The 144,179-nt window shown below is 37.3% G+C and overlaps 5 protein-coding genes across 9 annotated transcripts; 2 read left to right on the top strand and 3 right to left on the bottom strand.

Annotated features, from left to right (window-relative positions):
* Positions 1 to 50,282: 50,282 nt before the first annotated feature.
* Positions 50,283 to 61,996, bottom strand: pus7l (pseudouridine synthase 7 like). 2 transcript variants are annotated; one of them, XM_028449762.1, is made up of 10 exons: positions 61,796 to 61,996; positions 59,009 to 59,801; positions 56,718 to 56,877; positions 56,394 to 56,613; positions 55,418 to 55,516; positions 54,669 to 54,750; positions 54,365 to 54,530; positions 54,069 to 54,192; positions 50,926 to 50,979; positions 50,283 to 50,853 (listed from the first exon to the last, which is right to left on the bottom strand). In XM_028449762.1, the coding sequence occupies exons 2-10, from the start codon at positions 59,781 to 59,783 to the stop codon at positions 50,548 to 50,550; spliced, it is 1,986 nt and encodes a 661-aa protein (XP_028305563.1). In that variant the 5' UTR covers positions 59,784 to 59,801; positions 61,796 to 61,996; the 3' UTR covers positions 50,283 to 50,547. The 2 variants fall into 2 exon arrangements, with proteins under 2 accessions (XP_028305563.1, XP_028305564.1); XM_028449763.1 differs by having other exon boundaries at positions 59,009 to 59,796.
* Positions 61,997 to 67,954: 5,958 nt separating this feature from the next.
* LOC114465901 (tetraspanin-8-like) lies at positions 67,955 to 82,799 on the top strand. Of its 2 annotated transcripts, none has more exons than XM_028451236.1 (9): positions 67,955 to 68,086; positions 73,561 to 73,626; positions 74,445 to 74,561; positions 74,655 to 74,729; positions 74,817 to 74,912; positions 76,738 to 76,830; positions 79,570 to 79,638; positions 79,737 to 79,820; positions 81,865 to 82,799. In XM_028451236.1, exons 1-9 carry the CDS (start codon positions 68,027 to 68,029, stop codon positions 82,006 to 82,008), a joined length of 804 nt encoding a protein of 267 aa, XP_028307037.1. In that variant the 5' UTR covers positions 67,955 to 68,026; the 3' UTR covers positions 82,009 to 82,799. The 2 variants fall into 2 exon arrangements, with proteins under 2 accessions (XP_028307037.1, XP_028307038.1); XM_028451237.1 differs by having other exon boundaries at positions 68,018 to 68,086; positions 74,401 to 74,561.
* On the bottom strand, positions 79,532 to 97,422 carry LOC114465900 (tetraspanin-8-like). Of its 2 annotated transcripts, XM_028451235.1 has the most exons (10): positions 97,204 to 97,422; positions 93,355 to 93,420; positions 92,180 to 92,293; positions 92,014 to 92,088; positions 90,594 to 90,692; positions 89,459 to 89,545; positions 87,759 to 87,818; positions 87,274 to 87,357; positions 85,720 to 85,831; positions 79,532 to 79,542 (listed from the first exon to the last, which is right to left on the bottom strand). In XM_028451235.1, the coding sequence occupies exons 1-9, from the start codon at positions 97,402 to 97,404 to the stop codon at positions 85,727 to 85,729; spliced, it is 891 nt and encodes a 296-aa protein (XP_028307036.1). In that variant the 5' UTR covers positions 97,405 to 97,422; the 3' UTR covers positions 79,532 to 79,542; positions 85,720 to 85,726. The 2 variants fall into 2 exon arrangements, with proteins under 2 accessions (XP_028307036.1, XP_028307035.1); XM_028451234.1 differs by lacking the exon at positions 79,532 to 79,542 and having other exon boundaries at positions 84,681 to 85,831.
* A 573-nt stretch (positions 97,423 to 97,995) lies between these two features.
* LOC114464835 (ras-related protein Rab-19-like) lies at positions 97,996 to 105,553 on the top strand. Its single transcript, XM_028449434.1, has 4 exons — positions 97,996 to 98,790; positions 103,049 to 103,232; positions 104,167 to 104,270; positions 104,336 to 105,553. Exons 1-4 carry the CDS (start codon positions 98,596 to 98,598, stop codon positions 104,522 to 104,524), a joined length of 672 nt encoding a protein of 223 aa, XP_028305235.1. The 5' UTR covers positions 97,996 to 98,595; the 3' UTR covers positions 104,525 to 105,553.
* Positions 105,554 to 106,808: 1,255 nt separating this feature from the next.
* lrrc17 (leucine rich repeat containing 17) lies at positions 106,809 to 142,999 on the bottom strand. Of its 2 annotated transcripts, none has more exons than XM_028449431.1 (5): positions 142,747 to 142,999; positions 129,315 to 129,650; positions 124,877 to 125,363; positions 111,534 to 111,689; positions 106,809 to 107,648 (listed from the first exon to the last, which is right to left on the bottom strand). In XM_028449431.1, the coding sequence occupies exons 2-5, from the start codon at positions 129,564 to 129,566 to the stop codon at positions 107,218 to 107,220; spliced, it is 1,326 nt and encodes a 441-aa protein (XP_028305232.1). In that variant the 5' UTR covers positions 129,567 to 129,650; positions 142,747 to 142,999; the 3' UTR covers positions 106,809 to 107,217. The 2 variants fall into 2 exon arrangements, with proteins under 2 accessions (XP_028305232.1, XP_028305233.1); XM_028449432.1 differs by lacking the exon at positions 142,747 to 142,999 and adding an exon at positions 139,782 to 139,813.
* Positions 143,000 to 144,179: the final 1,180 nt, after the last annotated feature.

Below are 144,179 nucleotides of genomic sequence, written 5' to 3'. Positions count from 1 at the left end.
CATCCATCCATTAACCAGAATTGCAGGACTTTGGAGACTCTTCTATCTCATCTCAGAACTAACTTCAATCATTGTCATGACATCGTACATGTCTTTTTTTGAATATTCAGGGTTTTCTAGCTGCACTAAAAAAGGAGAAGAAACAACCCAGACATGGCTAGACATGCAAACTTGATTTTTTTTTTTTTTTACTTACTCAAACTTGAAACTTTTCTTTTTTTACATGTAAGGAATCTTAGGTCCTCTTGCTTCAAAGAAATGCAAAGATTTTCATGTGAAAGGAGAATAAGGATAATAAGCCAACAAAGCTACACACATGAAGTACCATTACGTGAATTTTTCCTTATCCCTATTAGTATTGTTGGGCTTAATTGTGTCACCATCGTCATTTGTTTAGATTTACTGATTTCTAAACGTATAAAAGGAAAAGGGAAAAGTCGTTAGGAAGTAAAAACTTGTCCCATAGAGTTTATGAGCGGTGACGCCATTGTGCTGTGCAGTTTAATTACCTCTCGGCCAGAAGGCCTGGTTTCCATTATGTCTCCAAACAGGCAGCTCTCCTCAGTGTTGCTCTCCTTTCTGCTGCCTGTCCTCAGTTGGCATCTCCTTCACAGCTGAAAATACTCATCAAAATAAGCATTCAGGGCCTTACAATGCCGTTTTCTTTGCAGCGGGAGCAAATGTCTGCCGGCAGACTTGTAACAATGCATTTCTGTTCAGCTCGGCCCTTTTGAAGAGCCTTTCAGACCCTACATGTGGTGCGCTCGTGTAAAATGTCAGTTGTGGAGCGATACCTGCGCCTTGCTGTGCCATAAACATGATGGTTCACAGAGGGTTTTTCCACATCGCCAACTTGGCACGGTTTCCAAGCTGCGGCAAAACAATGTGTTTTAAACTTAGATTTTTGACATTTCAATGGCTTGGATTCAAATGATGTTCAGATGGACTGAATTTTATGGACTTTATATCCACAAACTACTTTGCTGCTTTTATTTTAATTCATTTTTAAAGATTTTTTTCCTTTTCCCAGACATTTAAAAATGGGACATAGACACAGCGTTAAACCACAAAGAGCACTGAGAAGTAAAATCAAACCAAATGGATTTTATTAAAGTTTTTGCTGATGAAGAAGTTTGCGGTCACACCATTCTTTTTCTTTCCCCAATGATAAACATTGTGTCATAAAACACAAATTGATGATTATTACGCAATATAGTGGAATTTGTGTGGTTATTTGGTACAATATGGAAATCATATGACTTTTTACCATGTGTGGAAAAGTTTCTCATACTGTGGAAATTACCTACTTATTGCAAGTGATGCCTGGATATTTGATTCCAACCAGTATTTTTTTCTCTCTATAGTTTTTATGGATGGTATGTTAAGTTAAGGTTTTGTTTATTCAGACAAGGTTTTTCAGGAAATTTCTATCTCCTGAGAAGTTTTGACTTTGAACTGCCATTCTTCATCAGAGGAGTTCTGCTGACCGCCTTTGATGGTTCCTTTGAAGTTTCACTTGACTTCCATGTAGTAGTTAGAGCGAGATTCACTCTGTCTTCTTTTTTAATTGTATACTAAGTTAAGGTTTTGTTTTTTCAGACAAGGTTTTTCAGAAAATTTTCATCTCCTGAAATGTTTCGCCTGTCAACTGCCAGTCTTTGTCAGAGGAGTTCTGCCGATCAGCTTTGATGGTTTCTTTGAAGTTTTACTTGACTTTCATGCAATAGTTCCAGCAAGATTAATTTTGTCTTCTTTTTGAATATTATGTTAAGTTAAGGTTTTGTTTATTCAGACAAGGTTTTTCAGGAAATTTTTATCCCCTGACAAGTTTCAACTGTCAACTGCCTGTCATCGTCAGAGGAGTTCTGCTGATCACCTTTGATGGTCCCTTTTAAGTTTCACTTGACTTTCATGTAATAGTTCCAGCAAGTTTTATTTAGTTTTCCACCTGAAAAACCTTCTCTGAATAGACAAAATTTTAACTTAACATTCTATTCAAAAAGAAGACAAAATTAATTTAGCTGAAACTAAGTATTATGGCGTTTTAAGGCCATGAACATGGGCTACACAAGGAAGGAGTCAATTTTGTCACGTTGAGGAGTCTCTGAACCCTTGTGTCTTTAGCCACCTCCCAGGTAGACATTTGTGCAATTCTTTACAAGGACACAAAAAAAAGTTTTCAAAACTTTAAACCCAACAACTTTTACCAAGTCGTTATCTGCTGGCCCTTTGAAAAAAATTCCCTTTCCTCCTGCAATCTCCTGTCTTATTACCTGCAGGGCTTCAGGGCAAAGGGGATGTGGTCTGCTTAGCTAGGATTTACTCATGTTTTCCCCCAACACTGTGTGCCGACTCCAGCTGTGGGTGCAAGGCAAGCACAGAAGTTCATGGACTTTTTCAGTGTGCACATGATTAGTTGGAGACAACTGGTGTTTCATGCCAAACACTGACCTAAGAATTACCTGTCGGGGGGGGATAAGAAGCGGAAAAAAGCCCAACAAGTGATTAAACAAAGATGGAAGAAGGAAGGAGAAAGATTTTAGCATGACCACTATGTCTCAGCCGACAGAGACATACAGTATTTTAGATAATCTTGCACATGGATGCACAATATCACACGTATGTGAATGTGTGTTCATGCAGGCCACTCTTAGCTATGGTACTCTACAAGAGTCACTGTGAGGTCAGTCAGTCATTTTTATTATCTGCTTGAAGGCCTGCTCATTGAACACGAGTTTAGAATCTAAACAGTTGAATTAACAAGTTGAATTTGAACATCAGAGATTATTTCCTTGCTGGTGCAAAGTTGATTTTTCAAGGGATGAAGCACAAAATAAATGGATAAAGAGGAGAATAATCTGTTAATGCTGTGTTTATTTTTTTACCGTGGGGTCGTGACACCATGTGGGATCACCTGAAATGTAAATCAGGTCCCCTGAAGTGTCTAGGAATTGATTAAAAAACTATTACTGATTAAAAATGGATTTTAAAATGTTTGATTATAATCCCTTTTTCAAATTAAAACAACAGACAACTTTAGATTGTATTCTATACTTTCGCTTTTTTAATCATGAATCTGGTTCAAATAAAATGCAGTTTAAAGAAAAGAGAAAAAAAGGAATAAATAAAATACAGTATAAAAATATCTGAGCTGGTGCATCTTGTCACTTTGTGCATTTATCCTCGGCAGGGATGGACTAATCATCTGGCATACCGGGCATCGTCTCGGTGGGCCGTTGACCCAAAGTGATGCATTTTTGCTACATTTTTGTTTTTTAAGAGTGACTGGAGGCAGCCATGGTAACAGGTGGCCAAAAATTGGCAAAAATGTGGCAAGAATAGAGTGGAAAGTGACTAAAATTGGCCAAAAGCAGTCATGAGTGACCAAAAAATGGACAAACAAAGAGGAACTAGGTAATATGTAATGGCAAAGAGTAGTTCTAATGAGCAAAATGTGGCAAACAATAGTGAAAAAGGGGAAAAATGTGGATCAAAAAGAGGCAAAATGTAGGAAAAAAAAGGAAACGAGGTATTTATTGGGCAAAATTTAGCTCATTGTGATGAAAAGAGGTCAAAAAATGTAAAGAAAGTCCGCCTCTGATCCTGGCTACTCTGTATTAGTTACACATCATAACAAACCCCCCAAAAAAGCTTTTAGGGTCGCCAGAAATTACTGTAGTGGTATTAAAATGGGGTCACGTTCCAAAAAAGGTTGGAAACTACTGGGTTAATGTTTGAAAATTGTTGGAGAAGTTTGAGTGTTGCAGGTGTGCAGGATGGGAAAAAGGCAAAGAGAAACATGAAGTGCAAGATGGGAAGGAAGAAGGGGGAGAAAAAAAAAAAAAAGACATATGATTAGTGCTTTGCCTTGGCTCTCTTTGTAACATATCCAAGCCATCTCCCAATCTGGGTTGGTGCCACATTCCAGACAAATGCACCTCTGTCTGGTATCTCTGTGTTTGAGATGCGGCTAATGCTGCCATTATCTCCACGATTTGGTGATAGGGGATGTCCAGCATTTTTCCTTTGCAGGTAATTACAGGGTAGCTTACCTCAGCAAGGTCAGTGTTACACAGCTGTCTTGTCAAAACAGTCGAGTTAAAGAACGTGAGTAAACCGTGATAAAGAAGGACTGTTTTTATGAATCACAATGAGATGTTTGGAGTATGGCAAAGTACAGACACGTTGCAAGAAGAACACAAGTTGACAAATGAAATCTTTCAAAACCTCGAAGAAATGTCTATTAAGGGGGAAAAGTCAGCCTCTGTGCAACACATCGAGGAGCTCATCATTCATTCAAGCTAGGCCAAATGTAGCCGTGGGCAGAAGGACCGGTTTGACCCTGCACTTGTATGAATAACTGTTAGAGTGAGAAATGTCTAGATTATTACATGGAATGGAGAAAGAAGAAGATAAATAGAGAGTTACACGGGAGGAGGCCTGCACATTAGGCCCAAGTTGATTAATAATGGAAAAGACAGAGAAAAATGAGATGAGGAGAAAGATAACAGCTAATGAACTGAGACAGGCTGTGATAAATCTGCAGGTTTGACTGATAGAATATCTCACTGGCAGGCATTTTCCACACCAGGTTAAATATTAAAGGTACCTGTAGTGAAATGAAATTACAAACTCTATCAATCAGGTAACTATCTATATTACTGTCAAGTCTTGTATGCAAACAGTGCAACAAAGTGCAGACTGGGGCTGCACCAATGCCCACAACTTCATACATGTAAAAATGTTTTGTCCATAGAAATAAATACAACAGTATGAAAGAAAATGTGGAGAAAAGCCCTACAAAAACCTAAATAAAAAAGGAAATCAGAGAAATTAGCCAAAAATGGCTGCTCCCCATTGATTGTTTTGATGATAATTTTCTTAAGACACAGTGAAGGCCTCATAGATCAATAAATTAAAGATGATTTGATAAAAAAAAACAATCTAAAAGGTTAAAATTGTCAGTTGAAAGTTTGCTTTGATCTCTATTGTAACCATTCCCTTATTGATATTATTGGAAAAGTTTTCCGCATTGTATTGTGGGATGTGGAGTCCTAAGAGGGATGCATAGAAGTGTTTTTACTTCATTCTGACATGACATTTTATTATATACATGAATAGTGCAGGTACCCTTTAAATCCAGCCCGCTGACTACGGAATACCTCTGTAACCTTTTGATTTGTAGTGCATAATCACAAGTATGATCATTTTAAAAATGTATCAAAACAAAAACCTAATAAAATAACAGTACACCCAACTCTGCCATAAAATTAAATCTGAGCCATGATACTTATACTAATTAATCTTATGTTAGAAATTTTAAATTTCACTGGACTCTCCAGTGATTGGCTCTGGCCCGCATTGTTTTAGGACACTGATGATGTCATCAACAGTGATGTCCCCAGAGTTCCAATCAGAATGTTGTAACTGATGATGTCATGATAAACGTGGGTTAAATATGAGAGGAGCGTCTGAGCCACACGCACTACTACTACTACTACTACTACTATAACTACTTTTCTACAAATCACTTTTGGTTGTACCATGCCAAAAAATTGACATGCAGAGAAAGAGCGGCAACGTGATGCTGAGTCACCTGAATTCCGAAATGCCCGCCTGGCCAGCAATGCTGCACGCGTGACAATACGCCGTGCAACACAAACGGGTGAAGAACAGAGTAATGGCCTGGCCAGCAACGCTGTGTGCTAGGCAAGATGCCATGCAGCAGCAACAGCACAGCAGCAGGAGGAACAATTTAACACGACAGAGTATGTACACCTCTTTGTACATCCAACCTTCAAACACATACTCATTTGGCCATAACTAACAACTCTACTTAAGGTCCCACTATATGAACACATACCTCCGATGGGCACTGTACTAGTTAAAGTAAAGCTCAATGCCTCAACTGAAAAAAATCTTAACACATTCGGGCTGCCATATGCGACCACTACACTATTTACAGTGTTAATACATTATGAGCTCTAACATGAAACAATGTAAAAACGTGTGTGGAGAAATCTTAAAAACTGCGCCATCGCCATTTCCAACATGGCAATGAAGACATCACTCTTTGAGAGTGAAGATTATGAGCATTAGAAACCTCTATGCAAAGACCCCCTGATTCAGATCTAACATAACAGCGCAAATAGCAAATTAGATGTATCACTCCCTTCAGGAAACAGACAAAACCACTGTTCTTTGTTTTGCTGAATGAATGAGATGTTTATGAATCACACTTGCTGGTACACCACCTGCACATTTTTGCTATTACCGCTCAAGGCTGATCCTGACACCTTAGCATCCATCTTTCAATGTGCCTTTGTTTATAGTATACAAAACATTAAGTCAGTGGTTCCCAATCTTTTTTGATCCATGGAGCCCCTTTGCATTTTTGTCAAATCATGCGTATCCACTCTTCATATCATCAGTACCCTCTCCAAAATTTCATATGCTTTTTCATTTGTGGAACAGCGGGCTCTCCTACACCCCTAAATGTGCCTCGAACATTGATTCCCTATGGTGTAATCTACAAAATCAAAACAATGAGTGGAATTTAAAGTGGAATCTCTTCAAACTACAACTTTTATGTGATTTTTTCAATAGTAAGCATAGTCTCCTTTGTAAAATGTAACTAATTATTGTTTCTTATCGCCAGAAGTGATAAAACGGCCTATACAGCATAAAGAAATCCTGTGTTAATAGGATTAAATAGTAAATAGTACTGTTAGTTTGTGGTGAACTTGTCCAAAAAAGAGCCTAAAAAGGAACTAGGAACATTTCCAGATTATTTTTTTCATGAATTGTTCAATTTTTAAATACCCCTTGCAATGTTCTCCTGTACTCCAAGGGGTACATGTACCCCTGTTCTGGTACCACTGCATTAAGTCAACATCCACAATAGCAAATGTAATGTCGAATCAGAATCAGAATCAGAATCAGAATCAGATTGCTTTATTTGCCAGGTACAGTTTAGAACAATACGAGGAATTTGACTTGGTAGTTGCAGCAAAAGAATACACATCAACACACCGGAGCAGCCATTTCCGGCGCCCGCATATTTAGGTGAAAAAGGGACAACAGGAGGAGAGGTGAGGGGATAAATGGCCAGTTTGAGACTGCGTTACAACTTCAAGCATACTGTACCTCACTGACTGCAACCTTAATTAAATGACTAGAATGAAATTAGCATCTAACACTAAATAGAAAATGAAACGCATCAGTGACTTTTGAAAACTGCAGCTTCACAAATGAATGCAGATTACAAGATATTTGTATAGGCTTGCAATTTTCTTGCAGTTTCTGATATGGCCAAGTACTGTTGAACTTTAGATCGAGGGTTCTCATTACAAAAGTTTAGCAAGATAAATTAGATGTGTTAGAGATCATGCCTGACCTTCATTTGGAGAGGTTTTTTTTTTCAGTGCTAAATGTTATTGCCTCACCCAGGCCATGGGTAGTCACTACAGCTATTTGAGTCACTTTCTATAGGCCTATCACTTTGTGGACTCCAGTTTTTAGAAAAGATTTAGGAAATTGTGAATGTGAAGTTTTCTTCTTGGACCGTCATCTGTTTTAGTAGTGAGTATCGATTTACACGAGTAAGTCCACAAACTCTAATGACATAGTGGTGTTACTTGTAGTATTTGCGCATCACTCTTCGGTCCTGTGTCCAACAGGCAGTGCTTTTTTTGGCTGGTACTAGTAAACAGATGCTTGTGGGAAGTGTGAGATTTGTCCAAATGTGGAGAAGGCAACATTTGGAAAACTGCTTGAGTGGCAGCTCTCTTTGTAGCTCTTTATACACGACTAAATGTTGCATGTAATCAGTGGTGTCTGGATTGTGAAATTAAACGGTTTTGTCTTCCTTGGTCGTGAGTAAGAATAGTTACAGCACTATGTAGTTACTCAACAATAGCTTAACAAAAGTATCTGAAAAACAATTGAAGGTATCTATTTTGGTTTTTGGTCTTTGATACTTTTTGCTCGTGGGTAAGATTTGTAAAACTGCTGTCCTCAGTAAAATCTCATGCTGATTTTCCGAGTAAGTAGAAAAGCCTTGGAATAATTACTTTTCTTCCTTTACTCAGATGTGAGCACTTTTTTTTTTTTTTTTTAATTTATTTTCCCTTAAACTCTGAGTGACTAAATCAGGTGAAAGAATTTAGAGAGACAAAGAAAATTGAGAGGAAACGGCCAAAAACACAGGACAGTGAGTGGTTTATTGCCTTGTTTTATAGGATCCTTGCTTGTTCAATAGAGGAAGGATGTCGTTTTTATAAGACAGAACAATAAAAGTGATTTGGAGACTACTTTGAATCATTGAGGAGATGGTTTGCACTGAGTTGGACACAGCTGAAAACATAAACCAACTTAATGACAGCCAGAGCTGTAAATGTTGCATCAGGAGCCAAAACCATTGCACAATAACTTTGATAGTTAATAACTGAAGAAATAATTCAACTTTTTCATTCATCACAGTCTTTATTATTTCGGTTCAAAAGTTGCCGGTAGTGTTTTTAGGAAGATTGAAAACAGCTAGCTAAGCTAAAAGCAGGGGTGGTGTTTATTTGATCTGCTGGCTAGCTAGCTGCTTGTACGCATTACTAATTTAGCTCTCAGTATTAACCTTCTGAGTTCAAACCATCATCTATTAACAATGCTCCTAAATTAATAATAATACATGAATTCTGTAGCTGGATAGTAAATGAAAGTGTCTATTTGCATGGTTGCCGTACGGACAACCCCTGGTTTTATTGGTATGATTACCGAAGTACAAGTACGTAGCGTCTTAGGGTTAGGTTTGGGTTTAGGTTTAGGTTTAGGGTAAGGTTTAGTCTTAGTCACGTGACCTAAACTGGCCAAATAGGGGCGCTGCATATGGATAGAATGTCGGTATATTGATACGGCTACTGTACGGATAGCCTCTGCCATCATAATTTGGCATAAAAGATAGAAAGTTAAGTTTTATATCATGAATGTTAGCTGCTGTCGACATTATTTGATCATATGTTTAAATGCATTCCTTTTCTATTGTAAACATCTAAAGATGACCTCACAATTGATTTTATTCTTTTTACGTAGGTTAAAGCTATAGAGTGAGATCTTATTTATTAATTGCGCTGAGTTAGGCGACAACTGCGGTATGTCCAAACTTAAAGTTTGTCTAATTCTATCTTTAGTTCACTGATTCATTCCATTGACTATGGCTACGTTTAAACTGCAGACAAATGTGACCCAAATCAGTTTTTTTTGCCCATATACCACCTGTATCTGATCTGTTAGAACGGCACAAATCTGATTTTTTCAAATCCAACCCAGGCCACTTTCAGATATCGTCCTGATTCCGAAAATCTGATATTTTACAACGCGTCTGCTGTCTTATCCGTCAGGTCGAATTCTATCCATCCTTTGCATCAGTGAAAAGCAATAAACATCAACATTCTTTTTTTTTTTTTTTTCCTTTGTTTGTACATGCTGTCAAAGGTCAACACTACAAGAAATGCAATCTTTTTAAGACAGAAACATCAACATTCTGCTTCCCAGGAGAACGGCAGGGGGGAAAAAACCTGATGGAGGACGGAGTGAAAAGTAGACAGTGAAAGGAGAGTGAGGTTTTAAAATGAATAAATATTATCGGTGCCACATGCTGAGACGGGATGTTATCTACCTCCATGAACACAGTGAGTGCCTGCGTGTGTACGTAGTACCTCAGTGACACTTTTGGCATGCAATGATTGGTCCACCTTATGAGTGTTTTGGTACAGGGGCTCACGTCGACACCCGCTGTTTGTTAGGAGGGGCAACGATGCAATCTTAAAGATTTCAATACAACAGAATAAAAAGTCTAGAATTGTCACTAGCTATTTAAAAGTCAGTAAGAAAGTACCAACACATTTGCTAGGTTGGCAACACTGTGACTACTCACACACTGACAATGAGCCAAAGAAGATCTGGCCGCAGACTCTAGCACAGGGGTCACCAACCTTTCTGTGACTGTGAGTTACTTCATAGGTACTGAATAGTCCAAAGAGCTACCAGTTTGAAAAGCACTTCTTCTAAATGTTCAGTTTCACTTTAATTTGAGTGTAAGATAATAAGCTTCATCATGAAAAACTGTATTTCTCCTATTTTTGCACTTGTTTCATTTTGAATACATTTCATAGAAAATTATCATCTTCCTATTTTACTAGCTACTAACAAACAACTTTTAACTAAGTGTACAACATGTAACATTAGTAAAATGTAACAATTGTGTCACATTTTACTAAAAGTCGCTTGGGTTTTTTAAAAAAAAAAATGTCGTATGTATATCATTATACATAACATAGCCTATATACCACTGACCATACACCAAATTTGAAGCGCTTAAAGCTGCAGTATGTAAGTTTTTTTGTGTGTTATTTGGTCAAAAATGTATAATCTTCTTTGAGAATATTGTAATCCAAAGTGTTCTGAGTGGACAGTGAATGTCGGCTCCTGCTCCTGGCTCTGTAAATGAGCTTTAGAAATACAGGAGCATGACGCTGGACTTCAGCTCTTGCATACGAGTGGGTGCGGTGTGGGGTGGACCCTGCTTGGGCGGTACCCAAAGCACCGCCTCTGGTTTGCACACGCCACATGCCGGTGTGGCGGTTTGGCTGGGCCCTTGGGGGTGGGTGGGGCGGCGGGGGGACTTTAGCAATAACTGAGGTGCATCGCGCTGGCGGTGTCAAAAAAGGGTGACCTGGGGCGCTCTGGGGGGCTGGGTCGGTGCCCCTGGCGGCTGGCGGTGCGGCGTGCAGTGTCCCCTCGTTGCCCAGGGCGGCCGGGGGTGTGGCCGTTGTCCTCAGGCGTGCTGCTCCCGGTGCTGCTTCTATTCCGGGTCCTTCTGGCCTGGGGTCCGGCCCCTGCTGGCTCTGGGCCCACTGATGGGTGCCCGCCGGCTGCCCGTTCCTTGCGGCTCTGGCCGTCTGCTGGGCGTGGGCCTTGGCTCCTCTGCTGGGGTCTCGGGCGGGGGCTCTCTGGGCCCTCCCCTTGGGGGATTGGGTGCGGGGGTGGATGTCGGTGGGGGGCCTTGGGGTTGGGGGTTGGGGGCGGTGGTGGAGTGCGCCGGCTCCTCGGCTTCTAGATGCTTTCTCGGGTGTGTATGTGGGGGGCGGTGGCTGCCTCTCGGCTTGGTGTCTTGGGAGCGTCTGGGGGGCTGCTCGGCCGGGGGGGGTGGCCTGGGCTCCCTGGTCCCCCACTCTTTCTGCTATTCTGGCTGCATCCACGAGTCCGGGGCAGCGCTTGGGTTTACAGTGGCAGTTTCTTGCACATACATCGGTCTACGATGTACTAGCATGCCTTGGACTGTGGGATAAAACTTGTAGTGGGCTTAACTTTAGACACGTTGATCCCAAACACCTGTTTCAGGTATTACCACTCACTCCTTCCCTCTGCCCACAGCCACCATCATGACATTTAAGCCTCATGCCTACAACTTCACATCTCACTTTACAGTAATCAACTCTTCCCCACCCTTCCATTTCTCTACCTTGAATCGCTCCTCCCTGCTCTCTTCCCCCTCCACCTCCCCCCCACCCCCTCACCTAGGTGTAACACTGCCCTCTCTTTTTAAATTCTCCCTTTAATAAAGTGTTTCTTACCCTTCCTTATTTATTTAATTGCAATAACAAAAAAAAAAACAAAAAAAATGCATTGCTGTCTAAAAAAGATTGGACTTCTTGTAGTGTTGACCTTTGACAGCATGTGCAGACAAGTAAGAATAGAAGAAAAAAAAAAGCAGGGGAGAGGGGAGTGTGCAGCGCCTCCCGATTCTAAAAACTGCAGCTTTAACAAACATTTGTCACAATGTTTCAGTGAAAATAAACATTTAAAGATGGTGAAAAAGAATTTCATACTAAAACTTTATCAAGTACAACAGTATTTAACTCTACTAAGTACAAACTACATCTGTTATATGTATTCATCTTTGTGAGTTTGAATCCTGGAAAGTAAATCAGATTTTAGATGGAGCCCATTGTTGACTAGAGGGCCCCTCACATGGTCCATGGGCACCGTGTTGGTTACTCCTGTTCTAGCAACTTCAGTCTCATTCTGTTCTTACCTTGCACAAATGATGTGATTTTGTTTATTATTACACCAGAGTCAACAGGGTCATGCATGTTACATTTGCACATGCTGGTTGTTCACTTTAATGTTTCTAAGAACTGCTCTAGGTTCAGTGTTGACCAAGCCGAAAGTCCTGCAGACATGGCTCACTCGTATATCTGGAGCTAATGAACCCATACACTGAATTCTGAAACATAAACACTGCGGCTGTGGCAGCAATAGTGGCACAACAGAAAGCTAACTGCGACCCATTCATTTGGCATGACAGCAGACACGTATCTGAGCTGGGTAAGATATACAGTGTCAGCTGCACCTTCTGCGTGTTGTTTTATAGCTTCACCATTCATCTTCCCAGTCACACAACTATGCACTACCACTATAACGCGTTATGTTGAGGGAACACTTACAGTACTTGACCAACAAAACCAACATGATATGTCTAATGTATTTTCTGTTTTTCACTTTCATAGGTTGGATAATTTTATTGCACAGGGTAACAAAAAATAAAGGCTTTTATATTTTTTCTTCATACGCACAGTGTTTTGCAAAGACCCTGAGGTCGGTAATTGTTGTAAGAGGTTCTTGTGGTTTCTGGCCTGTTAGAGAAGCTTTAACATGAATATCTATAAAGCAGTAAAAATAAGTGCGGAGGAAAAGGACAAAATGGAATCCTTTGTAAAAGAGTATCTGGAAGCATTCAAATAAAGTGGGGGAAAGTTTCTAAATCGTAAAGATTTATTGCACTTTTTTGGTGGGCTACTAACTCTGAAAATAGTGCGAAGTTTGAAGAACTACTTTGCTTTTGAATCTATTTTACGTGATTTTCTCATCTTTTGTGAAACTGCTTTGTCTTTGTTACATTAGAAATATGAAAGTAATAATTCATTTCATTCCTAAAGTGAGAAACTCTAGAAAATCCGATGTATGATGGATTCTCTCTCTTTCTCCCGTTCTGCGTGATCGTCTGGTATGACAGGAATGTCACACGTCACACACACACACACACACACACACACAGGCGCAGCCACCGTTGGGCCGACCACACACTCTGGGTTTTATGGTCAGTTGTCAAGTGGATTATCAGACCTTGAGGTACAAAGAAGCTGGACCATGCACAAACACTCAACAATGTTTGCAGTTTAATTTAGAAAATGGCAGGAAAAGAAGGCGATATCTCAAGGGTTTACTGATATACTGTTTTTAAACAGGCTGACCTGTGGACACTTCAGATGATAAGAATCACACTTTCGGTGATCCGATAGGCTCAGTGTGACCAGGCTGACTCACAATCCCCAGAGCTGATCAGGAGACAGAGGTCAAAGGTCAGGCGAGGACTGTAATTAGAGACGAGGAGGACTAACAGAGTCTCAGCACCAGTGTAAAGTAGGGCCTTATAAAATCTGTTTTATTTTTTCCCAAATTCCGTGTTTTCCACATCAATTTTTTTAAATTTCGTTTTTTTTTTATAAATATTATTTATTATAATTTTTTCAGAAAATATGCGTTTTTAACTCCTGTAAACACAATAAATACTAATAAATAAAAAACCCAGAATTAAACAACAATGTATGTAAAAAATAAAGTCAAATACAATTAAAAGGTGGCTATAAATTGTACTGACATGGATTATTCCGACTGCTCCTTTTTAATTATTTATATGTCATATAAAGATGTCTGAGAGCAGCATTAATGTCACCCAATTTCCCCTCATGGATCAATGGTTTACTGAATCTGAGCAGGTTTATTGATTAAGTTTAATGATTAAGTCTTTCCAGACCGTAATGATTAAACAAAAATAAATGGACGCCAGGATGCATCAGTTATTTCACCACTAGGGAGGGGACCAGCATATTTTACAGTATCAGTAGGAATCATTAACCTACGATGTTTAGGATTCTACATGGCATCAATGGTCTCACCCACAACAACACCCAACTTTTTCCACAGATCTTCTGTAGCTCTGATGAGATGTTGTTTCAACACTGAGCAGGTGAAGCTGATTAAAGCTGCTCATGTTTTCACGGAGCGACGAGAAACGGACGGAGCTTCACATGCAGGCACAGCAAAGTTAAGCGGGCACTGGTCGGCTCCGTATTTAGGAGTCGGTGATGATTTGTATAGTCTTTTGGCAGTTTACGTACTCATCTTTTGTGAAACTGCTTTGTCTTTGTCACAATACAAATATGAAAGTAGCAATTCATTTCATTCCTAAAGTGAGAAACTCAAGAAAATCCGATGTATGTTTTTCAAATTCTAATTCGAATTTGTCAGTTGTTGTCCATTTCATTCATGCTATTTCTCAGACCTAAAGTGACATTTCTTTGGCCCTGATAAAACATGATAGCTAACATATTTAATGAGTTTGTTGCGATGAATATATTCTAATTTAACTTTCCACACAGTGTATTAAAGTGTAAGATAATAAACTTTGGTCTTTATTACCGTCCAGATCCATGAGGCTGAAATGAAGATTCTCTACTGGTTAAAAGCTAATAAAACAATAATTAATGGAAGATATATAGTCATTAAAGTGACTATATTGGTTGATTTGAAAAAAAAAAAAGATAGAGAGAGAGAGAGAGAGAAGTACTGGTGTGACGTAGATTCAACTGTTTGTACAGTAGACATCATGGAGCTGATTGCCATCCAGTCATGCAAACATGTTGATATTAGAAACAGTCACAGGAAATGGTTTAATGCTTATTTGACACTAAATCTTATCTGATGGGATTCTCAGAGCTTCACATTTTAGGGATCATGGGATTTTAAAGAACTACTTTGTTCATATGGCAGTGGACACAAAGGTCGCATTATCCTCACACCACTAAGTAAGAAGCAAAGCAAACACTGAGGATCATAAAAAAGATGAATGTCTGCATTCAGAGTTGAATTGCAAGAACAAAAAGAAGATCATAGAGGAAGGAGAGACAGCGAAAGACAAAGGATGTGGAAAAAGAATTAAGTCACCAAAACCAAATCATTTTTAGAGGGTCGCAGTCAGACTATGGTCTGATGACAAACTAGCTGAGACCACAAAGTGACATTTAGATGAAACATGAGTGTTTTTCTTATTCTGGGCTGCTTTCAAGTCTTTACCCATTCCATATTTCACATTTCCAATTTGCCAATTTTTTTTCCCATCAAAAACAAATTGCTTTGTGTTTTTACCATCAGATACAAAGAGAATTTGAGGTCAAGAGCCCTCATGGAGATGCCGTGGTAATAATAGCAGTGTATCTTCTTTTGCTGCAACAAATGATTATAACCTGCATTAAAAAGTCCTCTTTACGAAAGTATCTCTGTTTTTAGCATTATCATTTGCTGCATTTGAAGACAGTCTGTCTCCAGAACAAACAATGATGATTGTTCTTGTCTTGGCGAGCATTTATAAATTGCTGAATAGAACAAAATACAGATATAATGATGCCATAACATGAAACCAGTAGCACTAGTGGTCTTTCTACAATTTCCGCACACCAAAACAGAACTTAAAGTTTCCCATCTGAATTACCTACTTAGATATTATTACAAGTCATACAAAATCAAGCAGCACAATGAGTACTTCATTGTGACTATTACACCAGCACTAAATCAATGCATCAGGAACTAAACTGGTTATTGGTACAAGATATACTTCTATATTCATTATTATGTTTGTTCAGAAATATTTCTGTCACTAAAACTCCTCAGACGCTCTACCAGAATATAATGTTCAGCTTGAACATACATCCAGTAATTATGCAACCAGACATGCTTCTGCAAATAAATGTATCTTACCTAAAGTAGCGACAATCACAGGAAAAGAACATTTGCTTACAGAGGAATGTATGAATGGAATCTACTTCACAAACAAATAGTTCTGATGGAAAACCATTTTGGATTCAAAATGATTCTGAAAAAGTTTATTCTGTTGAATCTCCATAAAACCTTAATAGATTAGACATTCATTTAAAGTTGTTCCAGAGTGAAGTCTGTACCTTTGTGTTTTACTTTTTTTATTGTGATTTAGTTGTGTTTTTACAATGCCTAAGTGAATTTGATGCTTATTTTATTATTGGGATTGTATTATCTTGACTGTTAGATACACCAATGTTGATAACTGTTGTCCAAGTTATGTATTTTAAAGTCCAGAACTTTGTTTATCTTTCTGTAATTGTCTTTTCTGTAATTGTATATCTTGTATTTTTCTACGGACTCCAGGAAGAATAGCAGCAGCTTTCGCTGTGGCAAATGGGGATTCTAATAAATAAACATAAACATGTGTAAAACTCTTGGCACCATGGGCAGAACTGCACGGCATTGGTTATCGGGCCACCAATGGATAGTCCCCCTGTCCCCAGTTATGTCTGATTATATGTCTGCCATACTCGGACACGGCCATGAACAACAAAGTGGCAGGGCTGCTTTTTGCTTCTTTATCTGTGGCTTCATTGCAAGACAACAAGAAGACATTTGTTCCAGAGGTGGCTCAAGGCCGCTGAAGCAGACCGCAGGCTCTCCAGGAAATCACAGATTAACCATGGCATCTGCTACTGCCATTCCTGCTGAGCAGTAATGCTAAAGGCTAAAACAGGGTACACACATTGAGAATATCAGACTGGTTTTGATCAGATTTTACCCCTTCCCGACCAAGGAAAGCAAATGACAGATTACTTTCTGTTGGGTTTGTTTAGGTCTGAGGTGTGTTAGAAGTCAATTTGTCCCAATAAGTTTCTCTGAAACGGGTCGGGGGAGACAATCGTAAATATTGAACTTGTTTAATCTTTATGATCAAAACTCCTCGTATGTGGGTGGAAAATGACGACTCTCGCCTCATGACCCTGTGATTTGTGACTTGGAACGGAATGTAGCCAATCAAGAAGCGAAAGACTAAGAAACATATAATTCCCGAGTTTAATTCCGAACTCACAGTTCAACTGAGTTCAGCGGCAGGACGCCAAAATATCTCAAACATGGATGTTAGCTAAAGATTTTTTTTCCTGACTTTACCGTATAGGGGCTCCGACTTCAGGTTGACATTCCAAATCGCTTTTTCAAGTAGGAGGTCAGAAAGTCCATGTAGCATCTAGTTTGGTCACGTGAGATTTCTGGTTTGGGAGAAAATCGGTGGTGAGACAGAATCGTAATGTTTGCTGTGTTGAGATTATTGGAGCAAACCACGTACATTATGATAAAAACGATTCTTTGCATTGTGGGGTCTTTAACAGATACAAAAATGTACTCATTTTGGCCACTTGACCACCCAACTAACAAGTGTGAGTGAGTAAAGTCACCTAAACCTAATGGTTCCTGATAGTTCCTGCTAGTAAGTACATTAGATCAATTGAAAAAAAAAGAAAGGGGTGTTTCGTAGGGCTGAGTAATGGAGGATATTTTCTCAGTTTTACAGTTAATAAATGTAGCTATACTTGGAGCCTGAGAATGTATTTATTTTGAATTACATCTGTTTGTGTTTTTTTATTTAAAAAACAGTGCTTTTGAGTTACCATGACTGCCTGTCAACAGAGCTGTTCTAACTTATCCTGAGTCACCACGACAACCTGTCAACATCAGTTCTTTCCATTTTAACTCAGATTAATAATTAATATCATTCATTATTAATTGTTTAGGCCTGTTAATTTGTCAAAGTAGAACAAAACCAGAACCAAGGGCTTGTCGGAACCCCCGAGCGAGCAGCTACCGTCCCTGCTCAGTCTGAACCTCACCAGAACTACTCTGTATAAAACTTTTTATTTTATACAGATGCCTTTGTAGGAAATAAATCAAGTTCCAGTTGTGCAATATTTGGTTTCTTCTTTTTTAAGTTTATCCATGAGATGCTTACTGTATGCAAGGGAACCGTGGCATGATTTATTACCAAAAATAAACATGGGGGGTGAAAGTAACTAGAAACTTTTACTTTGATTACTATTTAATTGATCTACTTTTTACTTGTACTTGAGTATTTTATGTAGGATTTACTTGTATTTGTACTTGAGTACAATTTCAATCAAGTAACAGTACTTTTATTTGAGTAGGATATATCACTACTATTTACAACTCTGCCTGCCATGGATTGTTTTTCAGCCTGTGTAGCGTTAAAGTTAACTTCTATCAATAAACAGTAAAAGTACCAATTTGAAGGCCTTGGAGAGATAAAGAAGCTCAAACAAGCAGGAGGTGGAGAAACAATGAAAAGTCTTAAGTGAAGGAATGGAGCTGAAATCCAAGTTACTGTTCAGACAGACACAAATGATTCACACCATTGCTCAGATTCAGCTGCGCCAGGAAAAACCGACAGGTATAGGAGATAAAGCAATCCTCTGAGTGTTTGATGTGGGAAGGAGCTCATCACAAAGACATTCACATAGAAACACCAAACACTGTACGGAGCAGCTGACTGATAAAAGGAGAGGTGTAAGACAAACTGAAAAATGATGGCAAAGTTATAAACAAGGCCAGTGAAAGTGAAAGAGAACAAAAAAAAGGAGGAAACATGAGATGAAAAAGAGAAGATAAAGTTAAGCCAGGCAAAGCCATAGTCAACACAACCATGCTGGAATGATCAGATAGAGCTGACAGCAGACATCTTATCAATCAGGGCAAGAGACCACAGAGCAAATGTGCGTGTGCATGTCAAAAAGCATGTGATGTGAGCTGCTAAGTGATGTTTGTCTAAGGCTCACTACAAAGGCATGCTAACAAATTCTGTGGCGGCGGTCCAATTTGAGCGCGCACACGTGCGTTCACATCGAGATGCTGCTCCATGTACATCTGCAAATTCGACAGATTTTACAGATTTGAGGCACTTTTCCTTGGCAGCTGAACAGACAGCATGATTGCATCAGTGTGTGTGTGTGTGTGTGTTTCTTTGTGTGTGTGTGTGTGTGTGTGTGTGTGTGTGTGTGTGTGTGTGTGAACCCTCTTACTGATGACACTCCTCAGATGCTTACTATGATCTCACAGCTGGAAACCAAGGACGATAGGCCAGTTCTCTGTTTTAACTGTCTCCTTACAAAACCTTTAAAAAAGTTATTTGTGGTAAAAAACATGTTTAAAACTACCACATAATGCCATAATGCTTAGAGATCAGCAAACACAAAGAACCAGCCAAATGCTTTTTTACCACTTTTGGAAATCAATCACTAACAGCACTAAAGAGTGACGTTTAATCTAACCATTTTAGGTTTTCCTCTGAATCCATGGCTTTAATGAATCCTATACAAGCCACATTTTTCCAGTAGTATTCCATTCTTTATGGAGAGGGAAACTTTCCGAAGATGTCTGAAAATTCAGTATATAAACTGTATGAGTCATTGAAATGTCAGACATTGTTGGGTTGTGTTATGATCTATTGTTGGGCTGCTAGGTGACATAGTGGTAAAGTATGGGGCGCTTATTGTAAAGTTGCGCGTGCTAAAACAAAAGCAATTTTTTGCAACATTTAGCAAGAAACAATGTTTAAAAAATGTACATGAATTTTTAAAAAGTTACTTTTGACCAGATTTACAGCAATATTTGTGAAATTTGTGATACATACTTTTCTTGTTGAAATATAATGTAAATGTTAAATGTTAAATCTGAATATAAATGTTAAATGTAAATCTAAATCTTACATCTAAATCTAAATGTTACATCTAAATATAAATGTTAAATGTAAATCTAAATCTTACATCTAAATCTAAATGTTACATCTAAATCTAAATGTTAAATGTTAAATCTAAATTTTAAATGTTAAATCTAAATGTGAAACTAATTATTTAGCTAATAAGCAAATTTACCAGAAGTACCAACATAAAAGCTTATCCATGCGAAGAGCATTATCCGCGGTGTATTCAGACGGAGTGATTGCGCTCCATATTTAGATTTAATATTTAATATTTAACATTTAGATTTTATATTTAACACTGACATTTTTTTTTACCAGAAAATTGAACATCACAATTATCAAATTTCTCAAACACTGCAGTAAATCTGGTCAAGAGCAACATACAAAAAAAATCACATACATTTTTAAATGTGGTTTTTTGCTAAATGTTGTAAAAAGTTGCTGTTTATTTTGCTCTCCCATGGGGAAACTGCTAGTTTACTTGAGTTTTTACTTGACTAGTCCTACCAGTGTTTGTGCATAGCATGAAGCTTCACACCCCAGATTTTTGTTAAAAAAAAAATCAAAAACATTTGTGTTTTGGTAATTTAAGTCTCTGTATGAATGTGATTGTTTTGGTTTAAAGTCCTGAGGGTATCCTTTCTGTCAATTCCACTCAAACAGACATAGTCCTTAAAACCTGTACACCAAACACACAATGACTACTGCATTTTCACTTCCCCTTCAATACTTATTATGTGTGACTGAATTCTATAAATAAATCACACCTCAACTTAAACATATTAGGCATATCTTTCTGATTATTATGATAATAGGGATTGGGTGATATACAATAGTCGACTCACGATTACGATACAAGAAGATGTACCGTATTTGGAAAAGGAAAAAAATGCACTTGAAAATGAACCATACATTTGACTACCTCTGGGCATTCTTATACTCTGGGTATAACATTTTCAAATTAATAGCAATATTAAAAAAAATAAAAATAAAATAACGAATAGTAAGAATAAATGACATTTTTATATATTTCTTTATCTTTAAAGTGTAAAAAGTTCCACTATGCAAATAAAATGCAAAAATAGAGACTGACCAATTCATGACAGTCTAAAATGAAAACTTTAGGTTATTTACATAACCCCGGTTATATGAGTAAAATGAGTGAGATGGCTCACCAGACTACCCTTCTTGCTCGAACAAGTGAGAAGAGGTGCTTTCAGAAAGCATTTTAAATTCCAGTGATGAAGGGTTGTTTTATGACCATCAAATTCTTGTGACTAACTGCAATTTGTATTGTATTGCATGCACTGTATGTATTGTGAAGCACTTTGTGACTTCTGTCTGTAAAAGGTGCTATATAAATAAATATTACTTACTTACTTACTTATTTGAATGACGGACCTGCACATCCGCCTTCCCTCTTATAGAGGCTGGGAATGTCACTGGCAGATGGACAGGTCCTACCAGCCAATCAGGGCTTGGCAGATTGAAAAAAGTGCTTCTGAGGGCTGCAGGAAATGTACATCCCATACTGAGACTTATCACGAAATATTATGAAATAGAACCAAGTCATTTCCTCATGACATTTTTTTAACCTTCTCTGCACATGCTGTGGAAGGTCAACAATACAAGTACTGTAGTTAATGCAATCTTTTCACGACAGCTGCATGTTTTATTATTGTAATTAAATAAATACATTTATTTTGCATTATTGTGACCATCACCATGTAGCCTCCCTAAGGAAGGGTAAGAAAAACTTTATTAAACGGAGAATATAAGAAGAGAAGGTGGCGTTACACCTAAGTCATCATGACATTCTTTAAAAAAAATATTTTCTGTGTATGAACTTTATATAAGCTTTTTTTAAAGTATCAAATGAGAACAGTATATACAGCTCAGAATAAATATATTAGCATGTCTACATTTTCAAGCAGATCTTTGGACATGGGGTATTTTCCACCTTTAATAAATGAGCATATTGGACTGCAATATTATCCCTGATCATGTCTCTGCTGACTGACAGATTCTGTGTCTTAGATTAACATCCTGGCATCCATTTTAAGCAGATTGAATGTATTCACAGATGGTGATTGCCACAGAGAAGAGCAGTTTGGAACCTTATTGAACAGCTTCTATAGCAGTATTTGACCTCAAAGGAGAAGGTAGATGTTTCTTTGAAATTCTAAGGAGAAATCCATACAGTCAGGATGCCAAATTACAACGGTTTGAGCGTTTGACAAAGTACAGCACTTGAATTCAACCATCTGCACATCATGTTTTTCTTATTTTCCAGGTTTTTTTTTTTTTTGTAGGCGCAGACTGATAAATGCGCCCTCATGTTCCACTGAAACAGAACCCTTTACTTTTCTCTGAAGTTTGTTCCCCTTTTATATTTTGAATTGTACCCATATGTTCAAGGGGTGCCCAGGTTGAAATGTATAGCCTACACCTTTAGGAACAACATCATTACCTTCTTCTTCTGACTTGGCTATGTTTAAGAAAAGGATGGTGGCAGCGGGTGAGATGAAGAGATTAAAAAAAGGCGAGAGACAAGGTTAAGAGGGGTGAGCACTGTTTGTTTGCGTGTGAATGTATGTGTGAGTGCATGTGTTTGGGCCCCTCCCTTAGCTGTCTAAATCCAAGGGAAGATTGATTGCCTTCCAGGGATAATCTGTCCCAGACACTTGGAGCTCCCCCATCCCCGATCCTCACCGTGTTCCTCTCCTCTTTCTCACCTCTGTCTACCTTCCTCTGCCCTTTGCTCTCCCAGTTGCCGTAACCTTCCCATCGTGTCTGAACACCCAGAAAATCTCCTGCCCTCCCTTTAACACTCTCTCCCACGTTCTTTGTGATTTGTGACCTACACATACAACTTTCACATGAAAAGGGAAGGAAGTGTGAAAAGCATTAACCAGATCCCACGTTTCTCCCTAAATATTTGTGGGTGAAATGAACTATGGGATGCGTCACACTCCCAAAGGAAATGTATCAACCTGTCTGTTTTCAGTCTGTCCTACAGACTCAGTAAAAGAAACACACCATTATATTTCCATTTTCTGTGATATCCTTTTGTTTTATTCTCTCTGTGCCCAAACTAACTCTGTGTCTCAAGAATTTATGACAGGCGGTGTAACAAACCTTTTCCATCTGGTTGCGAAGAAAGAAGATGAATAAAACATCTGACAGACTAAGAGGCACCTTTCCGCTTTCTTTTGTTGTCGTCCTCACCCTTTTCACCCCCAATTAAAAGACATGAAGAGGGGAATCCCTGGGTACTACTTAAGTCAAGGTAACCAAATGTTTGGGGTATATAAACCACCACTACTAAAACTGTCAAAATGATGCTGTTTCTTGGTTGGAAAAAAGGTTAAAGAGCACACTAGTAAAAAATAAAAAAAATAACAATCGAACACAGGTTTCCAACCAGTGACGTCAGACTCATTACAGGTCCATGTTACCTGTAGAATTGTTCAGAACAAAATTAGCCTTTAGCACGTAGGTAGCCTAATTATTACCGTTGCTAAACAGCAATCCAAGCCGTCTGCACTTATTTGGAAAACAGGAAGTTTGTGTATATATTGACTGCTTGTATCTCTCTTATGGTACGTTCACACCAAACGCGTTTCTGACGTCAAAATTGTGCCTCGTGCGTAGTTGAACGCTTGTGCTCATTGAATACAGACGCTTGTCACAAGTGTCGAAGATGCTTGGGACGCACGCCCGGTGCATCAAGGGGAGGGGCTTCTCTGTTGCCGGTGGTGTTCATACAATGGATGATATTGTGGCCATCAGTTACATACATATTTCACCCAGTGAAATGGTGGGGAACATTATTGTGTTAAGAAGGCGGTGTTTCCGGTCGGATGTATTTTGGTGTGACTCAGTGTGTGCACTGTGATGTTAGAGGGCTATAGAGAAGTGTGGGTGAATGGAGAATAAAGTTTGGAGTTCCTTGCTGAAAACGCCGCCTCTGACCCCTGTTCATCGGCTCTACATTATCCAGAGAGTGGCTTGGCTTTATTTGCGCCATCTATCTCCACCTCCGATTAGTGTTTTTTTCTTCTTCTCATTATTCTGAATACGTCACAGTGGGGGAAAGCTCCTGATTGGTCGACGCGCCGTGATATGCCCCAAAAGTTCAACAATCCCAACTCCAGCGTTGGCCACGTTGGAGGGTCCGGACGCATGTCAAAAGCATTCGCCGCGCGAAAAGCTTCAAAGGGCACTGCATAGGAGGCGCGGGATGCTCCATAGAAGCACGTCCACCATGTATTGTGAATGTACAGTTGCCGCTTTTGACGCATTTGGTGTGAACGCGCCATTAAGCTGTTGTTGATGTTCTCCAACATAGTATATATTCAACATTTGTAAAGATACTTGGCAGTGGCTTTTGCCACAACCAGTTCAGTAGCACCACACAAGCAAAGCGTAGTAGTGCCTGTAACTCTTGTTTCGGCACCAGCCAACTGTTTAAAAGACTAGTGACAGCAACATGTCTCCATCTAATTGGGACCACCAATGAGCAAACACCTTTTTTGCAGTCTTCTTAGTCTAACATAGAGGATTCTGATTTCTCTGTTTCAAAGTCCTTTTCCTCTAAACTCCACAAACGCTTGGATTTCTAATCAAATCATTTAGTTTGGTCATCCTACTTTTTATTGGTTTCCACTGTTTTTATTAGATTGTTGAGTTGTATAGTTATAGTTATTGATGTGATTTTTAGGGGGTAAGGCATTCTTGGAGTACAAGAGATAAAATCACTTTCTTGACTGTCTCTGGTTCCAGTTTATGTATAATGGCCGTCAGGTGGCTAAAATGAGTCTGAGGGAAGCTATTGAAATTAGTAGTTAATCACGATTGTTTTTTTTTTATGTTTTTTTTAACAGTAAGATGCCAGTCCATGATTTTGTGATCTGATAAAGGATGAATCATAGGCTGAGAGGATTCATGATTTTTAGGACCCAGGAGACCCAGAAAAATGTGAGGTTCAGGAGAGTGCATTCATGGACTCTACCCCCCCTAAAAATTCAGAATCCTGCAGTTCTGCTGAGGGAAAAGACATAGACGCATCTTTAAAAACAGGGCTAGGTGGAAGCTTCTGTGTCGGGGTAACTGGTTTAATTACAGGAAGAGAACCCCCACTTTCCACAGTGCCCTCTGGAGTTATAACCTTTGATGCTTTTCTTTTCAGTTAATAACTGTTTCCACTTCCCAATGTTATTCCCAGTTAATCTACAACTATACCACTTCCTAGCCCACATTAGAGCTCTGTTGAAAGCTGTGAGGTTAAAATCAGAACTTAGCCAGCATTTTCTCATGATGTTCCAATAAGATGTTTACATTTTCCTCCATTCATTTTGCTGTGTTGTCTTTCACCTTCCGTAAAATGTCTTTAATTGGTGAGGCTGGTTGAAAAAAAATCTGTTAAATTACCAGGGTTTTTTTGACCATTCACTTTGGAATTGTGTAATTGCTTTTGGAAGTTAAAATTTTAACATAAAGATAAGCACTCTCCTGACCTGATCGGCCATTTTGGACTCCCGAGTTCTTTGAATTCTCAGAGGGCTGAAGAAAACCTTCTTCCCTGCAGTCATTTGCTGACAATGTGGCCATAAAAACCTTGTTTTACCGGTTAGTGTAAAAATAAGGGGTAGGGGCGTAGGGGTAAGAAAGCTAAAAAGTTAAAAGGACAGCTAAAATAAAAGACCAAAAAGGAATACATACCTTCAAAAACACAAAACAAACCAATTGGAAGCATCTTCACCTCTTGGAGGATCAGTGTTGATTTGGTAGTTTCACCATTTACCAAGGCTTAGAGTCTACCTTTAGGTTGATTTCTCCAGGTGTGAGCGAAGTTCAGTTAAATCCAGGCCATAAAAATGTATAAAAACAGTCTAAAAAACACTTGAGCTTAAGTTAAAAACAGTTAAAATCCCTTCATCATGAAGAAACAGAAGAAGGAAGCAGCAGCATTGCTTGACGTTTTGCCCGGTCAGGCTTCTTTATGAGCAGATAAGGGTTATAGTTAAGGTGCTATCTCCCATTAAAATGTATCACTTTGCAATGCCTAACAGGAAGAGCGACAGCATTTAATGAAAAAATATTGTGCCCAACACTGATAATGAAGAAACAGAAAATTTATCAAAGTCCATTTCGTGCCAGTGTCACAAACAACGTGAGACTGGGCTGGCCTTGCACACATACCTAAATACTGAATGTATAGATAGGTAAGAAATACCTCATTCATTCATTCATCAGAAAATCTTTGTACAAGGTGCTTTATTAAAAATAAGGTTGCTAAGAAGATTTCAAAAAAGTGTTGAAACTGATCTGTGCACAATACCAACTTTCCCTGAAAAACGGTTAAACTTCCAATTGTCAGCTACTCAGAGAAAAGGTAAAGGTGATTTTACTCAGCTCTATTGGTATATACTGGTGTGTTTCACCGAGGTGTAGCGGCCCTTGGACATCCTTGATGGTGGGTCAATCTCAGAGCAACGATCCTCAGCTTGAAAAACTATCCACAAACAGAGACGTTTTTCTCTTTAGTAAGAAAAAAGGAAAGATTTTAGTGTTTGTGAATGAAAGTGACATATTTGTGAAGCAGTATTTTCACAGCATTCAGCGCAGTGCCAGGCTGCCTCACATTACCCCAGTCCAACACACCAGCTTACAGTTGCCTTCAAACTTGAGACTTGTCTGCGGCAAGGAAAAAAGGTTTGGGTCTACTGAACTACTTTATAAATCTCCCAACAAGCTGTCTTCAAGTCAGAACATTTCTTTATCTGCTATAATTATCTTGCTATTATGGCAACAGTTGGTCTGCAGTGGTCGGTGTCTATCCACAGCAACAAATCAGTCACCGGTGACTAAGACTTCAAAGAATGAACACAAAAAAATACAGTTTGATTTGAGTGAAACTGCATAGACATAGACCAATGGTTCTCATGCAGAAATTTGTCCGACAAAAACCCAAACCCCACATCACAGTTTTATAAGGTGTCAGTGGACATGTGCAAAGGTGTCATCATTTGTATTTCCCACATTCTAAATGTCATCTTTAAATGTTAATTCAATTCAAAGGAGACATACTGTATCGTACCCATGTTTCACCTTTTAAAACAGTTCTGTCAGGATGGGGTTTTATTTTGTAGGGCAGGCAGGAACTCTTGGCCTCCCTCCCAGCAGCTTTCTCCTGCTGGGCAACAGCTGCTGGTGATTGGTCACCAGCTGCAATTAACTGCTCTGTATATAAATGGGAGGCGTTGCCTTAGTTCATTGCTGGGACATACAGGTACTATGTTGTCACTTGTGACCTGGGCTTGGTTTAATGCCAGTAATTCCTGGATCCACAACTAGTGTTTTTGCTTTTGGATGTCCTTCTTGTTTACCCTTGCTATGTGTTTTGTGCATACCTCTTCCTCCCTGAACTGACCACCTTTGTGCCAAATCCCTGCTTGCCTGACCATGTCTAAATGAACAACAGATATTGGTTTAATGCACCTGAGCTCTGCCTCTCTCCCTGCATTTGGGTCTGCACCTACACCTGCATGTGACAAGTTCCCTGTGGTCTAAATGACATATCTGTGAGGGAGTTGGGTCAAAACACAACATAAATCAAGTAAAAGGGGAGATTTAAGGTATAAAACAGCTCTTTCAGAGCGCTTCGTTTTCCCCCTGCCCCTTTTTTCCACGGGGTGTCCTGAAAACAGTTCTGAGGTTATGGAAACAGTCAAGGGTGAAGTGATTGGCACACACTAACAAGTTTTTCCCAATGATGAAGGGGACACTGACATTAAAAATTAAATCCAGCCACTTCTTCTTGTGTCTTCGGCAGCTGTAGTTCGAAACAAAGCCCAATTCAATTTGTGACATCACAAGCTCAGAAAATTTGAAGCGGATAACTTTTCTCTGTGTTGCAAGACTTAGACAAACCACAAACAAAAGACTGGATGGATTTATTTCACATTTTGTGTGCCGGTGGACACTCAAGTTAGCTCAAGTGTTCAAAAAAATGTTCATGTGTCCCCTTTAAGTTAAGCTACAATCAAGTTTCACATGTTTTTCTTTTTTCTAAAGGAATGTTGAAATACGAAGTATGTCAAACAATACACGACATTTTATTGGGAGACTCAAATGAAACACCTACAAGATGAGGTTTGGGGATAGAAAACGTGACTAAGTGAGCAACCAATTTAATCTTGTGTTCTTTACAAAAATAACCCAGTTAAAAGTTTTCCAAACTAAAGAGTTGACTAACTTCTAGAATGAAAAGAAACATAAAAGTTTTTCCTCAAATAAAAAGAGATGTTAGCAGAGCTAGAAATCTATTAAATTCAGTATCACCCGCATTAAATTCATCCTGGAAAGATTATTGCAATGTGAAAACTTGTTATTAGAGGTTTGTAATCTGTCAACAGTTTAGGCCAGAAGGCATAATGATGTCATCTCCAGCATTTGAAAGGAGTTGCATGTGAACACTGAACAAACTGAATGGAAGGGTTTCCATAATTTCGATGAGTAACTAAAAGGTACATCATTTTTATGGTGAATTATCCAGCAGATGTAAAAGCCTTCAGCAATTTCCCCAAATGTGGATAACTATGATTGTGTCTGTGACAACCTTTAACATGCACACACACCTTTCTACTGATGTACAGCATGCTTAACCATGGTTAAACAAGAATACAAATAAAGAAAACACATCACATACTAGTTTTTAATCAGTCGGAATGCAGTTAATGGTGCAAAGCATGTTTGTACTGACAAAGCTAATTGTGAAAATGATGCTAAAATTTCCTTGAACTCCCCTTGAACCTGTCTCCCAATGATGACCTGTTGTTTGTCTTTGACCCCTGTGGGAGAATAATCACCTCAGTTATCCTTGGAACATTGAAGGGTGTAAGAGGAGCTTGCAAGAGCATTGATTGCTATTGGCTGTAGAGTCATTCGCTAGGAGACACATTGTTGCCATTAGCGTGTGACTCTGCATTTAACAAATGGTTGATCTGCTGTGACATGCTCTTTCTCTGCTTTGGTGGATCAGTGACAGAGTTGAAGGCCCACGCACCAGAAACGACTGTCATTGAGATTTGTTAGGGAGGCATAAATTCACCTAAAACCTGGGGCAACAATTGCCTATCTGTTTATTGTTGTTTGCTGGTGTCTCTCCCAAGAGCTGAATGGAGTTTATAATGCAGTCACTGAGTTGTTAGCATCGCGGCTGCAAGAAGTAGTTATCTATCATGCTTCTTAATCCAGATGAGATGTGTAAAGTTTTGGGTAATGGTGAACTTCCACATCACTTGTAAGTTACTTAAAAATTTAAGATAATTAAGTGTTTCTAGGGTAAACATGATTTGTACAGTATCTGCTAAAACTAATATATTTTTGTACGGTTTGGCCTGTCATGCACACAAAAACGCAGGATAAGGTAATTAAAAACAGGACTTTTGGGAAACCTCGACCAAAGTGAAGATTTTGGAAATGTCAGTTTTTGCGTTTGAGTGTGGACATGGATAACTGGAGTTTTAAGTTTCCAAACAACACTGTCTGCGACATCTAATGAAGGAATGCAATATTTGTGCTCTTGTTAATGTCAGGTAGTTATTGATGGAGTTCCTTTGTCCTCACATAGAAGGACAGGCCACCTGTCAATGTAGTTAAAAAATGTGGCCTGCATCCTGTACTGTTTAGCTGGGAAGCTTGCTCTGGTTGTGGTTCTAACTTTTTGGCAAATACTGCCAACTACAGGTCTGGCATGCTTATAACCGCTATCAATAGCATATTTCTGCAGTTTTGTGTGGATTCAATTTTTTTTTTAAAACGATGTGTGTATGTAAATGATTATTTTAAACACAAGAGGGGTGGATATTTGTTTACAAAAATACCTACATGTGGACAAAGCCTAATATGCTTTTAGCTCTCAAGACGGGCTTGATACTGCCAAAACAACTAGGATTGTGTCATTGTGGATTGCCAGGTTTTAGCTTGATGAGTGTTCCCGTTTATGAACTAACTCATTTTCTTACATTAGAAAAAACAAAAATTCGGTCTTGACAGTGACTGCTGGTCTGCAATGGCATTAGTTGCTATTCACCGGATGAACAACTGATGAACACGTAAAGTGCTACTCATACGTTCAATAAATTTGGAGAAAGTGTGGTGATAAACATGATGTAAAATTAGGATGTTGTAATGTCCATAACCTGTGGCTTGGATGAATGGATAGATGTATGTTAACCAAGTAAACAAAAAACTAACAATCAATCAGCTTGGATTTTTATTGGTTAACTTTTCACATGACCAAGGAAGTGAATAACTCCGAGGCATTAAGGCACTATCACACGCTAATTTAAACGCATTTCACTAAATCCTGCCATATGAATTTGAGTCCAGAACATTGCTCAGGCTCTTTAAAGGAGATTTAATCCAGGCTGAAGGTGATGGCCTGCGACACTAATAAGCAGCCACCCAGTGACACAGACCACCTCACTAGGAAAAAAACAGTCCTGGCATTTGCTCTGAGTGTCAAATCTTGTTTTTTAAATTAGGTATGTTTCGTCCAAGGAAGGATTTTATTCCTCTCTTATATTTGGTCTTTAGAAGTGATACACTAGAGTGCAAAAATGCTGATGACGACTCATCAGAGGAAGTGTACAATCATGGTAGACATTCCTTTAGGGTGACATAAGTCCGATGACTTTACATGTGAGAATGATAGCTTTCTTAAAAGCAAACTAATGCATGAATGTTTCTATAGTTTACTTGCAATCTGCCTAAGGACTACTCATTACAATCAGTAATGTATCAGTACCATACAGCATAACAGGTCCTGTTTTTATTCCCTATAGAAGGCAACAGTTGGACTGTCTTGTTTCCCAGGTCTTGTCCATTGTTCTAAGAAAATCTGCCCTTAATCAGCATGGAGATCCAAAGAGCGGTTCAACCGTGCTTTTCATAATGAAACTGTAGAATCTCGTAAAAACCTCAAGCCAGAAACAATAAACATCACAAACACATGTTTGTTTACTTGCCAGCCAGGACATGAATGTGGTGTTGTGGATTTGCAATTTCCCACAAGACTCGGAGAACCCGAGGCTTGTGGGAAATAAAATTAGATCACAATATGCAAAGTTTCTGTGACCAACAGCCAATTGAAAATAGCCATCAAAGGCATGTAGGAAGTTGTTCCTTCCATCTTTAAAATAGCCTCCAACCAGTCCATTCACATGACAGTACTGAAGGCTTCTTTCTCACTCTTTTAGTCAGACAGCCTGTGGGATATGAGTCTCTTGGGGGTTGCTGAAAAATGGCACAGGAAGGGCTTTTCTTACAACAATGGAAGCACGAACATCACAGACACCTCAGTAAACTCAATAAGCTCACAGTACTGTATTATGACATGGACTTCCCAATTCAAGGTCAACACAGAGGAAACAGTCTTTACTTTACTCTACATTAACATGAGTTATATCAGTTATTTCCCATTATATAACAAACTTCAAAGTAATATGTGAGTGTTTTCCCACTTTTCACTTGTAAGTATTTGATATTCCTGCTATTATACACTGACACCACTTTGGATAATCTGTGTTGGTATCTGCACTTATGTGGGCCAGTTCTGACAGAGCCACTGACACACATATGAGACAAGACCATCCCCACCAACCCATCCCACTCTCCCATGCCTGACTTGCAGTGTGGGAATGTGTCATCTGATATCATACCTCTAACACATCCTGCGAGGACGGGGAAGGTAATCCAGCAGGATAGGGGCGTGTCCTGATTTGATCAACAAAGCTATGAAAATGGGAGTTGAACTCAAGAAAGGAGATTCTTAAAAGCAGCTTTACATTCTACGTGACTTTAATATGTGTTGCACACAAAAAGAAGCTGGGTCTTGTTTTTTGCAAGCTGAAACAACGGATGTATCACAGATGTCAGGGCTTGCATCAATTTAGAATCTTTAAAAAAAAAAAAAGTGCAAACAGCCGCCCAGGTGCTGCTTCGTTAGCTAGCGAGGAAACAAGTACATGAACTTCCTTCTAAATGATCACCGCTGAGAAAATTGAAATCAGTCCTATACTCTTAATGCTGGATTAGCGCCAGGGATTACAGACTGAAGGGATTTAGCTGTTTATAGAATCCAGCAGTAGGTATTACGCATAGGCGGAGTTTGAGATTCATGCCAGGGGGGCAAAAGAAAAAATAGAATGAAACATAAAGACCGTCTCTGGATTCGTGCCAACCACAATGTACGTAACATATACAATAATGCAAAAATTATTGGTAAAGTGATTGGTAATGTTAACTACAAAAATGTGCATTGACGCGTCATAACGTCCACCGTCCCAAATATGGGTCAAAATGCATGTTCTCACTCATTCACGCTCTTAAGGGATTAAATGCTTCTCAAATACAGCAGCATATCACGAGTATCATATACCATTCGAAAGCTTAGAATCTTCTGTTTTTAACCATATACTGTAAATCATTATTAGACACAACCATCACAGAAAACACACTCAATTATTTTGTCAAACTTGGAAAAATATGGCGACATAATCAAGCCAGCATCACCTTTAAAGCGTTTCAATGTCTTACTGACTCCATATATTCCATCAAAAATAGTCTCAAAATCTTCCTAAGACATTAAAAAATCCAATAAATTCCAGCATTTAGTCCAAAACATCCAATGTAATGTCCTATTTACAAGAAAAAAGCAGCTCTGCCCTGATTACTTCTTACTTTTTTTTTTTTTTTTAGTTCTGTGAGGCTGACCGTGTCATTAAAAATCCTTATTTTTAGATTAATGTTGTAAATTCATGATAAAATCAGGCCGGTGGCCACTTTCTGCTGAATTTTTTCTGCAGTACCATACATAAACTGATGGCCGCAGTGTCGCTTCACCATTTGCATTGTGAAGGATTGCGCAGCAGAAGAAGAACCAAGTCACATGACTTGAGTGCCAAAAAAAGAACTTGTAATTTTAAAAGAACAAATAATGCATATATGTTTAGTATTTTTAAAATTAATTTAGGAAAACTGTAATGAAAACTTTTGACCACTAGGGTGGGTGGGTGGGTGGTGGGAGTTTGCCCTCCCGCAAACTCCACATTATGGTTTTTGGGATGTCTTGTTCTAGGGCTAGTCCAGTGTCTGTTTCCATGGTAACTAAACTTAATATATAAGAACAAGTATTACTTTTGAAAAACAAGTGCTGTGCCTGTAGGGAGTACTGTATGTCTGGCTTTAGAAAAGTGGGAGGTTAAGTAGCTTTTTCATGGATGGTTTACATGGGAGCTTTAATTCCTCTTTAATTTAGAATAAAAGTTAAATCATCTTTAAACTGACCTTGTAAACACTCAATTCCTAATGCAAATTTAATTCTGAATTACACACACACAAAGACACAGACAGAAATTCCTTGCTTTATAGATAGATACATACAGTAGATAGCTAGATAGATATCACGAAAATTCACATCAAAGAACTTCACTAAAAATCCCAAATCTATGAAACAATGATTTGTGGAAAACAACGTAATACGTCAACAAAGGCCACGGCATAGTGTGTAGAAGGAACATTTAGGTCACTGAGTAATGTGTCCCTTATCTATCTTTGTGTGTAACCAAAACTAGGTTAAAATAGCATCTAACCGATGTTCGGTGTTGCTGAAACTCTAAACCATGTACAGCATACGAGTAAAGCCAGCTTGATATTTGCTAATGCATTTGGCTATTGAATTTGAATGTGCTGCAACAGCCATTTCAGTTATAATATTGAATACAAATGAACTGTGTCTAATCTGGGTGTGCCCTCATATACAAAGTAGCCATACGAGAGGTTGTGACCTCAGCTAGTTTTCTCTGACTCCTTTGGGGCAGCAAAACAAGCCCAATCAATCAGGCAGAAAATGTCAGGCCAGCCCAATACCAGGCATAGCACACACATCTTTTCACTTTATTCATCAGGAAGGCTTTACTATTATTACTTTAGACATGTACACTTCAGGGTGGTTGAAAATTCTGGCGCCGAAAAGTCTTTAGAGCTCAGTCAAGGCGTTATCAGGGATTCTATACTTCAACTGCATTAATACCCATCGGACACATACATGACAGATGTTCAACATTTATTCTTACAGCTTTCAACCACAAGGCACCTGAGTTATCCAATCAGGCGGTAGAGTTGGGCAATGCTACCCCTATTACCCCTCTAGCTCCTGGCCAGAACAGACCAATACTTCTCCTCTGATCATGCCACTATCAATGGAAAGACACAGGCATACATCACACACATCCTTTGTTAAAAAGATCCATTGTGTTTTTGATTTGTGAAAACAAGATATTTTGACACAAAGTGACTGTATAAAGTTCACATGGAATTCAATAGTATTCCATATTTAAAACACTTGGCACACTAGTCTTCTCAAAACAATAGTAAGTAGTAGTTTCCAGAACTTGGTCAACTGTATACTATTTCAAATATGGCACTTTTTAAAATAAGACTGTCTTTAATGTGTATCTGGTCCAATGAAAACATCCTGATGTGGCTAAACAGAGCACATCGCCGTTGAAACTTATTTTGACAAGCTGACTATATCATAGTTGGAGATTGGAAATGAAATGAGTGTTGGATGTTCTCACATCTATCTGTCAGTGTTAAACTCCTATAAGGGATCAAGGAGACATGCAGCCTTTGTGTTCGTCCAAGGAACCGTATCTGAATGAAAGCAGCAGTATGGCCAAATGCATCTCCTGTGTATTTACTGAAACCAAAGGAAGGCTTGATAAGAATTAAACACTGAGGGGAGGAAAAGCTTTGAGGGGTTTAGGATCAGTCATGGAATGGTTCTGATTTATGTTACTTCAGAGCGGTTGGGTTTTATCTGTTCCAATGACAACCATCAGAAATGGAAGTGCATGTTTGTTTACTCCATGTGTGGTCTTGACAGTTTTGCCTCAAACTAACGTTGTGTGATCTCATCCGTTGGTGCTCAGTTGTTCTAACCAGGGTTCCACCATTATGGCATTTCCTCTCCATATGATTTTAGCTACCGGTATATTTCCCATCTTTTCTGTCCAAACATCTTTTTCTCTGGTTGCGGGACAATGGTATTTCTCTAAAGAAAGATCTTAAGTCAGGTTTTTTTCTACCTGTGTCGGAAACAAAAGATGAATTCTTGGAAATATTCCCCATGTTGAATATATTTAGAAACTTTCCTAACCTTTTTGTGTTTAGTCATTTAGTTATGTGATGCTGTGATGTTATGCCTCTTAAAAACAAGTTTAGCTGAAATAGACTGAAAGTCCCCTGGGCAGACGGGGAAGAAAAAACTGTAGAAGGATTAGTCGTGTTCCTACGGATAAGTCTGCAGTGAATTGCTCGCTGCAGTGTGATATCATCACATTCCTGCACTGATTTACAAGCACTGGTACAACACTGAATGCATTAGAGCAAATGCAGCAAACGTTTGTGAGGCTTAAAGTTTAGATATCTACACCATAGGGTCCTGCATAAGTAAAATTGTTCTATGTTTTTCATTTTTCAAATGAAATTAAGTTTTCCATGTGAAACCCTTAGACAACTACATTGGTCGTGCTTATCTCATTAAGGTAGAATTGCAGGTAGAACACATTCAAGCAGGAAAAAAAAATTAAGAGATTTATGAATTACAAAAGCTCTGGCAAAAGAAAATTACACCGTAAATTGTAATAATAATAAGGTGCAGGCAATACATCTGGAAATCACTGCTCCTTCAGGAAATAATCCTAGATGACATAATGGTCTTTGTGAAGTATTTATGATCTCATGCTTGTGCTGAAGATTAATTTTTTACATTCATACTTTCTGGGTTTATTTTAAATAAGCTTTTGCCTTGAGGGTATGAAATTTGTCTTAAGATTATTAATGGTTTAAAGTCCAATAATGTGCCATAGTTTATTGCCTCAGAGTAAAAAAACAGCCCCCCCCCCCCACTCCAAACATGTCTAGAAATATCTCAACGTTATTGCAAAGCAAAGGTTGTTTGGCTAACAGAACAGTAAGCATATTCTCATCTAGAATACAGTATACTGAGACCATGAATAAAAGTTTAGTACCCTAGCTGAATGAAGTATCCGAATATGTTGGAAAGAAGCCAAGTTAGTTTTACTAAAGGTAAAACTTTGGCAAGATTTGCAAGTGGAAAGTTTATCAAAAAGTTGGATTCCCCGTTAGCTTGTAACCAGCATGTTAGCATTTGAGTTACCCTATTTAATTTGCTTCCGACAAAGGTAAAATCTTTGTACCAACTTAACAACAAAATGATGTGATCTGAAGATGGTGTTTCTATCCAAGAGCAGTTCATTGTTTTAGGCTAAATGAGAGTCAAGCTAACTGTTTGCCCGTCAAGCTAACATCCAATTCTATCTTTTTGCGGAGGTGTAAAAAGTACTGAATATTCTACTGAAGTAGAAGTATTGTTACTTGATTGAAATTGTACTCAAGTCCAAGTACAAGTAAGTCGACAAAAGTAAAAAGTAGCTTAATTAAACAGTAATCATTCTTTTTGCCGCTTTTGTCCAATTTTTGTCAATTCTTTAACCATTTTTGCCACTTTCCACCCAAATAAGCTACCTTTGGCCCAATAAATAACACTTGTTTCCCTTTTCCCTACATTTGGCCTCTTTTTGTCCTTTTTTGACTAATGTTTGCCACATTTTGCTCATTTAAGTAAAAGTTATAAGTTACTTTTATTCATTCATTTTAAAACGAAAAAATAATAATTTACTCAGCAACAGTTGGGTGTAGAAATGTAAGAAATGACTTGACTTCTTTTAAAACGTACTTAAGAACAGTAAAATGACTCATTTAGAAATATGCTTAAAAAAGTACAAGTACCCATAAAAGCAACTAAATTACAGTAACGTAAGCACTTGTAACCCATTACTTTCACAGTGTACTACAAACGCTGCTTTCAATGATTTCTTACTATTCTATATAACTTTAATTTGTGAAGTAAACAAAGCAGGTGAAAGCCGCACTGGTTTGGTTGGAGTAAATAAACAATAGAAAGATATATTGGACAAATGGACTATAGCCAGTGTGTGGAAAAACAGCAGATCCAGTGTCACATCCTCTCCTGTGTCAGTTAGCTTACATGTATGATAAATACTGCTTTTACTTTTCTTCATGTAGCAGTCCAAGCACAGCAGAATATTGAGATACTGTGTAGATAATTTGGTGTTTGGGTATATCTGTAGCCATTATGTCAACAATATGTCATTCCTTGTAAAACAAAAAGGGAAATGGAGCACAGGGCTTCACAGAGGGGAGGGGAGGATAAGGAGAAAAAGGCCTGAGATTAAAACGACTTGGCCCAAATGGAGGATCAGTATAAGGAGAAAGCCATGGTCCCTCAGAGCTCCTTAATAACCTCTTTCAGGACAGAAAGCAGCTCCATCAATCACCAAGAGGACAGCGTTCGCTCACATTTCTCCCAACTGACACAGAGGAGCAGCTGCTGCATAGCTGCCTAACTCCCATTTTCATACCAGGCTGCCTAATACACACGCAAATGAACACAGAGAGATTTGGTCAACATGGTAATTACAGGACTAGTTTCAGCCTTTAAAACTGCTTTACCACCAAGACAGAGATGCAAAAGTCAAGTTGTTGGATTTACAAAACAACACTATGCAGACTGTTTACTTTCTGTAGAAATATCTGCAATGGACTAATTAAAATTTCATATGCAAAGGTACACCTTTAATCATGTTATTGTTGATTTAATGTTTTTACTGCTAATTTTAAATTGTCTTTCTGTTTTTTAAGCTGTTGAATGTTTTCTGTTGCACTTTTTGGTCATGTAAAGCACATTGAATTGCCTTGAGTATGAAATGCGCTATATAAATACATTTTCAGCACCCAATGACAGCTGGGATAGGCAATAGCAAATTTCCCCCCCCCCAACACTGGAAAGGAACAAGCAGGTTATAAAAGATGGTGATATCTGAACAGGACTAAACTAGTGTGTATTCTGAATTGTATAGTAATCACTACAAATTTCCTAACATGTGAAACATTCATTAAAATCTAATGATTAATGTTTTCCTTGGAATTTTAAGTAAAATTCCCCTGCTGGCCAAATCTGATGGTGACACCACACAACTGGATTAGGGGCCACAGTATGTGAATTTGACAAGCCTGGTTTTATGCTGAGTAGCCTATTTGATGACTTGGTAAAAAATGTTTCGGCTCAAAAGCTTCAGCTTTTTGTTTGTGGATTTTTGTATTCTATTAGCTGGTTAACCCTGTATGTTAAAAATAAAAACCTGCTGTGCATAGTACAAGTACTTACATTACTGTAATTGAGTTATTTTTATGGGTACTTACAGTAGTAGGGGTACTAGTATATTCTTAAATCAGTAATTTTACTTAAGTACGTTTTAAAAAAGTAATTAGTTACATTTCTACACCCACTCGTTACCGAGTAAATAATTTTTTTTTTTTGTTTGAAAATGATCAACGGACATTGTGAAACTAAAAAAAAAAAAAGAATTGATCATAAAACAATCAAATGCATCACATCATAACGGACCGACTAGCTCAAGCGTAATGCGCAAACGCCAAAACAGCAGTGAATGACGGTTATTTTCTCAGTTTTTATAGTTTATAATTTTAGCTATACTTCATTCATTCATTGGTGTTATTTATCTATTTTAAATAATTGTATAAAATAAAAGGTTTGTCAAAATATACAGATGCTTGTATGGAAAATAAATTACGTTCCAATTGTGCAAGATTTGGTCTCTTAATATTTAAGTTTATACATGATTTTTACTTTGAGTATTATTAAATTGAGCTACTTTTCACTTGTACTTGAGTACGTTTTCAATCAAGTAACAGTACTTCTACTTGAGTAGGATATATCAGTACTCTTTACACCTCTGGCTTGTGGTAATGCTTACTTTTCACTTTGTTGACTAGAAGCTATGTTAGCTTACAAATATACAATGTCCCAGTGTTGCAGATAACTTCTTCTCCCTCCCATTGCAGAGGAACCATTAAAAATAAGGATTTTTCATCACATTTTGAGCTCCTTAGTCAGTCAATGAATTCTCCCAACCTGGCACAGAGAGCTCAGTGTGCCCAGGTTTTCTTTTTTTTTTTTTTTACTGGATTTTTACAGTGTGAGAAAATATTCCCAGTTACAGCAAGTAACTCATTATTGGCTCCTGGGCAGCATGTTTAGCACCATCTCACTGTTGTGTTGGGGTGTGTTCAATGTCAGGCTGTTTTCTGGGTCACAAACAGGGCAGGAAATTACCTTTTTTTCCACCATGGACACACACTCAACAGCCATGCTTTAGCACCAGATGTTTTCGGAGTGTGTCATTTATAAATTTCATTCAAATGTGACCTATGCTTCAACAGAACCAGCAAATGGAATTTAGCTAATGAGAACATTAACAGGATTTTTCCGCTGTTTTTTTCTGGGATTTTTGGAAAGTTTAATGTGTATATTAAAGTTTTACTGCTTGGTCAAACAGGTAAGGGTGCTCCGAAGGGACATTTTAAGGAAAGGATCATTTGTTTGGGAAAAGACACATAATACAAAATGTGTTGGACATTTTTTGGGTGTAACCGCTTGTTTGTTAGCTTCCTTTCAATAACACTGGAAGTTGCATATCCATGTTTGAACATATTTATTTAGGATAGATTTTAACATTAAAGAGTATATAACACTTTTTTCGGCTGAACACGTGTATGTTTATAGTCCCACTCTTTACATTTTAGTAAAATTATTTTAATTCTACGTAATGTCAGTTACTGGCCTCTACGGGTTGAACATCGGCTATTACTATTTAATTTGGCTTTTGGCTGAAACAGATTCTTTAGATTTCCCTGCATCATCAACTTTGACTGTTGACCCCACCCCTCCTATAAAAACTGAGAGGATGGAAAAGGGTTTCCTCCAATCACAGCCCTCAGTGAGCATTGATTGACATCCCTAATGAGGAAGTCCACTGTGTTCCGTTTGCCGTGATGTTTTTGACTGTTGTACTTTTTAAGTTGAGTATTTACAGACACATCTATGCTATGTGTGTATTCCCGTCTGTCTCTGCGTGTGCACGGACGTGTGTATGTCTTAACTTTGTGCTCGAGGTGGTGGGAGAGCAGGGCTTCTTTGCCCCTGAGTGATGTATGTAAGGCTGTGTGTGAGCTTCACGTCGTCATTGTGTGTGCCTGTGGTTTTAGTGACATATCTCAGCTTATGCACTTGTTGTGTGTGTGTGTACAGGCGCATCATTGTGTGTATTACCGTCTGTCTCTGCGCACAGCGGTGTGGAATGTCTGAGTGGGTGCGTCTTTACTGATACAGCAGTAACGCCCATATCCCAGGGATTTTTTTTTTTTTTTTTAATTTCCCTCCTTGTTGCAGGTTTAGCAGAAAGCAGGGGTTTAGTTACTCTTTAAGAAAGAAAAAGAAAAGAAAATCATTGTATTTGATTTTGTTCTTTGTTGTTATGTTTCTGTTGTTATTCATGTAATTTTTCTTTATGTTTTGTATGTGTTTTTGTTGTGGTTTGATGACCTGCAGGCAATTTTAAATTTAAAGTGTTATATTGATGAAAAACAAATGCATTGCATTACATTACAAATACATTAGGTATAAGGCCAATGAAAGCTGTTAGTAAGTAATGAAGTAATTTTATGCATATAAGTAGGCCTATCTATGTTTCATACTTATGGTCATCCGCTTGGGCCAGAAATCAGAATCAGAAAGAGTGAATCAATGATGCTCTCCAAGCACTGCTGCAACAATGTATACAAAGATCAATCGTATTTAGTCATTATTCCTCCCCCCTCTTTCAAATGTCAATATGAAAGCTGTCGTCATCAGGTCAGTACAGTATTTTTTTTCCACATGTGGGGCAAGGGACTGGACTAAATGGGTAACAGTGCCCAACAGTTCCAATGGTTTATGGGCTGGCCTGCACAGTGCCAGGGTAAAAAGAACACAAGGTACGGAAGTTATTGTTTGCTCAAAGTGGAACTGAAAGTGATTGGCAGCATTGGACATCTACAAGTGTTCTCAAACACAACAAAATTACATGCCGATTGACATTAAATGGCTTTAAAAAAAAAAAAGGTAATACTTTACTTGAAGTATCCCCACTAGATCCCTCCACCTAATCAAAAAAAATGCCAACATAGCTCCAAAGGAGTCATAATTTAGCAAAAGGTGTCATAATTTAGCAACACTTAATGACAGCCTTCTTGACACTTTATTCATGCTAATGACAGCGTAATGTCAGCCTTACTGTATTAAACTTCAAGTAAAGTCTGGCAAAAATAAAAGTACATTATTTGTTTTTAAGTGTTTATTATTTAAAGATATTTCAAGATCATACCCTGACATTATCGTTTTACACACAAACTGGCATAAGACTGACTATTACCTCGCTACATACTCCATATGTTTCTACAAACTGAAATTATTTTGTCAATATTTAACTATATATTTGAAAATATGGGATGAGGGGGGAGAGATAAGAATCAGCACCTCCAAATTCGAGTCCATGGTTCTTGACTGGAAAAAGGTGGAGTGCCTTCTCCGGGTTGGGGCTGAGGTCCTGCCCCAAGTGGAGGAGTTCATGTACCTCAAGGACTTGTTCACGAGTGAGGGAAGAATGGAGCGAGAGATCAACAGGCGGATTGGTGCAGCGTCTGCAGTGATGTGGAGTCTGCACCGATCTGAAGGCTAAGCTCTTTTTTACCTGTCAATCTACATTCCTACCCTCACCTATGGTCATGAACTTTGGTTTCATGACCGAAAAAACAAGATTGCGGGTACAAGTGGCCAAAATGAGTTTTCTCTGTAGGGTGGCTGGGCTCTTCCTTATGTAAGGTGAGAAGCTGAGTCATCCAGGTGGGGCTCCGAGTAGAGCCGCTGCTCCTCCGCAGTGAGAAGAGCCAGATTAAGTGGCTTTGGCACCTAATTAGGGTGCCCCCAGGACGCTTCCTTGGTGAGGCTATCAGGCTTCTTCCCTCCGGAAGAAGACCCAGAGGAAGACCCACGACATGCTGGAGAATCACAACATAACCTAACCACTAGAGCGGACATGGGCTCGTCTATAAACGGTCACATTTACAGACCTTGGAGTCGCTGTTAGCTTACCAATAAATGGGAAGAGATTAGTCACCTTTATAATAAGTGTTGACTAGTCCACTGGGAGTGAGGCCCAAGGCCAAGGCAGGCTGACTTGATAATAATGTATCATGTTTTTCTGCAGTCAGTGCCTTCTCCTCGCCCTACTCTCTGCTCTGTTTCAAGTGTCGTGAAGCTGATGATGGCAGTTCCTGATCTGTGGTTCACGGCTCAACTAGTCTGGGATACTCTGATGTTCTATCTCTCTATCCTGTTCTGTTGGTCCTTCTGTCCACTAACCTCAACCAGTCTAAGCACATGGCTGCCACCTAAGAACCTGGTTCTGCTGGAGATTTCTTCCTGTTAAAAGGGAGTTGTTTCTTCCCAGTGTCACTAAATGCTTGTCGATGTGGATCTTGTTGGGTTTTTTCTTTCTTATTATGAATTGTATAATTTGATAAGCACATTGAGATGACTTTGTTGTAATTTGCTCTATACAAATAAAGTTGAATTGAATTGGAGAGACTATGTTTCTCGGCTGGCCTGGGAATGCCTCGGGATTCCCTGGGTACAGCTGGACAAAGTGGCCGGGGAGAGGGAAGTCTGGGCGTCCCTGCTAAGGATGCTGCCCCGCGACCCAACTGTGGATAAGTGGCAGAAGGTGGAAATTTGTGAAGGATTCTGGTGATGTTTCCTAATGACATGAAATTGACCATAAACTTCAAATTAGTAATATGACAGCTGGCAGGGAACAATGTATCAGCTGTTATACTTTGTCAGTTAAATTTAAAAAAAAAAAGCTGGAACCAAGGTGGCCAAAAATAAATGGTGTGAAAAAAATCCAGATAGATTGAGCCTGTGCAGACTGTCCACGGTCTGTAGCTACAGCTCTGTCACATCTGGACAATCCCCAAAGCAGCGGTCTCTGCAGAGCTACGGCTGACATGGTTTAAAAACAACATACACACTTTATCTTTCACAGGCACAGACAAGCTCAAACCCCACACAAATACACAGAACGCTGTCTGCTCCAGTGAAAACAGCACACACCACCTGCCAATCAACGGGCATGAGGTCGGGTGGCTCAGACAGGTCAAAGGTTACTGGGGTGTTGATACGTCTGATCGTGACTCCCAACATTTGGACATTTTCATCGTTGAAAGTGTTATTTTAATTGTTACCTTTGAGTGAGTGTCGGCCTTTATTTAGATTTTGTTGCAATTCTATTTATTAGTCATGGTTCCTTTCTGTAATACTTTGATACCTTTTTAAAGTCTTTTCACAGAAGATGTTTCTGTTTGTGGGGTGCAGAATGGGAAAAACTCAGTCACTATTTCATAGCCGACATTTATCTCACTTTCCTCACATTTAGCAAATTTTTCTTTCATTTGAGACAGAAATTCATGTAAAATAACATGTTCTATATCATTGTTAGAAAATGTGTAAAAGTGAAAAATAAATGTAAATGTTAAATTAAAATATTAAATTTCAATTCAAATGTAAAATTTAAATCTAAATTTGAAATGTAAATCTAAATGTTAAATCTAAAACTAAATGTTAAATCGGTCGCTAGGCACCGACCTATCCACTTTAAATAATTTTGAAACATTTAGCTTTACACTTGGCGACCAATTTAACATTTAGATTTAGATATACATTTAACATTAAGATTTACATTCAACAATTAGATTTACGTTTAACATTTACATTTAAAATCTAACATTTAACATCTAACATTTAACATCTAACATTTAACATCTAACATTTAACATTTACATTTAACATTTACATTTAACATTTACATTTAACATTTACATGCGTACACATTTTTAATAATGATATAGAACATGCTGTTTTGCATGAATTTCTGTCTCAAATGAAAGAAAAATGAGCTAAATGTGTGGAAAGTGAGCTATAGTTTTAAAATATGAGGCCAAGTCGGCACCCCATATCTATTGAGACTCGCAGCTAAAAAAAAAGCAACATCTTTAATCAAAGTGGTTTTAAAAGAATGTCTTCATAGCGTTTAAAAAGTCTTAAAAGAAAAGTGACGACTCTAAGCACTGTAAGCTTCCCTGCTTCCTTGCTCGATGGTTTCTTTCATCACCCTTCCTCTGCGTATCACTCCTAAGTGTCTTTCACAGCTCTTTACTTTCCTCACTCATTCCCAGACCTCGGCTTGGCCTTTCGGCTTGTGAGAAGTGTAGTAAATTTATCATCTTCGCAGCTGAAGTGGGTCAACATTTATCTACAGCCGGCTTCAGAGGGAAACAGCCCGAGGAGAAGAAAAAGCAGTCACTCCCTATTTCTGTCTGAGGAAGAGAATTATATCTAGAGAGGATGCTATATTTAATTGTCCTTCTTTCTCAGCCTGTATTCCCATAGCATTGAATTATGTGAGATTTGGATTAAAAGGTCACTTTAATTTACTTGACACAATTTCAGGCACTACTTACTAGGGCACAAAAGCCTGTTTTGATGGGATACTTGGGTCTGATTGGATTTCGTCCTACGTAAACATTATAGTTTTCTTTTTGTTAGTTATCGGAAATTATAATATATTATAGGTTTCATGCACATGTATTTTCTTATTTTAAATTATTCTCAGAGGCTGTTTTCGAAATGTCATACTAACTTACTACTCATACTAAGTCTGACATCAAAATGAGTATGTAGTGAGTTCACTTTAGACAGTATGAAAAGATTGAGTACGCGAGAAATACCTGGATGTATACTATATCGAAACATTTGGTAACACTTTACTTGAAGTTTTATACATAAGGCTTATATTATGCTGTCATTATTATGACCCGACACCTGTCATTAGCATGAATAAGGTGTCATGAAGGCTGTCATCAAGTGTTCTTCGTTACCCTAACCCCTAACTTGAGTAACATGCATCAGCCCACGCCACGCCCCACCTTTGACTTCTTATTCCAAACTGAACGGTCCAGAACCATTCAGGAGGTTTCATTGAGAAAAAATAACTATTGCACCTAACCCTAACCTAACCCAACTAGATCCCTCAACCTGACCGAAAAAATGCCAACATAGCTCCAAAAGTGTCAAAATTTAGCAGATGGCACTTGTTGACAGCCTTCATGCCACCTTATTCGTGCTAATGACAGATAACAATAGCGTAATGTCAGCCTTATGTATAACAACATCAAGTAAAGTGTTACCGAACATTTTCAAGTAGGCACAATGGGCAAACAATTCATACCCAACCGCCCCATGATGCATTGTTAGCGGAATGTAAAATCGTCCTGGGACGGCTTCAAGCAAAACATCAAATGTCTCGTTTTCAAAACACTTTTGTAAATAGGGCTCTTGTTTTGAAGTTAACCAGAAGTTTTGTCAGTAGCATAATGGCGGGTCTCCAAAAATCTCAGAAAAGTTGTCAGGAAATGTGTTTCCACGAGTTTTATGGATCAAATGACCACATGTTGATATTCTACTTGGTCTCTTTTTCACTTAAAATGCTTTCAAAACTTTCAGTAACTTTTCAGCTTTACTTGAAGTTTTATACATTATCTGTCGTTAGCAGGAATAAGGTGTCATGAAGGCTGTCATTAAGTGTCGTTCACTAAAGTATTACAACTTTGGAGCTATGTTGGCATTTTGTGGGTTAGGTGGAGGGATCTAGTGGGGTTGGTTAGAGTTAGGGTTAGGCATACAGGTTAGGGTTAAGTTTAGGGTTAGGGGCTAGGATTAGGTATACCGGTTAGGGTTAGGTATACGGGTTAGGGTTAAGTTTAGGGTTAGAATTAGATATACGGGTTATGGTTAAGTTTAGGGTTAGGGTTAGGTATATGGGTTAGGGTTAAGTTTAGGGTCAGGGGTTAGCATTAGGTATACCGGTTAGGGTTAGGTATACGGGTAATGGTTAGGGTTAGGGTTAGGTATACGGGTTATGGTTAGGGTTAGGGTTAGGTATACGGGTTAGGGTTAGGTATACGGGTTATGGTTAAGTTTAGGGTTAGGGTTAGGTATATGGGTTAGGGGTTAGCATTAGGTATACCGGTTAGGGATACGGGTTAGGGTTACGTTTAGGGTTCGAATTAGGTATACGGGTTATGGTTAAGTTTAGGGTTAGGTATACGGGTTATGGTTAAGTTTAGGGTTAGGGTTAGGTATACGGGTTAGGGTTAAGTTTAGGGTTAGGGGTTAGCATTAGGTATACCGGTTAGGGTTAGGTATACGGGTTATGGTTAGGGTTAGGGTTAGGTATACGGGTTAGGGTTAGGTATACGGGTTATGGTTAAGTTTAGGGTTAAAGTTAGGTATACGGGTTAGGGTTAAGTTTAGGGTTAGGTTTACGGGTTAGGGTTAAGTTTAGGGTTAGGGGTTAGCATTAGGTATACCGGTTAGGTATACGGGTTATGGTTAAGTTTAGGGTTGGGTATACGGGTTAGGGTTCGCGTAACAAAGGGTTAGGGTTACGAACGACACTTAATGACAGCTTTCATGACACCTTATTGATACTAATGACAGGTGTCATGTCATATTAATGACACCGTAGTGTCAGCCTTATGAATAAAACTTCAAGTAAAGTGTTTTCGAACTTTCAAATGTGACAACATCAACAGAGATAGAGCTTCTGGTTTTTGTCGAAATGCATCTTGGGAAACTTGGAAGTATACTTCAGTGGGAACGGTCATCATCCTAATCATACTAATAGTATATAGTAGACAGTATATACTAATTGCGTTTGTAGTGTATAGTATGGAGTGTTCAATTTCGAACACAGCTCGTTAGTGTCACCTAAAAAATATTAGTCGACAAAAACTGTGTCAACGAAATTACCACTGCCCCTCAGGCTACAAGTGTTCAGTGATAAGAAGGATGTCTTCTGTTGGATTTCACTCCAGCGTCTTATCTTGGGACATCTCATGTGTCATCCAGAAAAGCAAAGTCTCTCCAACAAGTGAAGAAACTCACTGGAGCTAATGTGTGTCTGTGGCAGGCAGATCAGGTTCCACACAGACACTTTATCAAGCAGTGCTGTGCTTTAATGACAGAGTGCATGTCAGAACCCACCTCACCACCAACAAGCATCCATCCACTCACTCATGTTTCATATAGCTTCAACTCGCCTGTGGGTACATCCAACATGACTTATACATGAGCTAGCTTTTTATGCACACTGCCATCTTGAAACATTTGTATCAAAACTCCATAAATGAGTTGCAGAACACAAAGCTGGCTCAATTTTCACTTCTCAATCTCGAGGTGCCCCCCAGCAGTGTAATTACACTGCACTCTTCAGCTTCATTATGTTTTTATTGGCTCTTTAAAATGGTTTTCTCACACATCCACTATTCTGTGTTTCCACAAAAGAGGAGCCGATGAACTAATGTGAGGCCAATATCATCACAAGCCTCGTAATTAACGCACACTTGACGATGGATTGATGGATTTACTTTTCAACACATGGTGAGGGTACTGTTTTATTTTAGGTGTAAAAAGATGATGTGATCCATGCCAAACTAACACTAAAGTCATAAACACCCACATTGGTAAATGTTTGCATTTTTCCTGTAATCACTTTTCTTTCTTTTTTTTTTAGAAACTTTACTCGGCGTATGAAACAGTTTTTCTGATTTAACATTTCTGCTCCCACACATTAAGGATGAATCAGCATTTAACTCAGTAGAGAGACTGATAACAGCAATAGAAAACTGCACTGTTACAGTATTTGGTGTGTTAAAACATTTTGTGCTTTCTTGCCATCTAGTGGCAATAAGTGAATACTACATCATCCAGCTCTGTGACACAATACTCTAGTGGTTTCACACCTTTTTTTGGGTTGTGACCCCATTTTGACAGAACTAATTTCTGGCGACCCCAGGGATATTATTTCTTTCATATAGAATTTGTTTTTGATAATTTAATTTGTTATATTACATTGTGTTAGGACGAGTAGCCAAGTAACAAGATACTCAGATATATTTATTTAAACTAGATTTGTATTTGAGAAAGTGAAAATTTAGAATTCAGTTGTTTGAGACTGTATGCGGTGTTTTGATTTGTAAAAAAAAAATTAACAATGATTTAAACAATTCAATTTTTTTTGTTTTTGTTTTAATCAGTAATGATTTTGATAGACTAGATATTTTCGGCGACCTCACATGGGGTCACAACCCTAAGGTTGAAAAACACTGCTAATACACTCATGGCATTGCATTAATAATAATAATAATAATAATAATAATAATAATAATAATAATAATAATAATTATTATTATTATTATTATTATTGTTTAAGAAAACTAAATTATTGTTTTTAAATAAAATAATTCATAATTGTAGCAATAATAATGTATAATTAAGTAATTATAATAAGCATTCTTGATAAAATCTTATGAAAAGCCATATGGCACCAACAACAACTTATGACATTTATGACCAAATAATTTGGAAATTATTTATATTGGGAGAACATTATAGTAACTCCCCCCCCCCAATAGTTTTACCCTCAAATTAGCCAAATACTGGCACAAGTATAAGTTATATCACAGATATTTTGATCTAATGTTATCTATATCATCGATTCTCAACTGGTGGGTCAAGACCCGAAAGTGGGTCGCGGACAGCTGGTCAAATATAAATAATTACTAAATGTTTCTCATGTTGGACTTGTCTTTTATTTTGAAAGAAACTTATCTTTTGACTGGCATTCTGTGAAATGCATGTTACACAGGAAAATATATAGATTTATGTTTCAAAAAAGATGTTTTCAACAGCTGATTTTGAAAAACTAAATTTGTCGCAATTTAATGATCATGGCAAAATGTAGGACCATACAAAACAAAAAGAAAAACTATTATTGTGACTTATTTGTAACACTTATGCATGTAAACGACCGTATATACATTTCTAAAGGTGTAATGATGCAGTTATAGATTTAGTTATTTACCACATGACTAATGTGGCAAAATGAAGGCCTGCGGTCTATTTTTCACTCATCATTATGACTATATTTGCTGATTTAAGAAGGAAAGTTACCGAAAAAAACAGGAAATATAAAGTAAAACCCTTTGTAGCAACGTTTCAAATGATTTTGCGTCACTGTGTCCCTTTTGAACAGATTAATTTTGACTCTTAAGTTCTCATTTAAGTTGATAAACCCTCCTTTTATCCTTGGTGTCAATTTGACCCCCATTCACTAACTCTAAAATAGAAAGTTTGACCTGATGGTGGCGCTGTAGGAAAGGTCAAGGTTTCATAATCAAAGGGTTATTCATGTGTTCAACTAATAAGTGCCAGACACAAAATCTTGGTCAAAGGGTAAAATGTGTTCGTAATATAACGGACATTTGTTGAAAGATTCTTATTTCCTTTATAAGAATGCTTGGATTATTCAGGTTAGGTGTTTTTTTACCTTTTTATTTCATGTATTGCACCTGAGATTAAATGAGTTGGATGAATGTTCCTAATGTAATATTCACTTTGAGCAAAAAATCATCCCGTGGGCCAAAATGGATGCTCTAGTGGGCTGGAATCTTTCCACAGGCCTCGAGTTTGACACCATTGAGTTTGTATGTTGGCGTCTGGATTTTCTCTCTTTTCACTGACCATTATGAGCCCGACTTACTAAACCAGTGTTTTTCAACCTTGGGGTCATCTGAAATGTCAAGTAATTTATTACACACACACACACATATATATATATATATATGGGTTGGGATCAATTATAATTGTGTAATTGATAATTACAATTATGGCCTAATTATAATTGTAATTTTAGATAAAAAAAATATGTTGCTATCATAATTATAATTAAATTGTAATCGAGTTTAGATAATTGACTTTGTAATTGTAATTGCCATGAAAATTCTATCAAAAATTGTCAATATGTAGTCACCAAAATTCTTAAAACCTATGTTTTCATTGATTAGGAAGCCTAATAAGGTGATTAATAAATTAATTACATCATAGATATTTGTTTTTAGTGTATCTTACAGATGATTTAAGACATGTAATTAGTAATTGAGTAATTGAGATTATTTGTATTTAAACTTTAGTAATTGAGAATGTAATTGTATTCGACATATTTCATTGTAATTGGAAAAAATGCCGTAAAAAATACTGTAATTGTAATTGAATTGTAGTTGAACATGGGTAATTGAAGACGTTAATGTAATTGGTCAATTACATACATATATATTAATCACTAAATACGACACAATCTTAAACAACTGTATTCTATACTTTCACTTTCTCAAATATAAATCTAGTTAAAATAAAATACAGTAAAAAAAATATCTGAACTGGTGCAATATAAAAAAAATGTCTGGGGGCGCCACAAACGTGTGTGAAAAGTGTGATATCCAAATGGGGTCATGATCCAAAAAGAGTTAGGAACCACTGCACAGCAGGTAAACCCCACACCTGATTGTTCTAAGCATTAATTGCATTAATCACAGTAATGAGTGTTGCTGAGTCGGTAACATTAACACATTGAATTAAAACCACTATTTATTAATGTGACAAGAAGACAATGTTCAGCATGATTTCACATCAAAGTTTGTTAACACTTACAAACGCACGTCAGGATTTTTTTTTTCTCGTTTAAGGCTTATACAACTTCTATCTGATACGTCAACATCCAACTAAAAACTATTCAATAGTGTTTTACAGCCACTGGTAAATAAAAGTATCTTAAAAGAAAAACAACAACAACCTAGAAATGTTTTCTTCCTAATTGTAAAAACTACTGAACATTTCAGAGGTTGCACTTCATGATCTCTCTGAGGCAGATGGTGGAGTAGCAGGAAGAGTCCAGGTCAAAGCTGATTGTCAGCGTCACCTGCTCTGAGCTGGAGTCCTGCTTCTCTGCTCTCTGCAGCCTGTAGCTCAGGTTGTGAGGCAGTGACAGCAGGGGGCGGTAACACCCAGGCAAGTTCAGTTTCAGGGCACTGACTCTGAAACGACCCGCCGCCAGTCCATCTCTGTCCAGCCTCTCCTGGTACCAAAGCCCCATGGCGTTCTCTGGATACTTCACTGTGTTTCCTGGCATGGGAAGCACCACCTGGCGGGAGGATATAGTGCATGAAGTACAATAAAAAATTAAAAAAGGAACCTTGATCCAACACCAACATACTTGGTCGAGGCTGTAAACCCCGTCATGCTCCTCCTGAGCCGTCACCACATGAATCTAAAAAAGGAAAGAGAACAAAAAAATGTAACCCTCGGGACACCAAACAAGTTCCTTCTAATTATTCAGGTTTTAAAATTCTCAATAAAACATTCAGTTTAAAGGTGCAGTCCATAACTTTTATAAAGCTGTCACTAGTAGTTTGTGTGGAAAAAAACAGGCTCATTGAGTGCCCCCTGCTGCTCCTGCAGCCTTTGGCAGATTATCAGAATGCACTGTGACCGAGCAAAAAGAACCAATCAGAGCCAGGATTGTGTTTGATGGACTGTCTGACAGCTGTTACTCACAGCCCCCGCCCCATTCCACCGTGGCCAAAACACAGCAATGCCCAAGGCAAGGTAGTGCCGGAAGCGCCTCCTGTCTTTTTTTTTTTTTTTTTTTTTTTTACAGTATATGGTCTGGAGGAGTAGAAGATGGAGTTGGTGACTTTTCTGCTTGAAAGCTAATTACTGCTGCTTGATTTACATGATGTTTTATTTGTAACTGTTGCACTAGAACTCTGTAGTGCATCTGTTGGTTGTTCGTGTGCGCGCTGCCATCACTGCAGCCTCCGTGTGGGCTGCTATGAGTGACAGTGTTGTTACTGCTGCTGATAGATTGGTGTGTGCACATTGAAAGAGAGAAGCGCTGCAGTAATAAGCTTTTAACAGTGCATGTTACATTGCTGTGATGTTGCTGTCAGGCTAACATTAGCTTGTTAGCTCTTCTGAGGGAGGGACTTCGGAGGCTGGGCAAGAAAGCAGCAGAGAGGGAGGGGGAGGGAGGGATCTGAAAGTTACGGACTGCACCTTTAAAAACTAATTGTATGAACCTTGGTCAGGAGTTTTCTTTTAATATAATGTTCATAATTCCATGATCACTTTTATTGCACGATGTATAGAACAGGAGATATAAAACATACCAACACTCTTTGTGTTCAGGACCGATTTGGTCCCATTAACTCCCAATTATAACCACATATTTTTAGATATACAGTACTGTTATCCTGACATAACATTGGTTTTCATTAAATACCTAATAAATCTAAGCCTCTACCTTCAAAATACAAAATGCACCTTATTTTCTTGGGGGGGAAAAATACTTAATTTGCATTTTTCTCATTGAAAGAAAAAAACAACCAAAAAAGGCAACAAATAAATAAAATGGAAATTAAATTTATGTTTGGGTCTGAAATTGATGAAAATATCTGATGTGAAAAAAAGTGGGGGAAAATATTAATGTGACATTTTGAAGAAGGCATTTTTATAAGGGTACTGTTTTGGTCGAGTGTAAGTTTTTACAATAAATGCTCATAGCTCTAAAAGTCATAATCCTTCAAAATCAATGTTCCGATTAATTATTGACCTACTCAAGACTATAATGACTTAATACCAAATATTCCACTTTGCACCTTATTTTTGGAAAAAATGCATAGTTTGTTTTTGTTGTGGGTTTTCTTATTGGAAAAAAAAAATGTTTTTTTATAACAGAAAGGGCATAAAAACATGGAACAAATACAGAAATATAATGAAAAACTTTCTATTTATGGGTTACTGTAGGTCTGAAGTTGTTGAAAAGATCTGATGTGAAAAAACGGGAAAAAATATATGGACGACACTTTTATGAAGGGTACTGTTTTGGTACCTAAGCTCAACAAGTGTAGTTTTTTGTATTTTTTTTAAAGGTGCCCTGAGGGTTAAAGCTTCCGAAAACCTGTTTTTGATAAAAAATTCTGACCTCTAAAAAGATTATTGAACACATTTGGAAAAAGTAAGTCAGCATTATGATCATACTGTTGAAATGGTAGAAAATAGTGAGTCTGAAGGTCACAGATGGATTATTCGCACACTTCCGTAAAGCTTCCAACTGAACACAGCCATCTGGGATATCTTTGGATTAGTCGACTATGAAACAGTCCAAAACATTTGTTTTAGATATTACATTCCAATGTCATTCCTTGCTTTACAAAAAACAACATTGTTGAGGTTTTTTTTGGGGGGGGGGGGGCTACAGAATGCATCTGTGTTGTATTCCACTCAACAGGAAACTTGATAACTTCCTCATGTTGAAAACAAACTTCTGAGAGCATTTATTTATTTATTTTGATTACTCTTGGGCACATGGGGGCCATGTTTACGTTGGGGGTTCTCCACTGCTGGGTAGAGTACACAAGTATTTTTTTTTTTAATTAAGTGGTATGTATGCCCATGTCCTTTGTGCTGAATTCATGTTGAATTGACATGATGAGAAACAGACGTGACAAGTAACAAAGTACAAATACTTCATTACTGTATTTAAGTCGTTTTATTTCTCGTATCTGTATTTTACTTGAGTATTTATATTCTACTTGTACTCCTTACTTTTTTAATTAAATATCTGTACTTTCTACTCCTTACATTTTAAAAATGAGCTTGTTCCCTTTAAGACCTTTGAAGATGACATCACAACGTAAAAATGTTGGTAGTTTGAGATTTTTTTCTTTTAGGCAGGTCGCTTAGTTTTATGGTTAACATTTATAAAAATAAAAAAATGTTAAAGCTGCTCTGGGTTTAAATGAGCATTTGCACTTTTTTTTACCTGGACACATTTTATTTACAAAGGAAACAGATTTAACTTGTTTCCATGTACCAGTTTTCTACAAGTTCTGAAGAAAAAAAGAGATGGAATTTCACGATTTAATAAAAACTCTGTCTTATTATTGAAATGACATTTCAATTCAATTTAATTCAACTGAGCAACTTTTCCCAGAGTAATTTTTTATTCAAGTATGTATACTTTTACTTGAGTACTGAAGACTAGTACTTTTGCCACCTCTGATGAAAAGAGTTTTCTTTCCCTCAGCATTGATACTTCTTTCTGTCCTTTTCTAACTGCTTTTTGTACTTTAGTTATTTTTATTGATTGTCTTTATGTCAAACATGTAAATGATAACAGAACAAATAGTTTAAAACATAAAAAAATGAAAAATGATGAATTACAAAAGCAGAAATAAACCATTGATTTGATCCACAAACACTTACACCTCTCAACTTACATGTGCGAAGAAATTCTAATATTATGGTTATTATGGTTTACAGATATGATGAAGCTAAAGACAGGTCCTTCCTCACCTGAGCTGCGCTGGTTTCTGCACAGCCTGCTTTGTTTGGTCCATTCTGCCTCAGCACCAGGTCTCCTTGTCTGACGCTGTGACCCATAGTAGACAACCTGTGTGCCACTGCTTCATTCCACACTCTGACAAACACAAACCCACCAGAATAACTCTAGTTATCACAATTACAGAAGAACTGAGCATGGTTATTTTAGCTTCAGAGTCCCAATGGCCTCATTAACACAGAATACCAGGATGTTTGTGTTTAAAACAGGTGAAAATACCATGATAATGTGTTGTTGTTTTTTCTCTGACCTGCTACAGTAAGCATGAGGGTAGAAAACTCTCATGTTGTGAGGCAGGCCGAGCCACGCCTGAGTGCAGCCATCTGGACCCGTACCGAAGCGGTTCAAGGCCCGGAGCATCAACCGTTCCCTCGCCTTGGACAACGGCATCAACGCCAGAGATTCTTTAGCATTATCTGATACAAAGAAGGAAAAACAGAGTCAAAAACTGATAGAAATGAACTTTTAGAAAATGAACAAACTCCTGACCCTGGACATTCTGCTGTATGTTTAAGTAACCTGCTCAGGACCTTCATTGTTAGCCTAGTTTTCACCTGTTTGCAGGAAGTGTCTCTTTGCTTGGCTTTGAGGATCACTGCCTTCCTCTGGAGTGAAGAAAAGACGCACCGCATTCACCTGATACACAACATCAAGACAGTCATCATCGACATCCCCCGCCAGATTGGTTCTCATTATAACTTTCTGAGAAAAGCTGTCCCCTTTGAAGATACCTCGAACACAGTCATGATACAATATATCTCGATATTAAAGAATACAATATACATCACAATATAAATCATTACAAATTTCACAAATACAAGTACAAAATGGTATGAAATGCAATTTTTTTTTTTTATTTGCGATAAGTAAATGGTAACTATGGTATATAAGAACAAATATAAAAACAAGTGGTATGGTTATCAAACTGTAAAATTACATTTTTCAAAAATGTTTAACTTTTGCTCCTACAACAGATTCTGATTCTGTTCATTTCTTAAATTAAAAAAAACTACATACATCTATAAAAGTGCCTTGTGTGTTTCTTAAAAACAAAATGCTATTATCTTCCAAGCTAAAATGCATTGAGGAGTGAGGTAGTTTAATAAGGTCTGATGTGGTTCACTGACACCCAGTGACCAGATGTTTATGTACTATGCATATTTTGGAGCAATTAAATGTTTTTTTGTTAAAAATCATGATTTTAAAAAAAAATCAATTTTGACTTTTTTTTTATTGATAACTGCGTGGTGAAATATTGTGATATATCATTGAATGTATTTTTTCTTACACCCTTTACACTCACCATATCTTCCCTCAGTAAAGCCAGTCCCACTCGGTCTGATTGGACGCTCTGTCCGCTGCCGAACCTCTGCGGCCCGTAGTAGTTCACAAAGCCTCGGGTCTGCAAAGAAGGAGAGAAAAGTAACAAATTAAGATGATATTTTAAATCAGGTATTTTAATGTATATTTCCCTGTATAATTACTATATTCCACGAGTCTACTATGGATGGTGATCTTTATAATCAAAGGTTTGATCATTGACTCAAACTGACCAACTATGACAGCTGATCAGCTGCTCTCTCAGAGCTGTTGAATTAGCAATTTGAGTCAAAATTACCAACATTAGAGATAGAATTTTGAGTTTCTACGCAAGCAGATTAGGGCCAATTTTGATGAAGAAAATAATTTTGGGCAAAACCAGAATAAAGTCGAAATGTCAAAATGAAAGTTTAAATTTCAAGAATAAAGTTGAAATATAATGTTAACACTGAAGTCAAAAAGATATTAAAGTCGAAATTTAGAAAATAAATTCAAAATGCAATATCGTGATTTGTGATGAAAGTTGAAGGTTTGCTATTAAAGTCAAATCTACAAAAGCTGACTAGGGCCAATTCACCCGATACAACAACAGTCTCCATTAAAACTGGTCCTAATCTGTTTCCATACAGCTCCTCCTCATAATAATAATGGCTTAGATTTATATAACGCATTTTTCCAAGGAGACAAAATGTATTTATTCACACCAGTCACTCACATCAAATGTGTGGGAATATGTTTGTGGTAACAAATTGTGAAATTTTAATTGAGGAAATATCAGTTTTAATGAAAGCTGGACCCCAGATGCTAGCCTCACCTTGCATCCTCAGAATAGATTTTAGACAAAACCAATATATTCTAAAGCATTTTGAATATTGTTCCAGTTGTTTTTGGTTTCATAGAATTGGAGTAAAACAAAAAGGAAACTAAACTTGCATCTACTTCTCTGAACTGAATCCTACCTTGACATTTTCCACTGCCTCCCTCACCAACGTCGACAAGTGAGAGTGTGCGTCCGCAGCAGAGGAGTGTGTGCCGTTGTCCCTGTGCGGTCTGACATCTCGGACCACCAGGTCGAAGTGATTCCCCATCAGACGTCCGAGCCTGAGAGGCTTACTGACAGAACGCACCTGGGACAGACGCATGCCTCTTCTCTCAAACGCCAAAGTTTTTTCTGTTAACCTAACGCAGCGTCAACAAAGGAATTACATTAAATAGGAGGAAGCACAACGGGTTGATTTTTTAAATTCATTTCATCCAAATGAAGATAATTAAATACTAAGTACCTTTGCGGTGAGACCTTCTTGACCACCATGGACTGGTACGTGATGGCTCTCTTATCTTTAATGCCTGCGTAGGTGAAATCTGACGGCAGGACGCCCAGAGCTGCTGCCATATAACTGATGGCCTCCAGGGTCTCAAGGTTAATTTTGCAAAGAGTAAAAGCTGGAAAAACAACAAATCAAATGACATTATATTCTATTCTCTACCACATGGCCAACTAGAGCTGGACGATATGGAGTAAAATTCATATCTCAATATTTTATCTCAAAATGACGATTAACGATATCAATTTTGATGTTTTTAACTCAAAAAAGTTTTAACAGAAATACATTTCTGGGTTAAATTTGCTGACGCAAAACGTCACACAGGCACAAGTATTGCCAAACAGCTGAATAATGTCTGCCACTTTTGGCTTTTTCTCCTCTAAGGGACAGCACGTGTGAGTGAGTCTGTAATGTGGCTTGTTTAGGGGAAGGTCTGGTTTGGGACATAGTCAGAAATCCATCCAAGTGTATTTTTCATGCTTTTCTGAGAAGTAGTGAAAGCAGCTACTCCCATAACAAGTATTTTAATACTAAACAAGCAGTAAAATAAAAATATATTGATATAGGCGATAAGGCTGCACGATAAATCAATATATTGGTTATTATTATTATTGGTTGGGTAGGTTGTTATTTTTGTCAAACCCACAGGGGATTCAACATTCTGTGTTCAAGCTTTGCAGTCGCACTTTGTTCCCAATACAGAAATATGTTTTCACTTTTTCAATTACAAGAAAATACTTGCAATAATTAAATCCAGTGTCTTTTTTTTTTTTTTTTCCCAAAGGGGGGGGAAAAAAAAAAAATCGAGATTGGAATTAAAAAACAAGTTTTCAAAGTAAAAAAATGGGGATTATGTTTTGAGCTAAAATTGTGCAGCCTTAATAGGCAATATTGTAATTTTCTATATCGCCAAAATAGAAATTTCAATATGTCTTGAATCATTGTCCAGGCCTCATGGTCAACCCATTCCAAATTAAATTAATGTATCAAAAATGTGATGGAATGAAAATAAAATTTAAAGGGGCAGTATATTATGAAAAATTCACTTCATAACTGTTTTGCTACAGTGATATGCATCCCTTTAGCCTCATTCAGAGGGTCAAAGTTGTTTCTTCCCTCCCTTGTTATTACACATTTTGTATAAAGTCAGCTCCAAACGGGCGAGTTGGATTTTTCTTGCTTTGTGACGTCATAACGCGGAAACTCCTCCTCCTGCCAATCCTGGCTCCTCCTACCCTATAAGAACATGAGCTCCTCCCTCTCAAACTACCTCACAGGTAAAACTAACATAGCGAAGGCAGGATGATATTAAATTACAGTTAATATTTTTACATTCAGTATATAGATAATCCAGTATATAGATAGACCGAAGAGCGCTCACAATCTGTTCCACTTTTAGTAGTAGTAGGACAAAACAGTGACTAAGACTATCGTCTTAAATGGATTATGTCTGTGGTCATAAGAGGTGCGGATGAAAAGAAAGCGGCGTAGCAGCTCATGTGAGTGTTTGAAACAGCTGACTCAGCTGATAGATGAGTTTACTTCCCAGCGTCGCAGAGCGAAGGGTTACAATCAGTTCCATTTTTAGTAGCCGTTATATCACCTTGTATCGCATTTATGGGATGATCTGACGAAGCGGTTGGATAAAACGGTGGACCATCATCTTGAATGGAATATTTCTGCGGTCATAAGAGGTGAGGAGGACAGGAAAGTGGAGTAGCAGCTCATGTGAGTGTTTGAAACAGCTGATAGTTGAAAGTTTACTTCCCTCCCGCGCAGCGTGAGCAGTGACAATCAGTTCCATTTTTAGTAGCCGTTATACTGCCTCATATCTGGGATGATCTGACGTGTTTGTGACCCAACGTGATGCAACAGCTGGACACAAGACAATAGATTATCGTCTTTAATTGAGTATTTCAGTGAGGTGGTGAGAAGAAAAAAGACTGTTAATGATTTACTACTGCTGCCGCTGTGAAAGAGACACACGCTGAAGCAGCACTGAGCAGTGTGTGTGTTTACGCCTACTCATGCATATGCATGAATGCCCAAAAACAGCCTGTTTTTAGGAGCGCTCTGAAAGTGACTTTATAGAGGGCTAAAACTCCAGAAAACCGGCGAGTTTGGGAAAATAAGCATCAAATACTGTGTTGTTGGGGTTCTTAGAACAACTGGAGATAGGTGAAAAATAGCATAATACTGGACCTTTAAGTTTTACGGTTTGAATCCCATGGATTAATTACGCTCTGCACCTGTGTAAACGTCTTCCTCTTTCCGCTCTTCGGCGCTTCTCTTCTTTGGTCTTCCCCGTTCTCTCAGCCTCACAGAAATGGAGGTGGTCCCCTGGTCGTTGAAGCTTTTCGTCTCCACCAGTTTCCCAAACCTCCTGTTGAGGAAGTGATGGACCGCAGTCCTGTGATCCTTATTGTCATCGGGTCCAAACGTGTAGGACGAGCCTTGCACTTTGGCATCGATGAACCTGAAGAAGTCCTCGGCCTCGTCCTCCTTCACCAGCTGGGAGAGCTCCCTGTAGTCGGGGTCCTCCCTCACTCTGATCTCAGGCTGGATGGTGATGGTCATGAGGAAGGGGAAGCGGTGTCTCACTGCTCGGTGGACGTTGGCTCTCTGGTATTTGTCGGCGAAGGATCCGAGGGAAAGCTCCAGCTCGGACGGCTGTTTATCTCTGAGCGTCAGAACGAACTGCTCCAGCTCTTCGCTCACAGACTGACCCAGAATCACACCTAAGTCAAAGCTGTCCAGACTGGGGAGGGGGATGTCCATCCCCCACCCGGAGGAAGCATCAGCAGCAGCTTCCTGTGAGGCTGAAGGATGACTGCAGTCCTGTGGGGGGTCTTTGCATCTTCCCTCTGAGGAGCCTGGAGTAGCCGATGTTTTCACCTGTTGTCCATCCACGTCGATCTCCGTCACCACAAAATCTTCAATAAAGTTCTTGATGCTTCCATGGAAACCTTCATGGTTTGATATGAAACAAGCTGGGACATGCAAAGCCTCATTATCCTGCTTCATGGTCCTCACACAGCTTCACTTAAAGCAGAGAAGAAAGCATTAATAGACAGAGGTGTAAAGCAAGGGTCACCAACCATTCTGAAACTGAGCTACTTCATAGGAACCAGTTTAAAAAGCACTTCTTAAATACTAAATGTACACGTTTTCACTTTAATTAAAGGGTAGGACAATAAGGAAGGGTAGCAGTAACTCAAAAAGGTAAGAAATGTTTAGGTTTCAGCATGAAACACTTTATTTCTCCTAATTTATGCAATTTTTTCATTTTCATTACATTTCATAGAAACTGATAATATTCCTATTTTACTAGCTTCATACAAACAAATTTTAACTAATGGTATAACATGTAACGTTTGTAAAATGTAACAATTATGTCATATTTTACAAAAAACCACCATGCGTTTTTAAAAATATATTTCATACATCATATTATATATAACATACCTCAACCCATACAGCGAATCTGCAGCACTTAAACACATTGGTCACAATGTTTTAGTGAAAATAAGCATTTAAAGATGGTTAATTTCATACTAAAAATGGATCGGGTGCAGCAGTATTTAATAGTGATGTCCCGATACAACTTTTTCACTTCCGATACGATACCGATATTGGCCCCTTTCGTGTTGGCCGATACCGATATCAATGCGATGCGATATCAGCACGAATCATACATACTTTAGTCACTTATTTTGTAGTGTGGAATGTTAGAAAAGGCTTGATTAAGTGATGTTACTCAAACAGAGAACAATAGTCAGCAACAGTTGGGATGAGAAAAACTGACCCATTTATTATTAACCAATTGGTTACATGAATTTTAACCTTCAATAATATATATCGGAGATTTTATATACAGTCCAATAAAATCCGATATTAGTTTTCTAGATGATATCGGACCAATAGCTGATATCAATAACGTATCAGGACACCCCTAGTATTTAACTCTAATAAGTACTAACTAAATATGTTATATGTATTTATCTTTGTGAGTTTGAATCCTGGAAAGCAAATCAGATTTTAGATGGAGCTCATTGAGCTCCTGAGGGCCCCTCACATGGTCCATGCAGGCTACCTGATGCCCCCGAGCACCGTGTTGGTGACCCCTGGTGTAAAGAATACTGATACATCCCACTCATCAAGTAGAAGTACTGTTCCTTGAATGAAATTGAACTCAAGTACAAGTAAGTCATACATAAAATAAGCTTAAACTTAGCTCAACAAATTGGTACTCAATCTAAAAGTTACTAGTTACTTACACCCCCCACGTTTATTTTTGGTAATAAATCTTGCCATGACTTGCATACAGTAAACATCTCATGTTTAAACAAAATAATAAGAGTAGTAATAATAATAATAAATAATAACAATGAGACAAAATCTTGCAAAAATTGCAATGAATTTAATTCAAAATAAAAACATTCTCAAGCTCTAAGTATAGCTATATTTATGAACTGTGTATTACGTTTAATCTGATTGGTCGACTATGACGTGATTGTTGTCTGGTTATTTCATTATTTATTTATTTTTTTGTAGTTTCACAATGTCTGTTGATCATTTTAAATCAAAATATAATAATTTTCTCAGTAATTATTTGATGTAAATGTGTAATGAATTACTTTACTTATTTTAAAACGTACTTAAGCACAAGTAAAATTACTGATTTAGAAATATACTAAAAAATTTTTAAAAAAAAGCACAAATATCCATAAAAGCAACTCAATTACAGTAATCCATTACTTTCACCTCTGTTAATAGTTAAAGAAACAAACAAAGTAGATTATTTACAAGGAAGATCAATGAAATATCGTTCAGAAACACATTGACATCCATCATTTTCAACAAATGTGACTTGTGTAAATGCTACATTGGTGTTCCAAGTTTAAACCCACCTCTACCATATGATACATTCATAAAAAGACAAGGGATCTCATGATAATAACAGCTGATTTCTGTGTGTCTGTGACACAAACAGTAAACACTCTGCAATCAACACTAAATCCTGTAAATTAACCTACCTTCGTCCAAACGACGCAAAGCTAACCCGCTAGGACAAAGGAAGAGGAGCACATTGGTGTCTGAAAACACGAAAACAAGCATAAAACCAACCAATGAGCCCGACTTCACTGTTTGTTTACAGCACAGCCATGTGTGCGAGCTGTAAACTACAGGTTTGTCAACACTACCACGCAGCGACGGAACGAGCCTTTTCCTTAACACGTGACGATCACATGACTTCTCTTAAAGGGGCCGCGCCATTAACGCGGAAAGATCCCAACTCAGAGGAAATGGAAGTTCCAGACAGGCTGACTAATGAATTACTGTGGTTAACTTTATAGCTGTGGCTAAACCTGAAGTTATTTGACCCTTGAACAAACAACAAGCTTCCTTTCTCCACCACCACCAGGGTTGTGTTCAATTATAATTGTAATTGGGTAATTGATAATTATATACAATTATGGCGTAATTAGAATTGTAATTGTAATTTAAAGAAATGTGTTGCTCTTGTAATCACAATTCAATTGTAAATTAGTTCTGATAATTTACTTTGTAATTGTAATTGCCATGAAAATTCTATAAAAATTGTCAATTATAATTGAATAAAAAACTGGGGAACCGTGTTACAGTTCTATGTACATTTCTACACATACAGTATGTCGTTAACAATTATTTTTAAAAAAAGCTTTCCCCATATTTTACCATTTAAAACAGAAATTCTCAACTGGTGGATCGGGACCCAAAAGTGGGTCGCGGACCTGTACTGGGTGGGTACTTAATATTGCTCATGTTGGGCTTGTCTTTTATTTTGAAAAAAACTTTTCTTTTGACAGGCATGCTGTGAAATGCATGTTGCACCGGTACATATATAGATTTATGTTTAAAAAAAATTTGGTTGGTTAGGCTTAACCCTAACCCTAACCCTAAACCTAAGACGCTACGTATATGTATTTCGGTAATCATAGGAATAGCACTGAACATTATATGATGTTGTTATTGAACTCTTTCCATCATCTATTCTCATACACTTCTTCTTTTTTTACTTACAATGTGATAAAAATAACTTAAGTTGTATGCTGTTTTTTCTGTTTTGCACTTGTGGGGGTTTTCTTGTGTGTTATGACTGTGTATAAGCCAGACATAATTTCCGGTAAAGGTTTTTATTTTTAGAATGTTTTTTTTTTTTTCTTCTTCTTTTTTCTGGCACTTCAGGAATGTTCAAGAATGTTTCCAAGCACACACAACAATACAGATCAATTAAAAGCAGTAAATCTTTTAGTAAAAGTTATGATGACTACTGACACCCATCGCTACATTTTTGGGTTATGATCATATAATATGTAGTACAATATTACAACATACAACATTTCCCTTAAGTTTTCATTCTGGATATTTGTCTTCATTATCTCACATGAATGCTGGGAAATGGGGTGGAAGATGCTAAATGGAGGTAACAGACAATAACAAACAGGAAGTCAAGGGGTCATTAGTTGCAAGGAAACGGCCAAAAGCAACAAATGGACTATACGTCTACATCCTGAGATCTTTGTTTAACTGCTGAAAATAAGTGCATTTCTGAGATTTAAGGTCTAGGTCAGGTACAGAACATAACCTGGAAATCTTACACAAGAACTCAATGTTTCTCCGACTGTCAGTATAAGTGGAAGTGAAACACAACAACAAGAGCATGTGATTAAATCCATTGAAGTTTGGATTTATAATAACAAATGTATACATATTGATTTTATTAAAAATATCCATCATTTACTTTTCCATGGAGTACAGCATGTACTCTATACCAGACGTAGGCATCTAGCGGCCTAGGGGCCACATGTGACCCTCTGTCTAGTTTTGTGTGGCCCCAAAAACAAATCCCCAAAAATTGTTATTTCAAGAAGTTGGAAGGAATAAAAAGCCCAACATAATACACAAAATAACTCCCAAAACACAAAAATCGACAGCAAAATGTGTAATTTCTAAACAGTGAATATTTAGGCTGGGACTCACCATGAGACAGGTCAAGCAAGAGGTGAAAGTTTAGCCTGTTGGATGTTAAGTGAGGTAGAAGTGTATAGCGTTCAAGTCTGGCTGAAAGAGATTTTTTTGCCATTTCAAAGTGGGCTGTTTTGGGGGATAACATTATGGGACTTTGGATACACTAAATCAGTGGTTCCCAATCTTTTTTTTAACCCGTGTACCCCCTTAGTGCCCTCTCCATAATCTCATATGATTTCTTTATTTGTGAAACAACTGGCTCTCCGAAATAGGAGTGTGACAATATCTCGATACGGCGATATATCGCAATATTTTTTCCGCACGATCGCTCATCGATATACTCCGGCTTAGAATCGTTTTTTTTTTTTTTTCTCAAAATCTTTTCTGCTTTTTCACTAAAATGTGCAGGTATGTCTTCACTGTTTGTCACTGTTTGTTGAAGGAACCAATATATTGTTTACTGGAATATTGCACTGTACTGGTGTCACTGGTAAGAAAGACCCTATTTTTTGTTTACAGAAAGCACTATTGGAGATACTTATTTGTTTACATTGGTATGTTGACACTTATTTACAGAAATGTTGCACTAAAATAGTGTCACTGTTCATAGGACACTTTTTCAATTTATTGTCTTTCAGAGATATAAATGAAATTTGTATTTTCTTACTTAATTTTTTTTTTTCTTATGTCAGATTATCGTAGATTGATTTCTGACCAATATATCGATAATCGCAGTATCGTAATATCGTGAGATGATCGTAATATCGTGAGCTTTGTATCGTGTATCGTATTGTATTGTGAGGTACCCGGAGGTTCCCACCCCAACTCCTAAACCCTTAACGATGTCTCAAACATTGGTTCCCTTGTTACCCTGCGGCTTGCAACTTTAATGTGATTACTTCAATCGAAAGTAAATACGGTTTCCTTTTGTCAAATGTAGCTAATTACTCTCTCTATTGTCAGAAATGTGATGAAATAGTCTCAACAGCATGAAATAATCCTGTTTCAATAAATTACAAGAAAATGCATGATATTACATTGTATATATTGAGCAATAGTACTGTTAATAATTCCAGCAAGTTCATTTTCTTTTAAATATCTTGTGGTTTCTTAACATATTAGTTAGTACTGTTCGTTTGTGGTGAATTTGTCCCAAAAAAAATTGTTTAAGAAAATGACTAGGAACATTTCCCACTTATTTTTAAAATATTGTTAAATCTTTCCGAGTAACCCCTGCAATTTGCTCCTGTACACCTAGGGGTACGCATACCCCTGTTATGGAACCACTGCACTAAATACTTACAGTAGTAGAAAGTCTATTGCTATGTTTGAAGAATGAGGCGGTCTTTGACAGACCACTGACTTGATATGTTATTGGGTATTAAATATAATGCAATATGCATTAAATTATCATAAATTACATGTACGGTACCTTGGTTTTTTTGGTTTTCCCTCTTAAAATGAATCTAAAAATGATACCTAATGTCTTTTGGAGTGACCAAATTGATCAGCTGAGTTCACCCAAAATACAGTATGAGAATCATTTTGTAAAAGAAAGCCTAGAAGAAGAAAAAAAGGGAGAGAGAAAGTAACTCCTTTCTTTAATGTTCCTCCTTTTTCCCTCAGTGTGTGCCTCCGTGACAGCTCCGCTCACTCTCCCATAAAGCACCTATTGTCAGCTGGAAGCTTCATCACATGACCCCCCCCCACTACAAAGTCTCACAGTCACATCTGAACAGACACTGGAAACATATGTCTGCCTGTCGTTGAAAGGCTTTAAAAGATGAACAGTGTAGCAATAGTTTCAGTCCTTGGTGTTCCTTTTCCCCCCCCTTTTTTTCTTCTTAAAAAAGCAGAGTTATTAAACTCAATCCTGGATGAAATGGTTCCCATTGGATCTTAGAAACATCCACCCAAACTTCCATTTCACAGGCTAATGCAGATGGCCAGAATGATGCATTAAAGTTGAGCTTTTTTCACATGCTTCAGTCCACATCACTAGCATACAGCTACAAAACCTCTGGCAGGGGTTCACACATCTGTTTAGCATGAGGACACAGACATTCAATACGGAGGATGTCGGTGGGCTAAATGACACCAAAGGTCAAACATCTTGGAGACTCTTCATTCTGCTTCATGTTTTCTTTATAAAATAATCCCCTTACAGCTGTATTTTCATTTTGAACCAATTTCTCTCTTGGATTCTCTCATTTTCAGCTTTAATAACATTAATGTTGTCACTACTGGTGGCTGGGAGTTAACCCTGTTTAATTTGGAACTAACCTGGAACAAAGTTGGCATCCAGATATATTTCAAATTATCAATGATTTTTCTGCTGGTTACACCTGGACTCCTCATTCTCCAGATCCATATTTTCCTCAGTGTTCATGGAAAGCTGTGTATTACTTGATAATGTGGCATTGCACAATCCTATAATAAAGCTTCCAACGTTGTCATGGTCCCCTTTTCCAATTTTTCATAAAAACGAAGCCATCTGCCAAATGCATGTTGTAACAAGTTTAAAGATTTGTGGGAAAATAAGTCAAATATGAACTGGAAGACTGAGAAAAGAAAGATGTTGGAGTAGAGCAGGGGCTGTCAAACTGCAGCCAAATATGGAGCAGTTTGATCTGAAATAGGCCGTAGAATTTGGGTGGGAAATCCATTTATTTTGATTGCAATAAATCAAAACAACAATATAATAAAAAGCAATTCCAACATTATTGTGCCCTGGCTTGCACTTCTACATATAACTGATACATACAGTATACATCCAAGCATCAATAAATGGTGGATATGACTTATTATCTTCACTTACTTCACTTTGTGGCCATTCCTTGTGTAATTTTTGTGGGATTGTTTGTTAGAAATTGCAGGAACTTATTTTTTCTTTTTTAAATGAGAGAGTGGGGTGGTTCCAAAGGTCTCAATCGCTGCCGGAAAAAGTAATATTGTTGAAAAATAATGTATGGTGTATATATATATATATGGCTGTGTAGACTGTTATAGTTTGAAGTTTAAAAAAAAAAAAACTTGTAATGCAAAGTTCATGCACAGATAGGAATATTGATATAATAATTTGTTTCTGATGATATGATTTTGTTTTTATTTTAAACTGCCACAAATCGTCCATCTCTGTTTTCGTGTTCCATTTGTTGCACATCATATCGAGAAAAAAATAAAAAATAAAAAAATTGTGTTATTCGCATAATTTTTGTTATATATTTTATATTCTTATAGAGTTTAAAAGACCATACCCAGAGAAAGTATTATGGTAATAAATCCAGTTAGTTTTTCTGTGTTTTTCCCTTCCCAAAATTCTGTTTCTTATTGTTATCGTGAATTCAGTATCGTATATCGTATCGTATATAGAACTTTGTATGTCGTCCCAACCCGTGTGTGTGTGTGTGTGTGTGTGTGTGTAAAGCAAGCCGCCGGTCTATTTTTTGCTGCGCGTGTATACTAAACTTTACGGTAAAGGCGTCTCTTCGCAAAGAACGGCATTTCACTGTCATAGATCAGGACAATTTAACAGTATTCTACTTTAGCATTATGTGGAACGGTGAAATGGAATGGCGCTGTAACTATGGCGAAATTTTTATTTTCATAATTTTTTGAAATTATAGGAATTGCACTCCAGATGTGCTACTTTGAGGGGCTTTTATTTTGAAATGAAACATCAGATTGTTCCAAAACTTTGTGGGCGTCATCCTGGGATGGGTTATTGTCATGCTGAGGTGGAATGGTGCTGTATGAATGGGGACATTTTAAATAAATAAATAAATAAATAAATAAATAAATAAATAAATAAATTGAAATCTCAATCCAGCCAAAACAAGTTAGTTTGTTGGTCTTTTGTTTTGAAAGGACGAATTGTGGTGTATAATTAATGATAATAATCAACATTATTATTAATTGCAGTAGTAGTATCATAGTTTTACATAGTTTTAATCTTTGAGTGAAACTGTAGAATGCTACTCATTTGAAATAAGCATTTGCTTACAGTAGGTTTTATCTTTAAATAATTATTTTTTTGTAAATTTTAAATGTTCCACGTATTTAGAATGCATTTATCTACTTAGTGATTATTCTTAAGTGGTGTCCTATTCACTGGAATGTGTCTTTAAGCTCAAAATCGGGTTGTTTCTGCTTTTACCGTAATGCTTAGTATACTGACGCAGCGAGAGCTCGGGGACGAGGCAAAGCAGTGCCCCTCCTTCCAGGAGCAGCTCTGGAGCTGAAGGGATCCATTAAACATGGGGAAAGTGAACGTGTGGGTGAAGCGGGCTCTGTTCGCTGTGCTGGCTGTGATCGCGGTAAGTCGATGATTGTTTGCGCGTTTCAACCGAGTGCAAAATTAGCGCGTATTACGCCGTAATACGCAGGTTAAAGTAACCACATGTTTGCTCATGGACACTGTGGAACAGAGATGGTTGATCCAGGTCCTCAGGGTTGATGTCCCGCTACTTTTATTTGTCAAATAGCGCTATCATTGAAACCATGTGTGGACATCTCTTAATGAGTAACTTTTCAACGTAACTGGATGACTTTAGCGCAGAGACAGGATGTTGTTTTGAAAGGAAGGACAGTGGATGGATGTTTGAACCTCACTAGAACATGTGGAAAAAAACAAAACAACAAAAAAAAAATAGTTTCTTTAATGAGAAATAACATTTAAACAGCAGTGAAACTCAAAGGTGTAAAGAGTACTGATATATCCTGCTCAAGTAGAAGTGCTGTTACTAGATTGAAATTATACTTAAGTACAAATACAAGTAAGTCATACATAAAATACTCAAGTATGAGTAATAAGTAGCTCAATTAAATAGTAATCAAAGTAAAAGTTACTAGTTACTTTCACCAGCCGTGTTTATTTTTGGTAATAAATCTTGTCACGTGTTCCTTGCAAACAGTAAACATCTCATGGATAAACTTAAAATGGAAGAGACCAAATCTTGCACAATTGGAATATTTTTTTTTTTTTTTTTAAAGTATAGCTATACTGTATTTATGAACTCCAAAACTGAGAAAATAACCTCCATTCAATGCTGTTTTGGCACTGTGCATGATGTGATGCGTTTGATTGTTGTCTGATCATCTCATTTTTTTATAGTTTGACAATGTCCGCTGATCACTTTAAAACAAAATATGATAATTTACTCAGTAATGGTTGGGTGCAGAATTGTAACGTATTGCTTTAATTATTTTGAAATATAATGAAGTACAAGTAAAATGACTGATTTAGAAATATACTCAAAACGTACCTGCAAATGCAACTCAATCACTATAAAGTGAGGACTTGTTAAAATGTCTTCTCGACATGTGTTTCTCAGCTTTTTTGGCACTAAAAAGCTTTTCCCAGGCGTCCATTGATGAATGTTTAGGGATGTCACACCCATTGAGGAAAGGCATTCAGCCAAACCATATTATTTTAAACCAACTTTGACAAACCTGTTGTATCTCTGCTTCACTGACACTCTGTCACTTTAAGAAGAGCGTATGTAAACTAACATACTACAGCTTTAAAGAAAAACACTATAATGGAGAACGCTGGAATGGTTCATCTGTGAGAAACACTGCCATTAATAACAGTGTGTGTATCTCAGGCCTCTAATATGTGACATAGAGGTTTGGATTCTAAGGGTGGGACCACATGTCCTAGAAGATATTGCGATATATAAATGTCACAAGAGACATAGTCATACATGGACGATGTCCAAAGGACTCAATCGCTGCCAGGAAATGTAGACATGATGTTATTGTTGAAAAAGAACATGTCCATATCTGAAATCTTGGCTGAGTTTGATGTTTTAAAAATGTTGTGACGCTAAATTCATGCACAGATGAGATTATTTCTTTAAAGAATGTCATGATGATTTCGTTTTAATTTCAGACTGGCATGAATTGTCATTCTCTGTTTCTTTTTTACATTATATTTGCTGAATAGTACTTTTTGTACCAAATAAGAAAAATTGATCCCATTTAAGTTTTTCTATATATGTGTATTTATAATCCTAATGAGTTGAAAAGGTTAGTTCCAGAGTAACTATGTAAATAGGTATAACCAGAGTTAAAAAAAAGCATGGTTTGGAAGATAATGTCCTTTATAATTTGTTATTTTCAATGGTTTATACCAAACTCTAACATTGTAATATACAATTCAAATATGAATATACAGGTGGGTAAAATGTACTTGAAAAATGTAAGTCTTTTTATTCAGAGATGTGCAGATACAAGTTTTTCACCTCTGATACGATACTAATATTAAATCCTTGATTATTAGTATCTTACATCATTTTATTTCTTATTTTGTAGTGTGGAATGTTAGAAAAGGCTTGATCAAGTGATTATATTACTCGAACAGAGAACAATAGTCAGCAACAGTAGGTTGGAGGAAAAACTGACGGACATTTATTCCTAATAATTTTTACCTTTAAACATAAGAAATTATTAGCTTTAGCATTAGCTTAGCATTAGCATTAACTAGCATTAACATACATTTGCAATAGCATTAGCTAAAATTAACATTAGCTAGCATTAACATTTAAATTAACATTAGCCTGAATATAGCATTAGCATGAATATAGCATTAGCATAGCATCAATATTAGCTAGCATTAACATTCACCCAGTGTTAGCATTAGTAATGGGATTAACCTTGCATTAGCACTAACCTATCAATAGCATTCACTTAGCATTAGCTTAGCAATAGCATTCACTTAGCATTAGCCTAGCAATAGCATTAACCTAGCATTAGCTAAACATTAACCTAACAATAACTGAACATTAGCAATATGTTTGAAAAAGGTTGAAAAGTTTGAAAAAGGTTCAAATGGGTTGAAAAAGTTGAAAAAAATTGAAAAAGGTTGAAATGGGTTGAAGGTAGAAGTAGCTGAACATGTTAAAGGATGAATGGTCAAAATCGGTTGAAGAATGTCTAGGGATGAAGGGCTTAAAAGTTGAAAAATCTGAAATTTTCAATAGAAATTATTGTAAATAGTCAAAAAAGTTCGAAATTATAGAAGCAATAAATCTCTGGAACCTTTTGAAATTTTCGATAGCTTATTTGTCAAAATCGGACAAACGGTGTAGGAGTGGTTAACGCAGAAGGAACTAAAAACTACGGTGGCTGAGAAGTGTCAGGTGAATGCATTTACAGAAACGAACACAAATGCAAAATGGCCACAACGGAAGTGTTTCCGACGGACCGGTATTATGATGTGATAGCCTAATATGAAAAATATTAGAGTATCCTAATCAACTTTCACTTAATTTTATATGTGTTTCGATGTCTTCTTCTTGTTCTTCTCTATTCTGGCAGGTTAAAAACATGTCCGTCTGTAATACCGGTTCGTCGGAAACACTTCCGTTGCGGAAACGCGGTGGCTGGGAAGTATCAGGTGAATGCATTTACAGAAAGGAACACAAATGCAAAAAGGTCACAACACGAATGCAAAATGGCCAATGTCCGTCGGAAACACTTCCGTTGCGGAAACACTTCCGTTGCGGAAACACTTCCGTTGCGGAAACACTTCCGTTGTGGCCATTTTGCATTCGTGTTGTGACCTTTTTGTATTTGTGTTTGTTTCTGTAAATGCATTCACCTGACACTTCCCAGCCACCGTACAAAAACGGATAACAATAGTGACGATGCCTCCTGCATAAAAACAATATATATTGTGTCAGAGATTTCTTTTAGATGCAGGATGATGTCATCCGATGCTCATTTTTTTGATGATATTAGACCGATATTGGATCATAACCCCATTCACTTTTGGTTTAAGAATCAATAGGTCTCCCGGTCATAAAAGGCTTATTAGTTTTGAGTCCAATGGGAACTTATTTGACCAACCTTCAAGGTTGGTGTTTGCACGTGAGGCAAACCTGTGTGTTACTGTATACGTCCGTACAGTCTTATTTCCCAGGTTTTTCAGCCTATCCAAATGAGAAGCCTCTTTTGCCTCTCATGTTAGGATTCCTGTGTGTGCAAAACATCAGACACGCAGGACCAGTTTGGTGGCTTTCTGTAAAAAAGACTGCTTACTTACTTAAAGGCACAGGTATTAATGCAAAACAGATCAGAAGAGGCCAAGAGCACAACTGTATTCAGAGCACGACAGGGTGCCATAGTTATGGATCAGTACCCTTTGGAATCTGACATTTATTAACTAAATATTGGACTAAAAGAGAAAGAGAGAGTGAGTCACTTTATATCTGAGTGAGATTTACCTTTACGATTAGAATAAAAGCACAAGTTTGAAAGGAATTGACACCACCCCCACCATGATGTGTTCTGTCAAGTCTTATGGTTTGTTATGTGTGGGAAAGTTAATCACGTGATAACAGTCAAACGCTGGGAAAGGAAGAAAGGTGAATGAGGAGCATCCATCCATCAGTGTTTCTCAAATGGGGGTACCTGCCTTTGCTCTCTTTGTTTTATCTGTGAGGTAGTTTGAGAGGGAGGAGCTCACATTCTTCTTATGCAGGGAAGGAGGAGCCAGGATTGTCAAGAGGAGGAGTTTCCGCCTTATGACGTCACAACCTGAGAAAAATCCAACTCACCTGTTTGGAGCTGACTTTTTACAAGATGTGGAATAACAAAGGAGGGATGAAACAGAACCTTTTTAACTTTGGCCCTCTGATTGAGGCTAAAGGAATTTATATCACTGTAGAAAAACCATTATAAAGTGAAATTTTCATAATACTGCTCCTTTAAAATGTGTTGTCACTCCTTCATTCATCGTTACACTCTATAGTTGTTTCTTCACAGTATCCTGAGCAAAATGTTGTAGTCAGACATAAGGGGAGTACTTATATTCAAAAGTAACAGGAAGTGTGAGTCAGAAACGTTTGAGAACCGCTGCTTTACACAATCCTAGCAACCAAAACTGCAAAGTATTTCGTAAGAAAATTAGGAACAGAGTAAGGTTGAACGATTAATTGCATTTGCGATTTTCTAATCTAATCTAATTTTTTATTTTTATTTTTAGTAATAATTTATTTTAAGTTTGTTGGGAGTTTGATTTACCTGAAAAACATCCAATTGGTTAATGCAGATATTAGTTCTCCTTACTTTTTTAGTATGTGTGATGTTACTGACTGGATGTTAGTAAGATTTATTTTTTATTTTTTTTGTTTATTATTTTTATTTATAGACTGTCCTGTTAAGGTCAGAGAGTGTTTAAGAAGTGCAGGTTTACATGTTTCATGAAATGTGAGGTTAGTTTGATATGTTGAAGAGGTAAAGCCACAGATTTGTTTGCTTCATTGTTGTAATCTGTGCTTTAAATTCATATTTTATATTTATTTAAAGTTGAAATCAATATGAAACTGTTTTTTTTTATTAGGAGACAGATTGATTTATTGCTTGTGTTCATTGAAAAATACACGACAAGAGGCCTTGAAAAATAATCGCATAATAAATCGCAATATTGAGGAGAATTTTTTGCAATTAGATTATTTTCTAAAATCGTTCATCCCTAGAACAGAGTAAATGCCATGTGTTTGATTTTTATTCTGTAGTTTCTACAGCACTGCAGTATTCTTCTGCAGGGCTGAATGGATGCTCTGTCAGGCCTAAATTGGGGGGAGTTATTTTGACCTTGAGTTTGGCACTTTTGCTGTAATCTGTAAATACAGGATCCTATTTTTCCAATCATACCATGGAATTCATCACCTGCGTTAATGCTGCAGCTGCTCCCAGCCTCATGAAGAGCATCAGCTAATTGTATATGAATGATCTACTGTATTTCATCTATTTAAATGACATGTTTCCTTTATTTACCTTTAAGGTCATCGGTCTCCTGTTGTTGGGTCTCACACTTTTCAGCCACGGACACTTCCACAAAGATGAAGAAGTAAGACAAATGTCATTCAATGTATTTGGCAATAATCTGTGTTTGAGTCACCCTAAAAATAATTTATATATCACTAATACCATGAGTAATGTTATATTTACACAGTTGGGCTGCAAAGCCAGTAAAGAGTTTAGATCTCAGGTTTAGATGCTTTTTTGAAAATGAATAAAAATACATTTTTGTTTGAAAAACTGTAAATTATTGTACCTGACTACTTTATAGCAGGGTTGGGGTCAATTACATTTTTAAATTACAATTACGTCGACAATTATCCACGTTCAATTACGATTAAGGTTGGCCAGCATTTTTTTTAAGTTACAATTAAAATGACAATAATAATTTTCTTCCTGAAAGTCAATTACAATTACATTTGCAATTTCAAAAGTTCAATTAATTATTTAATAAAAAACCAAATGAAACATAACCTTCCTCTAGTGTTAGCGTGCTGTTAGCATCTCTTTTGATAACGGGTCAGTTTTGACCCAAGTCTTAAATCAGCTGTAAAATACACTAAAAACAATTATCTACCTTGTTATGCTTTCTAATAAATTTAAATATTGGTATTAATATTTTTAATGTGGGCGTCTGATCCTTTTTTGTGTCAGTATACTCCATTAATTTTTTTTAAGTAAATTTTCTTAATTCAATTACAATTTAATTACATTAACGACAGCAACATAGTTTTAAAATTACAATTTAACTTAAAATGATGCCATAATTGTGATTAATTATCAATTGTAATTGACCCTAACCATACTTTATTTTGAAAAACAGCTAAACAACCATCATTGAGTGCTGGTAGCTTCTCTTTGTCTCAGATCCAAGACTTGATGGGAGGCTTACACTTCATGTACGCTACAGCGGCTGTGACACTGATCTTGGTCGCCATCGGTGTGTTCGGTGCCTGCAAAGAGAAGAAGTGGGCACTAATTATTGTGGGTAAAGATACAAAAACAAAAAAAAAAAACATGAGCAATGAGTTACAAAATGCAACATGAATCTGATTTGTGTCCATGTTTGTGCATCAGTTTGTAGTTGGAATGATCCTGAGTTCTCTGTTCCTCTTTGGAATCAGCATTCAGTCCTTTGCCCTCATGTCAGAGGTATTACAGTGATGAGGAAACGTTTTTGACTTTTTTAATCATGAGTAATCTTGAATAATCACAGTTACACTGTCTGAACCTGTGCAGATTGGTGCGGAGCTGCAGGCGCAATACCAGCACCTGCTTCCTCTGTCTAATGCAAGCACAGTCGTTGTAGACGACTTAAATGAAATACAGAAAGAAGTAAGTTCTGTTATTTTTTCTCACAGTGCTTTCTTTTTTTATTGCATGCTATAGTGCAATAATTCTCCATTTTTTTGAGTCAAGTACCCCCTTTCCCTTACTTTTGAATCCAAGTACCCCTTTGTGTCTGACCACAACATTTTACAAAAAATTATGTTTAAAAACAACAAATATAGAGCATAATGATGGAATGAATGAGTGATAACACACATTATAGAAAATCTCGTTTTGTAAATAAGTGTAATTAAACAGTATTTAATGCCTTGTGTGATTTTGTGTATTTTGTTGTTGTTTGTCTGTTCTTTTTATTTTTCCGTAGGGGTGTCCCGATCCGATATCGATATCAGTCCGATATTAGCCTAAAACTAATATCGGATTCAAATGTCCGGATTTTCCGATTTTATTTTATTTTATTTTTTAAATTCATTTTTTTTATTTATTTTGTTCAATTATATAATACTGTAGATATTATGTTGAAGGAAAACATTTTTGTAACCAATTGTTAAATAATAAATGGGTCAGTTTTTTCTTACATTCCACACTACAAAATAAGTAGTTATTATTTTTTTTATTATTAGGCTGCAATATCGGTATCATATCGGAAATGAAGAAGTTGTATCGAGACATCCCTATTTTTTCAGTATATTTTTTTCTCATTTTGTGTGTTTTTGGGGTCGTTTGGTTGTTCCTATGTCGTTTTGTTGTGTTTCTCTGTTGTTGTTTTTTTGTGTATTTTATAGTGATCTTGTGTGTTTTTCTCTCATTTAGTGCATCTTTGTAATCGTTTTTGTGTGTTGCGGGTAATAGTAAATAGAGCTGCACAATTATGGCCAAAACGTTAATCACGATTATTTTTATCAATATTTTAATCACAATTATTTATCATGTTAGGAAAAACAAAAAAAATCTGTTTTCAAACAAATAATATGTGTACAGTTTACAGTGCAAAATGAAGCTTTAAAAAATAATTATATATATATATATAAAAAAAAACAAGAATTTAAAATTTACCAGAATAAATTCATTATTAAAGAGTGCAAAGCCAGTATTTTAAACATTAATATTGCCAACGATGAGGTTAATTTAATCGTGGCAACTAAAGTCTTGATCACGATTAAAATTTGATTAATTGTGCAGCTCTAATAGTAAGTATTTTTCTTTCCGAGTGTCATTTTGTGTATTTTGTTGTTGTTCTTTTTGTTATTCAGTTCATTTTTTTCTTATTTTGTGTGTTTTTGTTGTCGTTTTGTGAGTTGTTGGTATATATTTAGTATTGTCATTTTTTTTTTTTACTAAAAATAAACATTATAAAATCTCATTTTTAATGCTTTTATTTGTTAATTGTCCCATCTCTGTCTCTCTCAAGTACCCTCTGTAGTGCCATCGCGTACCCCTAGGGGTACACGTACCGCCATTTGAAAAACACTGCTATGGTGTAATTGTATCAATGTGCTCAGCTTCTGTAGTCAACATGTCAATAGATGGCAGTAGATAACACAATAAATGCTGCAATAGGGCTAAATTATTCAATTGGAATCACTTCTCATGTATTGCAGTATATTTTACATGTATTATATATATATATTGGAATATTGATTCATAAAAGTCAATTTGAATTTATAGCAAAAAATTTACAATTCATTGAAAAATGGTTTGTAAGGAAACTGGCCAAAAAAAAAAAAAAAAAAAAAAAAAAGACATGAATATAAAATTCCACTACATTACATCAGTTATGTTATATAAATAATATTCTGGCATCACAGAGAAAATTAGCCACTGTGTAAAAATAAAAATGTGTAAATGATGAGTTTTTTTGGTTTGTCAGTTTCAGTGCTGTGGGTTGGATGCGGGCTACCAGGACTGGGGGGGGAACATCCCAGACTCATGCGTGTGTGATGACGACTCGGTACAAAAATGTGTGAGTATCACTGGTGTGTGTGTGGGAACAACCTGGTATAGAGTCATTCCTAACAAAACCTTTAGTCAGGTTATAAGTTGACATAACAAAACATACAATAAATGTACACACATTATTATTTTTTTATGAAAACGAGAAGGAAATAAAACAATAATACTTGTTTTTTATCCATCCATCCATTTTCCAACCTGCTTTCTACCTCTTTACGTCGCCTGGCAAATATATTCATAGTCATCAAAGAAACCGCTTAAACTGAAGTCCTATATTTTCCCATCATTCATATATTTATTTCTTCTTAAACCACGGGCGTAACGTTTGTTTGAATATTGGCGGGGTCCCCCAAATTTTTTTTTTTACAAAATGCATGTCATTTCCTGTATTCTGGTGCATTTTAGCCTCATGAACAAGTAAAAACTCTTAACCCTCTCTAAGGAGTTTTTGGTGTTTTTTCACTATACGTTTGATTTGACCTTTATATTTCTGTTACGCTCAGCCTATAGGAGCCACTGAACGGCACATGAACACGTCACCCTACACCAGCCTCAAGCAGCACACCAACACACGTTTACAAAAGCGGGGTTATTTATTTAGGCCACATGTAAGAAAAATAATATTTACCAAACCGGGTTACGCAGAACCCAAATTAAAAAGAACATAGGTTTTAGCAACTTGACCAAACTGGAGAAACTTATAACTAACAGAACCACTTTAGCGTCGGTCTCGCTGCTCGCTGTCAAACTGTCAGCTGTCAAAGGACGGGAGGACGTGCTGTGTGCTGGTTGGAGCTGGTTGGAACAGTCACATTTTCCCAAATGTGACTGTTTAGTATTTTTTTTAATATGGCATACTGTATTAACACAGTGGATCTAAAACCACTATCAAAACTCAAATTCGAGTGGGAAAAAGTTAAGTTTTTTTACTATAAAAGTCACAAACATTTTTAACAAATCATTTTTATTGCTAGCAAATCTAAACTATATATTTCAAAAACTTATATACAGATGAATAAAAAAGCACAGTTATATACTGTATAGTTATTTACAGTGAAATACAAGCAATGTCTCAGGCGATGAATCACAAATACAGGGAATTATTTTTGCCTCATTGTGTTGATAGAAAACAATAAACAAATATATTAGACACTACCCTCTAATCTCACTCACTACACACTAACTAAACAGTCAAATCACAGTAATAATCACTATTATCTCACATCTCTCAACTCACCCTCTCTTTCTCTGTCTTTGTTTACCTGTCGCTTGAAAACTGAATTTCCGCATTTTAGCGTCATGAACTCTTAACAAAAACGTTGGTACAATAATCTTACGGAACTCACTCACACGTGCTGTCCCTTACAGGTGAAAAAGCCAATGGGGACGGTCTGGGCTAGGACACACTCGGAAATCCAGTTAACTGTGCTTTACATGCTGTTCTGAGAAGTAAAAGCAGCGACTCCTGAGAGTATTTTGATTCCAAATGAGCTATAAAAAAAAAAATATATAAATACATATGCGATATTGTAGTTTTTTACATCACCAAAATAGAAAACTCGATATATCGTACAGCCCTAATTCCTACATTATAAAACAGCCTAAATAAAAACATAAATGTGTATATGAAGCACATGTGTTTATTTAATATACTTACAGTTCATATACAAGTCAACACGTTGCATATTTACTGTTAATTTCACATTGCTTGTCTTTAAATTAGACATTTTATTTTATTACATATTTTCTTATAATTTCTCATGCTCACTCATGTGATTCTCTGGTATTCACTAATGACTTATTAGACACATTTTTTACAGACTTTACATCCTTTAACACTTTTTTGAAAGCAGTATTTATTTGTGGTGCTTGTAATTGGTGGATTTTTCATGGTGACTTACGTAGTTCCTTCCGCTGTGGTAGACGTTAAAATCTCAGTTATTAATCTTACAGAACGTGTAACTGTGTCCCATCCTGATGCTCTTTAGGAAGATAAACTCTCCAAGGTATTTACACCACTTCTTTGTTTTTTTCACTGGAACGTCTTCTTACATCCATCCATCTCTCTTCAGTTGTTCCTGCTGTCAGCACTAATCTAATCTAATCTAATCTGCTAACTGGGAATAGCCTGAAATGTAAGAAGGAGTGGCCTCTGTGGTTTGAAGCCTGGCTATTTCAACTGAATAGTGGCTGAGAATGGGGGTTTGTGATGTTTTGGTGGCTTCTTACATCATGAACCACCACTGTTGGCTCCGCCCCTTCTATTAAAACTGGTATCTGTGTACTGAAATCTATGGAAGCCCGTTTCCGACACTAAAAAAACATAAAAAATCACCAAGTAAAGTCATATTTATGGCAAACAAAGTCATAATTATGAGAAAGAAAGTCATAATTATGAGATAGAAAGTCATAATTATGAGAAAGAAAGTCATAATTATGTGATAGAAAGGGCTTCCATAGAAATCTGTCACGCAAGTTGATAAAAGTTATAAGATAATCGTGAATAAAGAGGTATAGTGAGTGTTGAGTTAGCATAGCATAGATTGTTTTTTGTAGATCTAATAGCATAGACTGGGCGTGTCTTAACTGCTCCTGGAGCTCCGCCCATAAGCAAAGCCTTTTTCAATTTCCAGCCTATTCACACGTGGTTCTTACTTGCATTCTTCTATATTGGTTGTAATCTTTTATTTTACTCGTTCAGACCTTTTAACGAGAGTTGAAGCTGTGACTGTGTGTCTGTGTGTTTCAGGTGGAGCCCCCTGCAGGCAGTCAGTTTACAGGCAGAGCAGAAGGGGAGCTGATCCGGATTTACGCGGATGTAATAAGGAAGTCTTTATTTTGACCTTCACAGACATGTGAGCAAAGATGCAGTTTGGTGGAGATTGCAGATTAAACGTTGGATTGTTTGTGTTTCAGCCGTGTGTTCCCTTCCTCATAAGCCATGTTAAGGATGTCATCAAAACCACAGTGAATATAATAATGGGAATCATATTGTTACTGGTATGTATCACCGAGAATGCTTCTTCACACTCATTAACAACTTTTATTTCCAATTTTTAAATATTGAAATAGTTAAAAAAAAAAATATATATATATATTTTGTACAGTTGAACTAATTATTAATATTTTTCTTTATTATTTTCTCTGAAATATTTTCCCAAATTGTGATTTAATGTGCTATTTGAATTGTTTTTGTTTTTGTTTGTTGAAACCTTAATCTGGACACTCGGAAAGTGTATATTCAATTTTAAATAGAATTGGAAATATCAAAATACTAATATTTAACATTCATGATAATATATAATAAAAATCTTATTTGATGTTATTTACGTACCAATGTATGTTTTATCCCAGAAGGAGTTTAGAAACATCAAAAATAAAGTCAGAAATCACGACAGATGAACTTAATAAATAAATGTTTTCAATCGTTTAATGTGTAATGTTGTGAATATGTGTTTGCTCTTTTTAAAAAGTTTACATATGCATAATTTTGCTGGTGGCACTGTTTTTCCCATGGGTCACATTTGTCATGTGATGTATTTTGAGTTATAAAATTGTTAAAAGCTAAATGTTCTTTTGTAGTTTATTTTCAGGCTTGATGTTTACTGGTTACGTTGTGTTTTCAGGGTTGGAAAGTTGACCTTATGTTTATTTACACACAGGCACACATTAAGGTTCTGCCCACACTTCAGCAAATACATCCTTATTTGATTTTGAACGTGTTTTTGTTCAACTCAGTCTTTTTTTTTGTCTTTGGGTAATTAATGCTATCATATCATCTCTTGTATTATCATTGTTAAGTGAAAAATCCAGCTGATCTGCTTGTTTGTTTTTTTATTTTGTAAATCCTAAAACGTCTTAAATGTCAAGTTGTGTTTTTCAAATTTTAAAATGCGATTTTAAATAAGATCGCCCTGAAGCTTGTCTTGGCTGTTTTTTGGAGAGAGGGCATTTTTTTTTTTAATTTGCATGAATGAACCCAAGGAGAACACACAAACTAGTATTTTTGAAAAGCCTCATCATGTCTGAGTGTTGATCTGCCTCCTGTTATCACTATACTGTCTTATTTAGGGCAACATGCAGAGGTGAAAGTGAAAGATTACAAGTACTCACATTACTGTAATTGAGTTGTTTTTATTTGTACTTTTTTGAGTATATTTCTAAATCTGTAATTTTACTTATACTTAGCTTCACCTCCTTAGCACGTTGACTAGCACTAGCTTCTCCTTGTTAGCAGGTTGACTAGCACTAGCTTCTCCTCCTTGTTAGCAGGTTGACTAGCACTAGCTTCTCCTCCTTGTTAGCAGGTTGACTAGCACTAGCTTCTCCTCCTTTTTAGCAGGTTGACTAGCACTAGCTTCTCCTTGTTAGCAGGTTGACTAGCACTAGCTTCTCCTCCTTGTTAGCAGGTTGACTAGCACTAGCTTCTCCTTGTTAGCAGGTTGACTAGCACTAGCTTCTCCTCCTTGTTAGCAGGTTGACTAGCACTAGCTCCTCCTGGTTAGCACGTTGACTAGTACTAGCTTCACCTCTATGTTAGCACGTTGACTAGCACTAGCTTCACCTCCTTGTTAGCACGTTGACTAGCGCTAGCTTCTCCTCCTTGTTAGCACGTTGACTAGCACTAGCTCCTCCTCCATGTTAGCACGTTAACTAGCACTATCTTCTCCTCCTGGTTAGCACGTTGACTAGTACTAGCTTCACCTCTATGTTAGCACGTTGACTAGCACTAGCTTCTCCATGTTAGCGGTTGTTGGTTTGCATCTTTGTACTTTGTGACGTCATCTTCAAAGGTCTAAAAAGTAACGAGCTCATTTTTAAAATGGAAGGAGTCGAAAGTACAGATATTTGTTTAAAAAAGTAAGGAGTAAAAGAAAAAAGTCTCCAAAAAAATAAATACTTAAGTACAGTCACAAAGTATTTGTAATTTGTTACTTGTCACCTCTACTTGTACTTGTACTTGAGTACAATTTCATTCAAGTAACAGTACTTTTAAGTGTACTCTTTACACTTAACCTGAGTGCATGTGTTCCATGTGCTGCAGGTGTTGTCGTCCTTGCTGGGAATCATCGCTCTGTGCCAACTGAACCGTAAGGTGGACGTCCCTGCAGTGGTTTACAGTCAGGAGGCAAAAGCAGGAAACTACACCACTCTGACAGATGTTACAGAGGAAACTGTAGATCTTTAACAGAGCCTGTGGGAACAGTGGGATAACCTCAGACATGCTTTTTTACAGTAATGCCGAGTATTCACGTTGAATGTAATAAAGATCAACTCCTCAAGGGCATTGACTTAACTCTCAGAATATGGTGAGTTTGCATCTGGTGTTACTTGTGTTACCAAAGCTTTAAGTTCCTAAACAATAACATCTACAGTAAAGTTAATTGTCACACATACTGTACGTATGGATCATAACACAGCTTTACCGCATCTATGAATTGTATCGAAGAAAGTTGCGTAGATACAGTAAATGAAATAAGTTCTTTACTGCACAGTTTGTTTTTTGGAAATATACTTTAGAAAGTCATAATTGACTTATTATTGTGAAGCCCAATCCATGGAGGAAGTCCACTTTTGATATTTTTATTGAACTTTCAGCTAATTCTGACAAAAATACTCAATATATATTGAGTATATTTTGTTTGTCTTTCAATTTGTACCTTTTTTTTTTTTTTTTGAATGTTGCCTTTTTGGTTAAATGTATTACAGTTTTTTCATCCTGGACAACTAAAAACATTTTTTTCAACACATTAAACTTGGACTTAATTTATTTTGATCAATTTTTCTTCTATTTATTTATTTGTGTATTTTCAAATTCAACAAAACAAATACATTACTAGCAAAATAGCCAGCAGTGGTCATTGTCAATTGGTTACACAAATAGTTTTATTTGTTTAAAAACAAAATATATCAACTGACAGTCTTGAGTTTTTTGCAATATCTTCTGTATGAATTTTAAAAACACAATTGTTTCCAGCTCTCCACTGTTTTAAATAAAGTTTCAGTAAAAATTCACTTGATTTCTTTGAATAAACTTTGTAAAATTACCTTCATTATGTGGTATTACTGACCTCTGGTGGAAATGTCCACGTAAACACGCCTATGATGATAAGGTTTATTGTCGTCTATATATGATTCACTTGAGGTTATATTCTGTTTTAAAACTGTTTTTCCAGAGTTTCAACAGTTTCATTTTTAGTAGCCGTTACACCACCTTGTATTGCTTTTATGGGAGGATCTGACATGTTTGTGACCCAATGCGACGCAGCGGTAGAACAAAACAATGGACCATCGTCTTAAATTGACTATTTCTGTGGTCATGAGAAGAAAGACTCGTGCATGTGCATTAAGGCCCAAAAAACAGCCTGCTTTTAGGAGCGTTCTGAAAGGTACTTTTCGGAGGCTAAAACTCCAGAATACAGGCGAGTTTGGGAAAATAAATCTCAAATACTTTGTTATTGGGGTTATTAGAACAATTAAAGATGGGTGAAAAATAGCATAATACTGAACCTTTAGGTGTCTTTGTTACCTTAACCTTTAGATCCCTCCACCTAAGCCCAAAAAAATGACAACATTACTACACATTTGTCATAATTTAGCGAAAAGTGTCATAATTTGTCAAGCAACACTTAATGGCAGCCATCATGACACCTTATTCATGCTAATGACAGCGTATTGTCAGCCTTATGTATAAAACATCTAGTAAAGTGTTTCCCACATATTTTATTTAATATTTTGTCAGGTTGTATTTCTACTATCAAAGATGTTTTTTTTTACTCTTCACTTTGTGAGAATCAGTGCATTCACTCCTTCATTTAAAAACCACATTAATAAGGACAAATTGACAGCGTCACTTAGACTGGAGGTTGAAAAATGTAATGATATCTGGGAAGGATGGCTACTATGTGTTTGACAACATAGAGTAAGGCAAGGCAAGGCAAATTTATTTGTATAGCGCATTTCATACACAAGGCAACTCAATGTGCTTTACATGGTAAAACATTCAATTGTTTAAAAATTCACATTTCAGTGAGTAGGACCCACTGAAATGTGTGTATGCTTTTGTGGAATATATCTAACTGTGTGATGCAGGTTTGAAGACAATTCTCTATTCCAGTGTTTCCCAATCATTTCCAAGATAATGAGAAATTCAATTTAATGGTACGTGTGTGTTATGACTTATTTCTAAAAATCAGGGGGATGTATTCAAAGAAGCTCCTTTTGTGGTAAATGTTATAAAAGTTATATATAACACAGGCAGGTTAATTATTTGTTTTGTATTTATATGACTTATTATTTTTTTCTAATTTCAACTTTATTATTTTCCTTTAATAACAATATAATCTTAATGTATTAGTATTAATAATACAAACATTGACTGTAAATAATGTTATTTTTTATATTTATCATTTTTATTGCCTTGAAGGCAACATCATTTTATGTTTAATTTGAATTAAATAAGAAGATAACACCTGAATATTAATTGTTCAATTTAAGAAGATGAAATAAAATGACGTGTGTTGAATATTCAGTTGTGTTATGAATCATGAACACGTATGAGTGAGGGGGTACTCATGGTGTGACAAAAAGGCTCAAGGGGTACACAAGACAAGAAAGGTTAGGAACCACTGCTATATTCTACAGAGGCCGAAAAGATATGTTTTCTCTATTACATCCCTGGTTCTGAGCAACAACCTATTTTTTTTTATATGTTTTCTTTTTCTGTTGATTTTATTTTCCTTTTTTTGTATAGACATTATAAAGTGAGTTTGGAAGAAATGTGCTTGTATTGTAAGGGGATGTTAGCTATGAAAACATAATAAAATAGTAATTTAAAAAAAATAACACACACACACACAATTAAAAGAAAAATGAAAACCAGATGGAAGAATCACATTTTATTATTCTATTTACAAAATATCACACACGTTCATCCAATAAATAAATAAAAATGGGTGGTTGATCACTTGAAAATGGAATTGAAACCGTAATGAACGTAAATGGTTTAAAGTGCACAGGCAGCAGCTCATGCAGCAGCAGCAGCAGCAGCAAAGGTTAGAGCAGCCTCGCCCTGCGGGACGTTTCCCTCCACGCTCCCTCTGACGTCGTCACTAAAACAGTCCTCGTATCTTCTCAGAAGAAGTCACTGCAGCATTTTCACTGAATCTGACACTAACTCTACTCTGAGGAAGGAAAAAAAAAAAAAGTGATGCTACGTGTGCATAACAAGGCATAGAGACGAGACTCATTCCTTCGTCTGACCTGAATATTCACCGAAGATATACATCACTGTATAATGACTATATTTCAGTCAAAGCACTTTTGTAAACACGGTTTTAAGGAAGGTGCTATAGAACCACTATTACATTATTCATTTCATAGATTCAAGGATTAATAGCTTCTTTAATGCTGTAAGTTCAAAATGTGCTAATACACCACTATTATTAGTAGTTACAATAAAACACAATATTAGCTGAGCCCCATATTTTTAAGATGGCAAAGTTTAGCATTCAAATGTTTTTAAGCACCCAATAATAATAGAAGAGAGAGAGAAAATAACAACTTTTGTGTATAGTTGATATGAGTGTGTTACATATAACTGTATTATTAACATACTGGATTATGTCTCTGAGGGTATAAATGGAACATGACAAAGAGACATGAAGATACAGTTATTAAATCATAAATTAAAAGCTTATTTTACAGCAAAAGAAAACAGTCTTTCAATTATTGTTGCATGTAGATTACTCTCCAATATTCATTACATGCATTACCATGAAGGAAGTCACAATATATTATCCTATATAGCACAAAAAAAAAAAAAAACCCTGGGTGAATCAGTGTAGGATTCTGTGCAAATTCAAATAAAATGAGTTTAATGGAAAGATGAAGATGTAACAAGGTGGTTAGAAAACACCAGGAATGTATCTGTTGGAGTGGAGGAGAGCCATGAACTCCTGTTTCCTTCTGATCTGACCCATTAGCTTGATGCTCATGACCAGTAAAACCACCTGAAAGGGAAGAAAAAACCCACACACCTGACTGGACAGATACTGGTAATGATCATATTGTTGCAGAGAAGCAGAACGTGGCAAAATCCAGACCACAAAAGCTCGCAGGCTTTTCTCTGCTAAGTGTTGAACATTCACATAAAAAAGTGGTTCATCAGATAATGATGAGTTTGTGGCTTTTGGCGGCAAACGTTGATGCATTGTGTTGTGTTTACCAACCACAAAAATGTAACTGTATCTGATCAGAGAGCCACATTAGCAACATTCCTGTCAGCATTCAGAACATTATCAGGGTGAATAAAGGGTTTTTGTTGTCATTTTGTATATTTTTGTCTTTGTGTGTGCTTTTGTTTTCGTATTGTACATTTTTCTGTAAATTTTTCTGTATATTTGTTGTCAGGTTTTTATCTTTATAAATTTTATTTTTATTTTTATGTCATTTTGTGTGTTTTTGTAGTCGTTTTGTGAGTTTTCCAAGTAATTGTCTGCATTTTTTATATCATGCTGTGTGTTTGGAGTATTTTTTTGTATATTAGCTGTTGCTTTGCAATTATTCTGTCATTTTGTGTAATTCAGCAGTCAGATTGTGTTTTGTCCTTTTTTTGTCAAGTTTTAGAAGTCATTATTGTGTATATTTGTTGTCAGATTTTATATTTTTCTGTCATTTTGCATGTTTTCGTGAGTTTTCCAAGTTATGTTCTGCATTTTTGTTGTCACGTTATGTTTTTGTAATCATTTTTATATATTTTTGTTGTCATTTTACATATTTGTCTTTAACTTTTTGTGTATATTTGTTCTCATACTATGTGTTTTAGGAGTCATTTTTATGTAAATTTGATGTCAGGTTTTTATATTTTTCTCTCATTTTTTGTGTTTTCCAGTTAATTTTCTGCATTCGATGTTGTCATGTTGTGTTATTGGAGTCATTTTGTGTATTTTTGCTGTTGTTTTGGAATTATGCTGGCATTTTGGTTAATTAAGCAGTCAAATTTTGAGTTTTGCGCATTTTTGTCATCATTTTTATCAATCGATATTTATTTATTAAAGGTGCTTTTCATACAGAGAAATGCAGTACAAAGTGCTTTTACTATGAATGTCATTGGAGTTAAAACTTAAATATATAAATACAGTATATGTATATAAAAAATGCATTGGATTTTATATAGCGCTTTATCATAGACACTGAAAATGCTTTACATCGATGTGCATTATTCTTTCACTCCACACACAGAGTGGTGGTAAGCTACTTTTGTAGCCACAGCTGCCCTTGGGCAGACTGACAGAAGCGAGGCTGCCATCGTGGCCCATCCGACACACCACATTCATACTAGGCAATGTAGGTAAAGTGCCTTGCCCAAGGACACAACAAACTGAGCCACGGTCGCCTGTGTTATATACATGTCTGTATTAATATATACATATGATGTAAAATAGGTACGTACCCAGAATACTGCACTGCCAAACTGAATGGCCATCCCCAAAGAAAAAGCCAGCTTTAGTTCAGAAACATAGATGGGAAGGCAGGGCTGTAATGAAGAGAGCAGAGTCATATTCCAACACGTCAGAAACTTCAAAACACCAAACTCTTCCTCTGCCTCTGGCATCCACACTTTGAACTGATTCCCACTGACTCACACAGTCACTTCCCCTTTACTGAGGGTCACCATTGAGCCATACACATTCATCATTCATTTGGACTATTATATACACACATTCATCTTTTATATGTACGAATCATCTTTTTTTTTTTTTTTTTTTTTACCTCTAAACAGTATAATTAGTTGCTTTTTCATTTCTGTTCTATCCTGGGTGCTACATCAATTTTTCTCTCTTGAAATCATATTTTAGGCTAAAATCTGCATTACTAAAGCTCAAAAACATGCTGGCTTTTGAATAATATAAAAATGAAGCTGTAAATGGTTTTTACCTCTCTATAAACATACTGGTTCTTTGGCGCTCCAAGTGTAGCACTTCCTCGCAGACGAATCTAGTTCAGAAAAAACACAAGTTTTTATATCAGAGAGGAGAGTCAGATAAAATTAACGTGGGTAACAGGTGGCCCAGGGGCCAAATTATTTTACAAAATTACAGAAAAGTACAGCAGACAACAAAAAAACACAAAGTGATTCCAAAACACACAAAATACCAAAAAAACACACAAAATATCATGAATGACAGCAAAATTTACCAAACTCACAAATAATTTCAAGAAATATACAGAAAAATTAGTCTAAAATGACAACAATAGAAGACAAAAATGACTCCTAAAAGACAGAATTGCAACAAAAATGAACAAAATGACAAGAAAACAAACAAAAAATGTGTTCTGTTTCGTTTTGTTTGTGTTTAGCCCTTGTGGTCTTTTAGTTTTTCTGTGAGTCTTTGGTTTTTCTATTTTTGAGTATGTTCCTTGTTTTAACTCTTGTCTCTGTGTTTCCAGGGATTCCTACTTGTGGCTCCACCCCCCAGTGACGTCTGTGTGACTGATTAACTCCATCATGTTTCCACCCAGGTGTGGCCCATTCCCAATCAGGCCTCCTCCACTATTTAGCTGAGTGCTTGGACACTGAGTAGTTGCTGGTTCACTGTGTGTTGTTGACCCTCCTTGTGTTCTGTTGAATTTTGTTTTATGAGTTTTGGAATGAACATGGACTGGTTCTAAGAATGTTACGCCGGCATTTTGCCTCCATCGCTCTCTGCATTTGGGTCCATACCATCACCAAAATAAAAGCTGAATGTAAAAAATGAGAAATTAACAAAATTACAACAAATATACACAAATGACTCTAAACTTAAAAAATGAGAACAAATATAAATAATTAATATAAATAACTAATATTATCTCCTCCATGAACCGTCACCTTAACGTGGTGGAGGGGTTTGAGTACCCGAATGATCCTGGGAGCTATGTTGTCGGGGGCTTAATGTCCTTGGTAGGGTCTCCCAAGGCAAACAGGTCCCAGGTGACGGGTCCGACTAAGAGCGGTTCAATAGCCATATATGTACATTAAACAACAAAGGCAGTTCACATCGCCCGGATTGGCGCTACCGGGGCCCCACCTTGGAGCCAGGCTCCAAGGTGGGGCCTCCCTAGTGAGGCGTTCAGGGCACGTCCCTCCGGAAGGAGGCCCCGGGGAAGACCCAGGACACGCTGGAGAGACTATGTCTCTCGGCTGGCCTGGGAACGTCTCGGGGTCCCCCCGGAAGAGCTGGAGGAAGTGGCCGGGGAGAGGGAAGTCTGGGCCTCCCTACTGAGGATGCTGCCCCCGCGACCCGGAAACGGCAAAGCGGGAGAAGATGGATGGGTGGACTAATATTGTACAAAAAACCAACAAAATGACAAGAAAATACAAAAAATGACTTCAAAAACACACAAAACAGCAACAAAAAAATACAAGACAAGAAAAACAAATAAAATTAGAAAAAATTATGAAATACAGTCAAAATAATACAAAAAACACATAATGACAACAGCAGCAAAAAACACACAAACTGAGCACAAAAACATTGCCCCTGCATTTATAACAGTCTCTCCTCTGGTCTAAGAAGTGATATGTGATCGTTATGATGGAAACTGACAGAGGGAATGAGAGATTATATATTTGTGGGAAGAACAACAACACTTACACATTTTCCTGGATGTTGACAGTTACATGAGGCTGGGATGGAGGGGCCCCAGTCTTTGTAGCCTTCAATGAGACCACAGCACTCAAACTAGTGACGACACAAACACACAAACACAAGCCCAGACGTTAGCCTTTAGCCTAAGAATTCATCGTTGGAGTCTGCTGCCGCTGCTGCTGCTGCCACTGCTGCGGCTGCCCCTGCCCCTGCCCTGCAGCTAGCTGCTGCTGCCACTGTTGCTGCTGCCACTGCTGCCCCTGCTGCCACTGTTGCTGCTGCAGCTAGCTGCTGCTGCCACTGCTGTTGCTTCTGCTGCTGCGGCTAGCTGCCACTGCTTGAGGCTTGTGTGGGATTTGTATGGAACAAATATCTGTTTCCCCTTTACAGCCCTATACAGTGGATTTATCTGCTTTAGGCAGATTATAAAAATGTCCCATGTGATTACAAAAAATCCTGTAATGCTGGATTTTTCATCTCTATGCTTGTCCATTCTTGCTGAGTTCAGCCATCAACTACATTTATGTGAATTGGGAAAGGCTTGTCCTAGGTAAAGTGTATTCAAACCACCTAAAAAAACCATGCAGTCATACATAGGACATGTTTTGTGTTGTACAAAGCTTTAAAGAAAAGCCTTAACCCTCCAGTTATCATTGGGGTCAATTTGACCTCATTCAGTGTTTACCATTACAAAAAAATAAAAAAAGATTAACTTTGTTTTTTTTTAATAAAATTATCATGATGACATATTTCAATGTGATGAACACATACTGCATGCATTGGCGTTCCACTGATGGTCAATTTGACCCCATGCTGTTTTAGCTATGTAAAACTGCGTGACCCATGATGGCAGATGCAGAGTTCATACATGACATAGGGTGGCGGTGGCGTTAAAGGGTAAAATGTGTTAGTAATATTTGAGGACAATAGGAGGGTTACGTTTAAGAGTTTAAGCAAAGCTTCTTCTTCTTCGATTTTTTTTTTTAAAGCGAGGTTTAATGTCAATGTGAATATTTTGTTACATCATCAATTTAGCTAATGTAGCATCATCAGTAGTTGTAATCCAGGTTAAACGATCATTTTACTCGTGCATAGATTAGAATAATCTGAATGGTTGGATGCAAATAGCTGAAAATCTTACTTCTTCTTGAATACTATAGAGCAGCGTCCTGTTGGCTTTGCTTGTTGTAGTCAGTGGCATCATGGAAAGAAGTTTGGACTCCTCACGCGCCACACGTTTCTACAGATGGAGATATATTGTTCCAATTGGTCACAAAAACAATACTTAGAGCACAATGTCAAACTCAAGGCCCAGAGGCCAAATACGGCCCTTTAGAGCAGTGGTTCCCAAACGGTGTGCCGCGGAAGAAGTCCGGGTGTGCTATGGGATTTTGTCACAACCATACATTTATTGCAATATACAACTACACAAAAATAATTATTTCTTAGATTACTACTTTGTATGCACTCATTTCATGATACAGAGACCAACTCTATACTAATTTTTTTTTTTAAATATTTCGTTAATAAATATTTTGTGAATAATATAGTTGTCTTTGTCACATTTTATTTGACATTAGTAAATAATGATGCACATTTACAGATATTGCACATGATACAGTGGGTACGGAAAGTATTCAGACCCCTTTACATTTTTCACTCTTTGTTTCATTGCAGCCATTTGCTAAAATCAAAAAAGTTCATTTTATTTCTCACTAATGTACACTCAGCACCCCATCTTGACAGAAAAAAATCACAAATTTAGAAATGTTTGCAAATTCATTAAAAGAGAAAAACTGAAATATCACATGGTCCTAAGTATTCAGACCCTTTGCTCAGTATTGAGTAGAAGCACCCATTGAGTACGGCTGTACTAACATTGAGTTAGTACAGCAGCCATGAGTCTTCTTGGGAATGATGCAATAATGTAAAGGCTCTGAATACTTTCCGTACCCACCGTTTGAGTGATAACATGTGTAAAGGCTATTTTTCACAATAGGTGTATTACTTCTCCTTTGGTGTCCCTTGGGCACCAAAAGTTTGGGAAACACTGCTTCAGAGCATCAAATTTGGCTTGAGAAAGTAAAAAAATTACAGAAAAAACATCAAACATTTCGTATATTACCAACGAATTCAATTGTAGATATATCAGCCCCTTCAAATACAAAAAAACCCCAAATAAAATCAACAATATTTGCAGAGCTCAGTTTTCCAGTTCTTATATCACATGACGACGGCAGTCATTTTTAATCTCAAATTGTTAAAAGAACTCTGTTTCTCCCAAAAAAATCTGGCAAATTTTCCTCATATTACTCTACAAAATTTCCCCCAAATTAACAAAATCAGGGAAATTTAAGTGAAGATCCTGCAGATAGACTCACATACTTTATCATTTATACGTGGAAATGTAAACTGTTACATTAATGTTGAATTAGCTCTTTATCCCACCTGAAATCTGTGGCTTAATTAAGGTCAAACTGGTTCATATTTGGCCCCTGAACTAAAATGAGTTTGACACCCCTGACTTCGAGTGAGAAAAAGTGAATATAGAAGTGTCGTACCTCATAGACATCCTGGTAACTCAGTGCTGTTCTCACAATGATTGTCTGACTGGCCGCAGCCATCCCAGCAGCATACTGCAAACATGACAAATGCAGCTCAACAAACAAAAACAGAAAAGAAAAGAGCTATGGTTTTAAGATTTTAAAAAAAAAAACATCTTCATACCAGGATCAAACACCATCTCTTTTGCTTGAGCGCACCAAACACTCCCAGCACTGACAGCAGCAGACAGCTGATCTCTATGACGTACATGATCACCACTGAAACACTGGACACCATCTGAACACACACACATCACACACAGGGATATTTTGTTTTCAAAAAATACACCCAACAAATCAGGGTTGGGGTCAATTACATTTCTTAATTTCAATTCTGTCCCCAATTAACCAGGTTTGATTACAATTCAACTAGATTACAGTCAGTGACCCACATTTTTTGCCAATTACAATTAAAATTACAATATTATTTTCCCCCCTGAGGTCAATTAAAATTACATTCTCAATTACAAAAGTTCAAATTCACATGATCAGAATTACTGTCCATAAAACCTAACCTTCCTCTTGTGTTAGCTTCCTGTTAGCATCTATAATGATAACGTGTTGGTTTGACAAATGTCTTAAATCAGCTGTAAAATACACCAAAAAAACATTATCTGTCATCTAAATTGTTTTTCATCTCTTGGTTACCTAGTGAGGCTTCCTAATCAATGAAAATATTGATTTTCATATTTTTGGTTTGGGCGTCTGAGCCTTTTTTTACTCCTAGATTTATGTTTTTCTATATATTTTTAAATGGTGTATTGATCCTAAAGGTAAACTTGATATGAAACATGTTTTAATAATTGTTAACTACGTATGTGTAAGTCATAGAACCGTAACACAGGTTTCTGTTTGATTAAATTGACACTTTTTAGAGTATTTCAATTTCCAATTACAAGTACAAAGTCAATTATGTGAACTCAATTGCAAATAATTGAATATTAATTAAGACAACCTTTTTTATCAATTACTATTATTATTATATTGATGTTGAAATTGTAATTATATTATCAATTATGCGATTATAATTTACCCTGATGATGGCACACGTGTAAAAAATAAATAAAAATCAAAGGTCAAACATTAGTGGTCAGAGATATTGAAAAACAACAACACACAGATGTGCTGCTAATGCTTTATTGATGGAACCGAACAGATCCAGTGCATTAATAATTCCTCTGCTGCCTCCTTTGGAGCCTGACACAGCAGCAGTTATTTCTGTCTGCTGTGACTTTTAATACATCCCCCGGACCTATTTTCACCCAGTCAGAGAGAAGAAGAAAAAAAACAAAAACTTACTTTGCCTGATAGCATGAGGTCTCTGTGCCAAGCCACGGTCATCGTCAGCATGAAGAAGCACAGCGCCTACACAGAAGGAAACAACACAACAGGGTTTAGCTTGGATTGCAGACTGAAGTCAAGTTCATACTAATCTTCTTTGTGTAAAAATGGAATAAATCATTTCCAACATAACGTGCCCGCTCTTGAAAATCCTCGGCCTGACATTTGAAAAATCCTATTCCACCTCCTCTCCTTCCTTAAAATCAGACCACGACAAACCCTCAAAAACGTGTTTTTTTTTTCACCAAAAATTGTCTTCATTACCAAGAACCTCCATATAGGTACCAATGTTTTGATGCATGAATTGTTGCTGGGTTATGAATTCAGACTTACACCTGCATAAAATACCAGAGTCCAAAATATTGAGGCTTCGTTTAAAAAAAACGCCATTTTTTCACCAAAAATCATCAGATCGGAACATTTTTTTGCACTGATCTACAGCCCTGAGTGAATGTCACCTTAGAGCAAGGTATCAATGGCCCACCTCCTTTCCTTCTTTAAAATCAGTCCATGACAAAGTTTTTTTTCAAAATCCTCAAAAACAGTTTTTTTTTTTTTGTTTCATTACCTGGAATCCCCCCATTATTACCAAAGTTTTGGTGTGAGAGTGGTTGGTGGGTATTTCATTAAAAGACCTACATCACTCTACACACACACACACACAACACACACAGACAGACAGATACCGAATACCGAAGTATCAGGTATTTTATTCAAAATTATGCAGATGCCTTTTAAAGGAGCTGAGGGCGGGATCTATAAATCAGACTCTATAGTGACACCACGGTGGTTAGTGTAACTGCAACCATCAGCTGACAGGACCCGACGGCACCGGACGGGTCGGGTTCCGACAGATATTTAGAACTGGTGGTTGTGTTCGGTCACATAGTGTCATTGCACGCAGCGTTCTTCCTTTCCTGCTGCAGCTGCTGTAGCCCTGTAGAATGCAGTGATCCGTGATGGATGGAGAATGGAGCAGAGGACTATCTTTGAAACATAAATGATGTAAATAGATCTGATGGGTCTCTTGCGTGCACTGCGCCCCTGTTTGTGTTTCACTTTTGCTTGTTAGCCATGCGCTGATCTGATGTTGACCAAAAGGCTTACAAATAAAAATATAATATTAGGATAAAATATAATAGTGCCTGATCAAATATCTGATCAGGCACCCTTGTGGGCAGCTGCAGCCACCGCTTGACTGACGGAAGGACCCCGCATTTATATCACATGAGTGTTTCAATTGTGTTTCATAATCAATGTGCTTTTAAAAAAAATATATCGCTCGCAAACATCGGCTTCTAAATTTGGCTTTAGATATCGGCCATCGGCTGATTTTTTTTGTATCTGCGTCGGCCTTTGAAAATCCAATATCTGTCGATCTCTAATTAACAGTTGTTTGTTAATAAAATTGGTGCTTACCACTGAAACAAACTTAAATACGTCGTTTCTTTGAGAAAAAAAATGAGGTTTTAACTGGTGGGTCGGACTCAGACTACAAAATGCGTCCTGATCCACACTCTAACTGTGACATGGTTATTTATTTACTTGCCATTCTTTTTTATGTCCCTGTTATGGTGACGCCTCTCCAAGTCGTCGAGAACGTGCGCCAGCGTCATATGACGTCACGTCTGCAGAACAAAATGTATCACACGATCTGTTCAAGGCAACAGGGAGAAATGTGTGTGGACTCATTCTCTTTGGTTGTGAGCGCTTCATCAACCAATAGCATTAAAAGACTTAAAATTTGTGTTTATTTTTTCACAAATCCTGCCCTATGCTCCTTTAAACTTAAAAAAAAAAAAAAGTAATTCAACAGTTTGATAAACATACCACTTGTTTTTTTATATTGGTACTTCATTTACAGATAGTTACCATTTACTTGTTCCTGCAAGTTAAAAAAAGAAAATGAAACAAATTGTATTTCATGCTATTTTGTACTATTTTGTAATGATGAAATCTGTAATTGATATTGCAATATCACAATATATCATATTGTTTACTAGTATCAGGATATATCGGGGTGAATAGTATTGTCACTTGCAAATTGTGAATCACATCGTCAGATTTATTGTAATGCACACCCCTACCTTTTTGTGTATCATTGAATATTTATTTTTAGAATGGGTCCAACGCCTGTAATGAATTGTAAACTTAAAACCTCTATGCGTAAAATCAGGTGTTTTAAAATTAAAATTTAAGGGATTTAATTAAATTTTTTAAAGTTTAAAATTGTGCAGATGCTGTTTAAGGCGAAAACAAATGTTTTACCAAATAACATTCAACAAAGATCATCAAAGAGGAACATCATTATTGAGGGAATAATGTTATACTTTGGAATAATCTACATGAAAACACAAAAATGTACATTCATTTGGAACAATTTAAACGCAGGTAAGCAAACACTGTTTAATATCTTTATGTTTAAACATTTAGAGATTGTATTGTTCTTATAGGTCTAGCAGCCTTTATGAAGACTTAAATAGAAGACTCGGGGTGTCCCGATCCGATATCGATATCGGTCCGATATCAACCTGAAAACAAGTATCGGATTCAAATTTCCGTTTTTTTTTTTTTTGCAATTCATTTTTTATCAGAATCAGAATCAAGTTTATTGGACATGTAATGTACGTTATATACACGAGGAATATGACTTGGTGAACTTTGCTCTCTCTAAAAATGTAAACATTAAATAATAACAATCAACTAGAAAAAATATAAACATAAATATAAACAGTAGTTAGACTAATATGTGCAAAACTAAATAAAATAATATAACAAGATAACAATAACAAGATAAGATAATAATAATAATAATAATAATAATAATAATAATAATGCAGTAGTGCAGTGATGAGTGCAGGTGAACATTTAAATTAAATAGTATGTACATGATTATTTATATTTATTTATTTGTAGAATACTGTAGATATTATGTTGAAGGTAAACATTTATTTAACCAATTGTTAATAATAAATGGGTCAGTTTCTCTCATCCCTACTGTTGCTGACTATTGTTCTGTGTTTGAGTGACATCACTTGATCAAACCTTTTCCAACGTTCCACACTACAAATTAAGTCATTATTATTATTTTATAAAAATAAATAAATAAATAAATAACAAAAATATGTATGAGTCATGCTGATATCGCATCGGATCAGTATCGGTATCGGCCGATATGCAAGGCTGCAATATCGGTATCATATCTGAAATGGAAAATGGTATGGGGACGTAGGGTACCAGAGACATTCTGGTCAGTTGCATGCTCCCAACTTTGTGGTGACATGTTAATCAAGATAAAACCAGGATGTGAGAGTTTAGAAGAAACACCATTGGAACAATTAGGAGCGTTTAATGGCAGCAGTGAAGGGTGGGACAACTCCACATGTCCACATACTTTAGTGTGTGACGTCCTGAAGGAGCAGCTTTAAACATCAGCAGCAGTGAATCCACATCTCAGGCTAAACAAGGCCTGTGGATAAATCCCACATTCTCCCTAAGATGCTCACATCAGGAACATCTGGAACTTCTTGGTTTTAAAGGATTAGCAGATAGAAAAAAAAACACACAAACGTGTATCCAATCCCTGATTGTTTGTGTTTAAGTCCTCTTTAAAGTGCTTTAGTTTCCATCACTAAATGAACCAGTGCAGGTATTATGGTCCTGCAGCAGGGAGGGAGCAGCTGTCTATGGATGAACTGTAAATAACAGCTGATCAATTATTCAATCAAACACAGCATGGTTAATACATCACACACACACACACACACACATAGCCTGCTGGATGTAAATGGAGGTAAATGAGCCTACCATGTGAACGGCGTTAGCGAAGATAAACGGCCTTTTCAGGCTCGTTTTGTCCGCCACCACGACCACTGCGCTCCGCTGCATGCTGCCACCGACCACTGGCTGTACCGAGTACAGACGCCCTTTCACACAGACGCTACGGACAGCATCAGCATCAGCATCAGCATCAGCATCAGCATTAGCATCAGCCTCCACCCGATGCATCAGCACTGGACGTCACGAGGCGCTACGTGACGCGACGGTGCTGCGTTCAGTGACACTCGGACATGCCTGAAGAAAAAAAAAAAAAAAAAAAAAAAAAAAAAAAAATATATATATATATATATATATATATATATATATATATATATATATTATCATTTTTTTAATTATTATTTTTTAATGCCACATGGATTTATTGACACTGATCTTGTTTTCATTGTTTCAAAATACAACATTAACAAAAGTTTTTGGTTTGTTTTCTCATTTTGAAATATTACCAACTTGAAATTTTTGGTTATTAAAACACACACACGAAAAATAAAAATAAAAATAAATAATAATAATAAAGCAGCATTAACCAATGGATCTGTTTTTGCCAGCATCTCTGTCACAACTACGATCACCGTACGCAACCCTACAAAAAAAACTGATGTTTTTTTGTTTATTTTTTTATTATGAATAATCCCAATTGATATCAGGTTTAACCAACTTATTTGGTTTGACTGCATTTCCCAGGATTCCCAAAGTGGGCGGGGCTACTCACACCTAACAGGTAGGGCAGGTTTCTATTGTTACCACAAGTGTTCTGTGAGAGACGGAAGCAACAAATACAAACCAGATAAGAGCGAGCTGCTGAAAGAAAGGAAGCAGACACGTGTGTGTGTGTGTGTGTGTGTGTGTGTGTGAGAGCGTAAGCAGCAGGTGGATCAGACAGCTACCCTGGACCAGAACTTTGGACTATTCTGTCCAAATAAAGGACATTATTCTCTAATGGGATGAGTATACTATTCAAGCCTTTGGATATAAAGTGTGTTGACGCCTGGAGGGAAGCTACAGGGTTTTATCAGTTTTATTCCTTGTACTGTAGTAGTAGTAGTAGTAGTAGTAAATGCTCTGAAAAGCTCATTTATTGGACATTGTGTGACATAGATTTAATCTAGCAAATATTTATGTATCTGCTTTTTTTTATTTTACTTCTCGACAAATTATTTCACCCCTGAACTGGTTTTGCAACAAACAGTTGGAGTAATTTGCCTAAATCCACTGTGCTGATGCAAATATTTCTTGTGGAGCCACTTTTTTTGTAAACTACATTGAAAGAAACTTGTGAATGGAATCCAGTTTTAAGATTTATTGAAGATAAATCTGGAAGTGAAAGGTCAGGTGATCCACACTCTCTCCTATCCATCCACCATGCAGACTGCCGGGCCTGAACTCGATGACTGTTTTGATTTCCTCTTTAAAATCATCCTTATCGGAGATTCTAACGTTGGGAAGACGTGCGTAGTACAGAATTTCAAGTCAGGGATTTACTCTGAGAAGCAGCAGAACACCATCGGTGTGGATTTCACTGTACGGACCGTGGACATCGATGGAAAGAGAGTCAAGGTTAGATTTTGCTGGGATTCATTTGGGGTGTGCATGTGTGTGTTGATGTATGGGGAAGAAGTACAAAAGTGCTCAGGAAAACATATGGTGAATGTTAGTTTAGAGAAGAGATCAACTGCCTCATCAAAACCAACCAACCACAGAGGGGAAGTCCACACTTCCTGTCCCAGTGACACTGCAACAGCATGTTGCAAGAGCTCAAAACACCCAAACTGAACAAGTGTATAGATTTAGCTGCTTATTTGTGATTTGATTTGATTTTTTTTTTTTATGCATTGCAATCATGTAAATGACAACTTAAAAACTGTTTAAACATCAAGAAACAACAACATAACAGTGTCTTACAGATCTCAGTTTACATGAATGAAAAGGAGTACAGGAAGAAGTATTAACGTATCTAGTCCTATCCCTTTCATTTTTTTTTTTCTAGATTTCATAACTTAAACTTTAACAAAATCAAATTTTTTTAACATTTTAAAACTTGAACCATACCTCCTTTACAAATAATGTACCATATCCTGCAACTTTTTTTTACTCCAAATAACAAGCGACTACCTGTGGTAATTAATTATCAACATACTTCTGAAGAATTATTTCTTTACGCTTCTTTTTAAACAGTATTACGCTCGGAATTATTTTAAATTCACAGTTTAACTCCACAGATGGTAATACAGAAGCATTTCATTGTTGTACGAACACTGCAAACCTATATATTTGATTATCCTCTTAAATTATAACCTCCCTCTCTTTCAAGAAACATTTCCTGAATATTTTTGGTATTTTATGCTCCACCAAGTCAAAAATTGGATTTAAAAAACAAGTCATTTTGCGTAAACACCCAAAAATCTACATTATGAACAATTCTGATTGCTTGGTTGGTTGAAGTGAGGTTTTTGAAGCTGATCACAAAATTGGTGTGACAAGCACTGGGTTGAATAAAACCAAGTGGCCAGGATTAGAACAAATGTGTGCAGTGATGTCACAAGATCCTCTTGAACCCTGAAGATATCTTTGACATTTCCTCTGAATGCCATGATCTTTATCACGGCGTCGGCTTGTCACGTTGTACATTTCAGTGATAAATGCACACTTGAAATTTAATATGGGATTTTTGGTTGATGTCAAACATGTAAAAATGATAAGAGAACAACAATTTAAAAAACGAAAAATGATGAATTAGAACAGCATAAACAGACCTTTGATGTGATCCACCAACGCTTAAACTTCTCAGCTTACACGTGTGAAAAGGAGTAGGAAGAAGTGTGAACCTATTTAATTCTACCCCTTTAATCAATACCAATGTTGCTTTTTTTTAAAGTACAACTAATAATACAATTAATTACCCATATATCCTTAAACAAACAAGCTACATATTCACAATTTGTCCATAGCTAACCATCAAAACAGAAAAAAAAAAACAACAACCAAAATAAACTACAACTAGTGCCATGAAAACAAGCCCAGATTCCTCTAACACACACACGAGGTGGCTGTTTTTTCATTCCGGAACCTTTGAAAGTGAGGTGTCCTGTGGTTACTGGGCCAGTTAACTGGTCAGACCAGTAACTTACTGAACAACCAGTTGTTCAGGTTTGTCTGCCTGAGCTGTGCACAAAAATAAAATTGCAAGGACTTCTCCTTACAGTCACGAAGAGGAAATTAATTGTTTTGTTGTTCAGAAGCAGTTCTACAGGTTCACCTTTAAAACAAAAAAAACAACTTAAACTCTTCTTATCCCATTTAATAACCCATTGTCCTACTTTATAAACCCATATCAGGTCGATGACTAAACAAACACTGACATTTTATTTACAGACATAAAAAGAAATGAATACACATTCTGTCATCTGTCAACACATAAAACACACCCACAACAACTGAAGTGCTTTTGGAGAAAGGAATGTATGATATGTACAAAGATAACATGTGATTAAATGTTCATTATAAGTAAAGATAACTATTTCTGAAGAGTTTTAAACACTTTGGCAAGATTTGACAGTTACACTTGAAGTAAAATTTACAGGACAACTTTTTCTTTCAGTTTGCAGGTTACCAACCTTTCTGTTTCAATATTACTACAAGCCTTTCAAATCTACTTATAGAAACACTAAGAATGTTCTCCTTTGTCCGTTTTTGTCAAACTAAACTCACAGAATAACAGGATTAAGTCATTATTAGGCCACTGGAATGAACAGCAGATTTGGAGCGTCTTCAATGACAGCTCAGGTTTCACAGTTTTACTGCAGTTTGAGCCCTCGAGCTAAGTAATTGTTCATGTTTGCAAGTTACAATTGGAGTCAGATCATGTAGTTTTCAGCATGACGTATTCTGTATTAGCTGTAACATTACATTAGCTTGATAACAACTGAAAAACTTCACCCACTTAGTCAGCAATATGTTTTCTTGGAGGTTTGCTTTGATTTTGCGTTATTACATTATTATGATTGTTATATTCCAGCACAAAAGGGAGCAATGGTAAGATAATCAGTGCTGTTACTGCAAACAAGCATACTGGGCCTGTGAGTCTGGCTGGTTGCTATGACAGTTGTTACTTCAGGAAGCTGGTTTGTGAGATCCTCGGGGAGCTTTCTACAGAGGGAGGATAAAGATCAGCTCTGAAATGTGAAGAAATAATGAATTGTAATCAAGTCAAACAGTTTAACGCTCCTATTATCCTTGGGGTCAATATGACCACATTCAGCGTTTATCATTCAAAAAAAAGAATTGTTTAGTTTATTTTTTTTGCTTCATATTTTATGATTTTTTCTAATTTGACAGTTACAATTTATTAAGCATAAAATTATCATGATGATATTTGTTCAATGTGCTGAGCCCATATTATATGTAGGCAGTGGCTATCCATACGGTTGCCGTATCATAACATTCTATCCTTACGCAGTGCCTCATTTGGCCAGTTTAGGTCACGTGATAGGTCAGTCATTGGCCAGTTTAGGTCACGTGATAGGTCAGTCATTGGCCAGTTTAGGTCACGTGATAGGTCAGTCATTGGCCAGTTTAGGTCACGTGATAGGTCAGTCATTGGCCAGTTTAGGTCACGTGATAGGTCAGTCATTGGCCAGTTTAGGTCACGTGATAGGTCAGTCATTGGCCAGTTTAGGTCACGTGATAGGTCAGTCATTGGCCAGTTTAGGTCGCGTGACTAAGACTAAAACTAAACCATACCCTAAACCTAAACCTAATCTTAACCCTAAAAAGTGTTCCGATATTGGGTTGTAACCTAACCCTAACCCTAAGACGCTACATACTTGTACTCTGGTAAACGTACCAATAGCACTGGGGGTGACACATTCTTATTTGTATTGGTGTTCCTCTGGTGTCAATTTGACCCCAAGCTGCTTTAGTTGTGTATAACCTTTTGTGACCCATGTGTGACCTTAAAGGTTTACTGATTTTGAGGCATTCTGATCTGATGACAATGAGAGCGTTGATATTCCAGTAGACGCAATCTTTTCCAAAAATAGAAAGACCAACATCAATCACTATGGTTAATTCTGTGAGAGTCAAGAATGTGAACCCCAAATTATAAAAGATTTGTTAAAAGATTTTCACGATACACTAACTCTAAAACTGAAAGTTTGACTTGATGGTGGCGCTGCAGGGAAAGATCATATCATCACCATAACCAATAGGGTTCAAACTCTTGTGGTCATTAATGTTGTCAGTAAATTTGAGAAGATTAGAATGAAAACTGTTCAAGATAAATTAATTCTAATTTAAATGTTAGGCCTGATGGTGGCGCTAGAGAACAAGTCAAGGTTTCATTATCAAGGGGTTATTTATGTATTCAACAAATAAACAAAGTTCCTGACACAAAAACTTGCTCAACAATTTTCTGAAAATCCTTTTCTTGAGGCAAATATCCCTGGGGTCAGATTGACCTTAAGGGTAAAATGTACATAATGTCTTAGGGTTAGGTTTAGGTTTGGGGTTAGGTTTAGGGTTAGAGTTAGGTTAAAACCCAATATTGCAACAATTTTAGGGTTAGGGTTTGGTTTACGGTTCGGTTTAGTCTTAGTCACGTGACCTAAACTGGCCAATGAGGGGCGCTGCGTACGGATAGGATGTCAGTATCCGTACAGATAGCCACTGCCTAAAATGTATTAGTAATATTTGAGAATAATAGGAATGAGAGTTAAACTCAGGAATTCTCCATTTGGAATTTACTCAGTCATGTTAATTTTATCCACCTGTGTGTGTTTGCCTTTAATCTTGTTGTATGTTTGTGTTGCCTAAGCAGATGCAGGTGTGGGACACAGCAGGTCAGGAGAGGTTTCGAACCATCACCCAGAGCTACTACCGCAGCGCACATGGTGCCATGATCGCATATGACATCACAAGGGGTTGCACCTTTGACTCTGTGAACCATTGGATTAAAGAGGTGGAGCAGTACGGAGCAGCCCAGGTCGTCCTGGTTCTCATAGGTGAGCCTATTGTATGTTCATCCATGCATCATTTCTATTTACTGTACATGCTTAAATCACGATCAAGAGTCACCAGACAGAGATGGGTGAAGAAAATGCAACAACATTTTGCAAGATTTCCCTCAAAAGTATGTTTTAAAAATCTTTTTGTACATAATGGATTTTCCATCATACTCATTTAAATAGGTTTTGTGTGTTCCGTTCTACCTTCTTTATGTGTTGTATCTGTTAGTGGCTGTAACAAGAGACTTTGCCCTTTGTGGAATTAATTAAGAACAATTTAATCAAATTCAATCTCATATTTTCCACATCAACATAACACAAAAAGATACAGCACAGTATTGAACGCAGGCAATGTATTATTGCTTGTTCTGCATAAACTCTAGAAGAACTATATATTTGGTTTTTTGAAGAACTATAATGTATATTAGATATACAAAATAAATACAAATAAAATGAAAAAAATAAATAAACCAGTGTAATGTCTTATTTGTGAGGCTAGCATATTAATTGTGCTGTTCCTGATGTCCAAACCTTATTATAAATAAATTGAATAAAAATGTTAACTATAGAATCCAAGCACTAAGTTGACGAGTAGGAGTGGAGACCTTAACTCAAAATACTTCTGTTCAAATTCTTTTTTTTTCAGCATAGCATAGCATAGCATAGCATAGCATAGCATAGCATAGCATAGCATAGCATAGCATAGCATAGCATCACAAATTCAATTCAAAACATTACTTAAACAGGAAGTAACCTCCAGCAAAACCACATAAGTTGGCTCTAATCAGGACACACTGATACTAAATCACCCAACACATCTGTTAGTAACTATAAATTTGTGTATGGATTGTTACTGTATGCATTTTGAGAGAGAAAAAAGGCCCATAGAAAGGTACATTGATGTGCTTTGTGCGTGATTCTCTGGCTGTAGGTAACAAGTGTGACCTGGAAGAGGAACGACAGGTCTCCTTTGAGAAAGCCTGTATTCTCGCCAAAGAGAAAGGAATCCTGGCTGCTTTGGAAACATCTGCTAAGGTATTAAAAATCTAACATGTGTTGGGTTCAGCTTAGATTGGCACTAATCCCTTTTGTCCTCGTAGGAAAGTCAGAATGTGGAGGAAGCTTTCGTCATGATGGCTAAAGAGCTGCTGCTTCGTAACGGCCACAGCATCCAGCAGAGAGACTTTGGGAGTTACACCAACCCACGAGCTCTTCTCCGATCTGACTCTCGGCCGGTCAACGGGTTTACAGATGCCAACACTGAGCCAGAGAAGAAGTCGTGTTGCTGACGTAAAGTTGGACCATAGAGATGGAAATAATTATGACACTCATGTCACAAACAAAGATCTGACACTACTTGGAATAAAGAAGTACAGGTCATGAAGTGAGGACATCTTCAGAACTGGCAGTTTTTGCTCTGAAGAGGATTTAAAAAGTGTTTATTGACAATGAAGAAGAACACTGGCCAAAGATGCACAGATGAGCCTACATGGGGATCTTATAAGAAGCATGCAAGGCGTAGAGTGTGTTCAGTGTTGTTGAAGTGTTTCCGTAAGCTGCCTGTCAACGTTCTCGGTCATGGAGATCTGTTATTGGAAAACAATGTGAAGGCCAACTGATCTTGCTTTTGTCTTTTTAACGCCTTTGATGCTGTTGACAATCATCTAGTTTGATGGGAAAACCTTTGACTCTGTGACATTTAAATGAAAGCAAAGGTAGTTTCTGCAGTCAGCAGAAACGAGAGGATCTTTATGCTTTGAAAAATGCCCGTTGAGGCCATTAATCACCAGGTGATGGTGAATTGGGTGGAATGTCTTCAAAGAGACACAAAAAGCAGTTCTGTTGCTTTTTACTAATAACATTACTACCGTCCATTTACTTTTTCCACTGGTCACTACATCTTTGTCCCTCAGTGTTGAGGAGATGTTTCTTTGTTTGGTTTTAAGCTTGCACAACAAAACAGTAACTCTGTGTGTAACTCTGTCATTCCAGTTCCAAATATATCATGTTATGTGTTTTTTTCTTTTTTTTTGTCAGAAGGAGTGGTCTTATGATGATTTGAATGGCTTAGGACAGCTTACTCTTGGAAAGAGCTGGAGATAAACTGTGAAACAGAGTAAAATGGACTGAGTATTTCACCAAACAACCCTAGAAGTTGTCATGTCTCTGCTGCTGAAGTCTGGATGAAAATCTCTTGGAAAACGTGTAAAATAATGTGAGTGTAGAATAACTGTTTGATTGATGATCTTGTTCTGGTGATACAAGTTAAAACCTCATATTCAATGAAAACAGAAAAAAATATAAAGGTTTCAATGAAAGTGTCACGTGTTGCTGGCTCAGCTTTTGTTTGTTATTTGCGTTACTTGTCAGCCACCTCACCAACACAATACGTCTATTTAGGATCCTCTGTTTTAGTTTTTGTTATTATTAAAGGGCTCATTTTAATACCTTAATAGAACATTTTAAATGTTTTTTTTTTTTTTTACCCAAAACTTAGCCTACATCAAACAAAATTCACTTTAGAATTAAAATTGTTTTTTTCCCTCAATTACATCTTTTGCGAGAATGTATTTTTAGAATTTGTTTTTTTTTAATTTTCTACTTTATCCCCTATGACAAGTGGGCAGCACAAAAACTGACACGAATTTATAAATAAAATAAATTGATACTGTCAAAAAAAATTTTTAGCATATAAATTATTTTTACTAATCTTGGTTTTTGTTCAAAATGTATTGGATTTGTTGCGGCCGTTTGGTGTCAATGGTTTGGTCCATGACTTATACCAGAGAAACGTCATGGTAACGGTAACTATCCTTTACCACTTGGTGGCACTGTACCTTTTTAAATCTTAAAGACACAAAGGGGACTTGTAATAGACACTTATGAACCTTTAAGAAAGTGTACTTTGTCATCAAGAAGCCTATTTATTTTCCAGTGCATGTCCAAAATACACGCGTACATTTAGCATCCGATAGCCTGCTTGTTTGTGTTCATTGAGGCAAATCAAGTGTCGTTGTCAGGGATGTTGGGTATAAGTAGCTAAATGTATTGTTACTTTTACACGCAATAAAGGAGGTTATATGTGGAATTATGACAGAATTAGATCATTTGGTACAATTGATAAATATATGTATTTTTCAAAGTAGGCTATGCTTTTGTAATTAGCAAGCGCTAACTCAAGCACTCATAGTCATTTCCTTGAAAACAATGACGTGTAATTTCTGACATTGTTTATTCCGCTCATAATTTTACAACATATTATCCACTTGTAAGCCTTTTTATAGGGAATAATGTTTGAAATTTCTTTAGAAAAATAGTTTGATGGTTAGCTAGGTGGTGCTAGCAATGCTATCTCACAGACAGAAAGCATGGCTTCTCTCCCACAATCCAAAAAACATGTAAGGTAATTAGTTTAGTTATTTATTGAGGGTGTATTTTGTGCTGTGACCTGGAATATAGTCCAAACTGGATAAGTGGGTGCAAAAGATGAATAAAATGAATGAATGAATAAGTATCTACTACGATATCTTCTTCAGTGTTTAAGTCATGTTGATGCACCAAATCAAGGCAGGGTTCAGAAAAAATAAATCAAGTTTTATTTCCAGAGAACAAGTTGACGTTACAAATGAATGATACGAACAAAAGCAAAACGGATTTGAAAAAATATTGAGAAGGTCGTATCAAACAAAATTGTTAAAGAAAAATGATTGAAGCACCTGCAATTCATTGTACAAAGAAAATAAACAGTTTTTTTTTTTTACAATTCGGAAAATTAATGAATTATACATTTAAAATAGAGATATTTAGAGTTTTGCATATAAGCAAATGCAAAATGACTCCTACAAAAAAAAAAAAATCTAATGCCGTCGACTATTTTTCTCTTGGCATTTCCTTGCTGTTTGTCTTTTCTGCACACTCTGATCTTATCTTAGAGTACATTTCTACCAGATCAACCAGTACAGTTATAAAACACACATCCACTCTAACTCAGCCTGATGATCTCAAACTTTTTAGGCACCTTATCCTTAAGATGCTGTAGCTGTCCCTCATCTGTCTCCCCCACCACCTCCTGTGCTTCATTCTCCGAGCCTCCGATCGCCCCCTGGCCCATGCCCGCTCCTTCTGTTTGTTTGTCCTTGGGACATTCTCCATTGTAGGTCTTGACGTAGTCTTCGACGCGCCAACCTCTGAATTCCTGAGGCTCAGAGCAGATCAGGCCAGTGTGGTAGACCCTTGGGTGGTGCTTTAGCCAGTAGGTCAGGTAGTGGATGTTGTAGTCACAGACCCATGGGTTGTTATTCAGTGAGAGCCTACGCAGGTAGTAGAGGTCCTCCAGTACACCGTACTGGAAGTAATGGAGGCTGTTGTTGGACAGATCCAGCTCACTCAGGTAGAGCAGGCCTGCAAATGAAGCTGGGAATGGAAAAAAACAAGAAATGCAAAATCATTTATGATGAATAGGTTCATGAGCTCTGCTAAGGAGGTAACATAATATGTATTTGTTTGTTTGTTAGGAGGACTGAGTTAAAAGTACTTACATGATTTTAGCTAAAGATAAACCTTAAGCCATGGAAGATTCCATTAATTTTGGAGGGGATCCGGATTAATATATTGATTCTGGATCAGCTTCAAAAATCAAAAAATCACTATCTCTCATCATTGGCAAAATTTCAAAAATTCATATCACTGCTTGTATAATTGATTGATCTTAATAAAATTTGATTCATTTAAGTAATGTTGCCCACTTTATTATCCCACTGAGTATCTTATAGATTGGACCCGGATTGCAAATTTCATCGTGATCTTTACAAAAAATGGGGGTGTCCATACGTTTGGCCCTACTGTATTGTTATTAATGGGGATACTGTGAATGATCATGTCACTGGCAACATCTGGCAAGGAGGTTATTTAGTGCTTGGTGGAGGTTTGCGCTCTGTCACGCTTTTGTTTATCATTGTTTATGAGAAGTTCTTTTCAGCACTAACCTTTAAATAAAAATAGCTAGGGATAAGGCCATTCATCCATTTATCTTAACTTACTTAATCTTGTTTTGCAGGACACTGCCACACATCACTGAGGACAAAAAGCAGACAGGTCAGGTTGGACTAATTTGCCTTTAAAGGTGACTGCTGACATGCTAATTGGGTCTGGACCTTTTTTAATAAGTGCACGCTAAATGGGTAGTTGGTAGGGTGAAGGCCGCCTCATGCTGCTCAATAGCCCTTTGGCACAGCTTTGATCTTTAATCAGCGGAAGAAACAAAGGGGAGGAAAGACGTGTGGAACACAAGGCATCAGTGATCTTAAAATAATTATTTACAGCTGATTTTCTTTCTACATTTGCAAATTGGAGTCATGCCATTTTGTCTTATCTTCTAACAAAATGAAAAATTGACACAAGGTTTCGAAAGTTTCAAGAATCAAGTATTTCCCTTCTCGGTTTTTTTGTTTGTTTGTTTGAAGTAGACAAAGTTGGTAGGTCTGCATTCAGTCAATAAGTACACGTTTTTCACTCCTGGGAAAGGCCCGAAAAAGGAGTTCCGACGATATTAAGTCATGACTCAGGGGGTTGTGTTCCCCTCTTTTGTCCACATATCTGCAGAAATTGGCACAGTGTATCTTCCTGAACCACTGTGTACTGGTGCTTAGAGCCAGAACGTTGCTATAATGGTTGTGAAATGTGAGGATAGTGTTTCCAGACAATTCTGGGCAGCACGAGCAGATTTTGCGCAGCTTTATGTCACTACCAACAGACTTTTGTAAAGGGTTTCCCCCAACAACTGCTGAAACTGGAGCCAAGACATCATTAGCCTGGAGAAAGTAAAGAATCTGCATTAACTGTTCAGTGTAGTCGTCATTGGCATGACAAATGACTTTATATGATGCCGACACATTCCCTCAGATGAAATCTTTCTCTCAATAAAGAAAAAAAAAGCCAGAGTGAAGAGACATTTTTATCCCTCGATTTAATCATTCAAAAGTTTGTTTTTTTTTGCTTTTTTTTGAGTGTTTATAATTATCTTCAGTTGTGACAACTTGAAATCTGATGGATTAAACGCTGACGTCTGACAACATATTGGACATTTTGGTTCCATTTTTTTTATAATTGCTATTGATAGGTAATCATTGAAATCCAAATAGATATTTGATATAACTTGCTTATTCCTCCCTGGCTGGCAATGGTTCATAGTCCTACGTCAAAGTGCATTTACTCAGCATGACCGACTTTTGGAATCCATGAGAAATCGGCTTGAGTTTGTTCAAAATTAACTTAAAAAATCCAAGGCCATGACCAAAGATGTTGCTCATGCCAAAGTTAAACTCTCAAGTGGCTTTTTGTTGTGCGTGTGGATTTAATTTATGCCGTCAAATATTTAAGGCTGCACTGTTTCAATGCATTGTTATCTACAAATAGTATAATTCAAACGGGTCAATGACATCTAAATATTCTGTATTTATTTGAGCTAAAAAAAGGTTTAAAAGCTCAAAAAGATACCAAATACGTAGTAACTTATTACATATGCGCTCACTTTGTTTTAATTTTTTTAATGCTATCTACTCAATTACTTCTTTAATTCATTCTGTTATTCACAGTGTCAAAATATCATTTGGAGCAACTGTCTGTCCATGACTGCTGTTTTGAAAAAATCTTTAAAATTACTTTAAATCTATTCAAATGTATTCCTGCCCTATTTTAGTCATATGATAGTATTTTACAAGATTTCAAAGTATTTACATTTCTATTTCCATCATATTCATGTAAACCTTGCCCGATGCTGCCCTTATACTGTATGTCTTTGACCCAATATTCCTTAAAGTACTGGTTCTCAACCTTGGGGTCAGGTCTTGAGACACTGAGAGGGGGTCGCCAGATGCCTTTAAGAAACTAAGAATATTTTTTGAACAATTTGAGTACATTTTTGCTTATTTTTACCCTTTTTCTGCCACTACACCAAACTTGAACCTATTTTCATCACTGTGTCTTGCCATATTTTTGCTCCTTTTATTGCATTTTGCCACATTATTCCCATTTCTGCCACTTTTCCATCAAATTTCAATGCCTTTTCTGCACGTTTTCCACTTTCAAGACATTTTCAGAACTTATAAACCTTTTCCACCACTTTTCTTACCCATTAATGTCACTTTTCACCCAATTTCGCCATATTTCATGCTTATTTTTTCCAATTTAACCACATTCATGAATTGCCATGCCCATTATTTGCCAGTTTAAACTAGATGTTTCTACTTTTCTCTGCCACTCTTAAGCCAATATTGACACTTTGAACCCTTTTGACCTCTTTTTCTATTCGTTTTTGGCCACTCTAATTTGCAACTTTTCACCGATTTCTGTGGTTTTCTGTGGCACCTTTTCCGCCATTTTTGGTCACTTTTAACCTATTTTATTCCTAATTAAAACAACGATTTGCATCTTTAAGATGACTATCAACTATGGAGCAAATAATAATAAACTTCCTGGATAACAGTGGATAAATACATGTGGTTATCACAGATTCATAGAACAATGGACCATCATTTTACTGACTTCATGGCCCCAAAAAGCTCTCCCCTTTATTCCCCCTTATAGATGACCCTGTCTCCACATGGCTGTTCTTCAATGTTTAATTCATGTCTGTGTTCAACCACCTTCAGGTACAGTAGGGGTCCCCGGGCTCTGGAACCCTTATTTTGGGGGTTCCAGGCTGAAAAGTTTGAGAACCACTGCCTTAAAGGACTTGACCATGAGGGATTTTTAGGGACATTAGGTCCTAGTCCTGACTCCATAGTATTACATGAGAAATTTCATATTCCAATGTTCCTTTGTGTTGCTCTGGGGGTTGCTGTATCGACACCCTGATTTACATGATAATAAGCCAAAGCATCAGCCAGCCAATGGCCAGCAACATGCTGGGGTTCAGAGGTGAAAAACCCAAGAAGTTATCTGTACTGTTGGAAGTTGGTGTTGAGTCTTCCTAGAGCTGGCAGCATGGAGAGCAGCATGCTTTCCTCAGCCCAGAATTCTCCCAGCTTCCTACCGCCTGCGTGTGTGTAACCCTTACACTGTAAGGGCTGGTTGGTTGTAAGTTTTTACTTGTGACTAACTTAGAATAAAAGATCATTAGAAATACCCTTGCCATCTTTCCTTGAAGCTGATCATCAAAGAACCGGGAAGGTAGAGGTAACAAAAACCTTACAACCATATGATATAAGACAAGAGGACCTGGCATTCTCAGCTCTGATATGTGTGTACATACCATGGTGTGTGTTGGTGTGTTGTTCTGAAAGTCAGGATTGCCGTTACCTGTGTCTATGTGGTGGATGTTGTTGCAGCTGAGGTTCAGCATCTTGAGGTCTTTGGACTGCAGGAACTGTTGGGGCCTGAGGTGTTTGATGGTGTTATTAGACAGGTCCATCTTCACAATGTCAGAAGGAAGGTCAGAGGGAATGTGGTTCAAATCTGCAATGGAAAGAAAAAAAGACGCCTTTGAGCCTATCACTATAGTAATAGGAAGCACAACATAGGAAGGGTTATGGCAACTTTGGCCTGAATATACATTTTCACATTCATGCACACAACAAAGGAAACTGTACGAAAGGCTGCAAACTGTTGGGATTAGTCAAAGTTAATGTCCAATCAGTCATCATCTGTAGACTGTATGTTTTCAAGATGTTTTGTGGTATGCATGCAATATTTCAGGTTTTAAAGCTTCTGTCAAGAAGCAACAGCACAATCACATTATTTATGTTATTCATATGCAAAAGGAGAAGGTTTTTACCTCTATAGAATCAAATCACATTCTAATAACACCATATTATTGCTACAGTAATGAGGATTCTCATTTGTACGACTGATCTGACACTTGAATACACACCCATAATAGTTTAATGGTGAATGGAAGATCTTACAAATTAAAAGCCCCGTAGGTGGTCTATGTGTGTTTGTTTTCACAAGAAGAGAATGATAGTTAAACCTAATCCAGTCAGGTTTGTTTTTGTATAAAATACCCATTTTAGAGGTTAAATAGTGTATGAGTGTGTGTTTGTGTGGAGGAGACTTCAAATGAAGCTCCGTGACATAAATACTGTACACATGCTGTATGATTTTTATCAGATGTCGCAGGCTGTTTGCACATGACTTATTATTGTAACAGATGGTATAGTTAGTTCTCATGATACCAAACATAATCAGTCATCATTACAGGGACAAATCCAAAGCACAGATGTAACCAATAGGAAGAAGCAATGAATATCATTTTGTGAAGTTGCTTTTTTTCTTCTTCTATTCATGTTAGGGCAGCATACTCCAATACATATTCTCTTCTGCATTTATCTTTGCTTGTTCCAAAATGATTCAAAAACAAGCTGCAAAAAGCTGTCATCCAAACATCAGACTCAAATACTCGTGATCCCTCCAATGAAATCCAACTTGAATCATTTGAGCCAAAAGCAAATCTTTTCTGTCCGAGTGGGATACATCTGTGTGAGGATCAAACCTCCTCCCACAGAGTATCCAGCAGTGACAGTAGCGTTTGTACCGGATGAAGCAATTTAAAGGGGGGGCGGGTCATTATCACAAAGATTAAGTCAGTTTTGACTTAACTGTTTCCTGGAGCTAAATGTTTCGCTCAGGAAGCAGCATTTTGTCTTTAAGATGTCATTTGATTTGTTAAGATAAAGCAAATACATCTGGACTCCTACAACCTGGAACATGTGTTTATAACACCGTGTCGCTGTTTTGTTTGTATAATGTCATCTCACCTTGCTTTAAACGAGAGGAAAATTAGATAAAGTGCAGTTGCATGAGCGAAACAATATGCAGGAAGAAAAATGACGTTAAATGTATAAAAAAAGAAAAAAAAGGTTTTCCAAAGCTATGCTGAAATATTAACCATTAAAGCCAAACGCAATCTATCACATGAATGAGATTTAGATGATCAGTCTAAAACTTAACAATTACACGTTGTTACTATTTTGTGTCAGAATTGTCTTTGGAGTCATTTATATCAACTTTTAGCCTTATTTTATCTTTTATTTTATTTTGGCGGTCTTCACAAACAAAAAAAAAGTACAGAACAAACACTCAATTGTCCAATTCATCCACCGAAAGGGTGTAGGTTAGCTTATATATACCTACCCCATCACAACAAAACAAAACAAGGTTCTCTACATAATATCTCACACACAAAATATTTAACATATATTACTATTTTCACAATATACATTCAATATATAAGTTTTATATGTACAGTTTATACACTCATATCAAACATATATACATACGTACACACATACAGTACATACATACACATGAATGTATATGATATGTACATAATAATATTATACTATTTCATATTTACGACACAAATTTCATCAATTAAATTTAAAGTGGTAATATGTAAATTAATAAAAACCTTTTATTATGTTTAAGTATTAATATATTTTATACCATTATATGCATATTATATATTATTGCTGTCCTAGCTAAAAATGTTGCTCTTTTTTCTTATACTTACTAACGATATATGATTTAAAAAGCTTCTTAAACTGGTTTATGTTGGTCCTTTGTTTTATTTCATCCTTTAAGCAGTTACATAATTTAACCCCTGCTATTGTTATACTCATCTTTTTCAGTGTTTTTCTAGCCTATTGGATCTTGAAATGTAGTTTTCCTCTTAAATTATATTCCCCTTCTCTCTCTAAAAATCTTCTCTGGAACCTTTTTGGAAGTGAACCTTTACTTGCTTTATAAATCATTTGGACAGTTTTGAATTGGATGAGATCTGGGAGTTTTAAATCTGGTGTTTTTCAAAACAATCCATGTGTGTGTTCACTGTATTCTGCGTTATGTATCAGTCTGATGGCTCTTTTTTGCATTATGCATAACGGTTGGATGTTCATCATGTATGTATTTCCCCAAACTTCTAGACAGAAACTCAAATATGGTAAAACAAGTGTACAATAAAGAGTGTGCATTGCTTTTGGATTAGGAACGTGTCTCCTTTTGCCAAATATTTCTTTGTATGTGAACATTGCCATTTTGGAGATTTCAACCAATCATCATACGCATAATTTACCAGTCCCTCCAGGATTTTGTGGGCATTTTTTGTGATTGTTGCGGGCTGAAATGCCTGATTTCGCGGGCCAAGTTTCCAAAACTTGCGGTAAAATGTTGCGATTTTTTTTCAGCCCTAAAACATACTTTACTCACAGCTAAGTTAATTGTTATTATTCATTGTATACCAATTATAAATACATATTGACCAGAAAGTTCTCAAAAAAATATGCTTTATTGTTGGAAAGCAAACACTAACACAATTTTGCAAAACATGCAAACACTTTTGTTTTTTTTTTGGCTTATACTCTGAGCATACCCTGAATGCAAAAGGTGCAACAGTTTTTAATCAAAATGATGATCAGAAGTGCAAGTCAGTAAACAATATTGAACTTAGGGAATCTTAAAGTGCATAACATGAACCTGTCATAAAGACATATTTCTTTAGGCATAACAAAAAAATTTAAAATATAAAGCATTAACGAACATACTGTATGTAATGATATTATGTGCTTCCTGTTTGTTCTCCCACATGGGGTTGTGCACTGGCTTGCATTCTCTTGATGTGCTTTGCAGAAGCAAAATGCTTGTCCATCGCTTTTTCTCGATGATAGCATTGCATTGTGAACAAAAAAGTTTACCTCCGCTGTTATGAAGCAACGTTGGGTACTGTTTTGCACGGTCCTTAGCCGATATTTTTGTAAGCAAATGCGAGGTATTTCTATCGCACATGACTCTATTGAACGTTTTCTCCCGGCACTGGTTGAAAACAGGATGTGACGTAGGCATTTTCATCTTTGTAGGTGCCTTTGTAATGCCGCGCAAAGCATAGACATAATATATGTAGACGCACCACTTTAGTAGGCGGCAGGAGTCGATGCGTCGCCAACGTAGACATGTCTATGACGCAAAGCCCATAGTACATCCTCCGCTACTTCCGTAGAAACTACAAGTGCTAAAATGCCAAAAATAACAGTAAGCGGCCGCATATTTTTTATTTTTTTTGCAGCGAAGTTGCGGGATTTTGGAAAAATTGCAATGACGCACTGAATTTGCATTGTTTGCTTGATTTTGCGTTAATAGTTGCAATCGCAACATTGCAAAATCCTGGAGGGACTGCATAATGTTCTCTACATGTTATAATTACTTTGTCGTATTTCCGTTTCCATGTATACTCTGTGGTGAAACAGCATTCCAATCCGTCGTTTTAACGCTTCGTTACATGTTGGAAGTTGTGACGTTTTTTTTTAAGAAAGTGCAACTATCAGCCATCTTACTACGGATCTACTCATGCTTTCCAGCTGAAAAAGGAAGACACCTTAAAACGGGCAACGATGCGCTACAATGGCAACCATCGGATAACTAAAAAAACCAGATGGAATTATGTAAATGGTTCACGTCCTTGAGTATTGACTATGTCACAGTGTGTCAAACATCTTCACGTCACCAGCGTATTGCATATGCAGCTTAAAAATCGCCTCCCATTCCTACTTGTAAAAGTTATATATAATTGACTTTCGGTTGAGCTTTCTTTGGTCATTAGGTTGAGTGTTCCTTTAAGACCAAAGTTTTTGCACTAAAGTGTAAATGAGGAGGTAAGAATCAACAGCCTAGGCATTAAATCTTGTTTTATTGCACCTCATCTTCATCAATGCACAAAGCTTCTGCTATTAACAAATAGCTAAAGCAGCACTTGAATACACTGAGCTTGTATTGCTTTCACTGAAGCATTGTTACATAGTTTGAATGAGCTATATGAGCTATTTCAATGACTGAGAAAGGAAAACAGAACATTAATCTGGATATTTGTCCACATTCATCTGCTGTAAATGCAGTGGTTCAGCACTGTGGATGATTTGCATCGGCATGAGAAGCAAAGTCTGTCGTCTCACTGTTCTTCCTTTAAGTCACTTTTATTATTCCATAAAATAGCTCACAGTCAAGAAACCATTTGCACTGTAACTGTGAATCCATGCCAAGCAGATCTGGCCATGTGCTTTAGAATGTTTAGACAGCAGAAAGGGAAGCAGTATTTCTTTACTGTGTTGACCCATAGACTCTGGGGTAAACTGTGTAGCGTGTGCTGGATTTTCAGCAGTTTGGACCCAAGCCCTCAAACCTGACAGGGGAGAGACTGATTCATGTGTTTTTATAGGCAGTGAATGTGACGAAGTGCAAAACTGGGCTGCAGTAAATTAAGTTACATTAAATTGGGTCAAACCCAAGTGCATTACCGGTATTTTTTCCCTTCTGATGTCACAAACGCTGAATAACCTGGAGCATTTATTAGCTTTAAAGGGAATTTATACATTGTAGGTTAAAAGGATGGACCAGAGGTGAGAAATAGTCACAGCAGCAAGTGGATTAAATATAGAAAAAGACCTTTTCAATATTTTTTGGGCTTCATTGTTGAAGTTTGATTTCTTTTTGGAAGTAAAACTCACTGGTTTCATAACAAAGAGAAAAAAGTGAATATTTTCTTTTGACTCACTAAAAATTTTGCTGCGGTTATTGGTTTTATTTCTTCCAGATATAATTGAATTGTGAAACATTTATTTAGTGTTTTCACTTTTCAGTGTGACGGTTACGCTAAAAAAAACATTGATAACACATTCTCCTAAATAGTTCCTCAAGGTAGTGTTTCCCAACCTTTTTGGTAATCCTTATTTTATTTGTCATATCACGTGTAACCCTAAGTTCATGCTAGTTCATGCTATGCATTGTTTACTTGTGTCACCAGGTTCATCTAAACCCTTTCCTCCTTCTGGTCCAGAATTAACCTACGATTAAAGCCTAATATTCATCTATTTCTGATGCTTTGCCTATTTTAGATTTTGAACTTCACCTTTAGATGTATTTTAAATACTTGTGCCACAATTTATTATTGATGGATGAGGAAAATATGTGCTGTGCATGTCTGTGTACCCCCTGAGATGTGATCAAGTATTCCCAAAGGTACACGTACCCCTGGTTGGAAACCACTGCCTTAAGAAACAGGTAAGATGCATAAGAATGGATGTAGGATTGGGTTTATTATATATGTTGTCTTTAGTTTTGTACTTTGTAAAGCTATTGTTCATACGTTAGTTGTTGAAATCACAGCACAAAGGCATTGCACAAATATCAGCCATATTCACCCATTTGCACAATATTGGACCAATGAAGTCATCCGTTCCAGTTCAACAGTTCACATCTCAATATTGCTGTTTCTCATCACACAGTGCACCTAGCCAAAATACTGGATTTACAGCCAGTTTTTTAAATGTGATGTCAGAACAACATATGGTTTTATTCATTATTTTTAATAGAAAAGTACTTATTTTGACCAAATATATACTGTACCTGACGCCATCGAAGATGCCATTAGGTTTCAAAATGTTCTTTATCGACAACAAATATGTATTAAGTGTTTTTTACCAGAAACATTCCGTGGAATATGTATTTATATGGTGCTAACTTTCTGTATAACTTGTCTTTAATTATTTTCTTTCTTTTGTGTCCTTGACCAGTTTCATGAGCTACAACATTTCTTTTGAAATTGCATGTGAAAATTGTATGCTGCTATTATATTCTATTCTAAATTTCCAGATTGCGTATTTCATCGTGTTTTTTCGTGCCATGATCAGGATCAGTGACCCAGATAACTGCCAATATCTGGCAAAAAGGAGATTTCGCACTTGACTGAGGTTTGTGCTCTTTGGGCCGGATTCCCATAAATCTGAAAGGGCAGTAATTCAGTTGCTTCCCTAAATCCTTTAGTGATGCAGTTTCCTCACCTGCTGCACGGAATTCTTTAAGATTGCAGCAATGATTAGTGCACGTGCAGAACTGGTGCAGACCGCCCCTATTTAAATGAACGTTTTGCTTGTTTAATGTGGAGACGTCAGTGCGCACAAGCACATTGACATTTGAGGAAGTTAAATTTGAGGCAGATGGACTTCTCGGTCTGCTGCAGAAACATTTAATAATGTAGAAAACTAAATAAACAAATAACATGTGTTTTTGCTTGTTTTATTTAAAGAAACAACTTTATGTGTCCCCCCTATGTTAATGTGGGTGCTCCGTTTGGTCCTGTAACTTTGCTCTGATCAGTGCATGCAAAGTAGGCAGGTTAGCACAGAAACCGTCCCACTGATCTACCATTGATCTGAGTTAATGAAGCTACACAGTCTGTCAATCAGTCTGCGTTCTTTGAAGATGAACCACTGACCATCATCCAGTAGGTCTGAGCAGCGCTGTGTCATGCACACTCTCATATGTCACCGTTGTGTCATCAGTGAGCATGTGTAAATTACGCATCTGATCTGCTGGATCTGGCCGGACATCAATACGACACGAGAATTTAATGGTTAAAACATGGAGAGAAAGGAGATCAGTGGAGCAGTGAGTCCGAAGCGATATTGATCCACGGTCATATCCATATATCCATCTCTGCGCACAGCTAACCTAGTGATGATCTCTGCGTGTGTGTTTGCACCTGCTTGTCAGTCATGGTATTTTCTGGTACTAAAACTTATCACTGCAAACAGTTCCAGATTTCATGAATCGCATTGCGTCCCCTGCATTAATTTATTTCCATTCACTCCTCCCATATTTTTGCTCCCCCTGGGAGATCCGCCTACTATGCATATTCATCAGAGTGAAATGCGCTAAATGGAATGAGGATGCATTTGGAAGCGTGTGGAGTGACGTTTGCACACGTTTTAATACCACTAAACAATTGGTGAATCCGCCCCTTTGAGTGCTCTTGTTTTGGTCATCTTTCCTAACTTGTGCACTGAAAGCAACATTGTTGGTATAAGTGGGAGTGGGCTCACTCAGCTGTGCACTTTCATATTCAGTTTTCTTATCCAGCTTTTCGGTATCTGTCAAGTGTTGACAACCAACAAGCAGAGATTATAGAGTAACTTTAGTCTGTGAAATTTCCATATAAACTCCTGCTTTTTCTCTCCAACATTTACCCAGTGGAGACTCAATTCTGCTGTGGTTCACCTCAAAAAAGGGCCAAACAAGGAAGAAACTGGGATACAGCGAGAAAAACAGAGACATGAGGAAAATGCTGTTTAATGACAGACATGTTCTCACTCTGCTCTACATTTTCCTCTTGCTGATACTCACACTCACTTTGTACAACACATGGTTCCACTTAACTTGATTATCAGGTTCTTTGTAGTTTTTGCCATTGTCATTAAGATAATGTAAAAGAAAAAAAAAATTTCTATAGTTGACTCTTTAGAGCCTCATTAAAATTCCAAGCTTAAAATTCCCACATCCGCACCGTAAAGCAGAATGCTACTGGACAAGTTCTCTTCGGATCATTGTTAGAGTTGACCAGAATTATTTTTGAACCATTTAGATTTTCTGGCACAATTTAAAAGATACCCCGCAAGCATGAAATAAGACAAAACGGGTCTGAAAATGGATGGATGGAGGGAATTAAATGTATATATGACCCCTGAAAAAATGGTGCAAGCGGGTCAGAAAATGGATGGATGGATTAATTTAAAAATTGTTTGCATTGGCTGCATTGTTCCATTTTTTCTTGCCATAACATAAATAGACCACATAAAGATGGAGTTTGCGATTCTGTTTTTTGTTATTGAGTGAAATGGTTCTTCCATCCTGAGAGTGCTCAGTAGATTATGTATTCAGAAAAAAGAACAAAAACAATCAGACGTGTTTTGCAGCTGGAATCCTGTAAAAAAAAAAAAAATCTCTGACCAATCCCAGCCATTCGGTCCAAATTGAAAGAACCAATCAGATGCCTTAATGTTTTGTCTCTTTCTGTCCCACCCTCCTCCCCATGTGCACATCAAAATTGCGCATTTGAGCTTGTGGGGGCGTGGCTTTGGACCAGGGGTCACCAACACTGGGCCCACGGGCACCAGGTGGCCCTTATGGACCATGTGAGGTGCCCTCAGGCCTGTTCTTACAAAAGCACTAGTCACCAATGGCTTCAAATCAAAAATAAATACAGATGACAGATGTAGTCAGTGCTTTAGTAGAGTGACATACTGCTGCACTTGACAAGTTTGGTGTTAAATGAACCATCTTTAAATGTTTGTTTTCACTGAAATAATATATCAAATGTGTTTAAGAGGGTGCTGTATACTACAAATCTAGATTGGATTAATCTCCGTTAGCTGGCTTGAACTAACCAAACATTCCTTCTCAGACACAAGCTGTATACGAAGGTCGATCACCTATGATCACAACACGTTAATGTAAACCAAGTGATTACAGCCTCGCTACGTGTGCGTACACATGAAAGGGGTGGAGATTGCAGCGTCTGACCAATCAATGGAGAGAACTGGCAGACTGAGCGTCTTTACAATGAATGGAGAAACAGCTTATGATCTTAACCAAATATAATGAATATAAATCCATGATGACAGTGAAGAGCAACAGTGAATTAGTGCAGCGCGCAGAAGGAGGCGGAGTTTTTATACTCGCTACCGACCAGGTTGCTGAAGCTTAAAATGATGAATAATTAAAATCCATAATTCAGACCAAAGACAACACTGTTGTTACAGAAAAGGCAGGAATTAAAGAACCCAGGCAGGAAGTTGCTGATACTGTGAATGTGTAAATGTGCGAGATTATTTATTATATTAATCCATTGGATGATAAACGGACAGCGCTCTGCAGTTAAACTTTATTACAGCACACACATGTTCCTGCTTATAATGTCAGCCCCAGCTGATGAATTAATTAATGAATGACTTCACCCATCAGTAAATGAAAGGATTGCATTTATAATTAATAATCTTATTTCCTAAACTCAGCTGTCAGATCTGCACCAACCAGGATCTTCTATCAATGGGTGGGTTATTTTCTAAGGGATGTGATTGGTCAGGAGGCGGGGCTTTAGGGCTCACTAACATCCAAGCCAGAGCAAATCCTGTTGCTGACCAGGTTAGCCGTTCAACAATAACTACCATAGTGATTAAGCGCCAGCATGCTTCGTAATCCAGAACACACTAATTAAATTCTGGAAGTTAGCGCGATAAGAGGTCATCTAGATTCATAGTATACCCCCCTAAGTGGAAGATATTTTTGAAAAGTTAAGTTTTGCAAAATTGTTCATCATTGATAAATTGTTGTTGCATACAATACATGTTACATGAGTTAAAAGTTATTGAGTAATGGCTAGTAAAATAAGAAAATTTCCTTAGAAATATAATGAAAATTGCATATTTAAAAAAAAAAAAAAGATTATTATTATTTATATTATGATATATATATATATATATATATATATATATCATAATATAAATAATAATAATCTTACACTATAATTACACTATAATTAAAGTGAAACTGTGAAAATGTAGTATTTTAGAAGTGTATATCAAACTGGTAGCCCTTTAGGTGATTCAGTACCTTTGAAGTCGTTCGCAGTTTCAGAAAGGTTGGTGACCCCTTCTTTGAACAGAGCCCGGATGGGAGGGAGAGGAAGGGGTGGAGAATTTCTTGCCATCTCCAATCTTGCTGGCTTACCAATATTACAGACTGCGCCTTTAAAGTACTGTATTTTCTTCATGATGTTGCATGAACATTTAAAAGACGTGCATATATTCACCTTTTGACCAACTTATTACTGTTCAGGGTCTGTCGGTGCTAATCTCCAGCTCTCAACGGATGCCAGGCAGGGGTACACCCAGGTACAGTCCATCGCAGAGATACAGACGACTACTCCCATTCACTCATACATGCAATTTAGCAACTCCAAATAAACCTAACATACATGCTTTTGATTGGTTGGAGGAAACATTTGAAAGTTTGTGTTTGCATCATCTATTGTCAAAATTGAGCTCCCTGGAGTAAAGAAATGCTGGTGTTGAACCCCAAAATCCAGGAGAAGCCTTTAGTCATCTGAAAATAATAGACTGTGGGGTTCCTTTCAAATTAAGAACATGAACGCACTGTACTGATGTCATGTACAACAGCTGTGCTCTATTAGACACCGTTCAGAAATCACATATACCCTTTATAATGTGGCTTGATTTTTGAAGTTGGCTGCCGAGTCATTACCAAGCTTTAATAAAAAGAAGAGGAGTTGTAAAAATATGGACGGGATAATCCCCCATGTGGGACACAGGGAAACCTCACAGCGCGTCAGATAAAGACCCGATTCAGTCCTACTGTTGGAAAAGATCAGATAATTAGGAAAGTATGTGAATCCGTGGGCATTTCCACAACACAGATGGCACATTGTGTGTCTTTTGGTTGTTGGTGTTCAGTTAAGGATTGTCCGCTCTTAGCAAGTTACAAATAGGGACAAATTGAAATCTTCACGCTCAATGAAAAGCCTGGAACGTGTGTGTATGTGTGTGTTTGGAACAAAGATGTCAAGGAGGTATCATGTATCAAACAATAAATCAAAGCAGCTTAGAAGGATGATCCCACATAAATAATGCAACCAATGGCGATCTATGCATCCAATGGTGATTCAGAATGCAGCTTTCTTTCATTTAGACTTGCCTGTTTTAATTTAATAGGCAGCTTCCCTCCCACACACTGACTTGTTAAGGCTGAGACCGCAACACAATGAAAAGCAGCCTGGCAAAATAAATTCACTGAATGCGTCAGCAGGGATATACTGTCAGTATAGCAAAACACAAGAAAAGATCGAAAATAATTCACAAAAATGCCTCGATTGGGACTTTCCAATGGCTTTCTCTTTGACTATGACCCAAAGCAAACACTGAAAATGTTTTGTTTGGGAAATGGATTTGGAAAATGATAGCATCGGAATATTCCCCTAATAGTTATCTTTATTAAGAAGTCATCTCAGGAGGGTCTGAAAATGTATGGATTTAACTCCTGCAAGGTTACCCCCAAAGTACACTAAATGGACAAAAGTATTCGGACGAATGATTATAGAGTTGGTCCCCTTTTGCTCATAATAGATTCTATTCTTCTTGGAAGGCGTTTTATGAGATGTTGGAGTGTTTTTGTGAGCATTTCTAAGGTAAGGCACTGATGTTGGAGGAGAAGACTTAATTGGCTTGCAATCTCTGTTCCAGTTCTTCATAAAGGTGCTTGCAGGCCGGTTCCCACAAAGTTGGAAGCCTAGCATTGTCCAAAATGTCTTGGTACACTGGGGATATTGGGCCCAGTCCAAAATTTGAAAAAACAAGTGTGACCAAATACTTCCTTTGTCTCTCTGATACCAAAGTGTCTTGCAATAGCATGGCTTTGCAACTTCACACTAGAACCATCAAAGAATCAAATAAACTGGTATCGATTAAGATTAAGATTAAAGGCCTGAATACCAAACCTGGCAAGAGCCAGATTGATGTGTAGCCCCTCCCTCTAACTTGAGTTCTCCACAATGATCTGGGTCTGTGTCTGGTGAATCATTTCGGAACCAGGGAGGGACATGAACAGAATGCTTGAAGCTGATTGGGCGAAGCGCCTGTCCACCATGATTTGTTTTAGCCAATCACACGGTAACAAATGATGATGTCGTCTAAGCACATACGTCTTTACCGTCCAAACATGCACAAAGCGCCTCTTGTTGTTGCTCTTTCAAAAAGGAAAATGCTGGATTATTCTAAAACTGAGTTGATAGCAGCTTCCACACATTTCTAGTTTGATTCAGAGCTATGCTAATAGCAGTAGCCCAGCTAGTTCCTCTCCCCGCAACCAGTTTTGCTTCAACGCTTCTGCCTTCGTCACATCCGGATGTCCCGCCCTACACCACAACACTGCCTCATGATTGGTTCAAACCTTTTTGGTTCTGCTTTGAAAGGCAAAGGCGGGAACAGTACAAGATAGATTCTGGTGCTTATGAACACCAGGAGAATCCATCTTGAAGGCAAGGTTACTCAATACCAACGTCATTCAAGATATTTGTAATTCAGACAGTGTAACTTGTTTGATCTTTGTGCTCTCTTTGCTTGGTTTAAACCTAATAACTCATCATAATATTATTCTTGTATGGGCTACAAATGTGTTTAAGAGTTAAAGCAACCAAAGCAGGAACAGCCTACAGTTTCCAGCAATGATCATGGCAACCATCACATCTTGGCAATGACAGTTCACATTTCCCACTGGAATAAATAAATAAAAATACATCATTTTCATTCATCAAATTAGCTGCTGTCCCTCGGTCTGCAACTACACTGGTCGAAGGGCTGGAATTTTCCTATAGCAGACACTGTGAGGGACAAATACTCAGAGAATAAAGTATTACATACATTATTCTATGTAATATATTTTCCTTTAATTAGATTTATATCCATAATTATGATTTTATTGCTTTGTAATTGTTTAAAGACTCCTTTTACCTGCAATTTTAACAAGTAACCAGGAGACATAGGTGATTTTTTTTCCCAATTAGATTTCATTACAGTGAGGTAATTAACTAAATTACATGGGAACCATCACATCTTGACAATTACAGTTCACATTTTCCACCCAAACAAATAAATAATCAAGAGAGTCCTGGAAGCAATTTGGTGGAGGGGACTTGCTCAGGATCCCAGAGTGATGGCCCACAATTAAAAATGTGCTGTAATTGTAACAGAAAAATTAACCTGCGGTTAATTATGAGGAAAGTAGCAGGATTGTAAAAATGTTCTTACCTTTGGAGCTGCAGTCCAATAAAGGTTTTGGAAACATGGAGGTGTGGCACATGGAGGTGGCCTCAGGTTTCTTTTTTGTTGGCTTTTTTATCGGCCGTCCTCCTCGTCCATCTTCTGGCCTTTTGTCTTCTTCACACAACAACTCCACCATCATCTTTTTCAGTTTCAGACCCCTCAGTGAAAAAGGCTCTTCACACTTTGCGTAGTTTCCCAGGTTGCGATTGCTTGGCACCTGCAGCGTCCTGACCAGGCTGTCCAATGTACAAAGGCAGCTCCAGGGGTTGTCATAGATACGGAGGTAGTTAAGGCGGGGCAGAGGGAGCAGTATGTCTTCAGAGGCTGTTCTCAGCTGGTTGTGCTGGAGGAGCAAAGTGGTGAGCTTTGAGAGGCCACTGAACGCACCGTCCTCCACCTTGGAGATGTCGTTGTGCTGGAGATCTAAACTCTTTAACTGGGTGAACTGGGAGAACATGTTGTCCCTCAAGACCTGAAATGGGAAACCAGTAGTAATTGTTTTGGTTTTGTTAATTGGAACATTTGCGTAAACCAACATTAAACCAATTATAGTTTGTCTGCCTGCCAAGAGGATCTGCAAAACAATTCACACAAGTGTAGTTTATTATATTTAGCTTTAAATCTGACAAACTAATTGAGCATAGCGTTAGTTCAGGCAGGCCGCGGACATCAAGCCAGCCACACCTCCAATCAACCAACGGCCAAGATTGGCTCCCTATTGGTCAAAGCATACAGAAAGCACAACTTAAAACACGACGTTTGCCTTTTACCTCCTAAGCAAGCATCTCACAACTCACCTCCACCCCAACTCCTCCAGGTCAGTATGTATCCAACTAACTGGGTGTCTTTTTTCGTCATTAATACATGCTCTGATCTGTTCCAGGAGGTTTCTGCTAACCGCTCTCCTTGCTTTAGCCTTTAGCAAGGGCTCAGGGAAGGTCAGGGAGGAGTGCTCTCCCTACCACCAGCTTTCCACGTAAGCTTGCGGAAAAGGCAAGGACGTCCCAGAACATACCCATGCCGCCAAATACAGTTGTGTGCAAAAGTCAGGGCACCCCTTTAAAAACAGCATATTTTATATATTTAAAAAGTTATATTCATATTTACTGTCTCTCTGGTATATGGGAAAAAAAGACAATATTGTCAGGAAACATTAATGCATAGTTACATTTTATTTTATAAATTGAACAAAATTACAAAAATGAAAAACATAATTTTGGCATGTGCAAAAGTCGGGGCACCCTGAGAGTTTCAAAGTGTCAGATTCTTTTTACAAGCTCAGACCTCTACCAGCTCATTGGTCCTGAAGCATGTGTCAACAATTGTCATTAGGGAGTGCCAGCTGGTGCCAATTTGAGGGTTTCTTAAATACGGCGACTCCACAAACCTTGTACAAACACTCAGCAACCATGGGTTCCTCTAAGAAGCTGTGTAAGACAGAAAAAATGAAAGTAATTGATGCCCACAATGCCGGGGAGGGCTACAAGAAGATAGCAAAGCGTTTTCAGCTTGCAGTTTCCACAGTGCGAGGCATAATTAAGAGATGGCAGGTGAGGGGAACTGTGGAGGTCAAGAAGAGATCTGGAAGACCAAGGAAACTCTCGGAGAGAACAGCTCGTAGTCTGGTCAGAAAGGTAAGCCAAAACCCACATTTGACTTCAAAAGACCTCCAGGAAGATTTAGCAGACTCAGGAGTGGTGGTGCACCCTTCCACTGTGCGCCGATACTTGCACAAACAAGACCTTCATGGAAGAGTCTGTAGAAAAAAACCTTATCTACGACCTCATCATAAAATACAACGTCAAAAATATGCAACAGAACATCTACAGAAGCCTGATGACTTTTGGAAACAAGTGCTGTGGACTGATGAAGTTAAAATAGAACTCTTTGGCCACAATAAGCAAAGGTATGTTTGGAGAAAAAAAGGAGCAGCATTTCATGAAAAGAACACCTTGCCAACTGTTAAATATGGGGGTGGATCCATCATGCTTTGGGGTTGTGTTGCAGCCAGTGGGACAGGAAACATTGCTCGGGTGGAGGGAAGAATGGATTCAATTAAATACCAGCAAATTCTGGAGGCAAATATCACAGCATCTGTAAAATAGCTAAAGCTGAAAAGAGGATGGCTTCTACAACAGGATAATGATCCTAAACATACCTCCAAATCCACCATGGACTACTTCAAGAAACGCAAGCTGAAGGTTTTGGAATGGCCTTCACAGTCTCCCGACTTAAACATTATCGAAAATCTGTGGGTAGATCTTAAAAGAGCTGTGCATGCAAGACGTCCTAGGAATATTGCAGAACTGGAAGCCTTTTGCAAGGAAGAATGGGGAAAAATCCCAAATAATAGAATCCAGAGACTTGTTGTTGGCTATAAGAAGCGTTTACAAGCTGTGATATCTGCCAGAGGGGGTGTTACTAAGTACTGAAGGTACTGATGCTGTAGGGTGCCCCGACTTTTGCACATGCCAAAATTATGTTTTTCATTTTTGTAATTTTGTTCAATTTATAAAATAAAATGTAACTATGCATTAATGTTTCTTGACAATATTGTCTTTTTTTCCCCATGTACCAGAGAGACAGTAAATATGAATATAACTTTTTAAATATATAAAATATGCTGTTTTTAAAGGGGTGCCCTGACTTTCGCACACAACTGTATATGATTGCATGCATATCCATGTAAAGCGCTCAAAGCCGCTATATAAATCCTAATGCACATTTAATTTGACTATAGCGGTCGTGACTGAATTAAGATTTTATCGCACTGATCAGAAATGAAACTACCCCCAAATTACAGCAAGACTGCTACTGACTCTTGGATTTAAACAATAGATTTTAGTGACTTTTCTTTTTTTTTCTGTTTTTTGTTTATTCCAAAACAATTTTAACTCGTCACCAGAAAAATAACAAAATAAATCATGCAAACAGGTTTTAACAGACAGGATTTAGTTAGTTAAAAACCTCACTATAATGGAACCATTGTCACCGAGTGACTGGTTGCATTGCAGGTAATAGGAGTCTTTAAACAATGGCAAAGCTACAAAAAAATAAATTTAGATTTTGAGCTAATTAAAGGTCAATATTACATATGCTAATGTATTAATGCTTTCTTTTATGAGTATTTGTCCCTCACAGTGTCTGCTAGGAGCATTCGAGCCCTTGAACCAGTGTAGTTGCAGACAGCAACTGATTTGAACAGTGATGTACAAAGGAATGTAAAATGTCCTTGTATAAGGAATACTTTTGTTGGCAAGCATTCTTGTCCTACCTGACCTAGCGTTGTGTTTTGTTATACTTTATACTATGTCCTTGATTACACGCTCTTTTACTTATTTATTTTATTGATTTATTTTACGACTGTGAACTGTCTGTGTGAAGAGCTTTTTGTGTTTTATTACATTTTCTTGCCTTTTTCTTTTTTAAAGCGATACCAACCCTTCACATTAATGCATTTTATATTAGGTCTACAACTTGCATTGTTACTAATTCATGCAGGAAATGTCTTTGGACTCATTTATGTCAGCCTTTAGCCTTCAAAAACATGTATTATCCTTCTATATATGGGCATCGCCATTTTGGAGATTTCAGCCAATTAACATGTTTACATCAAGTCAGGACTACTGACTACTATATATCCGCTCGCATAGAAAGTCTATGGTGAAATAGCCTTTCATTCTGACATTTGAACACCTAGTTACGTGTCATCCAGTTTCTTGGACGTCATAACGTTATTCCTAAAAAAGTTGAGGAATTTTGGATGGATTTTGATGTTCTACTTACCAGAAAGTTTTCACTATCACGGATTCTAAAAAATATAGACCTCCACAAATGTGTGTTTAAAGGGATTCTTATTGCATATGCAGTTTCTAAATCACCTCTCATTCAAACTAGGAGTATTGCATGTAGTAGTCTTTCAGTTGAGCTGTCTGTAAAAGTTCCCTTTAACGGGATTATCAACCAAAATCACACAGTAGAGCATGGTCAGTCCAATAAAGGCAGATCTGTGTCAGAGAACATACTAAACACTGTGCAGAGAAGGATTATAAGGATTTACACTCAATTACTTTGATACTTTACGACTTAGATCATAAGCCAAATATGTATTTATTTCCATTTGTTATACTTTGGTTTAGATTATTTCAACACCTTTGAAGAACACATCTTGTTAACTCCCACAAACCTGCATTCGCACACAGACACACACAGTGGAGGGAAAAAAATCGGCCTTTGATCTGCTTCCCGAATAAATGGTGCACAGATGGTGAGGATATCAACAAAGGGCAGGATTCATAATCAGCATATAAAGGCTTAAGTGCCTGTGACATAATTACCTCATTCTTCTTACGGAACAAAACAATCTCACTGATGGTTTGTTGTGGCCCCTGCAGCTGATGAGTGTAAATCTGACAGTAAATACCTGAAACTTGTTTCTTGCCAACAGCAGGTGTTGAATATCTTTGGGCCATTCCTGCATCACTGTGGTCAGCTGCCTGTCCTGGCAGTCCAGGTACTTCTCTCCTGCCTCCACGTACTCTTTGCACTCCTGAGTTTGACGTCTCGTGACCCCGACGCGGCCTCGGCCCCGCACGTGGCCCCCAGACCGAGGGCCCCTGCGAGGTTCAGCTGAGCGCAGGAGCAGGAGGAGGAGGAGGGTGGCGAAGAGCCGCATACCGGGAGGCTGTTAGTAACCACGTCAGCTTTGGAGTTTTGTTGTTGGAAGACCGACTTGGCGGTTGGTCTGTCACAGCTGCGTCTACAAGGAGGAGAACAAGAGTTTTTGATTATTTTCAGAACACCTGCTTTTCCATGCAAAAATGAGTACCTTCTTCAAACACACCTAAAGAGAACTTTAACCTGCATAACAGGGTTGGGGTCAATTATAACTGTAATTGCATAATTGATAATTAATCTCAATTATGGTGTAGTTATAATTGTAATTTAAAAAATCTGTTGCTTTCATAATCGTTATTCATTTGTAATTGAGTTAGAATATTTGACTTTGTAATTGTAATTGCCATGAAAATTCTATAAAAATGGTCAATTATAATTTAACGCAAAACTGGGGAACCATAAAGTTCTATAAATATGTGGTTAAAGCTGATATCTGGAGTTTCTGAGAAACGTCTCAATGTCCCGCCCTAAACAGCCTCACCTCCTCCCACTGCTTCTCCCAATCTACCAGAAGCCACGCCTCTACTTTTCTGCATGCGCATCGCAGAACATAACAGGGTCGCATCGGGTTGCATTGATATACATCTATGGGTCAGGTAAGAGACAAAATCATATTTACATGTTTGTTGTTGTGATGCACGGCCTTGTTTCCGTGCACAGTTACGCATTCACTTTGATTGACAGTCTCAAAAACACTCGTTTCCATTTGTATAGGGGTCTATAGGACGGAGAAGGGACTTACTGTATATATGTTAATGTATATGAATGACCACCGGCAGTAGACCATAGTAAAAGACTAGTTAGGTAATTTAATCCAGGGGTATACAGACAGAAAAAAGGCTCAGATGCCCACAGCAAAAATAAAAAATAAAACCAATATTTTCAATGATTTGGAAGCCCTAACAAGGTAACCAAGAGTCAAGAAACAAATTAGATGATGGATAATATTTTTTTGTGTATTCTACAGCTGATTTAAGACCCGTTATCATAAGGGATGCTAACAAAAAGCTAACACAAGAGGAAGGTTAACTTTTATTAGCTTATTTATTTCAGACTCAGTAATTGTGATTAATTGTAATTGAAATTCAGTAACTGAGAACATAATTATCATTGGCTATCTGAAGATAAAAAAATAAATAAATGTATTTGGAAAAAAATTCTGTTAACTGTAATCAAAATTGAGTTGTATTTGAAAATGGGTAATTGAAAATGTAATTGTAACTGAAAAATGTAACTGACCACAAACCCCGCTGCATACACACACTGTAGAATGTATAGCAAACCATAGGCACTGTTGGCTTTTTAAGGGGCTGTTGACAATTGAAAAAGCAACGCTGCACATGTTGAAAGAATTACTGAAAAGTTGGAGTGAATGAGGAAGACTGAGAGAAAGAAAACAGGAAGAGAAGTTTGTAAGGAAAATACATTTGTTCCAGGTGAGCCTAATAATGAACACTTGTTTACTGTATAGCTAGCTGCCCTCCTAGATCCCGATCTGCAGCTTAATCTATAATTACTTCAATATAGTGGACTTTAGATTAGAATGGAAATAAAACGCAAACCTGAAACACATTCTGACTGACTCACACTTTTACAGTAAAAGCCAGGAGTCAGTCATCTTGCCCATTCTGGTGGGTAGGATGAATGGGTTGCACTGAGACACTCAGACAGAGGAATGGCTTCCAATGTATTTACAGAAGCACTTCCTTCTGAACTACTGCCACCTGGATTCATGTTGGAAAGTGAAGTCAACCAATATGTTGAGGGCGGGCGAGAGTTAGTGTTGTGCTCAAGACCACAGTATCCAAGACCAGGACTTGCCCAAGAACAGAATACACATAGACCAAGATTTTTGGGAGTCAAGACTGAGTCAAGACCTAGACAAGCCGAAACCAAGACAAGACAAAGACCAAAATCATAAAAATGTATTTTAAAAACCATGACATGTTTGATTAATTAAAGAGCATTCTCTCTTTAAGTTTTCTTTTAAATACATTTGACAGAAGAAAAAAAGGTATCCTCACTCTTTCAAAGCTCAACATGCAAAAATCTCAACTCTTAACAATTATGTTAAACTACATTATTGCAACAAAAAAATATTCATTGTATTTATTTTAAAGATTTATTTTAAATATCGTAAAACACAATGTTTATTTGTCAAGTGAAAGAGGCCGAAAGTAAGTGTGTGGAGGTGTTTCTGTCAAGAAATAAGAAGGTCCGATGTCCGTGTTCTTGCAAGTGTCTGACACATAAGGCAGTGGAAAAGATTTGCAAGGAAGCAGAACAATCAGTGAGCTAACGCTAAATGTTTGAAAAGTTCAACTTAAAATTACATCTAATGCCAAGCCTGAACAAAATTCAGTGAGAGAATACTTCCATCCAAGGCTGGTATGTCCCTCAAGTTACAACACCGAAAAGGTTGCAGTCATCTCGGTAGGAGGGATAACTCGTGAATTGAAGGTATTTGTTGTTTTACCAAGTGCTTCTCCTTAATATCACCATAATGAAGTTGGAAAAATAGCAGATCAGTCCTGGTCTCAAGCGGTCTTGATGGAGAATCCCTAAGTTCAGCCAGTCCAAGACCGAAGTAAGACTAAAGCCATCTCTAGACCGGTCTCTACCCTACAACCCTAGGAAGGAGCTAAGTAACACAAAGAGTTGGGGTATCTGTTGCCATTAATTAGAAAACAAAACTTCAGATGCTGGATTTTTTTTCCTGAGAATCTGTAAAAAGTAATAAAATATTTCCTATTCAGTAATTAAAACTGATAAGAATCAGACTGCCCTAATTAATCTTATAAATCTTGCACAAATTAGACGGGAGTCTACTACGTCTTTGATACATCTAAATAGTGTCACACAATGTAATTTGATTTTGTGTAAACAAATAGAAATAATGAAAAATCTTACATACTTTCTGGCGTTCGCTTAATGTTATCTTCTTGTATCCCTTTTCTTATGACCTACTGCCCAACTGTCAGCAACAGCAAAGTGACATCACTTCACCCATAATTAGTCTGTTAAAGCAATTTGTAGTTCTATCTTAGTTTATTATTATCAATGTTATCCACATTGGACATATGTTCATGTTTAATATGGTCTCAGAATTTTAGTCTTTGCTTCCTGCATGGTTTTTAACATCCATATCAAAGGATAAGCATTGTAAAGGACAAATAAAACGGTTAAAACTTTAAGATCCGACACACATGTTCTTTATGTCTAGGCTGACTCAGCCCAACGATACCCAACCAACCACAGATCTTAAAACCATCCTTTTTTTCAGACAGTGGAACAAGTCCGTCAATGCAGATGGTGCCTTTCCATTGTGAGTAACACACTGGGCATGTTAGCTCACTACAGACAGAAACAGCTGTGAATGTATCTAGGGATGCATTTTATAGTTTAGTAAGAGTTTTACAACTGGCCGACCATAAATCACATAAAAACAAAAGGACTTTTCGTCACAGGATGCCTCGCAGACAATTATATTTATCAAGTAAGGTGTTTCTCACTTTTATAGAAGTTTTTCTTTCTGTCTTCTCTTTATTTGTACAGAAGTCTGCTCTTATACTGCTGTGTTTTGGCATGTATGTGGGTTCTGAGGGAAACAACTGCACCACACATGCTCTAGTCGTGTGTGTTTGCTGATTTTGAGGTTTAACAACAGACATGTTTCAACATACAGCAAAACCAGAGCAAGAACAAATACCATGTTGAGCTACTGGAAAAGGTCCCATTCCCGTTCCAGTGTCCTGGAATCCCATTTTAGGTTTAGTAAATCCAATCAGCCAACCAGAGAAAAACAGAGCCCTGATACAGATGCATGTGTTGCTGTTTTGATGGAAGTACTTCAAGTTGAAAAGACTGTTGGAAGATAGAGGAAGATGAGGAATCAAGTATGATGGATAGATGGATGATACCATACCATCTCCACTTCCTCCCTTCTATGTAGAGGAGCAGCCGATCTACTTTGAGCTCCACGTAGATAGCAGAAGCCCTCACCATTAGTTAATGGAGTAGCCACATTTTAATCATTTTTGAGTATTGTCAGAGTAATTTTGAATATTCAATGCAAAATTACAAGAATAAATGACAAGATTTGCATCATTACAGATGGAAAATGGTGTTTAATCAATTTTACTATCATTTGCAGCAAAATGAGGAATAATAAAATGCAATAATAAAAATAATAATAATAACAGCATCACCCCACATACAAAATGACTGAAACTCTTCCATGTTGTGCAAAAGCTTTTAGTTCTGAAGTTAAAAATTTAAGATTGTTTTGGCATCAAGGATTTAAAACTTCATATTTATAGCTGAAAGTGATCTTTGCCCAAACTCTCTGCCTGATTTCTTCTTCACTTCTAGAGGACAACACATCCCTTTCCTTCTTGCTCAGCTTTTTATAATGAATAACTATATGAATAGTTCCTGTTGATGTGACCGTGTCAATGTATTTTATCTATGTATTTATGCTATTGCTCTAATGTTGTTTGGGTAGATTCTTAAATGAGCCGTGTTTGAATTTAGTATGAGTCAAATTTAATAATAATTATAATAATCTTAAACTTAGATTAGTAGACGTTCATAAATAATCCATCCCCACTTGAACTTCCTGTGGTTCCAGCTCAGATTTTATATATTGAAAAAGTCTGTTCCTTCTTGGAAACCTCTAAGTAATGGCAGCCGTCAGTATCCAAAACAAAGTTTAACTGGGACCACAGCAGACACACTAAGGCTAAAACTGTTCCTTTGGTTCACCCCATACCAGCCCAAAATAGTTCTTCAGTCATTTATCATTTCCCATCCGAGCTCCCATTGGCCCGTCGATACCAATCCAAAGCCTTCTAAAAAGGTCCATCTGTAAACACATGCTTTAAGAGTTCAAGTTAGATATTCCCAAAGGGAATCTATTCTCAAGCAGTTTATAAAATGAACCAAAAGAGGACACAGTTGTTTATTGACCTACACACCACAAATTATGAGTTTTTACTGTCAAAATTATTCAATTATGAGATTAGGGGTATGACACATCAGTGTCTTCAAAGTTATATTATAAACCGTAAGCAGTATGAACATATCAATGACCTGAATTCTGAATGTGGAGAGGTCATATGTGGAGTTCCGCAAGGGTCAGTGTTGTGGCCATTGCTTCTTATTTTGTTTACTAATGATATTTGTGTCTCAATCAGGAAGTAATTTGTTAGAGCTACAGGAAAGAATTGAAGAAGAAATGTGAAAAGTGAGCAATTGGTTGAACAAAAATAAGTTATCTTAAAATTGGGATAAAACAAACTACATGATTTTCAGTGATCATAGCAAAATTGATAATGTGAAAATCACAGTTGATAAAGTTATTATAAAAAGAGTCAAGGAAGTTAAGTTTCTAGGTGTTGCTGGGAAATGGGAGGTCTTCAAAACCATGCAGACTTAAGGAGATTTTAGTAACAGTATAGGTCTATGTGGTTCTAAATTAGATATTGGTATGATATTAGGCATGATTTTGAATACATGCTTCACTTTAGCTTAGCATTTATCAAAATCATTTTTTTTTCTAAATCCCCATTTATACGTCAAATAGCGAGAATGTATAACATCAGGGGTTATACTGACCCTGAGATCCTCATGCATATGCATGTATTTTCTTTGGGAAATGCAGTTTGTTAGTTTGATTGAAAGACAATCTCAATAATATCACCAAACGGTCCACTTTTAATTATTAAAATGAGTACATTTGATCTAAATGGCATTAAAATGTCATTAATAGTCTCTGGGTTTTAAACACTACTTGTTGAATATGATTTCTAATCATGTATAATCATGCTTCCACTATCACCTATTTGATTTAGGAAGTGTTTGGGTTTTCTTTTATAGATATCAACAGCGAACAGTCCCATAGACCTGAAAAATCCTGTATGTACAAGGAGACATAAACCACAAAACAATGCAGGTAATACACCAGACCTGTGTGTGTGTCACTGTAACAGTGCTAGTGAACTACACAATAACTACATGTTGCATGTAGCTAGAGATAGGTGAGAATATTTCTAACTAAATAGTGGAAGAAATAAACTACAACTTAAACATGGACTGAAGATACCAATGTGGCTTTAATCTTGTGGTTTTAATCAGTTTTATTCTTGTAAATTGAAGCTTTACTTGTCATCAGTCAGTCTTGTTTTGTAGATATTTCCCATGTCTGGTTTAGGTCCTCCTCCCTTTTGTCTCCACTCAGGAGTTACTTATCACTTGATTGTCTTTCTGTACTACTTAAATGGTAAAATGGACTCGATTTATATGGCCCTTTCATGCCTACACTTAAAACATGCTTGATGACTGATTGTTGGTGCTTTGTCTTCTGTTTGAATCCGTTCCTTTTTCTTGATAGCAAAATGATACGACTTCTTACATGTACTCAAAACAAACAGGGTCCTATTTCTTCATTGTCTCTGTGTCTGTGGTTTCTCAACGTTCTATGAGGATTCAAAGACTCAGCTGGCTTCACCAGTCCAAAAGAATGCCAGAGGCGCTGGCATCCAGCACGACTGCTTCCCAGATACATCAGGAAGAGGAGGGGAGACACGTGGACTATGAACTGGAGAAACACAGATGCTGATAGCTTACATATAATTAAAATGATATCCTGGGCTGAATGATGAAACAGCAGACGTCCCCTCATACATCTGAGAAGATTATTATGTCAGCTATACAGGGCAAGGGGGAAATGTGTTAAGTTTTATGTGATATTGCTTTGCTTCCTTTAATCCAGGAGGACATCTGACTTCTCAGGCAGCAGAAACAGACATCAGCACCACAGGCCAATGTCAGACTACTTTTACAATCCAAAACCTGGCACTAATTTCCATTTCTTACAGTTCTAAGACTTCAAAATGTGTCTGACAAAAGGATTATAGGGGCGAGATGCAAGTCATTCACAAATGTTCACCCCTTCCGTTTATTTCTGCACCGCAGATGGGACGTTACGTAATCAAACTCTAACATATGTGTGCAAATCCTATAGGCAAAGATGGAGAAAGCGGATGTCAAAACAGCTTGGAGTCTGATGAGTTGCCTGAGTTTGCTATGTGAAAGTTTTCTGAGTTGATCCCTTTTATAGTTGCTCACCAGCATGGCCTTGAGACTCCACAATCTGTGGTACCAGCTGGCCCCTGAGAAGCCCCCATTCTTTAGTTACAGTGGGTAGGCCTCTGGGAATGGAAAGAGTTCAGACGTCCAAGGGAAGTAGTTCAGAAACACAAGGGTCACTGTTGCTGTGTGGAAGTGAGAACTAGAAGGAAAAGGCTTTTAAAAACAACAGCGGGTTTTGCTTTTGGCTCCTAATGTAAAATGAAAAAGAAAAATTTAGTAAGTTGTAAGTATGTTGAATGGGCGCAAAAGCAGAAAATCAGTCAGTCCAGCAGGTCATTCTTGGAAGAACACAGCACATGTGGGTATTTTTTCTTTTTTTTAATTTCAAACGCCACTACACCTCCCACAGAGCTGACCCTACTTTGTTTTACTTCGGCTAAATTTCCTCTCTGTGCCAGGAGGTCTGTGGCTGGTTACAGTTTAACGCAGACACCATTAAGGCTATAACAAAGAGACGGTGAGGAGATCAGGGTAAGAATAAACAGCCGAAACTTGAAGAATACAACGCGGGGGATGGGGGTAAAAGTCCAAATTTAAAAAAAAAAAAATGTTAAACTTAAAGCAGAGAATGAATCAGTGGTAGACAGACATGTGTCTGAATAAGTATGCAGGAGAGAAGCCTCACACATCCCTGCAAGGCTAATTGAAAACAGACACAGTGCATTCTGCTGCAGAGGCAAAGCCATAGGAACAAAGTTTACAGACAAAAACCCACAGTGTGGTTTTTCAACGACTGTGAACTGCAACAAACAGCTTTTAGGGGACATTTTTAGTGAGATGGGAGTAAAAACGTCTGTCCACGTGTCACAACTCTGACGAAGGTGAAATTTATAATGACAGCTCTATATTGTGTTTTAAAAGATTTATCTACATGGGTTCACATGCATGGATGGGAAAAAGTCACTTATAACATCCTGGTGGGTATTTATTGACCAATTATTTTCCCTTTCTTTAACATTAAAACTGATGATGGTGTTTTGATAAACACTGAAAAATCACATTAAATGTTTTTTAGTTTAGCTTTCAAACTTTTTAAGCTCCATTACCCTGGATGTATTAATAATATTCTTACAAATGCACTGAAATGTAAGGAGAGGGGTGATATGAAGGATTGAAACTAAGAGCAAAAAACAAGAAGGAGGCCAGGGGAACGTTGTCAAAGCAAAATCCATTTAACGCAAACCCTAAACCAAAAAAGTACAAAAAAGGCAACAAATACACTGAAGTACTCAAAGAAACTCAAAAACCAACCAAAAATAGGACACAAAAATGAGTACAAATTTGACAGGAACAGGTGGGTAGATAATCCAATGAGCCAGCAAACAATCAGTGTTCAAGCACACCTTAAAGGTCTTAAATCATGCTATTTTTCACCCAAAAACATAGTATTTGAGGTTTATTTCCCCAAACGCGCCTGTTTTCCAGAGTTTTTGGCTCTGAAAAGTCACTTTCCGAGCAACTCTACACAAACAGGCTTATTTGCAGCCTACTTATGCATATTCATGAGTGGGCGTGTCTATAAACGGAACACTGACTTCCTCCTCCCCGCACGGTGATGTAGGGCCAGAGGACGGCCCGCCCTCCTCCCACCCATTCCGTAGCTGAGCTCATGCTGCTTTATAAACACGAGACAGAGCGTGGAGGCGGGGCGTTCACTGGTACATACATAGACTGTAGAAAATACATACATGGCACTGCGCGAAGGACGCTGAAATGCTCACCTTTGTGGGCGTGTCTGTTTACATGTCAATCACGGCAGAGAGCTTCCCCAGCTGAGTGCAAATTTGTCATCAAAGTGGGAACGCATCATCAAATTGGAGCGAGGTGTTTGGGCTCACCCTGCAGTAAGAAAGGAGCAAATCAAATAGGACTTTTATTATGTTTAAAGCATAGAAAAGTCGGTTTAGCTTAACATGGGCCCTTTAAGTAGTGAGAGAAGGCAATTAGAAGACGAGGCACACCCGAGTGGAATCAGAAGGACTGTTGACTATCTCTCTGCAGACTGCACTGACATAACAGCTGGAGTTGTAAACAAGAAAGAACAATGACCCACACAGACACAGAGGGAGAGAATAAACTTATAACCTGGCTTCAACCCAGCAGACAGAAACCAACACCAAATATTCAACGGAATCACTTCAATTTTAACATTACAATCAAACCCAAACCACACCCACTGACCTCGGCCTCTCTATTTTGCTCTTGTGAATCCTTTATTGTCTATTTTTAGTCTTTGCAGAGAAGATCGATTATAGTCCAAGAAGGACAATAAATGCAAACTTTTTTCACACAAAAATACCTGAGAATATACTAACAACATTGTCACTGCACATTTACACATTCATGAATTCCCTGCCAGAGAAAGAATAATGGGTGTAACGTTATGTGTGATTGATAAATCAGCAGTTAGCAAGTAGCTAGGCAATAAGAATGCATTTGTATGTGGCTATTTTAGCTTTCAAAGAAGAAACACATTTTTTAGCTATTTTATAATGTTGTGAGAGTAAGAGTTTACGGAAGCTACTTATGTTTAAAAGTTCATTTCCTATACTTTGTTGTAAATGGCTAGGAGTGAATGAATGAATGAATGAATGAATGAATGAATGAATGTTATCTATTGATCTCACAGGAAGTTGCGCCCACATTCGGGAAGTAGCCCCAAAAAACTAATTTATGTTGTCTTCAGTTTAATAAACAGAAAAAGTGTCTACGAATCATTGATTTATAATTAATTTACTAGTTTGAAAATCCTTGATAGACTTTCCTCAGCAAAATGTTGAAAATGTAGCTCAGACATGAATAAAATACAGAATGTGATTAAAATTAAGTGAAAAGAAACACACTAGTCATGGATTAAAGTTCAACTTGATCAGGTGACCGATTAGCAAGCAGAAACCGAAGTTAAGAATGTAAATAAACCAAGTGAGGTTTGAAAGAAATGGCCTCCAGCTCGCGTTTTATTTTTAACCTCCCTTGTGTCTACAAAACATTTCATTAGAATAAGGGAGTTTAAAAGCTGTCACACGATGTTTAACAAAAGCTTACAAATATACACACTCACTGTGTTCCACCGCTGTCCAGCTTTGTAGGCTGGTGTGGATTGATGCCAGACACAGCTCCGAGGCAAACATAGAGACACACAGAAATACACACACACCTCACACCGCTGGCTCACAAAGAGCACAATCGTCTAATTTAGACACAAGAGTAAGAAAAAGAGGAAGAGAGAGCAAGAGAGAAATAGAATGAAGGGATAAAGAGAGATAGACCTGTAACATTAGATAGATCACCCTAATAGTAACTGACACACATATTGTCAGACAAATGTGAGTCTATAGCACTGATCAAAGGTCATGTCTGGTCTGCTGGTTCTTCTGCAATCAATTATTGGTTCTATTTTAACAGCAAAACCATGTTAGTTAATGCTTCCAAAGCTTCTGTAAATTCATCTTTCAGCTTTTGAAATCATAGAGTTGCAATAAAGAAAAGAAAGATAAAAAAAAAAAAACAAGTTTGCATATCTACACACAAGAAGGGAAAAACAGGATTGGCTGATACTCAATATCTAAAAATCGAATCATGAGCCAGAAATATGTTTCCAGCTATTCCTATCAATGGTGTTAGTCCTTCTGGAGAGAAGGTCTGGGCTGATCGGCTAACCTGCCCAGTTGTTTAGAACCTGCTGGCTATTGAAGGCCCCAGATTAATAAAAAAAATGGGAATTTTTTAAGTTTTTTTTTTTTTTCAAAGAACTGTACTTTGCCATGAAAGCAAGGATGCTTGGGTTCTACTGAGGAAGCAGAGGAGGAAACTGATGTCTGATGCTTTCTTTAACTTGCCTATCTCTGTGAGCAAAAGTCGAACCTTTCTCTGCATCTTCCATTATAGAGTCGTCATATAACCAAAGAGAAACCGAGCATAAGGGTAAGTAGAAAAGTGCTAGACATTCAACTGTGCTTGTCCTATTGGAAGATGACCTCAGTGTTCATCCAGGGCTCCCAAACCAATGTACTGTATCTTTGAACCCATAGCTTATTAAAACCATATTGGAGCTTAGAGTAATTTTTTTCATTCTGCTTTTTAGTTCCTATGTTTCCTCTCCCCAACTAAGTTAAAGTGTTTTTTGTTTCACACAGGGGAATGGATGGTAAATGTAATTCCATTGTGATAGAATCACTCTCAAGACTTACTCTTGAACCTTTGAGTAATATTGGAACATTTTTCTGTGCTTTATTAATCCATGTTCCTCTCGTAGGTCAATTCTTCCACCTTAAGTCCATTGACAATGACGCTGATCATGGTACCATGGTCATTCATGTCCATCCGAATAAAACGGTATTTAAGAAACCAACCCGACATAACTGAGTCAAATGTCATAAAGAACAGTCAATGAAGAAACCGAGATACGAAGTTTTGAAATGTTGTCAATGATGAGAGATAGGGATTTTTAGATAATTTAAACTGATCCAAAATCTGATCCAGAACTCCTCCAAAATGTAATTGAATCTTCCATGATGTAAGTTCTATCTTTGGTTAGAATACCGTTCAGTACTTTTGACGAAATCCTGCTATCAGACAAACAAAATACACAAACGCCAGTGAAAACACAGTATTACATCTTTAACGGAGTAATACAACGATTAAGAGTGATACATGCCATCATTTGTGCAACAGGATTCACGTCAATGCATTTAGTGCAGGGACTCACACACAGAGCAACAGGCAAGCATGGTATGATGTTACGTGCCTTTCCATCTGCTGTTGGTGTGTAAAGCAGACACACACACAAATACACACTTTTTTCTCTCCCGCCTCCAAGCAACTGCTTACATTTAACAGTGGTAAACTGAAACAGCAAAACCCAGAATAAAAGGGACTCAAACTTTACAATCAGAGGAAATGTGCAAGTCAAGCACTAAATGCCCAATGCAGCCCTCCTTTTTTTGGAGCAGGATTCCAGAGTTCAATTGGCACTCTGCTTCTCCAAGTTTGGAATTTTACCATGATTCACACAGGGCCAGGTTACACCGTGCAGCTGAACACACACACACACACACACACACACACACACACACACACACACACACACACACACACACACACACACACACACACACACACACACACACACACACACACACACACACACACACACACATCATGACAACATCCTAACATCCTACACAACCATTCCTTCATGAACCTCACAGGAGATTGATCATGACATGTTTTCTCACTTGTGATAATAAGATAACTGTGTTTTGCATTTAGTGTGAGTCACATCTTGAGCAGTGTCCACACAGGATTCTCTTCCTAATTCTCCAATAACCAGTCCAAGTGGATAAAAGAACTTGCTAACTCATCAGATCTCTTGCTTGGGTGTATTTGTCATGAATACAAGAAAGTTGCATCAAAAGACATCCACTGATTGTTTCCTTGCTCTGGAATGAATCTGCCTTTTGAAATTAAATCAAGACAAATTATTCTGCAAAGCCACTCTGTATCATATTCACTAATCTATATTATTATTGGTCTTTTGCAAGCCTTCTTTAAAAGGGTATAGGCAACCTTTAGACCCACAACCCTTCATGTAACTTTCCTCTTTTCGCAACTAGAATGAATGATTCATATTGAACCCTGAAGTTGTGATGGTAGTTTAACGTCTTGACAGCAGTTTATCCCCAAACTTATCAGAAAACGAGCTGTGTGGTCAAAAACACTTAATAGAATCTGTTCTTTGACAATTCATTGGCACATATTGCCTTGCTGTTTATGACAACACAAAGAACAAAGCACTACAAAAAGGAGAAGATTGAAGTGTCTTGTTTTATCTCACCCCTTTAGAACAAATAAACTAGACTGTGACTGTGGATGGTGCCAAAAACACCATAGTTTGTCATTTTCCTTGCACAAAGGATAAGCAGCTGTGGAAGAATGTATTCTCCTGCTGTTCTATTGTTTCAATGCTTTCTAGAAGACCCATAGGTCTGATGTATCTTGATCCAACATAAGGTTTCATGTCCTACCTTTGCAGTGGGGGAATCTGTCACTGGGTCGTCTACAAGGACCTGCAGATCTCCGGTGGGTCCCGTGTCCCGGGCTCCTAATCCTGTCATGAGCACTGCATCCAAGCCAAGAAAATCTGTCTGACTGCCTGTAAACTTAGAGCCTGGAGTGAGGGACGAGCGAATGGCTGCTTCCTCCCTCTCTCTCTTTCTCCTTTGCTCTCCCTCCTCCCTCTGTCTGTATTCCTCTGCCGTCTGTGCTGAATGAGTGACTTTGGCCCTGTACCTCCTATTACTTACTTTTTCAGTTTTACACACTCTTATCGGGATAACACTATGAGTGTGTTGTGAAACAAAGAGACTAAAAGAGGAGTTAAACCGACCCTCACATGCTTGAACAGATTCCTACACTCATATGTGGGAGGGTACTTGCACCCCCAGACTGATCTCTTGGGAACCAATGGATTTTCTCCTGGTCGTGCAGTTGCTAAACGGCTTGACAGAGATGAAGCATCTGTGTGGTATGAAAGGCAAAACACTCACCAACTCTGTCATGCCCACATACGTGTCTGTATTCCTGCCATTTTGCAAACAGAAATGGCTTGGATATCTATCTATCTATCTATCTATCTATCTATCTATCTATCAATCTATCTATCTATCTATCTATCTATCTATCTATCTATCTATCTATCTATCTATCTATCTATCTATCTATCTATCTATCTATCTATCTATCTATCTATCTATCTATCTATCTATCTATCTATCTATCTATCTATCTATCTATCTTAGGTACTAGAGCTTTTCTCCATAACACACATAGCATTAGGGGTCACAGAGTAATAAACACGAGCTTGGAGGGCGTCTTGCTAGACTTGCGCAGAGAGTATACAATCGGTCAATCCTTTGAACGCCATTTGCTTTTGCTCCATGATGGCAGATCACCACCGTATGTTGTGTATTGATGACAACAGAAGGTGGACAGTTCCGGAGTCTACAGTTTCCCTCAACCAGATAGGTACATTTCTCTGATCTTTTCTGTTAAAGGAGCTCAGTCCCACACTAGTCCAATAACAAAAATAATCAATCTTTCCATTTCCCGGGGAGCATACCCAAATCTTTGGAAGTCAGCAGTTGTCATTCCAGTTTAAAAAAATGGTGATTTCAACACAGTTAGTAATTATCGGCCTATCAGTATTATACCCACAGTGTCCAAAGTCACAGAGAAACTCATTGCGCAGCAAATAATCTCCCATCTAGACAATACTCCATTTTCTTCACTCCATATGCAATTTGGCTTCAGAACCAATCATTCCACAGCAACTGCTAACTGTTTCTTTACTAAAAACATCAGAAAGATTTTGGGTAAAGAAGGTGTGGTTGGTGCTGTGTTTCTTGACTTGAAGAAAGCTTTTGATACAGTAAATCATCAAGTATTGATGACTAAATTA

The sequence above is a fragment of the Gouania willdenowi genome, chromosome 6 (assembly GCF_900634775.1).
Source record: "Gouania willdenowi chromosome 6, fGouWil2.1, whole genome shotgun sequence".
In the NCBI taxonomy this organism is placed as follows: Eukaryota; Metazoa; Chordata; class Actinopteri; order Blenniiformes; family Gobiesocidae; genus Gouania; species Gouania willdenowi.
The sequence above is the reverse complement of the archived record's forward strand: the minus strand, read 5'-3'. Positions and strand labels throughout refer to the sequence as shown.

Coding starts and splice junctions, on each gene's coding strand:
- pus7l (XM_028449762.1), bottom strand. CDS start 59,783: ATGAAGCAGGATAATGAGGCTTTGCATGTCCCAGCTTGTTTCATATCA. Junction 56,878..59,008: donor AGAGGAAGACGTTTACACAG/GTGCAGAGCGTA, acceptor TTGTTTTTCCAG/CTTTTACTCTTTGCAAAATT. Junction 56,614..56,717: donor AAGAAGGTCTCACCGCAAAG/GTACTTAGTATT, acceptor ACGCTGCGTTAG/GTTAACAGAAAAAACTTTGG.
- LOC114465901 (XM_028451236.1), top strand. CDS start 68,027: ATGGGGAAAGTGAACGTGTGGGTGAAGCGGGCTCTGTTCGCTGTGCTG. Junction 79,639..79,736: donor TGATCCGGATTTACGCGGAT/GTAATAAGGAAG, acceptor TTTGTGTTTCAG/CCGTGTGTTCCCTTCCTCAT. Junction 79,821..81,864: donor TGGGAATCATATTGTTACTG/GTATGTATCACC, acceptor CATGTGCTGCAG/GTGTTGTCGTCCTTGCTGGG.
- LOC114465900 (XM_028451235.1), bottom strand. CDS start 97,404: ATGCATCGGGTGGAGGCTGATGCTAATGCTGATGCTGATGCTGATGCT. Junction 87,358..87,758: donor ACCAGTATGTTTATAGAGAG/GTAAAAACCATT, acceptor TCTTCATTACAG/CCCTGCCTTCCCATCTATGT. Junction 85,832..87,273: donor TTGGCAGTGCAGTATTCTGG/GTACGTACCTAT, acceptor CTTCCCTTTCAG/GTGGTTTTACTGGTCATGAG.
- LOC114464835 (XM_028449434.1), top strand. CDS start 98,596: ATGCAGACTGCCGGGCCTGAACTCGATGACTGTTTTGATTTCCTCTTT. Junction 98,791..103,048: donor TCGATGGAAAGAGAGTCAAG/GTTAGATTTTGC, acceptor TTGCCTAAGCAG/ATGCAGGTGTGGGACACAGC. Junction 104,271..104,335: donor CTTTGGAAACATCTGCTAAG/GTATTAAAAATC, acceptor TTGTCCTCGTAG/GAAAGTCAGAATGTGGAGGA.
- lrrc17 (XM_028449431.1), bottom strand. CDS start 129,566: ATGCGGCTCTTCGCCACCCTCCTCCTCCTCCTGCTCCTGCGCTCAGCT. Junction 125,364..129,314: donor TGGCAAGAAACAAGTTTCAG/GTATTTACTGTC, acceptor TTCCCATTTCAG/GTCTTGAGGGACAACATGTT. Junction 107,649..111,533: donor CATCCACCACATAGACACAG/GTAACGGCAATC, acceptor TTCCATTCCCAG/CTTCATTTGCAGGCCTGCTC.